The sequence below is a fragment of the Anopheles gambiae genome, chromosome 3 (genome assembly GCF_943734735.2).
Source record: "Anopheles gambiae chromosome 3, idAnoGambNW_F1_1, whole genome shotgun sequence".
Classification (NCBI taxonomy): Eukaryota; Metazoa; Arthropoda; class Insecta; order Diptera; family Culicidae; genus Anopheles; species Anopheles gambiae.
Genome location: NC_064602.1, coordinates 18,193,209 through 18,323,596, shown reverse-complemented (window position 1 = coordinate 18,323,596; position 130,388 = coordinate 18,193,209). Strand labels below are relative to the sequence as shown.

The 130,388-nt window shown below is 46.1% G+C and overlaps 2 protein-coding genes across 3 annotated transcripts; one reads left to right on the top strand and one right to left on the bottom strand.

Annotated features, from left to right (window-relative positions):
* Nucleotides 1–61,177: 61,177 nt before the first annotated feature.
* LOC1275679 (epidermal growth factor receptor) lies at nt 61,178–95,252 on the top strand. Of its 2 annotated transcripts, XM_061663088.1 has the most exons (10): nt 61,178–61,600; nt 88,397–89,114; nt 89,184–89,691; nt 89,761–89,932; nt 90,032–90,164; nt 90,246–90,553; nt 90,625–92,629; nt 92,685–92,812; nt 92,898–92,908; nt 92,943–93,080. In XM_061663088.1, the coding sequence occupies exons 1-10, from the start codon at nt 61,387–61,389 to the stop codon at nt 93,078–93,080; spliced, it is 4,335 nt and encodes a 1,444-aa protein (XP_061519072.1). In that variant the 5' UTR covers nt 61,178–61,386. The 2 variants fall into 2 exon arrangements, with proteins under 2 accessions (XP_061519072.1, XP_314949.4); XM_314949.4 differs by having other exon boundaries at nt 90,625–95,252.
* A 1,756-nt stretch (nt 95,253–97,008) lies between these two features.
* LOC1275678 (paired box pox-neuro protein) lies at nt 97,009–129,424 on the bottom strand. Its single transcript, XM_314947.5, has 7 exons — nt 129,386–129,424; nt 126,654–126,852; nt 110,123–110,263; nt 109,905–109,984; nt 102,175–102,367; nt 97,874–98,745; nt 97,009–97,791 (listed from the first exon to the last, which is right to left on the bottom strand). The coding sequence occupies exons 1-7, from the start codon at nt 129,422–129,424 to the stop codon at nt 97,405–97,407; spliced, it is 1,911 nt and encodes a 636-aa protein (XP_314947.5). The 3' UTR covers nt 97,009–97,404.
* Nucleotides 129,425–130,388: the final 964 nt, after the last annotated feature.

Sequence of the window (130,388 nt, the reverse complement as noted above, 5' to 3'; positions counted from 1 at the left end):
GACCGCAGTGATCACAATTGAACAAGGTGGTAGCAGAAAAAATATAAAAAACACACACACACACACAGCCCAACGGCAGCCGAACGAAAATCAGGGGAGAGGGTGGCCAAACCCCACAGCGTAAGGCCAACAAATTTATCTTTTTTTGTTGGTTTCGGCTCCGTCTCAACTGGCCACCGCTGCTACCTGGTGGTGTGGTGTGTGTAGTGGGTGAAAGATGCCTTTACACCGTGCGGTGGTGTTCTTGGGCCGCAACGAACCTTCCGGTTGGCGTAGTCCGTGCGTACAGTTTCAGCCCCTGACGATCGTGTTTTGACGCCACCGTTTCACGGGCTGTTGGTTGAGGAAAATAGCGCAGAGCAGGGAACGCATCAGCGTTTGGTAGTGGTTAACGTATTTGAGTGTTTGAAATTGTACGGCGGAAAGCAAAGTGTCGTTTTTGGTTTACGAAAAAAAAAAACGGTGAAAATAGTGCATTCGCGTTAGTGGAAGATCTTCGGGTTTGAATGTGTTTTTTTGAAGTGAATTTTTCCCCAACGATTGTATTCGAATCTTGGTGAACGTGGAATGCGATGTTGCGTACTGTTGCGCGCGTGTGAACAAGTGTTTTTGTTGTGCTGCAGTGCTGTGAGGAAGAATAGCAAGTGAAGTGTGTTGGTGTGATTTTTTTGTTGCGACTTCAAGGCCAAAATCATCTTTCAAGTTGGTCGAAAAACTTAGCCTTCTGATACGATTCAGTTCGAAGCACGAATAGGAAGCAGCTTCTGCCTGTGATGAGTGAGTTTTGAAGGGAAATAAATCAGTTTAAAAATAAAAGCATTTAAGTCTCCTAAAGGCTACAAAACACAGCTTCAATGGTGAATGTAATGCACTTTGTGAAGTGTCTCTGTGCGAGAAGAAAAACAATCCATCGAAGCCGGAATTAAAACATCGACCATCTTTCCCAAAACCGTTCTACTGACACTTGTTGCTGCAAAGCAGTTTGGGGTTTTGGCGCCCATCGAACGCGATTCAGTTTCGAACGCCAATCCGAGAACGCCCAACCAGTGTGCTATGGAACGGGGCAACCCACAGTGCTGCCAGATGAGACTAGTGTCACAAGAAGCCGTGAAACAAGTGGCCACCGAGTGAGTTTGTACGACAGGTCGAACGACAAGCAGGGTAGAATATTCGGTATAGGGGAAGCAAGAAAAACCCACCAAACAGCAGCAGCAGCAGCAACCTGTTGCACCCAAGTGCGCTCGTGTGAGTGAAAGGGCAAGGGAAAGGAAGAGAAAGAAGAAGAAACGGGGGTACAAGTGAGGTACACACAAGTGATAAAACGCAGTGAAGATGGGTGCGTACGGGGTGAGGCTGGTGACGGCGGCCCTACTGCTGAGCGTGCTGTTTTCGACGGGCAGCTGCTACATGCGAGACTTTGCACACAAAAATGAGATCAACGAAATGAGAGGTAAGTGGTTCGGGTTGCTAGAGATGATTAATTAGCTTTTGGGATGCGTACGAAAACAGTTTTGAGCCGTTTTTACCTAATAAATAAATAAGTGATATCGGAAAAAGTGAGAAGAAAGTAAACAAAAATTTGAAAATCAAATCCGATTCAATTGGAAAACTCGGATAAAAAATAAAAATAAAAAATAAAAGGAAAAGCAATAAATCCTGGTCAACATAAGACAAAAAAGAAGAGAATAACAATGAAAAGAAAACAACAAGGCAAAAATTTAAGCAAACCAAGAACAAATAATATTTAACACATCGAAACATCGAACTTAAGGTGTCATTTACAAACGATATAAAAAAAACCTTTTCCTACCAAAAAAACTGGCCCAACAAGAAACACGAACTAGTGAATAGAGCATTTGTGGGTGAGTGTGTGCGTGTGTGTGCGTCCGCGGCGTGCCTATTCGCGCACTTCAAGGTAAACGCGCACCCACGCGATTCCGCGGCGCGACCCAACCGCGTTCGGAGGGCGCGTAATAAGCGCTTGCGAGGGCCGTGAGGAGGGAACGATCGGCCACAGCATTCACTCGCCATGGGGAAAGAGAGCGCGAGCGATCAAGTAAATCTTATTGCGTCATAAATTATTTATACACAACCACAACCAACCAGCCAGCACTGGCAGCACTACTTTGAGCTGATTCGGTTCGATTTTTAATTCAAACTAGTGTGTGATATAGAAAAGTTTGAAACTTTGTTTTGTTTTTTTCGTGAGGGTTTTTTTCCACACCGCAAACGTGCTGGCATGGCACTTTTACACGCTTCCTTGCTGAAACGGATGAATTTAGAAACGAAGCAAACGCACCCCACGTTCGTGCGCTTTGAGTTTGAGTTTGCGCTTGCGGTTCAATCAATGCAGAAGCGAAGCGAACTTCACATTGTGCCACAAAACAGAAGGTATTGATATTTTGTGCTATGTTTTAAAGCAGGATATCTCTCGAATAAAACTTTTTGAAGCGTGAAGGAGAATGGAATTGGTGTTTTATTTATCCGTTTCCTAAACTTTTTGGACATCGGGTTGGACGGCCCTGAGAATGTTGTGCTGCTAAATTTTTGCTTCACACAAACAAACAAGACTAAATATCTTTGGTTTTGGTTATTTAATTGAAAGTTATGTTTTGTTGTACTTCAATAGTATTTACAATGGATGAAATGGCAAGGCGAAATGGCAAAATGGAGTATAATTATCACATTGAACTTAAAAAAAAACAATGTCCCTTATCACAACAATTATTTGTGTTTTTTGGTTAGAGCAAAACAGTACATATTCTAAAGGATATCTTAAATTTTTAATTAACAAACCTGAAGCTTGAATAGTCTCATTGATGCTCACAGTATGAAATTGAATACCGAAAATCTGAAATTTAATTGCTAACGATAGAGTTACAAATGAAAGATTTCACATTAATTGTAAGTACCTTTTTTAATGAAGTTGTACTCTATTTTCATCAAAATTGTGTATATCTGGACAGTAATAGATCCATTGAATCTTTGAATACGTTGGAATTCGTATCCAACAATCAAATAGTTTTCTTCAATCAACCAAATAAATAATAAGTAGACTAAATCATCAGCAGAGATCATAACATGACATTTTCACTTGAATTCACGTTCTCGATTTTCACGTTCAAATTTAACTAGATACCTTCGAAAGCACGTTATAACTTTTATGTGCTTTTTGTGCTTTTCCTGAGAGCATATTTCCAGTTACCATAGAAGGATCTAAAACCATAAAACGGATTTGAGCTTGACAAAGCAACCCTGGCAACACGGCAATGTCGACTCACATTCCTACACGTTCTGTCCGTTCGATTTCTTGAACAAACTATTCTTTTCAATTTTGCTATCAAAACATACCCCGCTCGATTCGAACAACAATGCATAGAAAGTTTTGTTTTATATTTTCCCATTTCTATCAATCATTCGGTTTCGAACTTCAGCTTGTTGTGGCAAACAAAAGCGCCCTCTCCGAGCTCGGGCGAGGCTGCTGCACAACAGCTCGCCTTGTAGTACGTACTGTCCGATAAGATAGTAGCCGCCCTGCTCAGGGTTATTTTCACTCCCGCACAGTTGCGAAACGGGCCGGACCTTGCTGTAAAAACACAACACACACACAAAGCGACCCAACCCCGACTGACCTCACCCGTCCATCGCACGTCGCCTGTGATGTAAAACAGCCGCGCTCGAGATTCAAGTGTGACGAGAAAATAGGATAATTAATCTGCGTTCACCCAGTTGCGTACGTTTCGGCGAACCGACCCGAAACGGGATCACCCTAAGCCCGTTCCCGCTTTGCACGTAATCCCGCCTGGGCCGGGATTTTTCCTCCTTTGTTTTCCACGGAGAGGATGGTGTCCCCCGATCCTCCCCGCTGCATGTGTAATTCAATGCGGCGCGAAGGCGGCAGAATTTGTCGGTTTCCTGTGACGGGCGAACATATCCATGCTCATCTTCATGACCGTGACATGGTAACGTGCAATTATGTAACGCGTCCCACGGGCACACCGTTTCCCGAAATCAGATTTCCCAAATTCGCCCGGCAAGCAGGGGAAGCGAAGCGCATCGCGAGCCGGTTGCTTTGCGCCGGAACTTGCGCCGGGCAACTGCAAGTTCTAGGCAGTCGAAACAAAAAACAAAAGCACATGCTGCACCGATGCACACGGCTGCAAGGTTGCTGGGCCGAAAGGAAGAGGCCTTCGCTTTCATCTCGCTTTTTGGGTTTTGGGCCAGCGCACGGACACAGGTAACGTTCGCCTTCAAGCGGATGGATTGTTGTACTTGCCTCTCAGGGGCAGGGTTGTTTTTCGTTGGTGTTGGTGGTGTCTGCATCTCACGCTTGGTGGTGCTGGTTGCAAAAGCCGGAGAAGCATAATTATGTTTGCATGCGGTGCAAAGAAGAGAGGGTTTGTTTGCTGTGAGTGCTCTTTTCGTATTGTTTTACACTTTGCTGCTGCTTTTTTTTCAGAACGGTTCGATGATTCTTCCACCAAGTACCTGCGATCGTGTGTGTGTGTGTGTGTGTATGTGTGTTTGTGTGGTGGCTCACTCTCTCCCTCTTTTTTTGGCCTTTTTTCACTCACTCGCATCATTCTGCTGAGTCGTCTTGCTTGTTTTTTGCTTGGTTTTAAGGGTTCCTCCTTCACTTTATGCTGCGTTTTGTATGCTACCATTTCCCACACGCAGTCCTATCCTCTCTGCCATACTCTCTCTCACTCTCTCTCTGCTCTCCATCTCGATCTTGTCCGATGTCGTGTCGTAGATCAGTCCACTCCATTCACTCACCTCACCATTTCTTTCTCGACGCGTTTTGTATGCTGGCTTTGTTTTTCGCTTTTTTCGCTTTTTTCCATCATTTTTCCCCCCTCTTCGTCCCGGCCTTTCTGCCTGTACTATTTTGCGAAAGTGTAGCTGTGCTCCGATGCACCATGCACCTTCTATTGGGCTTTTGAAAAGATGCAAAAACTGTACACTGGTCCGCACTTCCTTTCCCGCTCTTTCACGAGGTATTACCTTTCGGGAGCCTTTTGTGTTGGCCGAGAGCTCGAGCGTTTTTCGTAGCGGCCCACACTGTGGGCACACCGTCAGCACAAAGTATCGGTTTTCGCACGGCAAAGCATCATCCGGGGTAGGCGAACAGCAGCTGCTGCTAGGGCCAGCCTTTTCGGCGGAACGATAGGTGTCTATTGGCAATTTTAGCTGCTATTTTAAACTCTTCCTACAAGAAGCTTACAAGGAAGAAGAAACTGTACTAAAAGAGCAATTGCTTTGCTGTGATGGTAAAGAACCTTATAAAGCAATTTGTAAGTGTAGTAAATTGATCATGCGAAAGATCTGCACCTGAAGGGTTTGAATTGCAATATAGGTAGGGTAGAAATGAAAATGAAATTATTATTTTTTATGTTTTAAACAACAAATAAATGAACTACTATTCCCATATATAGTCTCCCATACGATCATAAAAACATGGAGGAATTACGATAAAATATGTCTCAACAGTTCAATAAATTTGTTGTACAGTAATTTTTCTTTTTTACAATTCTGAGTCATTCTTTTTTAATTAAGTCATTAAAGAAATATCTGAAAATTTCAAAAGTTTAGTTTAAATCTGGAAAAATAATCAATTGCTGTAATTTGAAAATATATCTTCTAAGAGCATTTAAAAGACTTAGGTTCGTCGCCATTATTATAAAGCAAGGAGTCTCCGACCTACAACCTGTGAACTACACTTACTTATGGTTGTATTGTGTTTTAACTTTTAGCATTTAACACAGACTTTACTTTCAATCAAGAAATCAACGTTTACTTATTTGTAAATACAGTGTAATAAAGCCTTCAATTTGAATGTTTTTGGCGCAAAAAAAGCTTTGTCGATTCTAAACCACGAACCAATAGCGTGTACCTCTGCTTTTCAGTCCATGTATGTCACGATTTTTGCAAACAACTTTAATTTTTTTTGAACCACAATCTTAGTGCCTCAGGCAGTGATTCATTACCTGCCCACGGTTTGTGTCACGGTTGTGTGTGTGCTGTGTGTGCCTACAAAACAATTGCACTTACACTCAACACCCGTTGTACCGGGCATCGCGGTACTTGAGGTTAAGATTGTAGATTACCTATTTACAGATAGGTTTGCACTGCTCGTTGCCTCGGTGATTCCCGTTGGCTTACGCAAAGTACAAACAAACTACGCAAACAACCACCTTGTGGCGAATGATCTTCACGGGCGTGGAGGGCAGCGCACGATGAAAAGCGCTCACTTGTATTCTACCAAAGTTCTCGACTCGAAGGTTTGAGATTTGTTTTTCCTGCAATGCAACAACAAAACAATGCACAAAAATACATCCTCCAACAAAGTTTGATGGACCTGCATAACGATGATTGAAAATATGAAGCAGTAGTGCTTACAAAGGAATTTATAAACAGCGCAACTGGTGACCATTCGCATTAGTATGTATGCATTTGTATGCAGAATATGCTGGTTCGTGCTGGTGCAGCTTCTGAAATGGTTTTAATTCGTACGGCCCCGGGGTCTGCACACCGAATTTGAAAGCCAAGACGCAAGGCTGAAGGCAGTGCAAACACACAACAAAAAGGAAGGCAAATGGTAAAACCAAACACTCTTAGTTTCGCTGCTTCCCTTAAGCCTTGAGCCGGGGTGGGGCAACTCCTCTGCCCAACAACTGGCCGTGGAGTTTGGGGCAAATGGCAAATAAACATTCGGCACGTCAGTCTTCGTCACAGGCGCAACCCATTGGCACGGGGGGAAGAGGGTTTGGACGGGGTGAGACTGCCACCAGCGTCTTTGTGTGAGTGTGTCCAGATTGTTTATGTTTTTTTGAGGCTGACGGCTGGCCAGTCCATGATTTAAGGCTAAGATATTACCGTATCTGCGACGGGTCGCACGCAAATCTGCGTCGCTTCGCTTTCTTCAAGTCGCTGCTGGTGTTGGTGCAGTTGCACTGCTGGTGACACTGCATTTCGTATGTTCGCAAGCTTCCCCCGTTGGAGAGCGCTAGAACCCGTTCTCCGACCACGCGTTCTGCGCGGGAGCTTGCGCGGGCCGTGATAGAAGCGATAGAAAACAAAGAACTTACCACGGCTCAGGCGACGAACCTCTGGTGTGTTTTTTTTATTCCTTGCTTTACACGCGGTTTGGCTAGTATGCTGGGTCTGGTTGCTATTAATTGTCACTGTACAAACACACGTACGTGTACACAAATCAGTACAAGTTCTCCCACACGCTAGATTGGGTTGCCGATACCTTTCGTTTCCCTCTCACTCTGTATTCGAACGGACTGCTGGTGTAAGAAGTTCATTAAATCGTGGCGCGTTTGCGAACGAGCACGAATCAGAACACGAATAATAACCGTAGATCGATTGAGGTAGAAACACTGGGCAGCCTAGCACAAGCCAAAATCTAGCGTTACTATCAGCAGAAGACGAAAAAAAAACCAGTGGTGGACCAGTGCTCCTACACCATATGTTGAGGCCGCGTTTGCGGGCTTTATGAAGCGCGCAATGAGCACCGAACGCTTCTCTCGCTCTGACCTGATTTATATAAAGTTTCGGGGCCAAAAATGCGATCACCGTACGTGCCATCAGTGCCAGCAGGCATGCTTTGCAAGGTGGTGAAAATGTTGAAAAAAAAAACTAAGAGAGAAAATCCTCTTTTTGTCCTCTTTTTTAGTTTCCCGATCATGTTCATTCGTCGGTGATTTAAATTTGCATTTAATACAAGAGAATTGAACATGTTTCATACATTATCTTGAGAAAATAACCACTTTACATGTTATATTTTAAAGTTAAATAGTTGGATGAACCAAATCCGGATCAAACTCTGCTTAAAGATGCACTGCACATGGACAACCTTTGATTTATTGTACACGCCAGGACTCGTTTTGAATCAATTAGATTTCGGCTCGAGTTCCAAAGAAAAATGGTCGGAATATTAATAAATGCTCAGCGCTGTCCGCCGTCCACTTTGATGCACGATCCACGGCGCAGGTCTGCTTAGGATTTACATACCAACCAGTGCTGGTGCTGTTACTGGTCGTATTGCTTTTAAACCACATGTGAACCACCAGCCACACAAGCCTGGTTTTGATTTTTATCGCCCCCTTTACGTGTTTGTTTAGGCATGTTTAATAAGCAAAGTTCATCGCGGAGTGAACGTGCGTTCTATCTCCCCGCCGAGAAGCGCCCTGTTGACCACTACCACTCTAGGCGAGAAAGATCCAGTGCGAGTTGGGTTTGTCCCGTACAAGGTGCTGCATTTCGACATCGGCCTAGCGAACGGGGCAAGTATCTCGGCACTGGGCGGTTATGTGATAAGATAAGAGGCTAAAGTCATCCTCCGGGCGAACCCGCAGACTTGTTGACTTTTCTGTCAAGATAAAGTTGCAACTCGGTCGCTCTGTCTGAGCGTGTCTGCGTGTGTGTGTGTGAGAGTGTTGATAAGTAAATAAAAATAGAGTGAGAAAAAAACAAAGATAAACAACAGAATAATATCTCAAGCTGTTGCGGTTCGGAGCGCGGTTTGATGGTTGTCACTCTGGGGCCGTCAGGGGGCAAAGAGATTAGAGTGATTGCGCCACCCTCTGCCGCAGGTTTGTGTTTTGCTTTCCGAATTAAAAATTGACTTTTCCTGACTCACCGCGCACGATAGTCTCCTCATTTGATCGATTTTCACGATAGATAGACCTGCCCGGCTAAAGATCTGAAGCGCAATTTGTACTGGCAGCGCCCAAAGCCATTCACTATGCGTCAGCATTTAATCATCGTTGAGCTTAGGTTGCTTCGCTTACTTAACACAAATCGAGCTAAGTCGTCTGCCGTACGAAACACACAAAAACGCACCCCTTTGCTGCGGTTAAAAACTGAACGTTCGGTTGGAACTCGTGCCGTGAGCGGCGAGCGACAATTTCTCGGGAAAATCTCATTTTACACCACCGAAACAAAAGCATTTCACGGCTTTGCGTCTCTTTGTTGCCCGTACCCGTCAGCTCAGTGGCTCGGGAGGGGTAGCAAAAGCAAAAATAGGAAGGTTTTGTTTGGTATCTTATGATTCAGGGCGAGTTCCAGGCGGCCACTGGTGCAACACGTCCCCACAAAGCGCGACTCGCATCCACCCCACAGGCAAGCCCGCAAGGGCTTTAGAAATGCGAAACCCACCCCGTGTGTGGGGTGAACGCAGACGAAGCATCGCCATCATCGCCGGACGGCATTTTGCGCGAACGGCGCACGGCCAGATCGCACCAAGACCACGATCGAGCGGAACACCGCGCGGTGTCGTTTTATAGTGTGAATTTTAAAATTTTGCCATTTGCCGGCTCGTTCGCTGCTGCCTGGTCGTTCGGGCTTTTTGTGCTGAAGTTGTTGTGCTGCCAGAGAGCCCCTCCCTGTGAGACAACGCACACACACACACACACACACACACACGCATGCACACCCGTCTTGGCTGGTTTCCGTGCTGCTAATCCCCCCGTGTCACCCCGTGTCACAGTGTTTGTGTGTACACGGCGTCTCAGTCGCTGGCCTGGCCGGGGGCTTCGGATCGCGGGCCGCTCAATCCCCGCGCGATGGTGAATAATAAATTTTGTAATCACAACTCCCACGCATCGGCTTAGCATTGAATGTAGCCCCTGGAGCGTTTTTTTTTTTTTTTTTTTTGGGAGGAATGAGGAGAAGGAAGAGAAGAGCTGGTGCGGTTTGGAATGGAGAGGGGTTTATTACATTTATTAATCACGTACAGTGTGTTGAGAAGCGGAGCTGAACAGAAAACACGAGGAATTGAGTTAGTTTGAGAGAAACGCGCGTTTTGGTTGGGTTTTTATACTGATTTGAATGTGTGTTCGTTGAAGTCTTTGTGTTTAAGTCTGGATCTAATATAAAGGATAAAAAACGAGTTATTTAGTTAGTTCTACGTAAAAATTTCTGATATGACTGTTTTTAAATCTTAACCGATTTCAAATTGAACCTAAATGAAATGTAAACTATCAATAAGTTCAAATTGATCTTAATGAAATTGAAATACAGTCTGTTTCCGAATTACGCATCCTACACAAGTATTCTTGGATTACAAAATCATTTAAAAGGAAAAGTAAACTAACTGGTTTCATGAAAGCCTTTTAAATACTGAATAAGGAAGGTAAAACCATAAAATTTGAAATGATTTCTTATCTTTACCTACATAATAATACATAAAAATACATACATAATAATAAACCTTTGGGTATAATTGAATTAAGAATCAACAGATCCTTGGTAGGACCTTGGACATACATCAATAATGTATTTATTGCTAAGAGTTTATTACAAAAAAGTACTTCTCCTTTATAGAAAGTAACTGTTCACTACTAGTAACTGCTGCAACTAAGCAGTTTCCATTTAATTTGCCTTGTTTCTGTAATACTTTTTGACCACACTGTAATTTTTCTTTGTTGCCCATTTGCTCAACGGATTGTGTCACGGAGCCGCTAGCGATCCGCTCGCGTACTCACACTTGCAAGCGGTTTGCCGTTTGCATGAATTTTTCATGGCACTCATGGTTGCTCCAAGCAGTTACATTTCAAACGACACATAGACACAGTCATTAAAAATATCATCCAATCTAAAGAATAGATCAAGAGCTGCTTGAAGCCTTCTCCAACGGTTTGTCTCTCCGCAGCGCAGGGAAACCGAACGATTGTTTGACGGCAGGCATGCAAAAAGGTGACACTTTACGCTTGTTGCATCATCGCCGAGCAACAGGTCGCATCACTGCGTTCGTGTCTTCTGGAGGCATTTTTGCCTCGTTTTTTTGCATTCATTCACGGTCCCATACCAGCCACACATGTGGCGCATGTGGCCTGGGGGTGCGCGAAGGCATGATCATAAATCTTGCCACTCCATTCACCAACCATCTACAACGCGGTGGCCTCGCGTACGTGTTTTACTGCTGCCCGCTGCTGCAAACCCTCCCAACGGAATGTGCATGTGTCTTCCTCACCGGCTGCACCGACTCAAAGCCTCAAAGCTCACGTGTTTCACCCAAACGCTCAGGCTCAGATTTAACTCTACTCCTCTCTTCTAAGCCACTCCGGGATAATCAGCGAATGCGGTTGCCCCAACCTGATGGAGCAGGCCATAAAGTTTAACGAGCAGTGCCCACTGCTCGGGATGGAATTTTTGGGCGGAAAATTAAGCACCAACAACTCCGGTGAAAGCATTAGCACTCACAGCCACCGCAGCATGACCTTCCGTTGGACGATGGGGACGATGTATGGAGAATGTGCGGCAGGTGACGCCCGAAATGCGTTTGGCTTCATCTGCTTCATTCGGTTTCGGGTTTATGTGAAACGGTTTTATAACTTCATTCCTGGTGTTTGTTCCCGGGCCAAAGTGTCTGGTCCAAGTTTTATTTGCCATACTTTGATTTTTCGTCCGTTGATGACTTCTAGGCTTTTTTTTTACTTCTGTTTGATGTGTTTTGCTGTGGACAGTGGCGGCATCCCGGCCGTGCGGTGCTTTGAGCGCGCTACGATACCGTTAAATCGTTTCAGCTTCCGGTGGCTCCGGTGTGCTAATCATCTGGATCGTCAGCTGGATTGAAATGGAAACTGTTGAATTCCAGTTGAGCGAATGGCAAAGAAGGTTCTTTTAGTGTGTGCCGCTGCCGTACGATCGAACCATTTCGGGCAGGTGGCTTTGGGTTTCGAGCGCTCGTTCGAGCTGCTCAGGACATTGTTGATGTTCGTTAAAGTGGAAAATGAGTTTGTTTTGTTCGGGACGGTTCGAATCGAGGCCAAATTCCCAACTATTTACTGTAAATTAATTCCTGATGATGGGACCATTTCACTTGTAAAAAGAAGACGAAGCAGCTCCATTTTGTTCCTGCTGAAATCTATGTCAGTTCGTCAATGAGTTGATAAGGTTGCACAATGTGGAGTTTCAGTTTTTTTTTACCCTTGAGAAGATCTCAAGAATGAGGCATTGCGGTAGTTGCATCCCGTCTCGGAGGCATCCGCTCATGTCCCCGAAGGCGTCAGCAGCCCAGTTAACAGTTATCACAATAATTGTCGCCCTCCATTGCATTTCGATCGAGTTTTATTTCCGTCCAATTCTCACGATCACACGATGGAAAACGGCCCTGTGTGTCGTCGGGAAGACATTTTCCACGCACTGCGCCAGGACCGGATGCGTCAAGACCATTCCGCGTAAGATATGTGATAATTACCCAATGCACGTCCGGTTGGAAGTTCTCGGGCGAGGAACTGGCAATAGTACGATGTGAGGCGGCAAGAAAGGGCCTCCAGACACAGACACAGGGTGTATCATTATGTGATGCTGAGGTGGCATTCGTCACGTCCATGGCCTGCAGTTGCATTTGACCTAACCGAGGGTCCGCTCATTCTCGCACACACTCCATCAAACTGGAGTGTCTTATCGACAACTTGAGGGTAATGCTTTTTTTGCAATGTCGAGAAAACAACAACAGAACAACAGCATCATCATACTTTGAACTTCCGCTGCTCATTTCCTTCATCATCACTTCCGAATGGTGTTGTTTGCTGCTTCTGTCGCTACCGCAGGCATTAACGGTCGATGTTGTCGCTTCTAGCTCAATGATGCATGGTAGGCAAATGAACACGACACTCCACATCCTTCCGGTTTGCTTTAGAACAGGACCCTCGAAAGCTAATACGCTGCGCTGCGCGATAATAAGCAACTGCAGCGAAAAGGACGTGAGCAGCGCACAACAGGAGGATAAGTGTTTTGAAAGACACACTCCAGAAAAGGAAGGCAAAACATAGGATACCAACAACAAAAAAAAGACGGAAGGCCCAACCCACCGAGTGGCCTAACTTCCGACGACGAAGACGCGCTCGCTTAATAACACTTGGCACATCCTGGGAGTAGCGCATCCGATCGGTGATGAATGAAGAATTAATTGAGCAGTGACATCTTCTCCGATCAAGAGGTGATCTTTTGAGAAGCAGCAACAGCCACCACAAAAAAGGGCTGACAAAGGAAAAGGGTTTCCATCCATCCACACAGGATGCTGCGTTTGAAGTGCGTTCTTGTTTGTTATTCTAATTTCCCAACAATAAAAAACACGCACAAACACTCGACAGTTTCACAATCCCTTTTGATTGGTTCTTCAGTTTTTTTTGTTCTTTTCCTGCCACTGCAATCATTGCCTGTTATCTGTTCGCCGAGGTTTTCCTCGAAAACGAACCGTTCTCAAGGGTGTGCTGTTCTCTTCCATTTTTTGTTGCTGGTTTATGATCTGAAGAGAAATAAATAAATCACACAAAACCAACCCAGTGGCACTCGAGGATCTTTGCACCGGGTTCCGTGAAGTACCACGTGAAGATGCGCGATTCGGTTCTCCAGGGAACGGTTGGTATTTCCCTTGCTCGGCGCTTCCTTTGCTCGCAGCTCCAGCAACTGAGCCCATCTGGAGAAAATGTCACAGAAAAAGACTCAAAAAAAAAAACTCCCGACAAACAAACGCACTCTGCATCAGGTTCATCTGGGCGCGAGTGCACTTCGGTGCTGTGTTGCTGTGGGTAGTATAAAATGCATGTGAAAACTTTCCATCATCAAGTGGTCGCGCGATAATTGCAGCCTTGGCAGTCGTGAGAAGGGCATGAGATAAAATGTGTACGCTGCGGCGGCAATCGTACGATAAGACGCCAATGTTTATAGTGCAAAATTTCGAAAGAAAAAAAAAGCCCTCCACGACAAGACACATTCCCACAGCATCTTTAATTGTTTGGGCTGAATGGGTGCTTTTTCTTATGTTCTTCTTCCCCCCATTCGATCCCCGGTAGCGTCAGTGAAATCCGGCGTCAAAGCGGAGGGAGCTCCAGCAAAAACTGGAGCAAAAACCGGATCGGTTTTGTCGATCGTCAGCGCCCTGCGTTGTTGAAATTAATTGCCGAACGCGGTTGGGATGTATTTGGGCATCGGGTTTTGGGGGTTTTCTTTCTCCATGTCGATCGCCAACAAGCTGGTCAAATAATTCATTTAGCCGCCTCAAGTGCCCCGTGTTTGTTCGACTCATTTGTTTGTGCGATGACAATTTGGGGAGGTGGTGATGGTAAAAAATGGCCAATTAAATTGAAATTTCCAAACTCCTCCCGACCCGTGCGAGTGGATCGTTTTATCGATCGGGTCGGGTGCCCATGTATGGAAGTGCGCAATCGAAGGAACATTTTTTAAGACTTTTATTCAGAGGGATGCATCCATTACTCCCACTTTGGTCCGCGCACGATCGAACCGATGAAAGCGATCGATTGAGTGAGAGGTGATGAAGGTGAAACACTACACGATTTATTTAATGCATGATTGACCTACAAGCAACAGGCAGAGAGGGTCGAGGGGAGATGTCAAGTGGTACGGAGAGGTCAGCTCAGTGTGTTATGCCCATATTATCCCCCAACACCTCTCGTTTTGATGAGAAATGTCTGACATAAGATGCATCTTAGCTTCTTCTTGGATGTGCGTGTGTTTTTTGTTGTTGCTGTTTGCTTCTTGAATGCATAAAACAGAAAACATTGTCGCTTTCCCGCACATCATGTGCAGTGTGAATGTGCGTATATTGCCCTTGTGCGGGAGTAGCTGGGAATGGGAGTGAAATAAGAACGAACTAAAAAAATGATGCCCGGCTCGAATTCAAGTGCTTTCAGATGTTTCGGAACGGAACGGTTGAAGGTTGGTTTCTTCCCTCTCTATTTGCCTCTCCATGTGTACTGGTGTTGACCCCAGGATATTGCATTGCTTTCACAGGCCCCTCGGGCTTGGTCCATATGTTTTGTAGCCGGGGAAGAAATGATCTCATGCGCCGCTGACTGGCTGGTACCAGAGCTGCTGCTGTGATTTGTTGCTCACTCGTCATGGTTGTGAGTCAAAATTATTTTCCCACTTCTCGGAACACATTAGATCGCTTGCTCCGAGAGGCAAGCGCATGCTCAGCGCGCAGCACAAGAGGCAGCGGATCTTCACAGCAATTGTGGATAAAAAATGAGACATTTACGTATGAAAAATAGACTACCATAGAGCACTGGAAAGATGTGAGCAGGCAAAAATGTTGTGGAAGGTTTGTATCTGATTCAATTCCTGGAGAGTTCCTAACCATCCAAGCACGCTTGTCATTCGAGGCAAAGTTATGTTCAAACACTGCGCCAGAATTCCCCCGAACGAACTGTCTGGACATCTGTAGATAACACTCGGCCATCAACTCCATTCCTCCATGCAGTCACGCAAACGAGCCTTCGTTGTGGAATGTATCTTCGGCAACTTAATCGCCGTCAATTGATTTAATTGATTTGGTCCAACAGCTCGCTTCTTCGGGGCCGTACACAGTGTGTCTGTGTGGTTCACTTTGGCACTGGAGCTTAGAATCCCACTGGTGCTTCTTCCCACACCGAGCGTCGTCAAAAAGATGGGTTCGACTCACTTGTCGCGACAGTGGTGTGTTCGTTGCAACACGATGTTAAGATGGCGCAAACGTCACCAGCCCTAGACGCCGTCACACCGCGTGTACTTCGAGCGCAATTGCATCGTGCCGCGGCAACTGGGCCGAGAATTGGATGAGTAATAGTGTTGTGTAATTGAGAAATATTCGACACGATTAGCCGCCGTTTGAGATGGTACAGAGGACAAAGAATGAGAGACAGGGATGCTGAGAGCGGCGTCCAATGTTAAAGTTCACTTACCCGACACGTGTAAGGCGGTTGAGTTGAGTTGTATCCTCACATTGCTACAAACATCGGGAGTTTCTGTTTTTAATTACTTCAGGATTCTAAGCTGCGAGATTAATTTCCCTACTACAGCACACGGCACAATAGTGGCCGAAGAAACTGTACTGTGTTTCTTTCTTCTACAGCACAGCGTAGCGTGTGTGTATGTGTGTATTAGTTTCTTTTGAACCTACATCTTATACCCACCGCACGAATGACGGGGTAGTTTTCATTCACAAAAATCAAGCGAGCCATTCTTTTGGAAACCACGGCAAAGCTCGTGTGGCTGCAGAACAGCGTTGGAACAGATTAGTTTGAGTTACCTTTTCGGTTGTTGTGTTCTTTCCGTTTCGTTAGCTTCTTTCCGTTTCGTCTTCAATCATTCGCCCCAAAACGCTCGCTTTACCATCAGCAGCCAACCGACCAGCGCACAGTCGCTGGTTCAATTAAAAGCTTCTTCATTCAATCTCGTGGGGGGCTTTCAAGGGTTGGATTTCTTATGACTCATTTCCCCGCGTAGCTCCGGGGGCGTAGATTTGGGGAAGGGATTTTGATGCGCATCACATGTTTACATTACGAACGCACCCGTCTTTTTGTTTTCCTCAAACGTTTGTTGAAGTTGAATGAAAAAAAAGCCTGATGATTTGTAGATTTTGGTACGGTCGCTTGTGAGTTGTTTAAGCCTAAGCCCAGAAAGATCAAACGGTCCAAACGGATCAAACGGACCGTCACACGAAGAAGCAACACATTGTAGGAAGAAGTTGGAAAAGGTTACTCTTATCGCCTGGAGAAGAAGATAACCCATAACGCTTAGTGTGGATAGCGACAACTCCCGAGAGTAAAACACTAATTTATCACCCATCAGGACAGGAAGATGACATCTATCGATTATGCAAAACCAAAACAATGTAGAACCAAACGGTGCAGTGTGTTCATCACCTTAGAGTAGTTTCGTCCTCTTTTCTCCAAACCCACGCACACCATCGTCTGTCGGTTGGGAGCTTCATTACGAAACGTATGCCGCCGAAGGTACCGCAGAGGTTTCCGTGGTTCAAACCTTCCAAGCATATACACACACGCATACACACAAACCATGTTCGCTTCCTGCAGCGTACTCGCCCGCTCTTGCACCATCGTCAGCATCCCGCAGACGCGATCGATCGATCGATCGATCTTTGTTGCCTTTCCATGCAGTAAATAACAGGAAACCGGACCGGCTTTGGAAGCTGCCCTCGCCGATCGTGCCTCACCTATCTCACCCCTTACGGGGGCTTCCAACGGGTCGACCTTATACGGCGGTGGTAGAGAAGGAGAGAGCCACATCATCGTAGGCTTTACAGAACCTTTACGGTGACGCTCCCGGGCCCGAACGATCCTAGTAGCTTGACGGCTAGCAAAAAAAAAAAAGACGACGCTCGTACTTAGTGTGTTAACTACCGTGGGCGCACGGTTCGATCTCCGACGTGATCTACGCAGACCGTCTCTTGCTTCGGGGCTACTATTTCTTCGTCTCTTCTACACCACCACACGATGCGGGATGGTCCCCCTTACTCCTCCCTTTGAAGGGAAGATGTCTTCGAGCGTCTAAATGTGGTTATTACTACAACCTCGTCCCTCGGTCCTCTCCAAGCAAGATCTTCGCTCTGGAGGTTGAGAACGTCGATGCGAAAAGGAACTCGCACGATCACACTTGCACACTTGTCACCGCAGCGAATCTGCGATCTGGAGAGAACGGAGTCTTGGGTCCTCCTGGTACACACACACAAGGTGCCACTGTATAATCTGCGACTGTATCATTACCCGTGCATGAGACCAGATTCGCACCAATCAGCATAATTAGCGCGCTGACGATGATGACGATGAGTCGCATATAATTATGATCTTGGTGCGTTTTTGTTGCCGTAGCTGTTGTCAGCGTTCGTCATGGTGCCTGGTGAAGTTCGAGAAGACTGTGAGTTTCTTGTTGCTTGGGAAGTAATTTTCTGCTGTCCAATTTTTGGTCCACGTATTGACACACTAACCTGTGCCGACGAAATGGACCATTTTTTGGGGGTGAGCCTCTCATTCCCCAATTTCCCAACTCCATCCAGTGCATCGATAATCGTAAACGAAGCGATTAATGACCAACTTAACCGGAATGTTCGATCGATTTCAATTGGACGAGCGTTCTATTTGTAGTCACGCTAAAATCGGCTTGAGCTGGTGTGATTAATTGGTATCTCCGGTATCGAGTTTCCAGCCCCTCGGCTCAGAATAGCTTCGCGAGCGAGCGTTTCCCACCGTGTTCTGGTGCACTGTTAGCGTGCAATTGGGTTCCGAGTTCCGGGGGGCGAACGAGAAAACCCTTCGGTGCGCGGGAGAAAATCGTTCCCAAAGCCTGGTGCGCACACGATGCAATCAACCAGAACGCTCAACACCCGTTCCCGTTCCCGTCCCGACCCAAGCTCCGAGGATTGGTTCCGTAAAAGGAAACCCGCGACCCGCGGGAGCGGTTTTGCTGCGTGCCGGTACGCACAGTAACGATCCACCATGCCCCCGTTTTGCACCGGCGTACACACTCGGCCGCACAAAAGAAGATCCTGGAATCCGTGCAGCGGATCTATTTTTGTGCATTTTGCAGCAAGCCCTGTGTCGGTACTTTCTACTGCGCACGAGGAAAACTATTTCGCTCGGAGCAACCAGGCAGCAAGCGGTCGTTAGATTGCAACCGAACATATGGTGCCGTGATGGAGAATTGTCGATGCACTCTTCGGAAGATGTCTTGTCTTTTTTATTTGTGCTGGGTGCTGTTTGAAGAAAACACGAAAGAAAAAGAGCACCCAAGAACACACCCAGCAAAAGCGATGGCAACCAGGGCAACGTGAAACGAGAACTGTGAAGGCCTGAAGGGAAGCGGTACGTTATGATGCATTTTCCCAGGAAGGGATAGGTCCGAGTGTCTTCTTTCTTGGGTCGATCTTAACATAGATCCTCTTGCACACACACACGCCCGTTTGCGTGTCTTGATGCGCTCGAATGAACCGGGCTTTTCTGGGAGAAAGAACCAGCCAAAGACGCGCTGTTTGAACCATGTCCACAACACCATCCAGGGTTTGGTCCGCATGGTTTCTGACGCGTTTTTAGAGTTCAGGCACGCCGCACGCCACTGGAGCAAAATGTAAATGTCGTCCAAAAAGCTCTCGGCACGTCGTTTGCCGAAGCCGTTAAAAACTCTGCCCCCCCGGTCCGGGGTGCCGTGGGCGTATTGCGAACGTATCAGACCAATCTAAACGAGCCGTTCGGGATTTAGTTTCAGAATACAAATGGGTTCGTTTAGCCGAATGGACGCACTGCTCGAGCATTTACCGGCGGTGCGTTAGCACAGATTAGCGATCGTTTTTTCTTCTTCTCCCCTGTTGTTTTGGTTTTGTTTTTTTTTGAGGTGCGTTTCCCGATCGACTGCTAATGGTGTTTGCGGATCGCTGTAGTGACAGCAAGAAAGCTAGAAGAGTGGCGACACGAATTCTTGCCCGTTTGTCTGACGCCCAGTTAATGATCGCTCGACTGTCACCGATTGATGCCGCGAATCGATTTGAAATCGCTTAGATCGAATCGCGCTCTTCAGAAAGGTTGAGTTAAAACAAAGGGTGATGGGGGAAGAAATAGGGACACGACCGTTCTATACGGGTTGGGTGGGTAAAGTGAGCGATCACTTGCAGTAAGATCCGGCTGTACTCGGCGAATGGTTGGAAAAACCGATGGCGACTGGTATGCTCCCCGTCCCTCAATCAAACCAACTCTTTTCTCGCTCTAGCTGTGTTGAAGAGCATTTCCACCGTGCAACAAACTCCCTCCCAAAAAAGGGGAAGCCGCACTCATCACGCGCTTCCCAGGCGCATTCGGGTCGCGGCTGTGCGTGATCATGCTCTTGCAAAGTCCACGCAAGAGCCTTTGGTCGCTTTTGCAGCAGCGACTGGTATTGCCAACCGGGAGCCAATCAAACGTCATGCGAACCGGAGGCAATCAACTTGCTGCAGGCGGCCCATTTTTGGTAGCGGCCCGGTACCCGTTCCCGTTTTGTTTTTCCCCGAAGGCAAGGCTGCTGCTGCTGCTGCGTTATTCCTTTTCTGGCAGTGTGATCCTGTTTCGGTGAGACATTCGCATTGCACTCGCTGTGTGCCCGTGTGCCTGCACAGTAGCACGCAATATCTTCGGAGCTCAAGCGCTCTCCGTTTTGCGCTTTCTTGTCCACTTTCCGCCGGGGTTTCGCCTGCCCCAACGCTTGCCAAGCGCTCGAGCGGGCCGCCGTTCGGTACGGTTCAGTGCGGTCACACGCGCAACTGACCGATCACAACGGTCAGATATCAAAACTCAAAATTATAGGATCCCTCTTTCCCTCTGTTTGCTTCCCCGGCATTCCCGTTCCTTCGAAGCACAGTTCAACTGGGGATGTTTGTTTGGGAAAACTCGCAAAGCACTTGTGCGAGAGCAATGGCTCGGTGCGTCTCGAGCGCTCTCACCGCCACCAAGAACGCGATCCCTTCGCCCCGAGCCGGTTGAATTAATGCCGAGACGTTTGGCAGGGTTTTTGGCCGCTTTATCAGTCGCCTTAATTGAGACGAAATGCCGGAGACGTAGGCTAAGAAAATCGTTACGAAGCCACGAACGTAACGGAGAGGCAGCAGGCTTAATAAATGAATTAATTTACAATTTCTGAGTTGCTGTGTGTATTTTTTTTGCGAACGAACGAGTTCGTTGGTCAACGGTCTTCGGACGGTCTTTAGGCTTTATACATTATGTGATATGGATGGGTTCGTGTGTGCGTGGGTTCGTGATGCTCCAAGTGACGGTATCGTGTCTTTTTGAGGTTTGAATTTTCCTCTTCCTCACAAATAACGAGGCCTCGCTTGTGAAAAGGAAACAGATGTCAAACAAAAACAAGACTTAGTTTGGGCTAGCTTGAGTGCATTATGATTTATGATACGGTGGACTTTGTGCCTTCCTTGAACTTATGAAACCTCCTCTTTAAAGATTCCAACTAGGCTGTTTTCCTTCTCCAAAAAACGGACCAAATATTGTTCAGAACCGTAGATGAGCCTACAACGACCGCCTCTTTGGGTCGTGACCAAAAGACCGCGCGCGGCCAGGAATTTCGATGCCCATAAATTTGAATATCGTTTTCGCGCTCGCGCGGAAATCGCTGCGCCAGCATGATGGGAGGTCCGGAACGGTGCGTAATTGGAGCATCGGACCGGCCGCCGTCCACCGGTCCATCGCCGCCCTGCCCGGCACCGCCCGCTGCAAGGCAATTAAAGCCTCCGATCCATTAGAAAAATATGATTTCCGGCTGATCGTTCGGGCGGTGAAGTAGAGTGGTGGCAAACTGCTTATGATGTTGAAATTTAGAAAAGAAACGCCAGCGTTTCTCTCTGTGTTTGTGTTGTGTGGCCGAACAGAGGCTAGGTGGTGTATGGGCAACTGTCAACTCGGTTGAGAGTGCTTTTATTTCTCAAACCGCATCGAAAACCTGAGCTCCTGCGAGGAGGAATTTTTCGTTCGCTTTTGTTTCTCCTTTTTTGTGGAATTTCTGGCGGCTGCTTCTTTCGACCACGCCGGGAACCCTTTTTTAACGGCCCTCAATTACGGGCAGATGGTCAAGGTTGACAAATATTTCGAAGCAAAACTCAAGCATTACCGGTCGGTCGCCGGTTAATGGTGTCGCTTTGCTTTCCCTGCAGCCCTTTTTTCCCCTCCGGTGAGCGTCACAATTTGTTTCAAATTCATGTTTACTTTCTTTTTTAATTTGTTACAATTTACCTTCGGTGTGTTGCAGCTCGCCCAAGCAGCTTTCGAGCGCAGCGAGACTTTGGCGTAATTGAGGGGAGAGGAATTTTGGGAGAGTGCTTTTTGTGGTTCGGCAGGAAATTGGTAGCCAGTGGGAAATGTTTCAGTTTAGGTTGTGTGAAAAACTGATCAAAGAGGGCGTTTTGGTGTCTGCAAAAGCATTTAATAAAGCAAATTGAACGTTTATGGTGATTAAAGTGATGTTATTTACTTTTGAAGACTCAGATGAGCTTGTAATTCTTGCCATTTACGGCTAATAATGCTTAACTTTCTCAGTAACCATCTATAGAAGAACATTATAAAATCAATTCAATCGGAAAGCACTGTTGGTTGAGGTCCATTTTTGGTGATCCTTATTAATTTCCTGTACAATAAAAATGAATTATGAAAATTACCCATTCACTCTTTCCTTTCCATTTGCTAAATGCATCCCAGTGCGTCGGTGTTGACTCCTCGAACTTATAATTCTCCACTTTACTGATCGTTTACCAAATGGCAAATCCATCTTCCTATCCCCCTTATTCGCCCGTGGGTAAGCTGACAAGTTCCTTTCATTATGCCCATATGTGTCGTATGCTGATTTTCATGTCACAACATTTTACTGTCCAACGCTCCCAGCCACGTTGTGTGGACTTGAGGTACTTCTGCTGCTGCGTTTGGACAACTACGGCTAAACGGCTCGGGCGCTTTCGCTTCTTCAGGGCAACCATTTATGGCCCAAGGCTTTCAGGACGATGCAGTGCGCCGGTGCATCGCCATATTCGAGGTGCCTCCCTTTGGTCACTCACCCATGCATGTACGCGTGCCTGTGTGTAAGGTGTACTTTTCCTTCTTGTTATGTTTGCGCCTCAAAAAGCGGGGGATAAATGTGATCCATCCCGTTTTCTCCCCGACGTGGTGCAACTCTGACGAATGATTTACGAATTAGCTCGCACCTTGCAAGCAGGCGGTTTAAGGTTTTCTTTTTAATTTTTCACTCATTCCCTTCAGTTGCTGGGTTAATGACTGCCGAATATTAAAAGCAGTAAACAGGGGAAGACAAAAAAAAACATTACGAACCATTAATTCCGGGCACACCTCCTCAGACTTCCAAACCACCAAAACCTCACCCGCTGCCCTAAAGGCTAATAATTTTAATTAATTTATTTCAAATTTTCGCTCATTACTTCCATATGCTAACGATGATCTTTTCCCCTTTTTATCTTTCCGTCTCCCTGCAGGTGAGGATCCACTGTTTCAATGTTTTGCTTCTGTGAGTGATTAACGTTAGAGAGCGGAAGAGGAACGCCATCTCACGTGAAGCCAAAGTGACCGCGTTCGGTTGGTGTTGGCAGGGTTCGGCAGAGGTCTCACCCCATAAATGTTGGTGGGGTAGCGGGTAAGCGAGCATAACAAAGGGCACTCACGGCATACACACACACACACACACACACACACACACACACACACACACACACACACACACATAAAAACGCATAAAAAGACCTAAAAAGGTGCAGAAGCAAAGAGACGATTTGGCTTCTTTCTTTGCGGCATGCGGAAGTCGCTTTAGTGCCGAGCCACCTCGACGCACTTATTACTTTTGGGGCGCAAACGAGACACTTCCCTTGGGAGCTTGGCTTCGTGTGCGTGGCCATAACCAGGACGGGAAGAGCGGTAGCGGTCATGCGATTTTTGTTTGCCTAAATCGTCACACCAACAGGCCCAGGAAGGCGTTGAGATGGGATGGGGAACCTAAAGATGCCGTTGAATATTCGCACCGACCGTAGACTTTTGCATTACACAGGGCCTTTTTTACGTTCACAAGCGTGCGAATGTTTGGCGAAGATAAAGTCATAAAAATGTAAATAAGTGACGATCGTCGCTGTAGATCGGGTGAAGGCTTCCGTTGGGAAAATCATTTAATCGAGGGCGGATTGTTTGTATATGTTTTGTTGAATTTTGGAGCACAAAGAGCGTTCAAGGTTTGGATCCTATTTTTAAGAACATTCATGAATATTTTACATGGCTGCTTACTTCATTGGATGCAGTTGAACACTATTTTACGAGTTTTTTATGTTGTAATTTATTACCAAAACAAAATACTAATTTAACAGATCATGTTACAGATATTCCAGATACTAAGGGCAACTCTTTTCAATTAAGTGAGAATCTTATCTACTATAAAATTGTCTTACAGCAAGTGCTCACACGCACCTTTCCACGCACTGCCAGCTCTAGTATTAAATTAGCATTATAAAATGCATGACTGAGCTGCCCCAGAAATGACACCATCTACTGCTCAGTGGTAAAGATTGTAAACTTCGTGAAGTTGAAAAGCGTAAAATATACGCACCCAAAACAGCAGAAGCAAAAAAAAACAAACAAACGAGTGTACCTAAAATTGCGTACGTTACGGATCGCATTATTCAAGAGCCGTACGCGATACACATCTACACAAGCAGGCTGTTAGGAAATTTACGACTTCTAACAAGTCTTTCCGATAGGGCCGGAGATTATTCGGTCCGTCCCGTGGACGACAAGGGTAAGGCAATTAAGAAAATCCCTTCGCAAATAGGCAGGGAACAGCAGACCCCGAAAGTAGCACAACGTACTCACACACATACACACTCTAGCCACTAGTGGACACAATTTGAACGTGTGTATGTGGCTGTTGGAGAGGGCGTCATATAGGAGAACGTCCAAAAATCATTGTACCGTGGACGTAACACACTTAGACTCCGCTGCGATACTTCTCCAGGGGTTTTCGTTATGCCCAACCAGGGGGAGGTCGCCATCGTGATCCACCGAACCAAACCTACAGCACCATGAAAATGGGGACTTTCGGTGGTCCATGCTACGAACACTGATGGAGCCCAGCGGCTAACTATCGACGTGCGGTCGTTTAATTTCACGCCAATGTTATTGTCTTCGGTTGGAAAATGCGTTTATCTCTCTCATTCTCTTTAGGCCAAACAGTACGCTTGGACGTGAGGGAGCGATCGCTTTGTGGCTCACAATGTAAACAGTCAACACCTGAGCAGGGTTGTGTCCCTCGCAATGCAACAAGCACCGCGGCATTTGAAGCAGGGAACGTATAGTGTGGGCCACAAACCAAATATTATGAATTATAAATGCACAGAGTGTCGTTAAACTGCAACGCTGTAAAACAACAACTGCTAATCGTTGTCGTTGGCTTGCAAGTCAACAGAGACGGAGAGTTTGGCCTGATACGCGAGTGCTGGAATTCGTTTTTTATGAAGGTTTTATTACGAAACTGTTAAGATACAGGACATTGTTCTGTGTTTTTTAAGGTGAGGCTGACGACAAGTGTGTGAGTTCCCTTTCGAAATGGATGAAGTTCACTGGAACATTAAACAGAGATCTTCAAAGCGCGTAAAAAGCCTCCCTTCCTCTTTCGAAAAAAAAGCCCTTAGACATTATTTATGGAAAAGAGTTTGCCACTCATGTTACCTGTCTGGATCCCATAACTTAAAGGGTATACTTAGTATAAATCATTAGTGTCATTTTATTCCCATTTTCCAAATGCACCCCCATTAGAGACCTGTCACAACTAACTGCACCGCGGTTTCGGAATAATAAAAAACCTCCGCTCCAAATGATCAAAACGTAACTGGATCCCTCGTGCTGAAGATCACATTCACCGAGAGCAACCCGAACCAGTGAAGCTCCCCAGCGATATAGTTTTTTAATCATTAATTCCTCACATAAATCAAACCCTGCTTTCCTAGCATCGCTTTCCCTCGCTTTCTTTGCTCGTTTGGGCGTCATCACCTAGAACGCATCGGTTTACCGTCGTTGCGATTGGATCTAGTTCCAGCTGGGAGGGAGTTTCAGACTAGGCATTGGAGCAAAGAAAGTAATAATAATCACAAATCTGACCGAATCTGACAGCTGCACCCGCGCGCGCGCGACTGGCGAGACGGATTGATCTCGCCCGCGATCAAACCCATCCTCGATCGTGGTCGATTAAACAAAAAGCGTTGTGATTGTTTTGGTGTGTTGTCTCGGAAAAAAACCCTCTCAAATTCTCCCGCTTGAATCCCAAAGACATAAACCCACGCCCAAGCGGTCCCAAGACACCGTGAACCAGTCCTGAACGCCATGATGGCATTAATGTACACGTAAGCTATGATTATGAAGCGAACGCTTCCGTTACATCGGAGACGCGACACGCTGAAAGGACGCTTCCCATGAACACGCCCGTCTTCTTGACGATGGTGTCTTGTCGTTGGAGAGTTCTTATCGTACCGTGCAAGCAACTGCACTGCAACGACAGGAACCTACAGCACCTTATAATTAATTCGCGTCCAATTCGAGAACGCATCAAGCATCAACCGAGCGAAAGGACACCGTCCCGGGACACGAACACCACCGGAGACCGTCCCCGGAGACCGGTGGCGACATCAAATTCAATTATGCCATTCCGATCTGCCCGAACCGGTATCGAGGGGCGAGTGTCAATGAACTTTTCACCCGTTGGAGATGAAGGGAGAAAGAGCAAAAATAGGAAGGTAACGAACAAGCTGAGAGAAAGACTCGCACAATACTTCCGCCCTGAAGTGAACGCGCCCTTGCTCCCGGCGGACTCGCTAATCCTCGGGCGACCTTACGCGCCATGATCCACGAATCCATTCTGCGTCCATCCACGTGGGACAGGGACCGGAAACCGTATGGACAATGGCTCTAAACCGGGCGGCATGCCGGTCGAGTTCGCTTTCAAGTCCGGTTCCTGTCTTCCGGTGGAGGTTCGTCGTCAGCGTTCTAGTTTTTTTGTCTTCTCTCTCTCTCTCTCGTTTACTTGCTTGATGTAATGCGTTACTCTTCCTATTCCAGTACCTTTTATGTGTGTGTGTATTTTACTTCTTTTTCATTCGATCAACGACCCTTTTGCCTCAAAGAAGAATCACGCTGATGATGATGAAGATGCTGCCGGGTAGCACAAGCGCAAACTTATTTCGACGGCCCATTTAAATACTAATTGAAATGTATTTTTGGCCCCCTTTTTCCCCTAAAATGGGATAGAGAAAAAAAACCGACGCCACCATCACCACCGTTCTTTACCTTTTGCCGCGAGGCCGAATTCTTTACTGTTCCGTCGTTTTTTATGCATTCTTCAACGAAATCATTCTTCCGCGGCTAGTTAACGGGTACGCGGATTAATTAAAGCCGCACGGGATGACGGCTTGGCATGATGAAGCTTTGCTTGGAGCAGCATCTTGCTCTCCCCAACAAAGTAAGAGAGGAACGCACGTCCCGGAAGCTGGAAAAGTGGCACTTCCGACGCCTGTGAGTGGTGTGATTGAGGCGTTTTGAGCATTACTTTATCGTCGGCTTCATAAATTTCGGCCGCCCAACAAAAGCGCACAGCGCAAGGGTATAAGTGACACGGGCACGGTAGCGTCTTAGAGAGCTGGTGCGAGCTGGGCGCTGACCCTCCGATCGGTAGCGTAAACAACCAACCGATTGCACCCTCAATCGATCGTTCGAGCGTCGGTTTGATGTTTGAATAATGGCACAGCGAGTGACGTTGTGTAAACAATTCCGGGCTTGCTTTGAAGGCGCCATGCATGCACCGGAGGCGTCACTTTTGGAGATGAGTTACAACGTCAGGCCAATTTCCCAATTCATGTGTGTGTGTGTTTGTGCGCGACGAGACACACAGGGAGAGTGGCTCAAATTTTGCTTCTGCACGAGCGCGCTCTGTATGCTTTGCTACACCCTCAATTCCACCCACCCGAAGTGTGTGTTTTGCTCCACTGAAAAATGGGCAGAAAATGATCGCGATCGTGCGCCGCAAAAGGCGGCGCGAGGGAAAAGCTCCATTTTCCCGCTATCGTCTCTCCCGCGGGGAGACGGCAAACGAGCGCTAAGAAAATGAACGCTCATAAATATTTATGTTTGTTTAAATACACCTGCAAACCTCACAGCGGGAGGAACTGACGGGTGTTACAGGCCTAACGACAATGGCGTTGACGGGTGAGACGTTTGTTTTTCGTCGGCAGCAGCAGCATCAGTTTCCCTTCGACCGATCGACGCTGCTGTACGCCTTGCGTTTCTTGTTTCACTCAACGATCGATATCCATTTGCCCGATGCCCCCTTGTAGCTGTGTACGTTTGTGTGGAAAATGTGGCAGGCCCTCGGTAGGTGATGGATGTTGGAAGATTATCACGCACGGTGTGCTATGAAACTGCGGGTGCTCTGAGCCAAGCCAATTGTGTTGGGATACAAATTTCGAAGGGGAGGGCAAATAATTATCGTTTTGATGATTTTATTGCACCCAGTTACAGTGCGTTTGATATTTCATTAGTAATAGTTTGTCAAAACAGCGATAAGTAAGCAATTTTCCAATCAACCACTGCACTGCTGACAGATGAACGCTTATTCGAAGTGCTTGGAAGCGAACTGGCAACAATGCAGCTTTTTTTCTCACCATTTGTGCTCCAGTATTTTCCCCGATTCTTGTTCTAAGGCACGTTAGCTACAGGGCGTACGAACGAATCGATTTACTAATTGTCCATTAATCATCAAGTGACGAGCGAGACGGTAAGGCTTGAAAAGCAACGCGAAGATTGCACTATGGAGGGGTGATTAACGGAAAGATTGCATAATATGCAACTCGTTCTCGCCGTACGCCGCAAATTGACACATACAAACACACACACACACACACATAAACGCGTCTTCCGATGATAATAATCTTGTTTCACATACAGTGAGTGGATTGCAAAAAAAAAAAACAGTCAGCCTTGTCGCCAGTTTCACAGGTGCACCAAGGACGACACTGGGCCGATAGAATGAAGATCTAATTTAACTCACAAGATACTCGCAATGTCGCCGTTGGGACATCTTGTCGTTAATAATATGCTTCCCCGTTTCTGCCTCGCGCACGAGATGGCAGGGCACGATGCACGGCACAATGCGACTTACCTTTGCGCCAGTGGCGATTAGAAGCGTTGGGCATTGGCGGGCAGAGTGAAGGGTGATGATTAGCGTCGGACGGTAAACATTGATCATCGATCGAAGGTTGGTTGGCTGGGAAAGGGGAATTGCAAATTGCAATAATTGTTATGCCACCCCAAATGGGGCGGATGATAATAGACGGATGTGTTGGCTTCGTTTCTGTTGTTGCTGATGTTGTGTGGCTTATAATCTATGCGCAGCGAATTATCGATAGTTCGATAGTGACTTTATTCTAGTGAATGGTATAAACGAGGAATGTTGTTCGCAAGCACAATGTAGTAGCGATTTATCATCCAATATTTAATGTGATGTTGCCTATTACATTTGAGTAACGGTTAATTTGAAATGAAATTTTAAAGTTTGATTATTGATTCGAAACAATACTTAAATAGATGCTGATCTACCTTTTTGAGTCATTTTGATAACAGTTGTTAACAGCTTTTCTAGTGTAGCTTAATACTGACATCCCCACTGACTTCCAATTCTGACTTCTTCGTTTATTGAACATCAAACATACTTTAAAGCTTTTACAATAATACAGTTACAGCTGTAGTTAGTGGAAATTTCTATCTTTGGCTTGTGATCATCTCTGAAATTTTGAGATAACAATAAAATGAACGCTGTACAGACCAGATGTTAGTGGTTTGTGATGAAGATCTAAGAGGAATAGGGTAGGACCTTTGGACATTGTTCGTACTTGCTAGTGTTATTTCGATGTTCACTTCATCTTTTTTTGCTCAACGAGGTAATGGTTGAGCCGGATATCAAATATAAGTATTTTTTCACCGTTTTTGATGCGAAAATGGCTGAAATACTTGCGCAACATTTGTATCGATCAATTACAAAGCTTTTCCAGCGCAATATGGAAAAATAACATATTTTCTGAAGCGGTTCTATTTTTTTGGCAAAATGCTTCGGTCAGCTTCCGCCAGATGCGCTTCGTGAAAATCGAAGTTACACTAGCGAGTACGGACAATATACCCCGACCTTTAAGTATTTTGCAATGATTTCCACTTTTACCAATTTAAAGTTAATTTATGGCTTAATGATTTGCTTAAGCTTGTATAAAAGAGGTATAAAAGAATTATTCAAGCAGTTTCTGGAATCGAGAAACTTTATCACAAATTACCACTTCATCTTTTCAGCTTTTCGCACGCACATCCAATTGAGCGTTTACGATTTGTTATGTTTTGCAAAAAAATGCCTCAACCAACTTAATTCAACCATTTAAGATAATTGCTCTACCACACGTTAGCCAAACAATCTTTCTACAAACCTCCCCAAAAATAATCACAAAAACAAACCATCCTACCAATAATCCCGTTCTACCTGTTGCTTCTTGGCTTAAAAAGGCGACCAGGAACGGGACTACGAGGTTGGCTGTTTTAAATTTTCCTAAACAGCTTGATTTGGCTCGTCGAGCGTCGATTTCCATACGTAATTAGACTTACAAACGCACACAGCAGCATCTCGGCCAAAACACAGACCCAAAAAAGCAGACGCTTCTGTCAAACGCGCGGCCACGGAGACAGGTCGCGTGTGAGAGAAGCCTTGCGCTGCTCAGTGATTACTGCTGACGATGATTACGACTGTTTGGACGATGTTCGTAACGATCCTCGGAAGTCTGAAGACGCTGTAGATCGGTAGGACAGAAGCGTGCGTGTGCTTCGAACGTTCCCCATTCGAACGATTCGAACGAAACGCTCGTGTAAAAGCCAACGGACAACTGTCCGTCCAGCATCACTAGCAATGTTGGGCCGCCTGTGGAATGCCCTTGTTCCCAAAATAACAGAAAACAGAAACCCCAAACCCCGGATGTGGCCTGGTGGTGGTGATGTTGGTGACGTTGCTAGTGACGGTGAGCTGGGCAAAGTGTCGTGGCTTCTCTGCCCTCGCCCGCTGATTTGCCTTGGCGTACCGAACAACGACGTACCTGAGCAACCCCCTGCGGCGTGACCGCAGCAGCGCATCGGTTTCATTCATAAAAATTAGTTTGAATTAAAAATGCAACAAGTTGTTGGCGCAGCGAGTTTTGCAGCCTGCAGCACACGATTGGGTCACAAACACCCGGCGTCGGGGAGGGGGCTGTTTTTCGATGAATGAAAACCCGTCCCGAAACCGGGCAAACCTGTTTGCGTTTTCGTTCGTGATTTGTGTGCCGCCACCGCCAACCACCATCATCAGCAACCCTTCTGGGCTTCGGGCGGCATGTTGTTTGGGGGTTGAGGCTTGAGGCACTGAAATGTGAATGAAACTGAGCCTTCGCTCCCTTCCCAGTCAATCGTCGCTTCGAAAGGCTTCGAAAATGCCGGGGGTCTGGAGCGCCGATTGGCTCGCGGCGAGTTTTACGCGACTTTTCAGCTTATTAAGCTGAAGTGTTGTTGGCTTGAGAGTATGGGGGCGGGGGGTCAAAGCAAACACCAAGCAGTGCAGTCGTGGTTTTTGCGGTGAATCTTGAACAAACAACGCACGAAAGTATGCTTCTAGAAGCGGTTTTTTTGCTGCAGGAAAGCCTTCTGTTCTGCTAGATGTAGAACGAGCACCCGAACAAGTTGTGGTTTTGATTGGAAAACTGCTGTTTGACCACTTGTTGGTAGGTAAACATCGGTGTAAGATATCGATAACAACTGCAAAACAACAGGTCCCACAAACAAGGTGTAATGACCTGCGTGACAGAGTTGCAACGTGGAGCAATTTGAATTGAATTGATTTTTTATTGAAGCAAAAGCAAACTTTCAATGTTTAATAGCCAAGGAAGAAATCCAACATCGATTTTTAGACTGTCAGGTGCCGTCGATCTCATTCCACTTGCTCTTGCGCTCGTATATCAAACGCGTACATTTCCTCACAAGTCGATTGTTTTGTTTAAAAATCATAAAAATTGAATATTATTTATATCTTCCTGCGCGATACTTTCACTGGCGCTAAGCGACGAGCCCGTCCCCAAACACACACAAGATGCGAGTGAAAGAAAGCGAAAGAACACGAGAACACGAGCGGATCAGCGACGGGGACGATTTCCCAACCACCATCAACATCCAGAAAACAAATGGATCACTTCCGATCTTCCGGTCCGGAGATCTCATCCCCGATACCTCTTCCACCTTCTCCAAAACTCCCCGTGCTGCTCAAATGCTCAATGCTTTCTTTAGCTCCCTTCACCCCGTGTTTGGTGCAGGAAAAAAGGCATAAGTTTGTACAAGCGCGAACGGATTGTTTCCGTTCGTTCGTTTTTTTTTTTTCGTTTCGTTTCCATTCAAGAGACACGCTTGGATCTGCATCGCTTCGAAGATATGCTTCATATCTTACGATATTCATCTCCATCCCATTTGGAGGTTTTTTCTCTCTCTCCCTGTCTGCGTGTTTGTTTGCTTGCTTCCTTCAACACACACACACACGTGTACGAGCTCACGCACACCCTTTTTTCAGGGCCAGCACGTCAGTAACAACAACAACAAAAACCTCAACCATCCCTCATCCATTACACCACCATCACCGCGCACACCGCGTGATTAATGCGATCCACACAGCGAAACCCTTTCCAAAAAAGCCTTTTCAAGACTGGTAGCATACGGCACGGGAAATCTTCCCGGTCAGCCGCCGACTTGTTGAAGAAGACTCGATTCTCGGCTATGGATGCGAAGATCGCAACAACACACACATACACTGGGTCTTGCTGGGATCCGTTTTGCTTCACTAAACGATTTTCGTTCCATTCACCTTGTGCCCGGGCTGTAATTAGCGTCTCTACGCCGGCCCCAGGGCTGATGGGGCCACACCGGAAAGCAGCCGAGAAGTAGCAAACCTCTGCGATGGGAGAGGGCCCGTTAAGAGACGTTCCTTTGCTGCTTGGTGCGTTCTCTGCTTCACTCCCATTCCTAGATGGTCGTGTATCTGTGGCGCGAATGGGGAAATCACTGCTCAAGCGATGGAAACCATTTGGCGAGATCGCTGAAGGTCTGCGAGATTCGCATACGATCACGATTTTTAGTGCCAGTGATTTCAGATCTAGTTTAAATCACTCCATGAAGTGCTCAATATTTCACCCACAAGTGAGTGCTTCCGCCGTAGCTAGGATCTAAATGCTGAAGTCGCTGAAGACAAATCTTCCACAGCAAAGCTTCCAGATTTCGAGATTTCGCGTTGCTGCGGCAGTGATCTACGACCTTTATCTGCATCTCAAGTTCGTTCCATTCCCAAGCAATCTCCTCAGTAAGACATCTTTGCCGAAAAGGATCGTACATATGCTTCACGTGAGATGGCTTTAGGTCTGTTGTCTGGTGTTTTTTTCCTTCGATCTTTGCTTTTTCCTTTTTTCGGTGCCCTCCGCAAGCATCGTAGATCAAGTTTCGCTACACATTAAAAAAGATCCTCGCTCCCGGTTCCAGCCCGATCAGTCCGCTGCATCTTACATGTCCCGTGCGCCATATGTTCACCCTCCGAAAGAGGCTTGTTTCTGGTGTGGGAGAAACAACAGACACAGCACAAGGGTCCTGTAAATCGAGGCAGAATGTAAAGAAAGAAGCTCAGCTCTGGAGGATGACCTGACCGCCAGGACACACGCTTTTCGGGGTGAAGTGTACACGGGGGAGAGAACAGAAAAGGATCGCTTCCTTCTTTTGCTTCGCGCGATCGCGTAGGCACAGCCGAGTGGGAAACAAAACAGCCTCCCGAAACTGAACGAACGAACGTATAAATCCTGTCCCTGCTGGCAGGATTTCTTCTCACGCATTTTTATGTGGCCCTGCTGGTGCTGCTGGTGCTGGTTGGATGCTTGCTGATGTATCCTGTTTCTTGTGCCATGTCGGTCCTCATTACAGTGAAGTGTTAATTTGAGTCTGTTTTGCTGGCTGTGGAAAAACTGAAAACCCCCAAAAACTGCTGGGTGCTCGGTGAACTGTTTCCATTCCTTGTGATCGCGGTGGATGAATAAAAAAAAACCCCGAACCAAGTTTGTAGTGTGCGGCAACAATTTTACCAAACAATTGAAAACATTGTTTCGCATTAGCTGCCTCTCTATCTGAAAAACTCAAACACAACGCTCCACAATAGCGCTCCAGTGTACTTATTTATTTGTTTACAATTCCTCATCACATTCTGAGGCAAACAGTGTACCGATCGGGCCGCCCCGATTGGGTTCCGAAGCCGCACAGATGTGCCCATATGTTGCCTGTCGGAGCCCCCTCATTTTACACCCCTCAACCCTTCAGCAAGCTCCACTCGGGTCGAGGGCCCAGAGTTTCGTAGTTGACGTCTTTCGTGAAACGTTGCCCCATACGCTCGCCGCCCATAGCTCTTCCGCTTTTGGTGCTGAAACTGAAAAGAGATGATCAAGCTGTCTTTGCACGCGCGCGTGTGTGTGTTTGTGTATGAGCATTTTTTTTTTCTTAAGGGAGTTGTGCAGGATGCGCAATTTTTTTCTGTATTCACCCTGTTTGCTAGCTCTTCCCGAGTTACCACCGCATCCCGAACCAAGCATGAAATTCGCACATCGCGCACCGTGAGTGGTGTTGCATAAATCGCTCTCGAATGTGTGCCATTTGTTGTTTGCATTAGATTTGCGCCGGCATGGATAGAAACAGCCACAAGAAGGAAGCCTGGTGGTCGCTTTTTTTTTGCTGTTAGCTTATCTAGTTGCCAGATTGAACGGAGGCGAATTAATTTACGACTGCATCTAGCCGCTGGGCAGTGATTGGAGGCAACTGATTGCTAGACAAATAATGCTTTTTTATCTTTGCTCAAAAATACTTACGCTTAACAACTAAAATTTTGGACAAAGAATTGTGTAGATCATCAAATTATGCTTCTTAACAGCTTTTACACAGATTATTAATTAAAGATGCTTTTTTAGAAGTTTGGAGAGATCTTTAATATTGAATTCTTCAATGAAACACCTGCATTGTTCAGACTTTTACTCTTTATTTGGATATCAGTTATTCCTTTAAGTCTTAATTAAAATTCAAACACCCCAACCTTTATATACTTAGTTGATTTTATATTCCTAAACATTGAAGTTCACTCCAAAAGGTTATTTTGGTTCATTTGTTGTGGAGTACAGTGCTAAGACATGCATCCATTAGGGCAAATGCTTCACCTAAAAAGTACATCGCACTGCTCAGCTATCATTCCAATGAAAAATGCATACCTAAGCATTTTGATCACATGAAAATGTAAAAATAATTCTTGGCTAATAAAGTTCTTGATCAAAAGTCATGTTTGCCCCAAAAACGTGCTCTAAGCTCATTTTCCAGTAACTAAGTGGTGATCAGTAATTCTTCATCACAATTTCAAATTCTACGGCAAATGACATTATATTCCGTCCATTAATGACCTTTTACGACCTCCTTCACATTATTGAACCACAATATACAAACAAATTGTTTATTTTCCAATGTCCGATCAAGATGGTATGACCACTAATCGGCTGCATCTTCAAACATAATCTCCCTTGTTCCCTGGAGCTCTTTCTTCCGTGTTCCGGCATCTATTCTCTGTGTTTATATTAGCCAAAGGGAAGACATAAACAATAATATTTTAATTTCATAATTCTTCCTAATCCTCCTCGCTTCTGAAACTGCATTCCGTACAAATAAACGTACGAGGTCGGTTTTGGGTTTTTATGCAATCGGAAGTATGATGCATTTCCATTTGTACCTCAAAAAATAAATAATCCAATAGTTTTCTTACAGGATTACAAGTGAATAAGCTGACCGGGTCGGGGAGATCGCTTATAACCGGTTGCTGTACATATGATTGGAAGCACATTGTTGGAATAAGGAAATTATGTAGGAAGGCTGGCCCCAAGCGGCTTTTAATTGTTTATGGTACACGATATAGAAATTGTATAATATTTATCGTTTTTTAATCGTTTATAGACCTAAAACGCTTTCAAACTCAACCTACACAAGCTATTCCTTCTCCACTTTGGAAGCTTCTTTCCCTCGCACTGGCTGACAATTCCACCGCTCTGACCGACCTACTTGACCGTACACATTCCAACCCCGTTGACCTTTTGCGCTTGCACACTTGCGCTGCAGTTTTGTGCCTGCGTTTGTTGCTTTCTTCCCACTGCATCAATAACCAAGCCGAGACGACGCCACTTCGAACTCAAATAACGTCAATTAAAAGCAATCAAAACGCAACGCGACACACTGGCCAACAATCGCTGGGGAGGGGGGGGAGGGACACTGAACGCACCACAAGGGAAAGACCAAACTTTGATTGCATACGCAAAATCAATCGACGTCGGACGGTGTGATGGATGACGTGCTGGAAGCTGCTGCTTCCCAGCCGAGAAGCACAAGTGCCCCGAAGAAACTTCATGCGTAACTGCTGCAAGACACTGCACTGTTCCGAAACAGTGAAGTTATGAGGAGTTGTCCCCGGTGAAGCCAGTGGCATGTGTGTCTTGTTGCTGATGAGAATTTATGTCTATTTGCTGTGTGTCGACAGTGTGCCGCACGGTACTGCAAATTAAAAATAGAGCCGTCACAAATTGAAACGCCTAGCCTAGCCGTTTGGGTTTTGCTTTTTTTTTGGTCTTTTTCGGCGTCCCAGGCGTCAAACTAAATTGAACCATTTGGTCAGTTTGGTGCGAGAATTGGTATGCGGGCCCCCATCGCGTGGTTTGCCCATTTTTCATAAGCGCGTTGTGGCCGCGTGCCGCGACCATTGCGACAACTAGTTTTTTCGTTTGGAGGGGTTTTGTGAGTGTCTGTGTGTGTGTTTTTTGTTGTTGGGTAAATCGCGTGACCGAATCTATTGCTCGCGGTTTGGAAGTGATCAGTGGCTCTCTTTCTCCCTCGGAGTGCGTTAGAAGTCTCCTTGTCTCTTAGTCATCGCTCAGAACTAATGAAGTTTTATTTTGTTTCATTTTTCATTGCAGGTATGCTCTTGACACGCTCAAACCGTTCTTGATTGTTCTTAGCCCTTGAATTCCCTTTCCCCTGGGACAACACGTCAAGTAAGTGAAGCTTCCTCCAGAATATTCCCCAAATTCAATGACCCTGCCGACCACTAATGTTCTCGGGTGCGGATGCAGCCGTACTGTGTTGTTCCATCCAGCCTCACCGACTCCAAAACATTGTAACGCTTAATGGGCGCAGTTTTCGGGGGCCGGTGGTGGTGGCAGCTCGCCTCCGTTTTCCGTAATTACCGTTCTATTCTCTCTGTATGATTTTCCTTCCTCCACCTCCCTCCACGTTTATCCACTTTGCTGATTGCTGTCGATGCTCCACCACCACCACCATCCGAAGGTACGGTGACGACACATACCAGAGCCCAAAGCTTTTCCCAAGCCCAACCAGTTGTGGTTGTTGTTTCTTTACGATTTCCCTGAGGGATGCTGTAAGGCTGCTGCTGCTGCTGCTGCTTAGAATGAAAGTTTTAAGGCCCGTGCGAGTCACTTCCCTGCCCTGCAGATGGGCCACCCCGATTAATGGGGTCGGGTGGAAAGAATTGTGCTGCTTCCCTCGTTTCTGCTCGTTCCATGCTTCTTCAGCTCAGGAGAGGAGAGGGCGGAAGGTTAATCCCAGCATCAGCAGCTTCCGCGATTGACCTCGGGCCACGGGCACGGTCTGGACGGATTGATTGGCCACGTTAAGCTACGGCGTTCGAGAGAGAGAAAAAGCAAAAAAAAGGAACGAAAAACGTGTAGAACGCGATCAATCGATCGTGCTTGCTTTTGATGGAGAAAAGCATATTTTCGTTCGGCTCACGTCATGATGGATTTAAATCATAGACATTAGCAGAGACGAGACGAGTTTCCTTTTTGTGTGGATAAAGAGAGAGTGAGAGAGAAAGAAATAGAGGGAGCATTCAAACGCACGCTCGCGTCTTTCGATCGCGTTTGACGTAACTTCTTCACCTTTGGGAAGGGGCTTTCGTGGGCAGGAAGCCATTTTAGCCACGGGCTGAAGTAGCAGAGGTGAATGGGGAAAAGCGGAAAGAGAAAATGCTAGAAAATGAAAATCTTTTTCGAGTATAATTGTTAATGGCTGACAGGAAAAGCGTCAATGAGCAAGGGCGCACGGGCAATGGGAAAAACGTTTTGAGCTTGTGTTCTCATGAAAAGCGTTTTATAAGAAGTGGTTTATGATGTGTAGTTTGATGCTCTTGAAGTTCTTCAATTGAACATCTAAATCACATTGTTCGTGTCGTATGCAGTTTAATCGGCAAATCAAACCACCGCACGTGCTCATTTGTTTGTTCTGCTCAAGCATTCCAATGACGACACAGATGAATCATAAACCTTCATCCAACAGCTGTGTCATTGTGTGATTGTACCCAAATGCCGATAAGAGACTGCCTAGACAGTGCCAGTTGTATTAAGATGTTCGGACGGTATGGCCGCTGCTTGTCGGTATTGTCCGTGTCGAATGCAGCTGTTGCTGTTTCTAGACTGTGAAGATCGGGGCGTTCGTTTTAATTAGCGTTTGTCAAAAGGTTAAGTAACAGTGGGTCCCATGTGCGATGGGTGCTTGCAGTCACCAAGTTCCCAGGGTCCCCCTGGACAGAGCGGACCTTGCGATGGACAAGACAAGTAAGGCGTCGATGTAACGCGTTGGGAGGAGGTTCAAGATGATAACTGTCGATCATGATATGTGAGGCCGGCTGGCTTGGCGTCATCGTTGCTTTTTGTTTTCCGTTTGAAAATGGAAGAATTCTACATAACGCTGCCTTTCGAACCTTCAACAAAGCATGGCGAATTGTTTTCATTGGCCATGCCGCGAACGAAGAAAGAGGAGCGGTTTCTAGAAAGCATCTTTACCAGTCATCGAAGGGAAGCTGCTTCAGGGCTGTTGCATTAATCGTCTTTATCGTTGTGCCCGAGAGCCATTATCGTTTGCCTTTTGCGATAAGCTTTGATAAATGCATCGATTGTGTTGTATTAAGCAGAAAGAGATTTTATGGTTTGAATAATTGTGTCTCTTAGCGGCACAAACGTCACACAGGCACTTGTTTTCAATCATGTTTGTGAAATTCGTTCACCGTACTTTAATGTACAAACGATTGCAAAAGCCCATTTTTTAAGGCTACTAGGACACACACACATACACACGCACGCACGTACTGAGCTATGGTTCACCCCAAAAACTGCCGACTAAAAAGAGCTGATTTGACATGCGCACAGCGGGAAGGTTCAACGATTTACACGCTTGGCCGGGCGATCGAACGCTGCCGCGTACGCATCGATTGAGCCGAACCAAAGGCGAGCAAACAATTTGGGCTGTAATTATTTGCATTGCAGCACTTCTTGGGTCAGCAGGTTTGCGACCATTCATGGCGGAAACAAATTGGGGAAGGACTGTTTTTGTGCGTCTTTCGTCATACTTTGGCTAACGTTACTTGCGTTGAAAAACAATTCCGATTTCGATTTTAAGGTTTCAGAATATTAGTTTAAATGCAATGTGGACTTGTCGGTGAAATGGTATCAACTGTTTCGTCTAGATTAGCACCTTAAGCTATTATTATTTGAGTAGTTGAAGTAGGTTTTTCAAAACAAAATTAATGTTTGCATTAAATGCATTAAGGTCAGACTATGAAAACTAGTACGATAAAGGTAAGAAACAAGTATTTCAAACGCATCAGTTGTTATGTCAAATTCAGTGCATAGTCGGCAGTGGTCTAATGTATCTCAGTTTTGATTAGTTTATAATTCAGACATTGCTTTAAATGAAAAAAAAAAACTAGTCAAAACCCTCTTTGAAAAATTGGAAAATTCCCTTCGCTGTAATTGTTACATGGCGGGCATGTACTACTTTCGTTCAGTTTGCATACCTCCGATACGGTGTAACACAATGAAACTGTGTAGTGCTGATTGCATACTTTGCGGCGCGGATGCTTGCACATGTAACGCTAGCTGGGTATAACAGTTGTCATACAGTAACGCCACTGACAGCATTCGTTAAGTAAAGATTCACAATCGTTGATGTACGTTTTCATGATTTTGGGGGTTTTTTATGATACAAAAATATTTAAATTTATTTTAAACGATTTAACACTTATTATAAGTCGGTGAAAATATACTGTCTAATCTTTGTGTTGGAAACAAATCGTTGCTGTCAAATATCTGCTGAAAACGCCTAAAAGTATGCAATACTATACGTATTTTAGTGAAAATTTGAAAACAGCCTAGACGTTGCATCGTTACGTTGCTAGGTTTGTCCTAGAAGTTTTTAAAATATTCGTTATAACAGTTTTTTTCTGAACTGAACTGAATATTGTATAATTATTTTTAACATTGATCAAAACCAGGTTCTAATAATATACCTGATCTTTAATTAATTAGCATTCTAATTTTTGTGCTGCTTGTGAAAATCCAGAAGAAGTTGGAAAACGATTCCATTATTTGTTTTACGTTAGTCACTCAAAGGCAATCGATTTGTTATTATTGGTATTTCTCGATATAATCTGTGCTCCTTTGCTGTATTTCAACGATAACCGAAACATCGACCACTCCAAAATATGTTGTTTGCGCTGGAGCGTTATCTTAAGCCCCGTTTTCCCACAAAGCGAACTCAATTATGCATGCCAAGCTCTGGTTCAGCCCAGTCCGTGCTCTAAAGTTTCCCGTTTATTCAAGCGTTGTCAGGCAATCCGGCGGTGTTGAAAAGGAGAGAAAAGGTGAGATGAAAATAAAATAAATCAAACTAAAAGTCAGTCATAAAACACCTCTCCGTCACATCTCCTCCGGCATGCAATCCAACCCGTCACTGCACCAAAGGAAAATCCAACCCAGAACTTGGGCCGGACCTGTTTGGGAGGGCTGGAAAACAAGCCATCTGGCGGGTCCAATCGCCAAGCGGGTTCTAAAGACGGGGCAATAAATTCGCCGCCGCCACAACCAAGCGACGAACCATAAAAATCTTTACTGTGAAGTTTTTCTTCCCCGTCACTATCATTTGATACCGTTGATATGTTTGCTGGACGGGTGAGGGCTGGCGCGCATTGCTTCTAGTCAATAAATTATGCAAAGCTAAACCATTTCGTCTTAAAAATTAAGAAAATCAAGATGGCTCAAAGTGGAGTGCGAGGCTTATGATGGTCGAAATTAATAAAATTCCCAATCCACGAAATGAGAAAAACAAAAAACTGGTTTCCATTGTGGAACTTTATATTACCGAAAAAAGCCATTTTTTCACCTTCAGACTAATACACCGCAAGTAATCCGATGCGGAGGCAAAGCAGCACAACGGCAAAGTGCAATAAACGGCCACAAAGAACACAAAAAAGAGCATTAAAAGCATTAAACTCGCCGTGCGCGCCACGGTTTTATCAGCGACACGGAATCGTTAGCATTCAATACCTCATTAAGCCCTGCAACTTCACCGGTGCAGTCCAACAGACGGGGAGCGAGCAGGATGGAGAAGTAGTGTATTTACACAATGCTTACAAGATCGTGCAAAGTATCGGCCCGGTAGAGGTGAAGGGGGTGAGATGTTTATTTTGCGGCACCAGCTAAATGCGCGAAGAAGCAAAGCACACGAATCGTCGAGCGTGGTGTAATACGGGGCAGGAAGCTGCAGCGAGCCCAGGCAAGAACTAAACCTTCAAACCGAGTCCGATAAAAAGCAAACGCTCCATTTAATGCTTCTGGCATCGGTGCATTGCACGACGATGCATTTATGCTTTTATGTTTCGCTTTTTTTTGGTTTTACCTGGCATGCTTTGTAACCCGAAAATTCCACCACCAGCATCAGTTTCAAAGGGAGAAAAGAAGTGCATTTGCTTGTTCGCACGATGATGAGAAATGTGGACACCAGCACACTCACACTCACACAAGCCCTAAAACAGGAACGTCAGCTGCTGCTGTGGCGTGTTGTTGGCGCTTCTTTTAGCAAAACACCGATACCGAGGTCGACTGTTTTGTCCGAAAACATTAAAAAAGCAGAAAGGGCCTCTTTCAGAGATAGAGGTCCAGGGAATGCGCAAAAGGGAACGAGAATGAGCGTACGGAAACGTGATTTTGCACTCCACCGGTTGCTGCGTTTCGGTTGCTTTTGTTGTCACGCTCGCGCGCAATGGAGAAGATGCTGGAAAGGAAAGGGGAATTAAAATTATATGTTGCAACTTTCGCATCTTACCTCCAGCACTGCCCGTGCTCTTTCTCACCCTTCTAAGAAGCATAAAGCACTGGCGGGCTTTCGGTCGTTCGTTGTGGCCGTTGAGGGGTTCGTTCAAACGGAAAGGCTGCATGCTGTCCCGTCGTCCCAGCACCTCCGACACGATCTGCATACACTATCGCCCGGTTGGTGTTAGTTGGCGATTACCCGTTTTTTTCACCCGAGCATGCTCAGCTCGTGCTGACTTGGAAGTGTGTGTGTGTTGCCTTGCTTTAATCACAATTTATGGAGAGGAATAGGACGGATCGTCATCGTCGCCGTTGTGCGGGATGATTGATGATAATCTTCTGGTCAGTCCCAGTGGCTGCTGTGGGGCAAACAACACCGACCTGTGAGGCTTTGGCGAGATCACATTATTCACAGCAAAAAGGTTCGCAGTTTCCTTTTTTTTGTTTATCTTTTTTATTTAGAAGCGAAAGAAACAAAACAGTATAACGCGCTTAATGTTTGCTTATAACATTGGATATCATTGTTTTTTTTTTTTTATTCCGAGCTAGAAACAAAGCGGCAAAGAACGCACCTGAGCGCCATCTTGTGAAAGTTGATCTTCCCCACTTTAGCAAAGGATCAGCATTTTTCCCTCATCTTTCTTCTTTCAGCAGGCTTTTTGTTTTTTTTTTGTAGCTTCAATCAGAACCTGTTATCAAAAACGTCCGATCGTAATGTTTTATGAGCCGCCAAAGTTCAGCGCCTTTTTTTGTTGGGTGAGATGAAACCTTTCCCTCCCGGTTTGGCAACATTCAAATCACCACCAGCACCACCAACGCCGTCCGCGGCAGAGTTGTCTTTCCACCTGTCTGCTGCTGCATCCGTAATAAATATTGATTAGTCATGATATTTAAAATCCCTTCGCGATTCGTACAACCGAAACACACAACAACAACCTCTGCCATCCATTCCGGTTGTGTGGAGAGGGCATCCATTCCACCATCCATCACGTCTCGCCGTCGGTAAGCGTTTCGGCAAGTTTCGGGGCTATAAATCAGTTTTCAGCATCTCATCAAATCGATTAGAGGGATAGAGTTGAGGTGGGGGGGGGGGGAAGTGGACACTGAGCTGTTGTTGCTGTCGCTTAAACGTCGTTTTGCTTCTCTAGAATCGATCGCAAACGATTCCCGCCGAGTGAGGCGAAAGAATGGCGTCAGAGGAATAAAATTACTTTCAGGTGATTTCAATGCGCTTGCAAGCAAGTAACCGCTTTTTTTTAAAGGTGTCAAAATTCCAGCAGGAACATGTTTGTGTAAGGTAAAGTATTCTTTGCGTTACAGATGCCATTTTCACTTTGCACTCCTAATCGTTTGCCAAGAGAGAAAACGGACACAGCGCAGCATGATGGCATGGGTCGATTTTCGGGTTTCGCTACAAAACCCTTGGCAAAGCTTCTGAAAGGTGTTGCTTACATGACACCCTCTTCAGAGAGGAATTTCAACAAGCACCAGCAACCAGCAGTAACACAGAAAAAAGGAGCAAAACTTATACGACCTAGAATAACACATGCCCCCTTGAGCAACACTTCAACAAGCGGGCGCACGCGGCATCTTTGACCGACTGCTGGCGTTAAAATTTTTGACAACCATTGCTAATGGGAAACGTATTACAACCTGGTAGTAGTCTCAAGGTAACCGACCCAACCAAGCGTCCCAAGCACGGCCCTCACGCTGGGCAGGCAAACGACGCTCAGTTTAGAGCCTTGCACAGCCCGCAGAGCTGACCTTCGCCGAACCGGGCAGGCGATCATGATCACGACTGACGTTGGAAGAGGGCGTTGAGAGCAGCTTGCTTGGTACGATCGGTATGGTAAACGCGACGAGACGACGAGGTTGGGTTTGAAATTGGAGAGAGCATCGCCGCTCGATTACGGTGGAGCAATTACCTTTTGGCTGGTCGATAAAATCGGGCTTTCTTCTTCCTCGCCACCACCGCCACCGCCATCACCAAAATTCCCGAACATGATTTATGTCACGAACCATAAAACCACTATTACACGGTGCAGTACTTACCACCGGGCGCGAACGATGTTGCCAGTGTTTTGTGTCGGCTTTTGTGCGCCCAATCGGACGTGATTGGAATCATCACGAGTAATCGTTTCGGTAAGATCCGCCGTGAGATGATAGGCAAATTCTGGCGAGTAAAAAATGGACTCGCCATCGGCACGATTCGTTTGTTGAACTAGAGCTCTCGGTGTGACCTTAAAAAAGCGCTTAGATAAGGGTAGATGACCTCCAATCAGGGGTTTTCTGAGACTTTGAGCGATATCGGGGAGTGCTTTTTCATTACACAAAAGCAATATCGTCGATAGAGGAATGCTTCTAGGAAGCATTCTACTTCCCAGTAAAATAATGAACAAAAGACCCAGTGTCCAGTTCATTGCCTTCTATTAGAAAACAAAACCCAAACCCCCCTCCTGGTAAGGAAATATTAAAAGCCATGTTGCCACAAAGCTCACTGAATCGTCGCGCCTTTCCAAGAAAGTTCCAAGCGAAAGCCAATCCCTCCGGAACCCCCGACTAGAAGCGTTCAATGTTTTATACTGCAATCAGTGTGTGCCATTTGCTCGCTTCTCTTTGTTTGCCGTATCATCGTATTCTACTGCTGCTATTGACATTGGCAAAACCCCCCACCATCACAAAGACACAGGCTAATATTTACCCAAAACAATCGCTAGAATTAAAATCCTGCTGGCGTCTTCATCGTCGCCGTAGAAGACGGCTGAGAAGACGATGGATTCTCTGTGTGTGTATGCCGTTCGTCGATCGCTTTGTACCGGCCGGAACCTGTTTTCGTGATTGACAGGGAAGCTGCAGGCTCCGAAGGTCTGCAGCACCAGAAAAGGCTGCGTAGCGGCACGATCATGCCAAAATCCGCTGCTGGCACTCTTTCAACTCGTCTGCACTTCATCAACGTCAGCCCTCGTGATGGAGGAAGAGCGTTCGCAATCATTTGTAACATTTTTAACAAACGTCCTTTTTTCGCGGGGAGGTTAAAGACAAACACAGTTAGGCATAGGAACACCTGAAAGTGCGACAGAGACAGCAGCACGGTGGAAGGAGTAAGTATAATAAATGATTTTTCATAATTATCTCCCGCTAATGGCTTTTGCACTTCAGCCCAACGGGGAGACGGTGCGGGCCGCACCGTTTTGAGATGTTTTGTTATCCGTTTACCGATTCAATGGGTGATATGTTGTACCGATCGGCCGTTTAGATAATCGCACCAGAGAGCAACGCACACGACACCACGGTGGATGCGGCGTTAACGACTTGCGGTACTCCAAACATCTCCCAACGCATCGATCCAGCGCTGGATTGCTCAACAATAGGCGCGAAATATGAAGCGTAACAGCTTTTCCAATTTTCTAACCTCACATGATCGTGATCTTTTGGGGAGAGGGATCTTTGGAGCCAATCCGACAGGGAGAGACGGGTGCGCTACGAGTCATTCGTGAAGGGTCAATATTTATTTGAGAAATGATACACGGCCCGCCGTTTTGATCATATGCCGCGCGATATTCAAATATGATTCTAGCGATGAGAAGCGATCGTTCAACAAGATTAAGATGATGTTGCAGAATATCAGACGATTAAAACGATTCTTTCTCGCTTATTGGAGAGTAAGAAGTGGAGAGGTTAGAGCCAAGCCAGGGAGTAACTGAGCTAACGAGAGCAAATATGATGCTATCCGGAGTACAAAAAAACACATCGCAGGTACAAATAATCCGGACGAAAAAAGGACCAAACAAGGATCAGGTGCTGTTGCGCAGCAGGCAGCAGAACAAAAAAAACTGCGCACACAATACACAAAAGGACAAAGGGTGTTGAATGGAGAAATGATCCCTATTCTTGAGGGATTCTGAAGGGGAAGAAATTAAAGCTTTTCGACAATTTTCAATAGAGAAATTCCTTTTATTCAGACCAAAATACAAGCGACGTCGACTTCCTTTTGCGTCTACGTAATAGCGAGGCAGAAGGATGTGAGCGATTTCAAGTGCTTGATTGAGGTTTGACTTGATCTCGTCGTGTTGCGATGATCTCCTGCAGGATTAGTGACGACAGAAAACTGATTACCGTGTCCCTGATATCCGTCGGATTGATTCGAGAGGACGTTCAAGTGGAGACTTCAAGGTACATTTTCAAACTTATTTGCGATATCAACATTCTTGCCGCTGATTGAAGTTGCGTTGTTGTTTCGTATAGCAATCACTGTAGCAATCCTTCCTCATCTACTCGAACGAAATGAACACATTCCGCCATCATTAGCATTTGGCAGGCCAGACAGTTTCAGCCAGCAATGCTTTGCTGGGCTGAATCTTCCCAAACCGTAAGACCGATTTCATTATCGATCCGGCTGACGGTTTGATGGGCCCTCCTTCTCAGTGCGCGCGCGCTAACACACGAACCTGTCAAATGTACGACGATGAAGATCGTCGAGATGAAAAATGCCTCTCACTCGCCCGAGCTGAGCGATGCCGCCCTCATACTACTCACGCCGGGAAGCAAACCTTCGTTTGCTGGGCAATTCTGACGAGTCAGCAAAGATTGACCGGGTGATAGACACGATCTGGCCTGGTGGGAACGATTCGCGTCTTGAGCGGGGAGGAGGAGGAGAAGAAGAGCCTGCCATCGTGCCAAGGAGATGTTTGATAAGCACGCATTGTGTGCTTTTAGCTTTCCACTTAATAATAAATGCCTTCTTTTTTGGGGGAAGAAGAGGGCTTTGCCGTATGCAGAGGACGATCGAGCGTCAATGTTGTTGGGCTATCGGAGGAGCAAGAGAGAGCGAGAAACAGACAGAAAGAGACCTTCAAACCTAGACCATCACACACAGACACGCACACCTGATGGCAGATAGGGTTCGAGATTGAGGTGAACCCTGAAAGTCCTTTGATTTCACTCCTCTGTCTTGGTTTGTTCCAGCTTCATCCCTATCGTTTCTTTTAAACTGAAGACTCTAGCCTTAGAGCCTGTAGAATTATAAAGCGTCTAGCCTATACAATTCTGCCTAGAAGCGCCAAGATGAGCCTCCTTTTTATTCCCCTTTCGTTTTATTCTATTACCTTTTTCCCGAAAACCCTCAAAAAAAGGTTCCTCGCCTACAGTGAAAACTCTCTCACAACCGTCCGTCCGATCGGGGTCGAATTGGCAGCGAAACGCGCCCTGACCCGCGGTCAGATTTACAACGATCAATAACACCACATTCGATGCAGTTGCCGCGTGGGGAATCGATGGAGAACAATGTTTCCTCGAGCCATCGTGGCACCTTCTGGCACCTTACCGGGGCGTGGGTTAAAACGGTTCTACAGGTCTAACCTTTCGGGTTGTGTCGGTGGATAGAAATGGGAGTGATTAATCGATTTTTCTCCTCTCAAGGTTGCTCCGTTGCTGGGATCTCCTTCTTTTCCCAATCCAATCCACGAACGGTACGCAAAAAAAACACAGATGTTACGACCCCGTGGAAAGTTTTAATGTGATCGATTGAAAAAGAACATTCCTGTTTGGGAAATGGGTTTGATCGAGCAAATCGAGCTGGAAGGCTTAAAATTTATGAAAAGCGTGAAAACGCTGTCCGAAACAACTCACCCAGCGCTTGTTCGCTCGATCGCTTTCGGTTGGGAAATTAAATGGTCGCTCATTTGGAGTGTAATTGATGGTGGGGGTAGGGCCTTCTTTCGAAGGCAAGAAGCAGATGGTTTCAAACATAGCTTCAAGAGCATAAGCAAGCTTGATTAGCTATCAAGGTCACAAACGGTTTAATACCAACAACAGCACACAGCAAACTTAATGAGCTTCACAATGTGGTTAACGATTTTATGCACATTTTATTTGCCTTGTAACCACTTTTCAACCACGGCCACCTCTTCCCAAACCTCTAGGTGTGGCATACGCATACGGTGCATGATTGAGTGAATTTATAACCATTAACGATGCAGGGCAGAGTAATGGTGGCTAGTTAGCGCGCCTTGTTTTTTTGTCTAACCTTTTAGCCAAGCCCTTTATCGGTATTCGCTCGTCCCGCGTGAATACAGGGAAAACCAACAAATCGTACTTTTGCCACTTCACAGAGACATTAAAAGACGTTAGCTATCCAACGCCACACGCCACACTGGCAACGGCACACTGGAGTCGATCTTGTGAGAAAACAAATTGTTCATTAATCACTCGATCGAGCTTTCTTTCTTGCGATCGGGTTTTATTGTTGTGTTTGAAAAATTGTTTTTCGTTCGATGCAATATAGCAATCTTCTCCGGCAACACTTCAAAGCGAGGAATAGACATCGACCTTCCTTCTGCTCGCGCGTGTGTGTGAGTGTGTGCGTTTGTGTGGTCATAGTTTAAGTAAAACATAATATTATCCCTATCAATAACGCCGACATTCCGCGCAGTGCAAGGGCGCAGTCAGCCTTGTGCGAGCGCTAGCATACGCCAAACGGTCCAGTCGCAAGTCCAGCCCGATGTCGCCCATTAATCGGGCAGTGCGGGCAAATATTGAACCAGCCTCAATATTTGTACACATTTTCGGCGTGTGCTTTGCAGCCATCCTCAAGCGTCTCGGCGGACTATTTAGCGACGGACCAGTCGGTCGGAGTGCGCTCGGGTATAGCTCACACCATCAAGGCTTACGACCGTTCTGTTTGTTCCCGCGGTTCGACGCTACATACCTCTCCCGGTTCCTGGTGGGAGGCACGAGATTCCTTCCCTGTACAAAGACACGACGCTATTGCGCCGTAATGGATGCTGCGCTCGATACTATACCAAGTCCAACATGCAGGCAGGCTCTGCGCGAGGGGAGAAAAGAGAGCCCAAGAAAGATAGGGAAAAACCCCCATTCGAACAAAACCTTTATTCGGCTTGAAAATAGAGAAATCATGAACGATAAATTAACTGGTTCGAATTCCGGAGAGCGAATAGCTTCGGACCGAATGCTTGGGCCTCTTCCTTCGTCTCTTTCCCCGGTTTTCTTGGCCGATCGATGATCGTATCTCGTATCTCGCGGAGGCCCCGATCGTTTTGTTTTCGTTTCATAATTAAATGCTTTTAATTTATTTTCGAAATACGCTGTGGGCGCTGGCGCGCTGCCAGGTGAAATGCCCGGCATCACAGATTGAGGGAAGAGTTTAGCGTTACCTTTCCCTAGGAACCCCGTAGGTGGTGGGAAGAACCGAAGAAGCTGGAAACTGGTTTGGTGGAAATTTCGCCCTCCTAGGTGTGCAGGGGTCGAACTGGTATTCAGAAACGAGACCCTAGAATATGTATATGAGTGGCGCGTGATGAGATTGTAAGACGTTTTCCACCCCGTTTCATCCCATTCTGTTGGTAAGGATCACCCTTCACCGAAGCGGGCCCGAGCGGACGGGACGTTTTAATCAGAATCTGGATGGTCGGGATTTGTGGAATCGTGGAAAGTGAAGATTGATTCTACGATATTAAACGCAATCAACGTTATGACACTGGGGAAACATTTGATGCGTGCGAGTTTTATACCTCCGGGGGCTGGGCCCTCGCGCGGGAGGGCACTAATGAAGCAGCATTGCGTTTATTAGGAGCGGTTAAAGCTGTGTCCAGTGGTTGTTTTGGGATGCGTATTCATGAGCCCTTTAAGGGTTCTGATGAGCTCAAATGGATGTTAAGAAACTTGGAATTTATACCGTTTGACAGATGAGAAGGAAAAAATATCATTAACAAAGTAACACGCGGATCTCAAAGATTGCTTTTATTTTATTTTATTGTTTTCTTTGTTCTAAGAAAATGTGAAAATGTCATTGGTTTCTTCCATGACTTATCTTTTTGTAAATGTTTTCTTAAATGATTGAAAAGAATTTTCCAATTTGTATGTTAGGTGAACTTTAACATAACTATTTCATTTATTTTTTGGAACTTTTTATCTTTTTTATTGATTTTATTTATTAATTTATTAATTTATTTATTTTATTGCTTCTTTTATATTTTAATTTATTGACCATTTTCACTAATTTGATATTCTTTATTATGTGTCTGTTTATTGTTATTTTCTTTCTTTAAAATATTTGTAGTTTATTTTTATGTTTCAATTTTGTTGTGTACGATCATATACTCCTTTATGGCTACCCAACAATTAAACTGCGTTTACGATGTGTCTGTGTATCACTTTAATCGGTCTTTGCTTCGTATATTACAGTTAATTTCTTGTTAGTTGAAATATAAACATTACTAGTCTTATCAGATGAATAGTCCAATGTTGTTTCTAGTCCGATATCCTTTACCTTTACAATGCTAGATACGTTGTATTCCTTGTTACTTCAACGCATTCATGAGTAGATTAAGAAACAGGCGAGCCTGTTTTTAAATATTCATCTTATAACGTACTTTTTGCTCAATTCCCTCAAAAGACGGCTAAGATTCATATAAAATGCATTGTAGAAACGCGTTATAAGTTCAATTCTCTACTAGAAACCCACAATTTTCAACCAACACTATCATTGTCCACCACCGTCCAAACGAACGAAACAAATATCCCACCATTTGTTACGCGTGTGCAAAAATTGATTAAAACATGCTCTCGCTGACACATTCCCAGCGTTTCGTGCGATTCCTCACCGTTTCCACCTGTATGCGGCGGACACTGACACTGCCACCTGCCTTGTTTTGCCGCCGCACGTCCCGCACATAATTGCCCCCCCCCCCCCCCCCCCCCGTGCATTACAACAATTTTCCTCCCACCCAGTTGGAAACTTGGAAGTCCAAACCGGAGAGGGGGGAGGGAAGTAACAATTTTGCCGCAAAATGGAGCGGTACCGTACCGGCAAATTGCCGACCATGTCACAACATTACCCGCGCACCCCGCGACCTTAATTCTCGAGCGCGTTGTGTTACCGCGTTTCCGTTAGGTTTATGCACCCTTTCCCGTGCCACTGCAAATGTGGCGTTTAAATGCAGTATGACGCTTTGGGGTTTTTTTTCCAATTGGATTGGCCGAGCATAAATCGGATTGCTACAAAGCGGTGTTGTAAATCTGATCATTTGTGTTTCGCCTAAGACCTTAGAACATCGAGGAGGACACAAAAAAGCACAACTGCACAAAGCATACACTGCTGATACGACATATTTCATAATATCCGGCGGTGGCGTCGGTGGTCGCGTCGTTCCCCTTGACACAACACCCAGACTTGTCATGTCGTCTGTCTTTCCCTTACCTTCGGACCTAAAAAAAGTAAGACTGTTTTGTTTTATATCTCGATTGAATTACCACTTTACGGTGCAAAACAACGGACCCTTTTCACCTGTAACCTGTTCGCTTTTCTAGAAATTATTCCTCCACTGTTTTGTTGGTTTTGTTTCGCTTTCTGGCAGACGTCTAGATTGCAGCCGATGCGCTTACCAAGCAAAACCAATCCCCACTGCAATCTGCTCGAAAGTATGGCTAATTGATACCTCGTTGCAGTTGCAGGAATATACTGTGCGACTGCTGTTTTCTAAGGGGTAGTGCAATCACTGCATTACCCGCCACTGGCATGCGTTGCAATAAAACGATAAACCTTTACGGGTGTGTTTATTGTTCGGGATGACGATCGGTCCTTCGCCCTTAGCCCGGCATTCTTGACGATAAAGCAAGTGTTTATGTGTAAAATTTGCATCTTTTATGATTCAATCTCAGCCCTGCCTTACCGGCACGCTATGGGCGTGTTTCTTTTCGGTACCTTCATAAAAGTCACCTGTCAGCCCGCAGCAACAGGTTGTTGGGATGAATGTTTTTGCACCGTAAATTCCCTCGCCGCACTTACCCAGCACAATAAAACCGATTCGGTACATTTACGCTCAACTTTTCACTACCCTCCCCGTACCATCGTTCCATCGGTTGGGCTGAACCGGGCAGCGCACTCGTCTCGAAGCTCCCGAAAGCCATCTGCACTGAACGGTTGGGTGAAATGATGTTACCAATCATGGCCAAATCATACAGCTTGCAAGCTGTCAAACGCATGACGGTGCTTGAGCGGCCGATTAAGTCATTACCTTGTTCCCGCAAACACTTTATCGTGATTTCGACGGGTTTGTAAACAAAGTGGCATTCGCTGGTGTACGCCTCGAAAGTGTTTCAAGATGAGCGGAATGGGAGAAGTATTTGCACTTTCAATTGGAGACTTGGCATTGTTTTAAGGGGAAGAGAGAGAGCTGTTGATTGAGATCCCAATTTGACGTGTTACAGTTTAAACAAGTGACTTATCCTATTTTTGTTTGTACTCTTTCCTTTCTTTCACAGGTGAGCTCATGTTGTGAATGCACTTTCCGTTAGACGGTCTTGAAAGGCGAGAAAGAAAACAGTTATTCGATTTTGATTGGATTCCAGGATTGGTGAGCTTTTTCAGGCAGAAAATTTTATAACATTTGTCCTGTTAAGACATGTAATGAAGCGAAAAGTATGATTATAAACTAACATTGATTGAAATTGACAACATTGACCACTATGAGAAAATTGCAAACGAAGATTTAAACATTGCAGCTATTGTAAAAATGCCAGCTATTGCTTACAGGCATTACACCTTACACGAGAAGAAAATCTAGAGACATAAAAAAGCATGCATTAACTATCCAAGTGCATTCAAATCAATGATCCTCCTTCGGGACAAAACTCTAACAGTCACGAGCTGCAAAAACGAAGCCTACAAGACATTGGATGTAAGTTTACGGCCACAACGCATGTCTCGAAGGATATATGTGTCAGTACCAAAAAAATTGAGTTTGCGTATATCCTTGTCCAAGATGTCCAGCAGCTCCAAGAATGATTTGAAGAAAAGCAACATTCGTAGCAACGCTATATCTGCCAAACATTCAGAAATCCCAAAAATTCTAGATATAGATTAGATATAGACATCCTAAAATTTCTGAAATTTCTAACCCTCAAACTACACAACTTCATTACTAAAAACCACCAAAACAACTCAAATTGTCTTCATCTGTAACGAAATGCCACTGATAAATGTAAATAACAAGCCGCCTCAACCTCCGTTCGTTGCCTTCTTATTTAGATTTGAGCTCAAAAATCCACTCGCCAATCTTCGGGCGGGAATTCTTATGCTCAATTCGACTATCCAAGAGGGCCCCAGCGAACGATCGAACAGTTGAAACGTGAGATGCTGACTGCCTCATTACCATAAGCTGGCCTTTTTTCGCCGTTTCGCTTTATCACCGGACGGTTCGTTTCGTTCTCGGCGCTTTTTTCGGCGACAGCGAAAAATATAAACGATCATCATCAAATGACTCTCCAACAATATAAGCAATGGGCAGGTGAAACTTCTAGCCAACACGGTCGCTTTCTAGAATGCGGGAGCTGCGGGATGGGTGGTAGAAATTAAAATGTTTCACTTCTTTCACCCACCAACACCTCTCTCCCGGCTGCTTGCTAGACCGTTTTCTCCAAAATGGGGATGATTAAAATCCATAGCGCTCCGGTCCGCTATCAAGTCCACCGCCCGCAGCACTATTCGGCCACGCGAGAAATGATTCCCACTGACAGGCGTGTAATATGAGCCTTTTTTCGAGCGTACGTGCGTGTGTGTGTGTGTGTTTTGAAAGGCTCCAAACGAATTAGTCGCCATATCGGGTCGGTAGATTTTAGGCCCGAATGAGCTGGCAGAGACACGTCGGTGTTGTTTCCACCCGAATACACTCAAACCTGAAAAACCGCATTTCCCTCCCCAAAAACTAAGACCCTGGTTTACATCTCCCGGGCGATCTCCGAGTCGATCTCGGATTGGATGGTCTGACTTTAGTGCGACCGCAGCTTCGTTTCGTGCGTATCTGATCGGTTGCGACTAATTTGTTCCGACAGCGTGAGCAAATAAAAGGCAAACTCCAGTGTGCGAAAGCTCTGGGAAGGGGCTTTTTTGCCTGCCCCAATCGGCACATTTCTGTGGGGTCATTCAGGTCTCCCTCCCTTTTGCTTTAGCTGAGTACCCGGGTGAGGTTGACAACTCAGGGCGTTGTTACAGTTGACCGTATGACGAGTGCATACAACGGCCGTGGAGGACTTGAAAATTGTACTACTTTGTCAAGCAATCTAAGCAATAAACCTTCAAGGTTTACTGGAGCTCTTATACCTTTATAGTGTGTGTGATCGATGTTTCAGACGGTTCGTTATGTGACAGGGATTATGCAGAACGTTTTCAGGTGGCCACATTCGTGAATACAATCATCTAGAAAATGGATTCTTCAGATTAATTACAACCACCCTGAAATGCGTCATAAACACAAGCCACCGTACGAGCTTCGCAACAACGAACCTTTATTGCTGCTTTCCATAAATTACCATTAGCCTTAGCTAATCACTCAAACGCTGATAAAGCGCTCCACCGCTCACCTGGACACCGATGCAACCCGGTCGGAACTTTTACGATCGCGACACGCGGATAGCGAAGCTCATTTTGTCTGTCCTTCGTGTACGGAGAGGAGCACCACCATTGGTGGAGGAAGATTTCTTTTCCCATTCGCCCGCGACTAATTAATTCCATTTTGGGTGGGGAAAGAGTTCCAACGAAAAATTCCTTCCAAAAACCACGCTTCCCTTCCCCCCAACAACAACTGGCCTTTTATATACAGCACAAGAAAGAAGAAGAGCCTCCCGATCATGATTTGTGTGGTTTATTTGTGTTCGCTATGCTTTCGGCGCTGAAGAAGCTTCGTGAAAATACAACCCAGGACCAACCTTTATTGGGCTCCAATAAAGGAAAGGAGCTGGAGCGAACCCGAGCAAAAAAAGGCAGCAAAACAACGAAAGAAGTCGCCTCCACACAGCTCCTCTAGATTGGCAATATCGTTTTGCACAACAAAACTGCTCGTCTCCGTTTCGCGGTTTGCATATTCAAAGCGTTGACCCGTGCTGGTGGCTTTTTGCTGAGGTCCGTTTGGCTTTCCCCCCCCCCCCTCTTTCTGGGAGGCTTAGTGGACCACCGTTCAAGCTTTTCGGGGTCCTTCGTTCCCATCGTTTCGAGCAACCTGTTCGTGGAGCTGGGCCTCTTCGGGTGGACAATTGAGTAACGATCACCACCACGCAGACAGGTGATTAAATAACACGTTCTACACGGTGATAAAGGCTCCCACAAAAAAAAAACCTTAAAACGAAGCGTATCGGAACGGTCAAACCGTGCAAATTAGATGCAATTCTATATCTTCGATCGAATCCTATCGCGCGCCGCACACCGCACCGTATAGAGTGTGGTGAGTTATCGCTTTACCAGGCTCTGTCTTTAGTCGGTCTCCTTTCAAACTCGGCACCTTGGCGACGGGACGCGACCGATAACAAACAGCGTGGCTTGTTTTTTTTTCCCTCCCCTGTTTGCTTCTAATTGCCAACCCGAATCTCAGCGAGGAGGCAGCAAGAAGGACAAATGGTACGGTTTGGGCAGCGGCCTTTCGGTTCCGAAGCATTCGAAAATAGATAAGCGCCAAGGGTGAAAATATTAATTTCGATACTTTATTGCCGTCGTCAAATTAATAAATTGGTGTAAGGTTTCAACGCCAGGATTGTGGTGCGGGCGCAAAAAACTGCCACGACTGTACGGATTTCGGCACTTTGAATTCCTCACGGTTTCCAGCAGTTCGGTGCTGGGCTTGTGTTTTTTAACGACTTTGCACACCACTTTACTGCGTTCGACTCTGTTTCTCTCCCTCTCTATGTTTCTCTCTGGGTCTCAGGTCCTCGCCAGCCCTTAAGAGCCTTTAATCTCAGCGCGATGCCGTCAAGGTTGTAAACGTTTCTTCTGCTCGTGCTCAAACGAGCCCGGCCTCGGTTCTCGCTTTGCATACCTGACCGGGTTGGGAGGCTTTTTCGAAGTTTAGCTGTTTGTGTCGCCTCTTAAAACCTGCGGCATACCGCGCATGTTGCGCGGTACACGGAAGAATTTTAATTATCAGCTGAAATCGAGCCGCACTTGTTGGGGAAACTTGTTTTTTTTTTTTTGTTGTTGTACAATTTAATGGCAAAGACAACACCAAGCCGGCAAGGACACGCTTGGTAATGCGCAGTTGGACGAAGATGCTGATGATGTGATTACGATGTGAGATAGGCATTTTTGGTCATATATCCAATGTCTTCTTGATAAAGCATATTATAATTGTGTCGAGTTAAAAGATTTTTGTTCATTTAAATGGACAATATTTCAGAAAATATTCGGGTTCTTTCCGAATTGTTAGGAAATCTTAAGGACCTTAATTTGTATAAAAATTGTAAAAAAATCGAAGTTTCCTGAAGAATTTCCGTCCATTAATTGTAAAAGATATCTACCCTGAACAAAACCTGTAGGAGTTAAATAAAAATTCAAGAGTAGAGCTATTTGGAGGTCTGAGTGCTATATGTTTTTGACGATGAAATCTAGTCTTAAGGCCAGGTGAAACACTATGCAATACATCTTGACTCGAGTAGATGGACCAAAAATTGCGAAGATCTTACAGTCTGCAGTGGTGCCTATCGTCCTGTAGACTGTTTTATAGTTGCTGTTAGAGTAACTTCACAAGCATGCAACACGTACCGTCTTAAGTGCGCACCATGCATCCATGCATTATGCAGAAATGGCAGTCAAAGATGAAGGAATAGGTTTGAAAGGCGTGTTCAGACGTCGTTTTGACCATGGATATCATGGATGACAAACATTTTCCAAGCATCAATGACTTAAACGAACCACAAAAATGTCATGTGTCATAAATATAATATTTCACTTTTTCAAAAGATTCGATATACCAAGTTAGTTTTAGAGGTTCTATCAAGAATTATCATTTATTATTTTTTTATCCAGCCACGTCTGATTGAATGTCTCCACATTTTTTTCTATTCAAAAATATTTGAACGATTCTAACTCGGAACCTAACACCATTTTGACCGCCACCTAGCCGCACCACACTCTGGTGTCTTGAACAAATATCACTTTTAACTATATAATCCTAATAAAAACATCCTGAACCCATTCCCTATCGCCGAGTTTGCTTAAATTCTGCATCTAATCTGCCTTCAGCTTGCCCTCGGAACAAACCCAAGAATTATATCTTCTACCTCTTCCAATCTGCAGCTGGCCGTGATCGCTACGGACCATTACACAATCTAGCCGGTTGTTTGTGCGGTAGAACTGCAACACCACTGTTATATCATACATTTAGCACGCTCGAACATAAGCACAACCAAACAATGCTTATCAACAGCTCGCCTTTACGCCGAACGTCCATTTCCCACCATGCAACACCCCTACCTTTGATGCCGCAAAGGCAGTAGCAGCAGCAGCAGCAAAACGCAAAAATCAATATTTGTGTAACCCCGCAAGTCTAGCGAGCTCGGGGCAATCGCGCGACCGGCCGTATTTAAATATCGGAAGAGCAAATTCCGTACCGTTTTTGCCAAAGTGCGCGATAGCAGCCCCGAGAAGTTGCGTCCCAGGTGCGTCGGTGCTGCCGGCCGATAGCGATAAAGCATCTCGCCCAAAGCAAACGGTGTGAACGTTTTTAACGTTTTTAATAAAGTACGCCGGACGCGGCAGTGTCGCAAATATTTGCCATTCGAATGAAATTACACCAAAGTGTGTGTGTGGGGCAAAAAGGCGCACCATTTAATCGGGCACTGAGTTCGATCGCCGGTCGGCCGCGCGTATCTTCTCGCTGCGCAGTGACGCAGTTGGCTTAGCGTTCGTCCCCTTAGCCCCTTGTAAGTGGAGTGGTTAGTAAGGCGCTGTCAAAAGCTTTGCATTCGACCGATCTTGCCCGCCGACCGGTCAGCGGTGAGCGCCAGAGCGAAAGCAACGGGTCAGCAACGGGGCAACAAGGCACACACATTCCAATTCCGAACGGGTCGCAACGCCGTAAGGGTCGTGACGGTTGTTTTTTGTGTGTGTAAAACCATGCCCAAACCCGGGGGGACGCTTTCGGAAGGGGATGGGGAAGAGTTGTGAGGGAGATGAAAAGGGGTGGAAAGGGTTTCGTTTCACCTTTAAGCTGGCCCGCAGCACGCTGCTCCAGCGACTGAAAGGCAACACACGCCCCGAAGTGAAAGACCCGTGTGCTCGGACTGATGGCGGCTTAAACGGGACGGATTGTTCCAAGCCGATATGCAACCGCCTCTCGCTCCCCAGCATCTCCCCTTTGGCTGCAGCCAGGGGGTTTGGATTTACCTGTTTCGCAGCAGCCAGCCTGCTGGCCGGGAATGGAGGGGACTCCTTTCACGTTCGAAAGGTGTTTGGAAGGCGAAAGAAAACGACCGCGACCGCTTGCCTGAGTCCAAAGCAAGCCCTCCCGCAAGCAAGCGTTCATCTCAGCCACCCGTAATCTGAGCCACCCCGTGCGCAGCATGCGAGTGTATATGTGTGGTGGTGGTGGTGGTTGTATGTTGACTTTATGTTTTTATACCTTTTGTTTTCTCAACTGCTTCGCATAATCCACCACTGGCAAACAGACGCGCAAACCCTCACACACAGACGACGGCTGTTGAGGCTGTATTGGTACGTTCGCCCATGATTGAACATATTGAAAGCTTTGATCAAGCGCGAAAAAGCTTCTCCCAAACACGCACACACACACACTGGTACAAGAGGGTAAGGGAGCTTTAGGCGAGATCTTTCTGGAGCGCAACATAATGTGATGGCATTTTTACCATTTTTTTTCTCTGTTATGCTCTCCGTTTCACTCATCCCGCTGGTGTGGTTGGAAAGCTTTAAGAGTTTGGCATTTTGCCCTCCACTCTCTCTCTCACCCTTTTCATCCACCACTTCCACCCATTGCTTTATCACCATGACAAAACGATCGATGCTGTTTACGATCGGCTGCACGGTTCCACCTTATTATTTCACAATTTCATTTATTTCAGGTCTTTAAATGTTACGGGTAAACAATGGCAGTGTGGAAAATGGAGTTATTATTTGTAAAACCTGGCACACTTGCCCCACTCGACGGAGAACAATATTTTATTGTTTTGTTGTTTTTTTTTAATTACTTTTTTTTGCTCACTGTGTGTGTGTGTTGAGTGTTTTCTCTTTGCCAGCAAGAACAACAACAAGACCGACCGAACAACTCCGTGTGTGAATGTTTTTTCTCCAAAGCTGTGCCAGTTTTGTTCTGGCCGGCGCTCATCGGCCGAAGTAAACACACAACACAACACAACATGGTGGCCGTGTTTTGCGTTTCAAATAACTGCTCCGGAACACTTGTACAACATGGTGGAGAATTTGTGTTTTCGGTTTGTGCCTCCCACACCCTCCCTCTCCCTCCCCCCGCTCCAACCTCTGTTTGTGCTTTACACACAACGCGCACAAAGATTGGAATGCCCTTATTTTGTTGCGGTGTTTTTGCGCAACACACCAGGCCCTGCGAGTTTTCGTCTTCGTTGTCACCTGACTCAGCAGAGTGGTGCTGGAGAGAGGACACGGTTTTGGGGGGGGGGCATTATTTTGCTGTTTTTAAAATTACAATCCCAAAAACATTGCCGGCAAAGCAGGGCTTTATGCACCTAGCAGCATTTGTTTTTGCCCGTAGCCTTCTTCGCGTTTCGCTCGTGCCCTCTGCCAAATAGTGCTTAGTGTTGCAGCAACCGGAGCGCGATCGGGGCTTTAGAGTGCGCAAAAAAACAACAACGATCCCTCGTTTGCGTCAAGCCAGCGAGGTACAGCGAATGATACGCTCACCGAAAGCCTTGCAACCAACACTTGGAAAGAGCGCACTGCGCGGTTGGGCTCTTTACCCCACGTACCAGCCCGTATCACGTTTCACGCACATCAACACAAACACAAGCGCACACAGAGCATACCTTTCTTTGGTGGCATTTTATGGCGTGTGGTATGCTTCCATCTCCCCACCCCCTGGGACCGTCTTGAAGGCGTCCGATCACAAGCCGGAGAGAGCTCCGTTAGGCATGGGATTTTTAAAGCCTTGTCGAGTGTGTAATAAAACACAAACTGTGTACACACACACATACACATACATACACAGACGTAGGGGGTGAGTTCGATCGAACTCGATCAAGCAATGCGCACACTCACACGCACACACCGATACAAAACAAAAATGGTCGACCTGAAGGGTTCGCTCTCGCGTGGTGCTCTCATTCGCTCTCACTCTCAGCGCAAAAGGTGATCGATTGAGCAATGGCGCAATTGCCATTTTCTACATTAATTCTACTTTCATATGAATATTTTCATTGATTTCGTATGTTTATTGGTCACTTTTTTGTCAAAAAAGAACACAAATGGTGCCTTTTCAAAGCGTCTATTGTCAAAAAGAGCGAAAGAGTGGAGATAAAGCTCTCGCCAAACGCGCGCTGCAAGCTTATGCTCACGGCAACATAACACGCGTTGGCTTATGCTCTCCCGAAGCTTCGAAAGCTTGTCTCGGGGCCGATTGTGTCAACAAAACCGTTCCCTTTTGCTTTCTGCTTCCCGTCTTGCGGCGAGTTGAGCGGGGACCAGGAGAACTCACAAACACACGCACAAACCGACGGAGCAAAAACGTCTTGTACGACGACTTGTATGCTGCTGCCTTGTGGCGGCGTCGGATTCTTGCCCGACCGCTTCTCACTTCGAGTTCGGATGCTAAGCAGTGCGCAGGTGGTCGGATTTGTGCTGTGCGTCGTTCCTTCTGGCGCGGACCGTTGTCGTGTGGGTGCTGTTTTTGTTTTCGGTCACACATCAAACCGCGTGACAAGAGATAGGATAAAAAGGGATACAAAGAGTTGGAAAGAAAGGAAATACTATTCCCAATCCACCCCTTCGTTGCAGTACAGTGTGTCTGTGGTGAAAACAAACTGCGCAAGTGGGCCGTGATCGAGCTCAAGAAGTTCGTGCGTTTTGTTGGGTCGAATAAGGGAGGTTTTGCGTAACAGAAACCTCGGTGCCGAAAAATAGCTCCAACTTCCTAGTGGAAGGGAAGTTGTGGTGTGGTTTGTGCGGTTTTCCTGCTCGGATGTTCCGGGGCAGCATCTGGGGGGGCGGCAGTACATCTTCCCGGAGCCGGCACGAGTGTGCCCAAGTGTGCCCAAGTGGTTGCGGTGTTTGAGAGAGAGAGCAAGTGGTGGTGCGATAGAACACACGAAAAGGGCTCTCGAGCACGTTCTGGCGCTCAAACCTTCCCCCGCTCTTGCTGAAGGGGCAGCGTGCAATATCGTGTGTTTCGGGGGGAACAGTTTGCGGAACAAGGCGTCAAGTGGCGTGGCGTAGTCGTGTTGTGTGTTGTGCTCTGCGGTAGTTCTCTGACGGTGTTGTGTTTCACAAAACGTCGCAATATTCCCCGGCTTTCGAAAGATATTTGGATCAGTGCGCGCGATCACCAGTGTGTCGTTGAGAAGGGGAGGCACGGGTTCCAGGCCTGTTCCTCTGTGTGTGTTTGGTGTGACAAATGTGTCGCTGTGATTGGGTTTGTTTAGAGTGCTAACAAGCTGTGTGGTAAATAGGAAAAAGAGGGGGCCTGTTGAAAAGTGGCCAAGTGTCTGTTGGTTCGTGATCTTTTTTTGCGTGAACGCAAAAGCCAAAGTGTCAGAATACGAGGTTCTTTGGAGAATCTCTTAAAAAGCATTAGAAGAGTCACTGAAAAGAAGTGAACCAGTGGTGTCTGTGTGTTTGTGTTTCTGTTTCAAGTTGATCCAGAATCTCCACAAATCCAAGGTCTTATCCGGACGTTGGAACTTCCCACACTACCCAAAACGCGCTATGTCCCACCGGTGACAAAGATCCTCAAAACATCGGACGTGGAGCGTGTAGCATCTCCACAGCCCAAAACATAGAAACTCCTTCTAGTCTCCCCGCTCTGGGAAATGTGGACACGATCATGCCGATGATGCGGGGCTACAGTACGCGATTGACCGGGCCGGTCGGTCCCGTTGCCGTGCTGGTGGTGGTGCTGCTGCTTGTGGCCCTGCTGCCCGTACCGGCCCGGGCCAACTACGAGCTGTACCGGCAGCACCGCCAGCGCCAGCAAATGGAGCGCCAGACGCAGATGCGCCATCACGAGGAGAAAAAGTCCGAGTTCGTGAAGGGAAAAAGTAAGTTTAGATCGCTCGCCCGAAGGGCCCTGGGTACCCTCGCCGTCCAGTCTGTTTACTAACGCTCCGTTATCGAACTCCGGGGCTCGGCATCGGAAACAATCGATGCGCTTTGATCGTGCCTCGTGGGACGTCTCTTATCAGGGCCGGTTGCCCGTAGTGCGCGTAGTGCGCGTAGCACCACATACCCAGTGTAAACAGTGTACACCTTGGGCGTTCTGTTTGGCTCACCCCTTTCGCTTTAGCGGGTTTCGGGCTATGGGGGCTGCCTTAGCTACCTTCGCTACTTCGATAACAATCGTCGTCTTTGAGACTAGTGCAGGGCCTGCGAAGGGCCAAACGCGATCGAGCGAAAGTGCTCTTTTGGCGGTGGGACGATATGGGACACTTCTTATCCATTGGAAAATAGTTCGAGCCGTGTTTTGAGACGCGATAGATAAGAGAGTGAGCAATGTAACGCTATTCGGATTGGTACGCATTACCAAGCAATATCTAGCATGCAGAAGGGGCTTTTTATCTTGACGTACAGCTGCTCCAGTGACCTCTGCTATATAATTTAGGCTGCCCAGACGTTGTTGGAGCACGAATTATTTGAACTCTGTAGCATAGAATCATCAGGCGTTAGAGCCTGGAAGAGGTTGAAGTCGGAATAGATTTCCATAAAATCAGTCCCATCCATCCCGAACTCGTATTTCCATAGCCGATAGTATAGAATTAGATGCTCTTTCTCTTGATCCTCTGAGATCTTGAGCTCCAAACGGCTCCAAACAAAGAACAGCTCTTCTTCCTCCACGATTCCCATGATCCCAGGGATGTGCGCAGTACCGCACAAGCGCAAGGCTCTTTGCGCCATCTTGAGTGGAACTGTGTATGTGTGTGTGTGCGCCTCACGCGACCCTATAATTTCCCTGTGGCATCTTTTTTTCTTCGTTTTGGAGCTCCCCCGGCCCAAGGAGAAAAGGTTCTTCTCCGCTACCTTTGTTAGAATAAACATAATCTTTATGATTAAACATGATTTGCACATACGGAACCCGAGGTGAGGTTTGTGCGGGTTGCTCTTAAACTTCCACGTTGTGCCCCATCTCTCCAGACTCCGGGCACCAGCAGCAGACGCAAAGAAGACACAGACACAGCAAGCAAAAGCTGGTGCTCCTGCAACGGCGAATGAAGCGCCAAAGCGGGGAGCAGTAAGACAAAAAAAACGATGGGGGAAAATAGCTGCCGGGCAGGCGTGATCGTGCTGCCAGGATCTGCTCGTTCGCTTTACCTCTCGCTTTATCATACTCCCCTCTTTCGTACACGTTTCGCTGTGTGTGTCTGTGTGGCCATCATTACTGGCGCGCACGTCGGAGGAGGCCTCCCAGCATCCCAGCCGCGCCCGTCTGCAAAGCTTTAAAGGCGCAGCAGCCGCAGCAGCAACAGCCCAGCACGCAACAGAGACGCCAAAACCGCGCCAGAGCTAGGGGCAGGGCGTACTCCGCCCGGCGTAACAATGGCGCTTTTGTTGCGAGCCTTCACGTCGTGACCGCTCTCCCCATCGCCGCGATCCAAGGATCCAAGTGCCGTAGTGTCCACCCCAAAACCTTGCCAAAAGGGATCTCTCGCATCTCGGTGCGGCATCTGCGCGGCGGCATTCAATCTGGGCCACAGCTCCGTGCGCTTCGCTTCGGAGGGGCCGCGCACATTATTATTAATCTTTATCTAGATGCTTTTAGTGCGCTGGTTGGGCGGTAGGTGGTGGTGGTGGTGGTGATCGTTCGGTGCGAGCTGACGCTTGGGTTCGATGGCTTTCGATGGCTTTCGATTGCCCACTGTGCCCCTGTTGCGAGACGGGGACGCCAGGGGAGGGTTCCAGCATAATGCTGATTAATCTACCTTCCAAGCAAAGTTGCGCGTTTTGTGCTTGGACTTGGTGAGCGAGGAGGAGGAGAGAGAGAGAGAGGGGCAAAACCAGCGAAAAAGGGCGGCTTGGAGCGGGTTAATGGACGCGTTTGCTTTATTTTTCGTGCACGAACGGAGAGCTTTGCGAAACTTTCTTTGGCGTCCAACGCTTGCGGGAAGCAAAAAAACGGCAACAACGAAGACACGAAGATGTTCTGGTCGGATATTCCTGGGGGAGATGTAAGTGACCTGCATGGTTCAATCCAATTAAGGTAAAGGGAAAGGTGTGTGCGCTTCTTCCCGAGCGCGTACCGCGACTCTTAACGACCTCGTCACGATCACGATCGCGCGACTTCCCGGTCAGTGCTCAGTAATGTTCATAATTCTGGTCGAAGCCAAACCCTCTTCTAAAAAATCTCTCAAACAAACAGTCTACCGGCCGTCACTTCCGATACAGGAACATGTCGCTTCACGGGAGAAAGAGAGCTAATGAGAAGCTCCCAACTATCAGAGCCCATGTTCGTTCGAGGGAAATCAATCATCCAAATGGCGTTGCCGGTGACGCAACGCGCCCTGATCGATGCGACATCGTTGCCGTCCACACTTTCCTTCCCGTGTCGGAGAATTTGGAGCAATCACATTGCCTGTCGTTCGGCTTACCTCAAAGACATCAACACTTGGGAAATTGGAGAAACCGGACGGATATGGGGTATGCTTTTATCGGAGGAACACCTCTTTGTGCGCCAGGTCTGCGCGTACTTCCTATCGATGAGTCGATGAGCTGAACTCAATTTCCTGAACCAACCCCTGTTGCCCCGGTTGACTTCATTGACCTCAACCCGTGACGGGTTGAAAACGTGACCGGACACGCTGGATGCTGGTTCTACACCGGCTCAAAAGCTGCCGCGATGAGCGCGGTTTGACCGCAACGAAACGAGTTATTTTGCTCGGTGCACTCTTCTTCAAGAACGTTGCCTGAAGGGCTCTTGAACGCGCTTGGAGATTGCATCTGTCTGTGTGCATGTGTTTGAGTGCGCTTCGGTAAATGCGGTATGCATTTACCGTACTGCACATCACGAAACAGCTCGTCCGAGGTGATGACCCCAACCAACGGCCACGGAGAGGTTGTGGCATGCGCAATTGCCAGTTAACGCCACCGACACACAGAACCAGCCGTTGCGTGCGTTTACAACTGGTTGCTGTGAGGTTGGAACATTGGGATATTCGTTTTGAAACGTAGAAACAGCTCAGTAAGAAAGCGCAACTGTAGATATTACAGCTCGGAGACTTGGAGACGTTTGAAACGGGCCATTAACGTAGCGATTTGTGCTCGACCTTGCGACTTCTCGCCGTCCTTGTCGGTACTACCTGTCTACAAATCTCTCTTCCATTACCGTTGATCAGCATGCAAAACTCCCTTAGTAGCCCCTTCGGTAGGGGAAACTTGTTTCTAAGATTACATCTCGCGTCTAATGAAAGAGCGCTTGCCATCTCTTATCCGCACCGCATCTGCCAGCTCATATTTGCACCGATCTATTAATGGTTGCTCCCCCGTACTGGGACCTCAATCATACAGTAGGTGCTGATAGCAAACACCACCCGAGCAGGCCAACACAGTCCCGGCAGACCCCGAGAGCGTGCCTCTAATTAAAGTTCCGCTGTCGCACGCCATCCGTGTGGCGCTAGCCGAGTCCGAAGCTCAAAAATGGAACTAGCGAAAAGCGTGGCGGCAGCAATAGTGCACGCACACACAACCTGGCCTGGCTGTGCTGTCCAAGAGGAAAGTTGTTTCCTGCATTCGATCGTTGGTGGTGGTTGTGTTGTGTGGTATCCGCAGAGAACACAGGCGTGCGCGCGCGCGAACGAATCGAGCCGAACCGATTAGAATGCCCCCTCCCGGATTGAATGGAACCGGTTTTGGCCCTGTTGACGGTGGTGAAGCTGGTCTGTTTTCTGCCTGTTCGATTGTGTCTGTTGCGTTTCTCGAGCTTTACTGGCTGTATGTATATTTATAGGGGCCACAACCACGTATGCTAAGTGCAAGGCAGAGGCCGCGTCTACGCTCTGTCGTGCACAAACAACGTTCTCGGAGGCTGCGGGCTTGTGTGTAAAGGTTCCCCTTCTGGCACCTTTTGACAGGCCTGCTGTGTGCGATGGAGCTTTGTGCCACGTCGTATCGCGCTGTTGCTAGCTGAGCTGAAAGATTTCACAGCCCCGTGCTAGATCTTGGCTGGTGGCGTCAGTAATTAAACAACGGTGCGAAGCGTAGATCCAACCATCCTTTGCCTATCGGGCGGAAGAAGACAGCCCTAGCTGGCCGTGATCGCGTGTATGTCCTTCACAGTTGGACACGAAATGAATCGATTCGAGTGCAGGCGACTCTACGCTGTACAAAGTTGACCTACAGGTTCGCCCGAGTCCGCAGTATGACGTGTGCTGAGAAATGACTTTCAAATAAGGACAGGTTCACCCGATCAGCATCAGCAGCAATCGGATCAGTTTTGGGAAATAGACAATCCTTGTTTTTTTTTTCTAGGGTAAAATCCCCTGCCCTCCTTCAACCGCTATAAAATCTATGACAACTCCCGGCAAAGAAAGAACCCCGAAAAGGGAACATAAAGAATAAGGAATCTCTCGCAACGCTTGGACCTCCAGTTTTGGCGGTCAGCGAAACAGGCACACAGACACAGCGAGAGGCACGAAACGATCAAGAATCTCAGTTCCTGGAAAATAGCGCAGCAAAGCAAGAAATGACCTAGCCCGATCCCGGGAATCTGAAGCCCCTCGTGTCTGGAGACACTTCAAGGAAAGGGTGGGCGACCGTCTGCGAAGGACGGGGCAGAGAGAAAACGTCCGATAAAAGGTACCATCACCACCAGCCTCCTCCGGTTTGGTGTGCACAGCGAAACGCTTAGTAAAAGTGACGCAGGAGAGAAGACAACGAACGAACGAACCCAGAGCCGTAGCAGCCATAGATGTACGGATTCCTTGGGTTCGCATCGGAAGAAAAGAATAAGCAAGACATGGCAACGCCGGTGAAAAGCTTTGGGCTAGATCTACGCACACACAACCACACACTGGAGCGTTGGAAAAGATCACCTTCGCCACGTGAAAAAGAAACGCAACAGAAAGATCAGCTGAAGAGATCTTGGCGTAGCGATCCTCCTGCCCATGTGATGCTTCTCTACCTGTTTTGGGCTGGATGGGTTGCGGCTCAGGTACTTCTGCACCGTCAGTGTGTTGGTTGCCTAAAGCACCACTTTATATCTATCTCTGGGTTGGTATGTGTGTGTGCGCAAGTCACCTTTGTCTGATTTGATCGACGGCGCACGGTGTGGCATTTGACGTCGGTGCCGTGATCCGAACCAATGATCCAAACAGAGATGATGAAGCAGAGGAGGCAGAGCACAGCAGTTCCAGCAGCTAGCACAATCGAACGCAAGCTAGAACGAAGCGCTCCACGAGAACGATGATGATGATGATGATGATGCAGAAATCGGATAAAAATGATCATCAGAAATGATTTTAATATTTTCAACATTATAGTTATGCCTTTTGAGAGCGTTTAGGCAGCAAAGAGCCAGCACTGCGACTGCGAATGGTGATGTGCAGGAGATGTGCTCGTCGAAGATTGACGGGAAGGCCGTACGGAGTTTCGGGGCGAGAATAGAACACTCATCCTCGTTCGATTAATCGACCAGGGCCTGTTTTCAACCTGAAGGGCCACAGCAGTGGTCCCACCAGCGATCATTAGAGGTGGATGTGTTGGAGTCTGTTTTTTTCCTCCCATCTCTCGCTCTCTACGGCGGATGGCAAATAGCGTTGGGTCCTCTCCACTGCCCGTGGAGTGGTAAGACGACTTTCGACTTGATTAACTAGCCCACGGAAAGGTGCAGAAGAGATGAGGAAGGGAGAAAAATGATTTAATTTGAATTTTTGTGGTTGTGGTAAGATGAATGCCGTTTGAAGAGCGTTTGGAAGGAAAGCCAATGGGGCCCCCGTGAAGTGTTGCGGTGGAGTGCAATGACTTGAAATCTATGAAGGTATTTTGGGTGGCGGGTGGGTTTTGAAGAGATGCGAGAGTTTTGAAGAACATCTTGTAATGGTTATCGAATGATGAGTGTTGGTGGGCACTCTTCCTGAGGAGGGAGACGACTCCTCACTGTCATGTTGCCCTCCATTCCTCTTCCCAAATTCCTCCACATTTCATGATACCAATCAGCTCGCACACAGTACAAAGCTAGGCAATCTAGCCCTTATGCTCCAGATACACAAACAATCGTAACACAAAGAAACCACAATCACAATTTGTTTGGTTTATGGTTCCCCTCTTCTATTCAAACTGGTCCCTTGTTTTGTTTTGTTTTGTTTGTTGCCCCCTCTCGTGGCGTATCGAATAACCGCGTCGCGTTTTCCTCACGCCCGATAGCCCTTTTCGTTATCAGATCATCAACGTTTACGATCTTTAACAATCACAAGAACCCGATCCCGAGCGCTATGAACTAATCAAAATGTTTTTTTCCTCCACTTTCTTTTCTCTCTCTCATAGGTAAGTCCAATCAACCAACAACTGCGTCGTTTGGGGATGCACGCTTTGGGCCTCACTATCCAGCTGGAAGTCCAGTTCCGAGTTATTGGACGAGTTTTTGGGCCATCGTGAAACAGAAGAAAGCCAAGAACAGAAACAGCATTTACCCAAAGAAACCCTTTTTACCGACCACAATTCCGGATCCGGCAGCATTCCAGGGGTTTTCGGGCTTTGCCTACACCACCAGCTTGAAGCACACGGAGTGTGTCCGAGGTCGTAAATTAGAGTAGTACTATAAATCTCCACTACGGACCCGGGTCATGTTTCCTACACCCGGGAGAATGCATTTCATCTTGCATCACCTTTGGGTGAAGTTTCGGTGCCTGAGGATCACGATAAAACGTCGTGCTCGCACGATCCTTCGAAACTCCGCTTGGCCGATCCAACGGCGGAGACGCGAAGCGATAAGAGCGCAAAGATAGCAGGCAATCGCGGGACAGCCAAGGGTTGGAAGGATGAAGGTTGCACTCGAAATCTCGAAACCATTCGCCTGTAGCCCTGTGGCCAGTTGGATAAGCGCAAGAGGCCTGCCATGGTTGTTTTCATGGTTTTTGTTTTTCCGTTTCCCTCGTCTTTTTTATTTAAAATGGTACAGACCTACCAACGGTCCGATCGGTGTTCTCTGCTCGTTTACCTTCGCGTGATCTTCCCCGCAGCACCGTAACTACCAAAGGGGTACGGCGAAAGAGAGAGGCGAGAGCAAGAGGATCGAAAGATTTACGGCACACGGAGCCCAAGCTGACCAGCTCAGCGATGTCACGATATTTAATCCGCGCTTGCGTCCCGCACTGCTCTGTGTTGCTCTCCGTGTCGTTGGCGGTGAGTCCCTACCGTGCAATGAGCCACTTGAGCGCAGCAAAAAACATCCCAAGGTGCAGTGTTTTAGGGTGACACATTGGAGCCTTTCGCCCGCTTTCGGGTGCTTCTTATGCTAATTACCGGTAGATTCATTTTGTGTGTGTTTAATTGACCCGCTTCTCCGAAGCTTTTCTCTGGGTATTCCCGGCTGCTTATCGCATTACTGTTTTTTGTTACTGCAAAAAGACATTTGGCAAATCTGTGCAGCGCCAAATCCCTTCTCATTCCGTTCGGGGAGAGCGAAAAAGCGGTGGATTGCACTATTCGTTCGATCTCGATCTTGCTGCCTTGTTGCATTGGGGACTGGAACTAAAAAAAAACAAGCACACACACACACACACTTAGTTTAATCAATTCAGCGTTTAATTGTGCGGATCCAGGCGCCAGAAACGGGTTTTATTGGCAGTGGTCGGTCCCGTTGCACTTAACCGCAGGCCCTCCGAGGGAGATGGCGCAAGGGAGAGAAAGGGAGCAAAAAAGGGTACAATACTTCCCTCCGCCTGCACAACCAATTACACGTTCTACCTTTCGCACGAGCTCCAACGAAAACGGCCGGGATAGACTGCCATGCCTGCCAGCTATCGAAGCGACTGATACACTTTTATTATCACCGTGGCGACCGGCGGCGCCAACGGTCGAGCTGAACCCGGTTTGCAGCAAAAAAAGGGCTACAAACCGGAGCGGGAAGCGAAACTATTGCAAACTGCGCGCTCGCCCCTAGAAAACGTGACGTGCTCTTCTTTCAGAGGGGGGTTTTCTGTTTTCTTGTTTGCTGTCTTTCTAGCGCGAAACGACTGCCACTCCACTATTCTCGATCGTGAGCTGGAGGGAAGAAGGAACGACGGGGTGGCAGAAAAATAGAAAGAAAACAAACTAGAAACGGAGAGATGATCGTTATTTACTTGTTCATTTGGAAAGCAATTTGGAGCGCACGCGAGAGCTATTCCTACTAGAAATGGAAGGATAGAAGAGAGGGGAGAGTGTAAGCTGCCAGCACGAGGGAGCGACGAATAGTGGTTCTGTTTTTGTTCGACCTCTTCGGGCGCAAGAAGTACTTGCGCGGTGAAAAATAACTCCCCAGCCCCTGTGCCAACCTTCGATCGCTTCAATGATCGATAAATCACGATAGGCAGCCGTGTATGATGGTGGCACGTGAAGTGCAGACGCGCTCTGGCTTGAAGGTTGAAAGATGGGTAAAAGGGAGGAAAAAAAACTGGAAGAGGAAGGTGGGGGGGGGGGGGCAAAAAATAGACACGACGATGAGCATCCAGCATCACGAGAATGACCTTTGAAGCGTGATGAGCTTTGTTTGCGCCGGGGTTCGTCGCTTGCGAGCGCTCAAGTCACTCGTTTAGCGATATGGTTCGAATTTTCGAGCGGTTCCGAGTGGTTTTTTTCCTATTATTTTTTTGTTGCCATTACTTTTTAAGCGTTTATTTGATTTTGATTTTGATGCTGCACATAAAATGGCCGAATGTCAGTTTGCCAAACATTTGTAGCAGGCTCGAGCGCGCAGTTGGGACGCAAAAGCATTCCTTTAACGTTACGCTCCTTTTCGGTATCGTATTTCTGTGTGCTTTCGCGCTTTCGTGGAATACCTGCCACTCGGAACGGGGAATGTTCTTTCCTCCCATCCCGTGTCCGTGTTCAACTGCAAAACGGGAAACATTCCGAATGGTTCGGACACTTTCGCGAAACAGTTGGTCCAGCGTTGCGACAAACGGAACGAAAGCGACCCAGTGCAGAAAAAAAGAAGCCTCCCCAACAACCACTTATCTTGGGCAATGTTTAAATGATGTTAATCGGTTTCGGATTCTGTTCCGTTCGGCCCGTTCCAATCTATTGCCCTTTCGGAGTGGCACCGTGCGGGAGACTTCGATTGAATTCTCGCGGCTCAATAAAAATCCCGATTGGCCGTCCCGGATGGAATCTGCAGCGGTTGGGGGAGACGGAGTGAGAGAGTGCGCGCAAAAGGTTTTAAATTTCTTTGCCCCCAAGCGGTTGGATTCGTGAGCGTTCGCTCGGCGTAAAAGTTGTGGAGAGACGGACAACAACAAAAACCCAACGCTCCAACGTTGCGTCCTGCGCTTCGCGAAGAAATTCGAGCCTTCGCTTTGTGCGTTTCCTTCGCGGTTTGTCCACGCGGACTGCTGCGCACCCATCTCGCCCTTTCCCGCCCTTTCGCTCGCTCACCGGTAAGCGGATTGGTATCTCTTTCCAATTAATATCATTTTTGTTTGAACGATTTCTACGACAGTTCCGATGCGCGTTGCGCGCTTGTTCGGCTTTCCTTGTGTGAGCGGTGACCGGCGGGAGTTTGATTTTGCCTTCGTTTGGTGCCTTTCTCACGTCTCCAGCAAAAGGTCGCAAGGATCGTCCGGGGCACACCGAAACTCGGGGCTTCAGGGAAGGGCGGAAAAAAACCAAAACCGGACAAACGGCGACAAACTGAAGCGAGGTAAGGTAACACGGTGCCCGAGAATCAATTGCCCCAAAAAAGGGAAGGAATCCGGAATCGGGCAGAAAAGTGCTCCGATTACCACCGAGGCAAAACATCACGGTGACAACAGCAGAAAGAAAATTTGACCATTCGAAGGCAGAAAGACACCAAAAAATCCCTTACCGATATAAGCGGATGTGTGTGTGTGTGTGTGTGTGTGTGTGTGTGTGTGTAAGGCCTACCCGCACCGGCGTGACATTTCGGCTTAAACGCTTTAACGGGCGGCAGGAAAATTATTGGAATATTACCAATCTATTGGGCATTGTAGGGGCCTGTTTTTGTGTCGTTGTTTTTGTGTCAGTGTTCCTTCCGATGGTTCACCGTTGCTGTGTTTTAGAGAACTGTACAAAGTCAATTGCATCGAGCTGGTGCAGCCGCTTGGGCTTGCTTGGGTTCGCCCGGCTAATGAGGTACGCTCTTTTTGTGTGCGATGTCCTTTTGGAATTTGGACCTTCACTGCACGGCTCGGAATTTGTTGGACCTTTAGCGTGGAATTTTTGGGTGCTTATTAGCGAGCGAAAAACGTTCGCTTTGTTCGGTTTGTTTCTTAAATAGCTGCTCGGGCCGTACAACAAAGCGGTCGTTTTGGTTAGATAAGCAACATGTTGTGTACGAAGAATCTAAGCATTTGCCATGATCATTTGAGCATTCTTGTAGAGCTACCAAAATACCTAATTAATGTCACAAAAAATGTGCCATTAATTATATGGGGTAATGCATTTCCACCACAAATTGCTAAAAAAAATTGCAGCATTATGTAGTCCATGTATTTCAAAATCTTTTCATAGGCTGGATGTTTGTAAGCAATCAAAACGTTTTGGACAAAAAGAAATTTATATTTGTTAAGCTAGCGAATCGAAATTGTTCGTTGAATGTCAAGCTCTAAAGCTGAAAAAACATGTGGGAAGAGTCTCTCTGATATCCCTTTTAAATTTGTAAAATTTTATCTTCTGAAGCTTACATACTGTATATGTAGTCTCGATGTTAAAACTGTTAGTAAATACTTTGTATTAATTATATTCTCTGCATTGAATATTAATTATTTTATTCACCACACAACCGAGAAACACATAGGCCACTTAGGTTGTCCGTAAACCTACTGCTAGCCGGATCTCGCACCGAATGAATGTATAAACCTCTGGAAATATAAGTTAGCCACAGATTTATCGCTCGTTCAAAACAAAGAACTCTCAATTTGCCGCCAACAGCGAGCGATTTGTTATTTATTTCCCTCGACCGCACAAACACTTCTGAATTTGAAGCAGCAAAAACGAGAGAGAAAAATCAACCCACGATCGTGCTACCGTGATGCGCTTTACCATTTTGAAGCGAAAGACCCTCCAGAACCAAGCGAAAGACAGGCCTTGGGAGGGGCTAGAAGGGACGGCAGGGGGAGGAGAAAAAAACATACAAACGATGAAATGAAAATGAAACGGTTAGTATCGAAACCTTGTACGGTTATCTGATTATCATAATATATAAACCATCGATGTACCCACTATCACTCATATGTTGCTCTCCCGCTCCCTCTATTTCTGTGTGCTCTCAGGGGTGTTTGGGCGTACAAACGAGTATGTATGTGTGTGTTTGTGTGGGGCATGGCCGGAACAACACGTACAGGTTTGGTACAGGCGACCCCATAGTGTACCGGGGGCTGGGCGAGAGCATCGAATCGGCCCGCACCATGGGAAACTCCCACGCTTCGTACCGCCATGGATGCCGCCTCCCCACCAAATTCCGAGGTGTTGTGTTCCGAGTCGAGTTGTATCACGACGCCAACACTCTTGGGTGGAGGGATGCAAAGCTCGTGCCCTGTGCCGGACGGGCGGGTTGGTGTAAGGGAGTAAACGGGTGTTATGGAAATTAGAAATCGTACTCCACGGTGATGTTGCTGCCATGCAACACCTACCAGAAGAAAGGGAAGAAGAAGAAGAAGAGGAAGGCAAAGAAAACAGAACCTTCAAGCGAAAAAGCACACACACAGACACACAGACACACAGAGCCATTACGATTCAACGTTCGATTTCACGCCGTTAACCGGTTCGCGCGGGTTTGTTATGGTTGCGCACGACTCGCAGGGCTTTTGCGGGAGGGTTGAATCATCTTCGCGCCGATGTTTGGGCACCTTGAGCCGAGGCATTAGCAATTCTTCTCACCACCGCATGGCGTACCTTGTGAGAGGGATGGTACAAACACACAGATGTGGTTCTTTTTTGGGGAGTGGGGTTTTTTTTTCTTCCAAAAACCCCAAACCCTTACTGCTTTACAGCTAAGTGCAATGCTCAAACACCCCGCAGGGACGTTCGTAGGAGTGAGCGTGTAAATTCGCCTTTTCACGCCCGCCCAACAAGATCAGCTCCACCCGTGGCGTTGAATGCAGTTGTGTGTGGTGCACTTTTTCTGTCTGTAAAAAACCAAATCCCATGCTGTGAGGCACCAAAGGAGAAAACTCGTGGCACCTCGTGGCTGAAGAAACAAACGCTAAAAAACACGCAGCCCAAGCCTAAGGGCAAAGAAAGCCTTCCTGTGTTCTTCCCTGAAGCCTTCAACTACACCTCGTGCTCTCCTTTTCCATCCCTTTAAAACGACAAAGCCCGGGCCTGTATCGATTGTGGCTTACCCAAGCGGCCATAAAATTGAGTGGGTACTAGTCGGTTGTCCCCGACAATGCATCTGCGCGTCGTACGCACACACACACACACATGACAATGTCTCGCCCACTAGAGACCAAGTATAACAAAAAAAACGGCTCAAGTCGCCAAGCCGCCAGAAGTGTCACCGCGAAGCCCGTTAAGCCGTGCACGTGCAGGCCGTGTCGAGTGGAGCTCTCCTACCGGGGGTGGGATGATGAGTTGCTCCACCATTTAATTGAGCACGAAGCGTCGAAGGGCGGCACGCAGTGGAAAAGAGAAAGCATGCCCGAGTGCCCGGGAGTGTCTTTGTTTGAGACGTGTGTGAGTGATTTGTTCTAATTTAAAGATGATACTTCAAACATCTTTGGCCGTGTTTATCGCGCTCTGCTGCTCCGTGATCGCTTGAGTGGTAGCAGTAGCAGGGGAAGGCTGTAGTGTTTGGGTTTAGAGTTCCTAGCGCAAGAGTTTATGTCTCGCTTTTATCGCTACTCAGTACAGTTTAATATTTTTTTGTAGGGGTTTATGAGACACTCTTTTCTTTAGGTTTCTCGCAAAAGTGATATTTGCCTACAATTGTAAGCATGTTTAACAGTTCTTGTATATATTTCACTGTTTAACATGATTTTGAATAGATTTTTCACAAAAAATGTTTGTTTTAAAACTTTTTAATTAAAATATTTTAAATTCAGATGATACTTAACTCATAGTAACATACAAATGGAATACAATTTCACCGTTTCTGAAGAATAGAAACATCTATGGAGTAGAAATTCCTGTATCTAATATGCTGTTCTGCTTCAAAACAAGCTAATCAGCCCCTTTCGCAATGCTCGCAACACGACGCCAATGTAAATGAGATAAGCGACAGAACAATAATCATATCCGATCTCTGCCGCCGCTGTGTGCGCTTGAGCGCATTCCACGAATAGCTGCATCTAGCGTTGCAAAACAACGTCCGATGCAAGAATGCACGATCGTCCTCGTCCCCACCTCTGGGCACTGGCAAATGATAATGAGCGCTCCCTGCACTGCAACATACCTGAGATAATAAAAAGCGGAAGGCCACCAGGCGCACCAAGTGCCATACCGATCGACCTCAGACAGCGTTAGAAAAACCTGGAGGGAAATGACTCGGTCAGACTGATATCGGCAGCGAGCGGTAATTGTACCCTACGGTGCTACACCACCTTCGGTAGCTGCCTATTAGACGAGTGATCTAACAAGTGGTTTCGTCTCTCTCCACGATACGAAGGCTCGGTCTAAACAGGAAGCCCTATCGATCGTAATGATATGTGTGCGTGTGTCTCTTCGAGATGCCGTGATTCTGCATCTTCGCTCCCTTTCGCAGTGCCAACTATCGCAGCCGTGGAATGTAACGCGAAACCGAAATCACTCTCGATCGGCACCGTTGCCACACATTCCATACGGACACACCGTGTGCAATCGTTAGAAACGGTATTAAAATAATAAGTCAATTCAGTGCGGCCAAGGGCTGGGAAGGGGTAAAGCCACCTCGTAACCGTCCCCCCACCGTGGGTTTGTTTGCAAATGCAATCGAAGCAAATAATTAGCCCCGTTTTTTCGCTGTCGCCGGTTGCCGGCGTACCGGTCGATCGTATGACACTTGTGCGATTTGTTCAGCGATTTTTCTGTGTGCTTCTGTGCTCAAAGTTGACGCAATCGGGTCGGTGATGGTGGTGCGATGATTTGAATTGGCGACCGGAAAAATGATTCAATCGTGCAAATATGTACACACAATTACAATTTCATTACCAGCATGCCTGTTGTGAGAGCAAAAGACGTGTTTTGATGTGATGTGTGACGTTTGAATTTTGTTGCATGTTTTTGTTGAAGAGCAAACTTTGACTAGTAGTTGATTTTAAACATTAAAATCTGTATTGTGTTGCAAATATTTGACTATTTTCGAATTAAAGTAACAATCATTGCTTCTGATGAGCTGTTACATGAGGACCGTGAGTCAGTCTGATACACCCTGAAGCCTCCAAATAGGCTTTCAAGATGATACCACCTGGCTGAAAGCGGTCCCACCTGTCCATACCGGATGCCGGATCAATTAGCAATTCCACCGATATGCCGACCCTTCCCAATTCAAAGGAAGGGCGAAAACATTGCGCTCCAACACGTCATCTCTGCGCGAATCTGATGATACAGTGAAGAGAAAAGCGCAACATCAACAACAACATAAAAACGCCTCCTGCACGTGCGACATGTGCCCTGATTGCCCCATACCTACAATCAGTGTACCGAACCAAGCTGGCGCTAGCAGCTTCCGCAATACGCGTGCATGCGCGTACACCGGCCTTTCCGGTGCAGTCGAAAGGTGTGTGTGCAGCCTAGGGTGTGCACATGCACTCACCAACTCACCATTGAGGTAGCCCCGTGTTTTAAAAGCCCATTTAATGCTCACCGGATGTGGCTGGAATGCTTTGCTGCGGCTGTTATCACACGACCACACGACGCCTCCCGAAAGGATATGTTCCGTTTTCCGCTTCCGCCATTGCCGTTATTCCTTCTACCCTGTAATAATCGGTCGGATGGGACGTTTGTCTTTTGGCTCGTTGTTTTCTCCTTCTGTTTTTAGGGCTGCAGGACTGCGCCACGATAGCCCGACCGGTTTGCCCGTCGATTGACAATTGGTTTTATCGACCATTCGTTGTTCCGTTTTTTTTCTTCTTCTTTTGCTTTCGTTGTTATTCTCCCTCGAGACCTTTGGGCTTGGCGCTTGGCGAGACCGTTGGCAGCGCAGGAAAAGGTTAAAAAGAAAGTGGCGCATGTTTATGGGGCCGGCGAGACGAATTTTGATTAGCTCCCGTTCGTTGCCGCTGCCGGTCCCGGTGCGTGTCATTTCCGGTCTGCTTTTTGTGCAGATGAGCCATTTAACAGGAACGAAAAAAACATGCATTTTGAGCGGTGAGGCCACCAGAAGGTTATCGTGTTGACATGTACCTTGACCGGTACTCGTTTTGGCACTGGTGCTGGTGGGATATAAAGCATACACAGAAACTGAAGTACATTTCCGATAATGTGTGCGTGGTTACGTGTAGTGGGTGAGCTAACCTTGAGCAACGAGCTCGTGGCAGGATGCCAACTGGTGTGCCGTTTGTGTAATGTACGCCCGTAATGAGGGGATTTATTTCTTGTAAAACCCACCCATCCGCAATCACGCAAGTAAATGACAACCGGCGGCATTATTCCCCGAGTGGAGTGTTTTGTTTTACATTTTTATGGAGTGCAATAAAACCGAAAAGGTTCTACTTAATTTCATTTTCCTTTTTTTAAATTGGACTTACTGCACAAACACCAATCTCTTCTGACACAGTGAAGAACAGAAAACCAATGATTTAGAAAATCGTTCCCGTGTCAATCCCGAACCCCTGCTTTGGGTCAATCAAAACATTCCACCGCCCCTGGAAAACGGAAAATGCTCCAGTATTTCGAAATTCAACCGACCGATCACTTCTAACTCGTGAAACCGATCAATGCGTACAGCGGGAAGGGCTGTTGCGGCCGCCAGGAAAGGTTGCCTAAAATATGTTTAATTTAATTACACGTTTTCACGACCCGGGCTTCACCCGGGCTAACCGATAATGATAGGGTTGCGGCTGGCCGTTTCGCTTACGCTTACGCACGTCCGACGCCCGGCGGAAAAAGGGACACTGGCATCGATCCGGGGCCACTTTTCGCTTTCGATCCTAGTTCTAAGATTGTTTTGCCGACTTCTAGCGTCTGCGCACGACGGCACGATAGCCCTGCACTACTGTGCTTGAACTGTGCCCCGTTCACCTTGAATTCCTTTTAGCCATCCATCCTTTCCATCCATCTCGGAGGTGAGTGATGCGTTCGGTGTATAATTTGACCTTCTTTAGAGCTGTCTATTGATTGATTTTTAAGGTACGCAAGGAGGGCAGGTTTGAAAGTATCACCAGAAAAAAAACCAGTGGAGTTCAGCCAAACAGAGACACCGATTATTCGGATCGAGAGTGCTTTTAGTGGCGTTTTGGTGGCGAAATCACGTTGGCGTTCTCTTCATTTACTTGTGAGTCAGTGTGTGTATCAATGGGAACGCTGTGGGAAGGTTCAGCTTGCACCGAAAAGCTAATTGGCAGCTGCAGCGTAACAGTTGGCTGCGTAGTTTGGTTATTTTTAGCTAAATCTGAACGCAGTTTATCCGTGAGTAAAGTGTAATTTGAATTAGAATTATTTAAATTATCCTGTCTTTGATTGCATTCTTTTTCCACTTCTCAATGCTTTTATCCAGTCAATCAAGTTAAACTTCCCGAGAACGGTTTCCGCAACCACAAAAGTATTCATCAACGGCATCTTGCAAATGCAAAAGAAATAAAATTTGTACACCGTTCCTTAACACTCCATTACCGCAAAAGTTTCGCAAACAGGCACACTCACACATACACCCGCCCAATCATTTATCTTCCCTGACAGCACTCAAACGCGAGAAGCTGTCCCGTCCCAACGGCAGCAACCCATGTGTCCCGCATCGATTGTACACGATACGATCGATGTTTGACGGGTTTGCTTAAGAAAGTACGAAACGAGATATTGCCGTGCAAGCGGCAAACCATTAAAGTATCCCCATTTGCCATTCCTCCCTCACGCTCTCCACGGTGGACCGAAAAAGTATTGAATTTTTACATTGTGTGTGCCACCGTCCATTATGTAACGCTCGGACAGCTTCGGACAGTTTGGCTAGGTCCACCGCTGGTGAATGTCAATAATCGCATGCCGATATCGGCATCATAATGAATAACACACAAAAAAAAAAACTCAAAAAGAGGGTGAGCAAAGGAGAGAGAGGGAGGGTGGAAAAGAGATGAAAAACAACCAAACCATCATTAACGTTCCCACTTTTTGTTTCCAACCGCCGTGACAAGATACAAATACTCTTCCCTCCAAAAAAGACGGCCCCGAAAGCGGAGCTGCGTTGAAACTTTCCCGACGCACGGTTCGTCGTCTGTCGGCGCGTTGAAGTCTTTTGGCGTTTCGTACGGAGCGACGTGCGAGCGCGCGTTTTGCTAAAATTCACGCCTAGCGGTGAGCCGCACATTTACACATTCGCCTCAAGTGGAAGGGCTTTTTTGTTGGTTTTTTGGCCGTCCCCTCCTGTTTCTCCTGTTCCATTAAACCCCTTCGCATCCTCCTTGGAATCTCCACCCCATAGCCCGGAGATTCGCTCGTAAATCAAAGTGACGCAAACAATATTTCTCCCCTTTGCGTTTCCCCTGCGCCGCGCTTTTCGTGGTCGTTTAAGTTTTTGGCGAGTGAGTGATTCTTTTGCCCGGCGGCACTGGCGCCACACTGGTTGAACCGAAAATCGTTCCAACGCAGGTAAAACGTTCAAAAGCTTCATTTCACAACGTGAAGATCGCTTACTTTCCAATACACCAAATTCCCAAGACGGAATTCGAAAAAAAAATACAAACAAACCAAAAAAAGTTACGCAAAATCAAGGTTTTGGAATACATTTTATGCACCCTCGAGGAAGGTGGTTGCCAACACTCGTTGACAGATGGGGCTAAAGAGTATGACCGGATTGTTTTTAAATCCACACCACAGCACAGCACTCGGCCGAATGAGATGACGAACCCGGACAGCAAATCGCACAAACGTGACTGCGTGATGCGTCGGTGTGTGACGGCCACACATCGGCCAGCCGGATACGAATGTTTGGAACTGTTTAAAAAAACGCTAAAATTCCCGAGAGGAGGGGGCGAAAAAAAACTCGAACACCATTAGCGTCTAGCGTCGTCAGCGTGTTTAGCTTTGTTTGACCATGTTTGGCACTTTTTTGGGTAAATCATTCCACCAACATCGTCGCCTCCCGTTTGCCCATTCGTGGCATGTTCTTTAACGGTTCTTTTTCGGGCTGCCATTCGTATGGGACTTACTTTTTTTGTTGTTAAAGTCTGGCGCGGGATGAAGAACGCAGGAAGGCAACGCTTGGAGATGGGGAAAGCTGAATAATTGAATTTCTTCACTTTGCATGTTATTTTTGAAGCAATCGTTTTGTCGTTTGTTTTTTTTTCTTGTATGTGTGTGTTGGTTGGCATACATTTGTCCCCGCCATTGGATTCTCCACCTCTGGCAGAACAGGTGCAATAGAGATCAGAATGAGAGAAGGAAAGAGAGCGCGCGACACGGATCTCTGGGAAGGAATGTCAACCTACACCGTCAGCGGTTTTTGGGGGCGATAATTTGTCTCAATCGTCACATAATCGAGCAATCGCAACGGCAGCAACAGCAGCGAACCCGTGATTAATGAAACGCATTTAGGCCGCGCTCGGTCGCCTGCGAACGGTTTGACGCCATCCGGGAGGGTTTTTTTTACCAGCGGAGAAGAGGTGTTTTGTTCTCGGTCGTTTGCAAAATGGTGTTTGATTGTCGGGATTTTATCTGTTTCTTGACTGACGGTGACCGGCTCTTATCAGTGGCGACACTGGGGAACGATTTTAGCTGCCAATCCCAAAGAAAAACAGGCAGAAAAAGGCGATCATCCATTAAGCGAAGAAAGAGGCAGAAAAGGAGAAGCTTAAAAAAGGAATTAATTACTATTAATACCACTTTAGGCTAATGGTCTTCACCCGACCGTCCCTCCCGGTGGAATAAAATCTTTGATAGAGAAGAACGAATCACTTGGAAAGTGCGGTTTTGCGGTCGGATTTCTTCCCCACTTGGATCTTCGTTTTTGTAACCGAACATTCTTGGAACAGGTTCCTAAACAATCGTTAAATACGCGCAAGTAGTTAAACCTCATCAGCGCTGCACGATCGTTTGCGCCATCTCGACGACACACGTGTTGCTGGTGTGTCCGATGGGACAAACTTCTTGAAAAATAGTCATCAGCAAAACCTTCTCCCTCCTCCCTGGCTGGTACCCATAAAATAAACGCTTTTAATTAGCTAGCGACTTCATCTCTTCTCCCCTTTGCTTTCGTCCAATACTCTTCGCTCTACGACGGCGAAAAATCGTTTTTGGAGAAGATTTTTCGGCAGCAAACCGTGATCGTGATTGCAGTCGCTTCGTTTTTTTTCTGCCGCGAAACATTTTAACGACCACTGTGGAGCAGCTCTCGTGACGGAATCATAAAGATATTCCAACGTCAAGCACGCACACGAACGCAATCGAGATGCCGACATACACGCGCGAGTTTTTCTCTCTCTATACAACCACCACGAGATGAAACGGTGCGATGCGCGGCACGTAACGATGTTGAATTTATTGCGCTCCGCGAACCGCGCGCTTGTGTTTGACGTTTTCGATCGCGCACACAAAATGGTGAATATTGATATTGGTTCGATCGGCGGGTGTTTTTGTTCGTGTGTGCACATGTGTGTGCGTGTGGCTGTGTGGGAAAGAAAAAAAACTATTCAACACGATATCGAAATCACACCGAAACCGGAACGGAAACTGCTCTCTTGTGCAATGTTTCTTGCGCCATGCCGGTGGGAAGAAGACGATCCAACGCGATAATGTCGTTCGTCCCCAAATCGATGTCTCTCCCGCAGCATCATGCGTGAATAATTAGTTGCTCATGAAAGTGCACACACACAGACACATTGAGCCGAAAATGTCTCTGTATGCGTCATGGCACACATGGATCGCATGGCCACACTACCAAGAAGCAATAAAACGGAGAAGCCTAAAATCACGATCACGATCACCTCATCCTCCTTCTTCTTGCCATCGCGGTGGAGGTCATTAATTTCTGAGGTAACCGTCACTGTGTGAGAATATGAGAGCTAGAGTTTTATTTCACTTTTTATCATTCGTCTCGCGAAAGGAATAAAAATCTCTCTCCATCTTCAGCGTCTTCGAATTCCAAACTCGAACATCAACAACAAAAAAAGGCCACAACCTGAGGCACTGAAGGGAATCTACGGTGAAGATCCAAGAAATCAAGGTTCATCGGACATTCAAAAGCCTTCCTTCCATATGCCATCCATCATTTCGAAGTGCGTTCTGTCCATCTCGTGGTTGGATTCCGTGATCTTTGTCTTCATCTCTCTGTCTCCCTCACTCTCTCTCTCTCTCTCTTTTCATACTTCTCCATTCCAACCACTCCTCACGGGATGCTGTGTGGTGCCTCGCAGCAGAAACATTAACGATCGTTTTGCCTTCCATGTTTTTCTTCCTGCTGATCTTCTCCAACCGAAAGCCCTCTTCTCTTGCTGCTGCTGCTTCTTGCCTCTACAGTGTGCCTTTACGAAACATTCCAACTGACCGCGCAAGGGGCAGCAGCGCTCCGAAAAACGTTTAGCGATGGTTTAACGGCCACGGCTACCCGAACTCCGCCTCGCTGGTAGGGCCTGTTGCCGTTGAGATTAGGTATTGTCCAGTGCGCGTACGCGCGAGGCGAAGAACAACGTCATCGCAGTGAGGCGCAAGAACTAAATCGTACGTTACCAGCGCGTACGTGCCAGCTACTCTGCTCTATGTTGCGTGTCTGCGTGTACGTTGTGCTTCGAAACATTCCTCCGAGCGGGAATGGTTGAACGGATCTAACTGTGTTTATTTTTTCCCTCTTTGTGCTTCGTCATTTTTTGTTGCTGTGTATGTTTCCTTTCTATATCACTCACTCACTCTCTCTCTCCCTTCATGTGAGGTTGCATCATTCCATCTTCATTAACCATAGCTTGTTAGGGCCCCAAAGAACAAGCCATAAAAATAACACAGTTGAACTCCCTTTTTTCGTGTGTGCGTAGTTGCTATGTTACTGCTTCTATACGCCTCATTTGGGAAGAGTTCTCCAAAAAAAAAGCACCTCGCTAGAAAGTGTGAATCGGAACAAATAGAACCCGCTATTAGGTGATGGTTGCTGGATGGGTAGACCGCCACAAGAACAGGGCCGGTGAGTCTATGGGAATAAGAAACTGTTAAAAGATGGCCAGACCGACCAGTGATCTATTCTTGTTTATTTTTCTTGGAGGTGATATCCTTCAAAAACGTCTCAATTGAACCTTTTTCAAGCAAGGCAGCGCTAGCGCTGGTGGGCAGCAGTGGTGCTGCAATTAAAACAGGCAACTCCAACACTCAGCGCGCTTCAAGTAGAGGAGGTTTCACTTCCAGATGACGGATACATCGCTACAAGATGCCGACCAACACCTACGGGAAGTGCTTTTTGGAGACGACGAACCACCCCAAACACTGACCACACAATGTCCTCGCATCGCGCGCATAGGTCCCCATTGTGCACCCGACGCTTGCACAATGCGTGTAAACGAAGCGTGGCTCCAAAATGCAGGCGCAAAAAGGGCTAGCCCGAGCCGTGTGTTGACTTTTCGTTCCCGCTCTCCACCTTCACAAACCTCGAAAAAGGTTCGCCGCCTATCCAAAAACTTGGTCGTCTTGGTCGCGTGGCACTTCGTTCCCACTCGCCTTTTTTTTTTTTTTTGGTTGGTGGTCATGTGTGGGCGCGGTGGGTTCAGTCGTTGTTTTGGTTCACTTTTACGCTCGTTCTCCTCCACCTTGCTGCGGGGGCGGGTCAAAAAAGCATCTTTTTACGCGTACGCCACACCAGTGCGCCAGTGCGGGAATGCGTGGGGTATCGAAGCTTTCGTGTGCGTACGGCCACGACCAGCTTTTACCACATTTTACTACCGAGTGTCGTATTTTACATTTTTTGATCGCTTTTTTTTTCGCTGGCGCTGGTCGTTGTTGTTGCGGGAATTGTCGAGCGCTTTGCCGTCTAATGGAACGCGCGCGAGATCGTTGGACGCGGATGAACGCAACGCTAAATTGCTTTTATGTGACGTTTTCGCTCGTTTAGCCTGATTCAGCTGGGCAGATGAGGGAGTTTACAGGCACAAAACAGGTAAAGCAAGGGACGGGATCGGGATTGCGGGATCCGGTGTGTATGTGCGAGATCTTGGAATCTGTCTTACCATCCCTCTGGGGGGAGAAATACATCGATTGGGTGCCAGTGTCCCTGGAGCAAAGAATCACGGGAAAGGAAAGTAAATGCAGTCAGTTTGCGACTCTTAAAACAACAGAAAGAGACGGACACTAACAGAGAAAGAGATCAAGCACAAGATCACCGTGAAGGACTGGCAAAAAACAACAAGCAACCCAGAAATGTGTGCCCCATTCCTCACAAGCGTCAGCTCCGGTCAACCTGTTTCGACCGGGACGTGCGTTAGTTGACGTGTGATTAATATTAATTTATGTAATCACTCAGCGTAGATTCGAAATAAGTCCGAACTGCAAGCAAAAGACACATACGCACACACACACACACGCATGACATGTGTTGCTCTCCCCAGCAACCTGGCCCGGAGTGACGGATTGGCAGGGCCCCGGACTGGCTGAAACGGCCGGGGTTCGCTCCCATTATCATAATGCATCCCCGAGCAGCAGCTTGCCGTAGAAATGCAATTTATCAGAAATTTATAAAAATTAACCCAAGCTGTGCGGCTGTGTGGTGCGCTGTTTTCCCCTCCACTGCGTTTCCCCCCCAACCCACTGCCCTAAGGGGAAGGGGAATCGAAATCGAGCACGCGCCATCAACGTGGAAGTGATTTTGTCAAGCAACCTGTTCGCTACCACTACTGCTGCCTGGGGGTAATTGCTGCTGCAATCTGGTGGTTTGTGGCGGCACAAATAGCCCAGTACTCCTGCCTCACTCCTCACTGGGAGCCCTTAGCGTTCGCATACCTTTCCTTGCCGCCTTTCCCCCACACAGCGAATTCTCGATAATCAATGAACGACGACTGTTCGGCGTATCGTTAATTATTGATCTTTTTTTTCCTCCCGCGAGAGCTCGACCAGGCTCGAAGGGATGCACGTGCTTGGTTGGTGGTGGCGATGGTTTCTTTTTTCCTTGTCCCCCTCTCTCTTTCTCTCATTCGAGACCCTTTAAGACGGCCGGCTTTACAACACAACACATTCCTGTACTAATATAAATCACAACGTAAGGAGTGGAACGCGGCACGAACGGACCCAACAGTCTGATTGACAACAATCATTGAGAAAGCCTGTTCCAGCGGCTCCTCTCATTTTGCTGTGTGTGTGCGTGTGTGTGTGTTATTGTGTCCGCATATTTATGCTCGAATAAAACAGCGCTCGCTGTACATAAAATATCAATTTAAGCTCCATTCAAAATCAATCCCGAACACGCTGAAACGACGCGCAACGGTTTCTTCACGTTTTTTTGAATGATCGGACGTCTCGCTTCGACAACAACAATGTAACCATTTTTAAAGGTTACAAACCGTGTTTTTGGCCAGAGGTACAAGGGAAACATAGGAAAGGCGAAAGCTTTATCGGATGGGACAGTTTCGAGTTCGATTAGTAACGGGTTGGTAATAACCTTTTAAACAGCACAATGTGTATTCAAATTGGAAGTACAGTGCGGGAGCGAGCGAGATTCGTGATCAACTTGCACGACCCTTGGCTGCACACGCTCTCGGCACTGGCTAGGGGCTGTTGTTTTGCATTGTTTTGCAGCTCTCGGGTTGTGTGAGTCACGATTGGAGCGGGAGAAAGTATCTGACGATCATGCGAATTTTCCCACCCCTTTCTTTAGTTGTTGTTTTGCTGTAAGGGCTAAAGCCCGACATTTTCCCTCGCTAAATGTCGTGTGAGTGCAAGACTTTTGTAAGGAAAAATTCCAGGCAAGCTCATTTCACTCCAACGCCCCTATACAAGCTTCGATCGCATGGGTGGTCGAAACACCACAAAAACTAACCAGTGTCGCTCCGCGCCATTAACACACACGCCGAAACGGCGTCATAATTCTTATCAAACAAAACGTGGTAGACGCTAGTAGGTTCGATTTCGGGCGTCATTACATTACCATAACAGCTCGTTACGAGCCAACTATTATAATAATTCTTCTCACATTTGTACCTCCATCGGAAGGTTGATTTTTTTCCCCTTTTTTATGGAAAAGAACACAATCATGCACAATGGCTACCCGGGCCACGTGAGTGTTTATGTGTGTCTCGTTCGCGAGCGCAACCTGCCAACCGACTGCATCGTTTGCATTAAATCAATTTTATCGTTTCGTTGCAAAAGCTCGCTCTCTCCTCCTTCTCGTAGGAAAAGGAGGAAAAAGGAAGCGCTGAAGCACTTTAAATTAACCAACAATAAATTTACCACTAATCCGATTAGCGGGTAATCGGAGCCTATTGTCCGTCTGGTCTGGTGGACGATGGGGAGCTCAGGCGATCCTTTGCTGCCTTGATAGATTTTGTATGTGTTTGTATGTTTTTTTTCGACCACCATGTGTATCGATTTCTCTGAGAGTGAGAGGCAAAAACCGCTCCATAAAGCGGGGGATGGATGGCCCAAACAAAAGATAGATTGGTATTGAAAAGCTTTTAAAAACGCCTAAAAATGGTCACCCGCACACGCACGAGCGAGGAACCACTTTTTGGCTGCGAGTGGGAGTGCAGGAGCGAACAGAAAAAAAGTGTTAGTGTGTGTGTGAGTGGATTAATTTTAATTTGAACCCCTCCCCCTTCCCCCAATTCGAAAAAATACAATACAAACACACAAAATAACTCTCTTGGCCATGTTCGCCCACCCCGAAAAAAAGCGTAGCTAGAAGCAAAAGGAGGTTTCCCGTGCGGTGGGCGTTCAAGTCTCCCGGGCTTTACGAGCCTTGATTTTGAACCGCTTCGGGAGAACTGTTTTCCTTTTGGCTAAGATTTTATTACTTAACTTTCTAGCAGCTTTTGAGGTGGGGGGGGGGGTTGTTACAAAAGCCCGCCAAATCCCCACCCTGAGGGACGATAAGGATTAAGGCGACACGTATGGCGCTAAATATGCATTTGCACTGTTCGCACAATCTGCCCCACAAAGGCTAAGCCCTGTCGTACCAGCCTGACGAGCCCTGCTGTGCCCTGCTCGACTTTCCAGCCCCAGTTGGTCAAACAGTTTCAACACGCGCCGTTTCCGCAGAGGAGTGGCCGCATACAGACGGGCGAGCGCGCGCGCGCGCGCGTACTGGCGCAACCAAAGGCGGCGAAGAATGCTCCGCGCCTCGAAAGTGTTCGCGTGGACAATGGTTCGACGTCGGGGCAGCTCGCGCGTCGCTGTAAAAGCTGTAAAGCGGGTGATGAATGTTCGCCTTCTTTTCCACCCCAACAGCGTCGAAGAAGAAGCAAACAGGCAGGGCAGAAAAGCATAAAGAAGGAAAGAATTCTGTGCCGCTGGATACGATACCCCCGTGTGCCGGACAGCAACTTTCCGTTGGAGCAGTACGTGTACAGGACAAACATTGTTGAACAGGGGGGAAAGGGGACAGGGTTAGAGCGCTGGGCTGGCGTTTTTTTATTGCTTTCGACGCCGTCGTGTAAGTCGCATGTTCGGGCCATACAAACGGGCACAAACAACAGCACCGTGGTTGTGTGTGTCACCGGAGGTCTTCCTTCGACGATGCATTGGGCTGAGGTGAGGTTGGTGATCTTGTGGTCTATTTTTTGTATCGCTGATACCCAAGAGCTGCAATAACTCCCCACAGAAGAGAGGCATAAAGTCTCGCCATGATAAAAAAAAGAAGAAACAGAACGAACAGGAATCCTACCATTGCCCGGTCCCAGGCCGAGAACGCCAAGAAGCGAACGACAGCAAAAAAGGGTCAATAAAACGGCGTGTCTCTAAGTCCGCGCGCCGGCTGCTTCATTATTTATTCATATAACGAACGTGTGCGGCGTACCGAAAGTGTCGTTGCGTCCAGTCCAGGTTGGACCTAAAAGGTCGTCCCCGGTGGTTCGGTCGGCCCGGGTGCCGCCAGCCAGTGTCAGCCGGTGTCATCTGTGCGATGTGTTGTGTCGACTCGTGTGGCTTATGACACCTCCAATTCTAATGGCTGCCAGCTGCCAGCTGAGGAGGAAATTGATAATTGCTCTCGAGGCGCACTGTCGAATCGATCGAAGCCACTTCGGGCCGCGACACAACTGCCGAGTGATAAATAAAACATTGGCAAACATAAAAGTTGTTTGCGACGGGCAGCCAGGCAGGCAAAAAAACTAACACAAAACGCAATAAAATGCTGACCACTCGCTTCGGAATGTATGTTGCTGTCTATGCGAATGTCCACTATGCGAATAGGGCCAGCTGCCATGCGATCACCTAAGATTAGATAGCTCCGGCGAGAGTTTCGTTTCTCTAATTGAAGTTTTGCTCCTGGGGAATCACATCTGTCAGTGATAAGAATCAATAAGCAGGCTGTGAGCATCGAGCACGAGCGACACACGAACGGCACGTGCCCTACCTGTCCAGCAAATCATAAATATTGATTAGAAATAGCGTGTCCCCCTTGACTAACGAGCGCCTTCCTTTCTGTTTCCTCTCCGCAGTATGCATCGGTACGAATGGGCGGATGTCGGTGCCGGCGAACCGCGAGTATCATTACAAAAATTTGCGCGACCGCTACACCAACTGCACGTACGTGGACGGCAATCTGGAGATCACCTGGATCCAGAACATCACCGATCTGAACTTTCTCCAGCACATCCGCGAGGTGACCGGGTACGTGCTGATCAGCCATATCGATCTGCCGCAGGTGATACTGCCCCGGCTGCAGATCATCCGCGGCCGGACCACCTTCAAGCTGAACAAGTGGGAGGAAGCGTACGGGCTGTTTGTGTCGTTCTCGCACATGAACACGCTGGAGCTGCCGGCACTGCGCGACATTCTCGGCGGGTCGGTCGGTTTCTTCAACAACTACAATCTGTGCCACATGAAGTCGATCAACTGGGAGGAGATACTGTCGGCACCGCAGACGAGCATGCAGTATACGTTTAACTTTTCGTCGCCCGAGCGGGTGTGCCCTCCGTGTCATCCGTCGTGTGAGGTGGGATGCTGGGGAGAGGGCGCACACAACTGTCAGCGGTTTAGCAAGCTGAACTGTTCGCCCCAGTGCTCGCAGGGACGCTGTTTTGGGCCGAAACCTAGGGAATGTTGCCATCTGTTCTGTGCCGGCGGTTGTACCGGTCCGACCCAGTCTGACTGTTTGGCGTGCAAGAACTTCTACGACGATGGCGTCTGCAAGCAGGAGTGTCCACCGATGCAGATGTAAGTATTGGCGAGCATCTAACAAATTCACAAACAGCGCTTACTAATGCTCTTGCCTGCACCTTACAGATATAATCCAACAAACTACTTCTGGGAACCGAACCCAGACGGGAAGTACGCATACGGTGCAACCTGCGTGCGGAAATGTCCCGAGCATCTACTTAAAGACAACGGTGCGTGTGTCAGAAAGTGTCCGAAAGGGAAGATGCCACAAAACAGTGAGTGTGTACCGTGTAAGGGCGTCTGTCCAAAGACGTGCCCCGGCGAAGGCATCGTGCACTCGGACAACATTGGCAACTACAAAGACTGTACGATCATTGAGGGATCGCTCGAGATTCTCGACCAATCGTTCGATGGGTTCCAGCAGGTGTACACGAACTTCTCGTTCGGCCCGCGGTACATCAAGATCGATCCGGATCGGCTGGAGGTGTTTTCCACGGTGAAGGAGATTACGGGTTTCATCAACATTCAGGCACACCATCCGAACTTTACCACGCTCAACTACTTCCGCAATCTGGAGGTGGTCGGTGGCCGTCAGCTCAAGGAGAATCTGTTTGCCTCGGTGTACATTGTGAAGGTAAGAGCTAGGGAGGAAAAGAGATCTTACTGGAACTGGGAATAATATTAATGATGTTGTTGGTTACAGACATCACTGAAATCGCTAGAACTGAAGTCACTCAAGCGCGTCAACTCGGGCTCGATCGTGATACTGGAGAATAGCGATCTATGCTTCGTGGAGGACATTGACTGGAGCGAAATCAAGAAGAGCTCGGATCACGAGGTGATGGTGCAGAAGAATCGTAACGCTACCGAATGTCGTAAGTATCGCCAAAAATCATCTTGATATGGATATCTGATGTGATATCACAAAAGGAAGACATCTAATGATTGTTTTTTTTCTTCTTTATCAACTCCAGATGAAGAAGGAATGGAATGTTCGGAGCAATGTTCCAAGGCTGGTTGCTGGGGTAAAGGACCAGAACAGTGCTTGGAGTGTAAGAACGTTAAGTACAAAGGAAAGTGTTTGGATAGTTGCAAGAGCTTGCCAAGGTACGTAGATAGCGCACACTTCAAAATCGAAAAGTTCAAATGATCCAATCTCTAACGACCTACATTTCCATTTCTTCACAGACTGTACTCAGTGGACTCAAAGACTTGCGGTGACTGTCACCAGGAATGTAAAGACTTCTGCTACGGCCCGAACGAGGACAACTGTGGCTCGTGTATGAATGTGAAGGATGGTCGGTTCTGTGTGGCAGAGTGTCCCACCACAAAGCATGCGATGAACGGAACCTGCATCAACTGTCACAAGACGTGCGTTGGATGTCGTGGCCCGCGCGATACGATCGCACCGGACGGTTGCATCTCGTGCGATAAGGCAATCATTGGTAGTGATGCGAAGATTGAGCGCTGTCTGATGAAGGACGAATCTTGTCCAGGTAAGACGATTGAGTGGATGAAGTCCTCAGTAGAGCATCGATAAGTAATGTATGTTTCTGTTCTTTCACAGATGGCTACTACAGTGACTACGTACTCCAAGAGGAAGGCCCTCTGAAGCAACTGTCCGGCAAGGCGGTCTGCCGCAAGTGTCATCCGCGCTGCAAAAAGTGCACCGGCTACGGGTTCCACGAACAGTTCTGCCAGGAGTGTACCGGCTACAAGAAGGGCGAACAGTGCGAGGATGAATGTCCGCAAGACTTCTACGCGAACGAAGAGACACGCATCTGTCTGCCCTGCCATCAGGAGTGTCGCGGCTGTCACGGACTCGGGGACGATCACTGCGACGAATGTCGCAATCTGAAGCTGTTCGAGGGCGATCCATACGATAACGCAACCACGTTTACGTGCGTTTCCAACTGTCCGGCGTCGCACCCGTACAAACGGTTCCCTCAGGAGGCGGGCAAGATTGGACCGTACTGCTCAGCTGACTCCATGCAGAGTGGGCTGCGCATTGAGCCGCAAACGCAGGTCAAGATTGTGATGGGCAGTGTAATGGCGCTGATACTGCTGTGTGTAGTATTCGGGATTGCGTTTGTGCTGTTCAGCCGACACAAGAACAAGAAGGATGCGGTCAAGATGACGATGGCACTGGCGGGCTGTGAAGATTCGGAACCATTGCGACCATCGAACGTTGGGCCTAACCTAACGAAGCTGCGCATTATTAAGGAGGCGGAGATACGGCGTGGTGGCGTGCTTGGGATGGGAGCTTTTGGACGCGTGTTTAAGGGCGTTTGGATGCCGGAGGGTGAGAGTGTAAAGATTCCGGTCGCGATCAAGGTGCTGATGGAGATGTCGGGCTCGGAGTCGAGCAAAGAGTTCCTGGAGGAGGCGTACATTATGGCGTCGGTGGAGCATCCTAATCTGCTGAAGCTGTTGGCTGTTTGTATGACCTCGCAGATGATGTTGATCACGCAGCTGATGCCGCTGGGCTGTTTGTTGGATTATGTGCGCAACAATAAGGACAAGATTGGTTCCAAGGCACTACTCAACTGGTCGACACAGATCGCACGCGGTATGGCGTATCTGGAGGAGCGACGACTTGTACATCGTGATCTTGCCGCGCGTAATGTGCTCGTGCAAACTCCTTCCTGTGTTAAAATCACCGACTTTGGTTTGGCGAAGTTGCTTGACTTCGATTCGGACGAGTATCGGGCGGCCGGTGGCAAGATGCCGATCAAGTGGCTGGCCCTGGAATGCATTCGTCATCGCGTCTTCACCAGCAAGAGTGACGTATGGGCGTTCGGTATAACGATCTGGGAGCTGCTAACGTACGGCGCTCGTCCCTACGAGAACGTACCCGCGAAAGACGTCCCCGAGCTGATTGAAATCGGCCACAAGCTACCACAACCGGACATATGCTCGCTGGACGTGTACTGCATACTACTCTCCTGCTGGGTGCTGGATGCTGACGCTCGGCCCACCTTCAAGCAGCTGGCCGAAACGTTCGCCGAGAAGGCGCGCGACCCGGGCCGGTACCTGATGATCCCGGGCGATAAGTTTATGCGCCTCCCATCCTACACCAACCAGGACGAGAAGGATCTGATACGCACGCTTGCACCGGTTGCGATGGCTGCGGCGGCAGCGGCAGCGGCGGCCGGTGCCTCCAACGTGGACGTGCCGAGCACGATCGCCGAAACGGACGAGTACCTGCAGCCAAAGACGAGACCGTCGATCATGTTACCGGGACCGTCGGCGGTCGAACCGTCGGACGAGATGCCCAAGTCACTGCGCTACTGCAAGGATCCGCTCAAGCCGGACGACGAGACGGACGGGCACGGTAAGGAGGTCGGTGTCGGTGGTATCCGGCTCAATCTGCCGCTCGACGAGGACGACTACCTGATGCCAACCTGCCAAAGCCAAAACCAGTCCACGCCGGGCTATATGGATCTGATCGGTGTGCCTGCGAGCGTCGACAATCCCGAGTATCTGATGGGATCGACGCAAGCGATTGCCGGATTGGCGCAAGGGTCGATGGGCCCGCATACACCACCGCCACCGAACACGCCGAACGGCATGCCCACACATCAGCACTCCCAGATTCAGCTGCAGCCGATACAGCAACCACTGCAGACGCTGCAACATCAGTACCAGCAGCAGTTGCAGCAACAGCAACAGCAACAGCAACAGCATCAACAGCATCAACAGCATCAACTACAACACCATCATCAGCCGCAACTGTCCCAATCCTCTCACCACTCGTCTTCTTCGCACGGCGGTCCCACCCCTTCCATCATCAGCCATACGCCGTCGCTCAGCAGCGCTAGCGGCAGCATCGGACCAAAGTCGGCCGACCAGCCCGGAGCTGCCGCCGGTCTGCACCATCAGCAGCCATCGTCGCCGCCGACGCAAACGATCGGCATCCCGCTGTCACCGACGGAGACGGAGGCGACCTCCTCCGAGCACGAGTACTACAACGATCTGCAGCGCGAGCTGATACCGCTGCACCGTAACGAAACGACTGTCTGATAACACGACGCGCACACTGCTTGCCACAGAGAGGACTGAGAAAAGTAGACAGCATTGTCTATCTAGATTGACGTACATCGAAGCCGACGGGGAATGATAGCGTTAGCAAGTTGGAACTGTTTGCATCTAGAAGGTGTTTAGAGTAAGCGTATATTAAGCAGAGTAGCAGTAGTAGTTCCCTTTGTGAAAATGTGCCTTTTTTCGGTAGTGGAAGTAGGATTTGGCGTCAAAATTCTTTTCCATCGTATCAGTGCAACTATTGTTTCCATTTATGGCTCCCTTAGTGATAGTGAATAGGGTTTGAGGAGTGTACAGGACCCTGTAGATAAGAGCTGGCGAGCTGGCACATATACCGCGTACATAGCTATTAGAAGGGTAAGAAGCTAGCGTATAACACCAGGTACTTAAAGCAAGAAAGTCACCAGATACAAAATCCACAAACGAAGTGATTAGAACAATATAACGTAGTATAGTACAACGATGAAAGCAAAAGTATGGCTGCCTGGGTGGGGGAGATACGAAAGCTTACAAAAACTCCCACAAGCCGTGTGCTGCCATGTTTCTGTGTCGAGAGAAGATCAACTGATCAGCGCTCTAGAACGATTAGCCTCCCGACGAAGCCGATGATGAGTTTATTTCATTGGAATACCTGTGATACTACTTTTAAATTTTGTACTTTTACAACGAGCAAACGTGTGTGTTTGTGAGTTTTGTTTTTAAACAGTAAGCGCTTTTTGGGATGTTGTACACCGTGGCAAGGTGACAACCATCGCCGGGAAGCGGGAGGCGAATACTAACTGAAGAATCGTCGAAGCAATCGGGCGCGCTTCATCGAGCAGTTGAACGACTAAGATCGAACACAGAACCCACACATAGTAACGATGATAATTGCAATGAATAGATTTCCTGTAAGTGTGTCCAGCGTTTTTTTAATGAAAACGAAGAAAGCTCCCAACAGCTGATAACCACCCAGAACGATTTTAGTGTGAACATACGATTACTATAACATTTAACAATCACTTACCTTGGCACCATGGCTGTCCCACCTGTATACTTGCCTGCATCTACCTTATGCTACTTAAACAAATTGCCCCACAATCGTTCGTTCTATTTTTATGTGTACTTTAGACTGTTGCGTTTTTGCTTCGAGGCTCGCATTCGTCGGCCTCGTCGCGTCCTTGTGTACTCCTCACATTGTTGCCACTTGCTATTCCAGCAATATTAGCTTAACAGAGCGTAACAGAACAATTCAACAAAACAATATTCGGCTACGTACTATTAGCTATTAGCACTAAGCAGTTGTGTTTTAAGCAGGTGATGTGTCTATGACTGTACATACAGACACGGTGCACTGTAAAGCCCAAATCGAATAACTGTACTTGTACTCTTACCTTGTGTAGGCTTGTAGGGATTAGTAGATGGAAGGACACCATGTAAATAGGGTTTAGTCGGTATAGATTAATAGATAGGAGGAAAAGTTTAAAGAAGTTAAGGGGGAGAGATCGTATATATATACCTATAGGAACTGAGCTCAATTTTAGGCGAGCTTTAAGTGAGGGCTCGAAACGCCAGATCGTCGTTTTAGTGTATGTAAAGTGTAAAACATAAAACCACGAATGTCGAATGCCAGGCACATTGTAGCAGATTTTAAGCACACACAAACCAGATGGATGATGCCAATCCCAGGATGTCTATCTGGAGGCATATTATTGCCCTTCACACATACACACACACAAACTGTCAAGGAGAGCTTAAACAGAAAAGCAATAGTAGAAGTACAACGAATCGAAGTGCTCCACATCCGGCAGAACGATACAACAATAGAGACGCGCATACTTATTACGAAATCGTGCCATTGTGAAGTCGTCTACGTCTGAAGTGTGCGTTTTTGCTGGAGATGGTGTTAGTTGATAGAAGAGCGTGTAGGAGCTCCTCCCTTGAGTCTTACCCAGTCTTTCCATGCCGGGTGGGTGTGTGTGTGTGTGTGTGAGTGTGTACACTACGTTTCTTCGTTAGGATCTAGTGAAGGAGCAGCTGGGGCAGCAAGGAAACGGCGACACTGCTGGGCATGTCAGGCATGTAACCTTCTGGTAGTGCATTTGTTAGGTGGAAATGTAACGAGGGATCCTTAATTGTTGACAATTTTAAATTATACGCATTTTAAAATAATAATTTTCTGTGTCTGGTTTCGTTTATTTGTTGTGTGGAAAGAAAATCGAATACTGCTTCACTAAGATCCCCTAATATGTCTTGGAAATTTGCTTTCAAATTCAAAAGTATGTCCCCTTTGTAGTCTTTATCAGAATACAAGCAGTTTGTTTAGTTATACTTAACGCTCTCCAACAGTAAGCCCCAAAAACAAGATTGGTAAAATTGATTATTGAGTGTGTTCATTGACTGTGTTCTCCGTAACATGCTTCATATGATACTGATAACTTATGATTTCGTTGTTTAATCAATAGTAATAACAACGAAACCTTCTTAGCCGCGTTCGAGAGAAAGATGTTCAAAAGGATACTTGGTCCCGTATGTGTGGAAGGACAATGAAGGAACCGCTATAATGACGAGCTATACGAGATGTACGGCGACCTCACTGTCGTGCAGCGTATCAAGCTCGCCAGGCTTCGGTGGGTGTACGCACGGAAACGGACGACCCAGCCCGTAAAGTGTTTTTAGGTCGTCCACAAGGACAGAGGCCCAAACTGAGGTGTTTTAGGCCTAAACTGAGGTGGCAAGATGGCGTGAAGGCGTCCGCCATTAAGGCCGGTATAACGGACTGGCAGACGAAGGCGCGAGACCGTGAGCGGTTTCGGAAACTCCTAAGGCAGACCAATACCGCAAAGTGGTTGTGCCGCCGGATAAGTAAGTAACGTAGTAATAACAACAAAGGCTACAGGAAATATGAAATTTATTCATTTATATCACATTCAGATTCAAAACCTAAAAACACAAAAATACTAAATGTTAAAATAACAAATTTTTATCATAAAATGTTCGACAATAGGGCAGCACTGCGTGAGCAAGCATGGTATACAAGCTTGTATGCATTTTACAAGTTTCCTGCAAGTTATGCGTATCACATCGAATGGCTGCGTACCACTCACAGTTATGTACGCAGCCATTTTTTTTTTTTTCATTTCGTTTATTCTGATTTTCCGGGGGAAAAGGAAACGTTAAAAATTAGGTTTATTTGTAAGTCATTGCAGTAGATGAGATCTAATGAACATTAATTTCAAAACAATCATGTATTATTGAATTGAGTTAGGAAATAATAATTTTATTTATCATTATAAAAATAAAATTGCGTTGAGTAGCTGTTCATATTCATTAAAATTCAAATCAAAGTTTAATTACAAGAACTACCATATCAAACAAACTGTACAAGAGTACAGGTGGCCCCGAAGATACGACTGTATTTGGAACCGAAAAAATGTCCCAAAGCAAGGCGTAAAGCAGGCGTCGAAATAGTCGTATGTAGAATATATGTGACAAATATATTCTCAACTATTCGCTAGATATATACTGCAACAGTTTCATCATCTTAAAAAGCGATTCCTCAAATTCGAGGTCTTTTCAACGTGATACTTATTTGTATCATAAGCTGTCATCTGTCATCTGTTTTAAAAACCATCGCTTAAATTTGCTATTTAATTGCACAGAGCGTGTAGAAAGAACATATAACCTTTGTAGTTGGTTCTAAACCAATGAGGTGCCCAAGATGGTGTCCCCGTCCAGACATTTCTTCGGTGAACTTCTTCTTTGAGGCGCTGTACTACGAGAAAGACCTTCCAACGCAATAATACATTCAACAAATCACTCATACGCTTAAATCTACATCTTACCTCTGATTAGAATTCGAAGTTGTTTGGATTATTGCAGCTTTTGTCATCAAATGAATTAAAACAATACAATTATTAAACGATCATTTTAATTTAATTTCACAATCAGTTTATTGCTTTGCTAAACAGTACAATCATGATACAGTTTTCAGCGGATGTGAAGGTGCTCATTTGTGTTCTTTTGCTGGTATCTTACAGATAACTAATGCCTAGAAAACAATCAATACTTAAGTCGTTGGTTAATAAATTAGCTTACACTACAAACATTCTATCTTTGCTAAGCAACGGATCCTTCCTTTTTTCTCATTTCCCTGGATAAGTTACAACTTAATGATGAAGAAATCAAACAATCCACTACCGTACCGTTGGTTAATGCAAAGCTCACTGGTTATTTGTGCTACTGCTTATGACTGTATTTACAACTGGGTCACTCTTTTCTGTACAAAACCACTTTGTACATACGGAAACTGTTCCATTCCAGGAAATTAATCACAAATTTCTATGTTAATACTATTTTCACTATTTGTATCGGTCAGCTTGGAGCGAACGACCGCCGAAACGATGCTGCACCCTTCCGAATCCTCTCCAGCCGACTGGGGCGATGAGGATGACCGGTAGTCGGAGGACGATTTGCAGCGCACCGCAGTGACGGGTATGCCCGTAGGGGATGGACAAGATTTGGACGGGGAAACCGACGGGGAGCATTGGTAATGGTGGTACTTGTCGTCCAGCGGCGAGTCCGTCGGAGTCTTTCTCGAGGAGTCCGAAATGCAGGTGATGGTAACTCGATCGTCGATCTTCTGTTTCTTGCTTTCGGGCTTCTTGAGCAGCTCCTCGATCGAGTATGGATTGCGCTTCTTCGAAATGGATGTCTATAATTATGGAAAAGGATAAACACATTGTTAATGAACTGCTTTGAACCCAACGCCAGTTGAATATGAAACTTCTACTCACCCTCAGCTCATCATGATTGTCCGAAGAGTCGTCACTGTTCACGTCCGTGATCTGTACCGGTGACGATGACGCATTAGAAGCCGTCGTATCACTGCGCAAACTGGACTCGATTTGCCCTGGGAATGGCGCACCACCACCGAAAGGATTGCCGTACGTAAAGTACCCATGAGGGAAGGCTGCTGCTGCTGCGGCTGCTGCTGCTGCGGCCGCTGCTGCCGCCGCTGCCGAAGAAACTGTGGAAGGATCCGCTCCGGGGGCATGCTGACCACGGTTTGCCGCATAGAACAGACTCGTGTTCCAGATCCAGTGCTTCGGAAGGTACGGCATCTGGGCTGGGTTGGGTGGGGCCGACGACACTGGTGTGCTACCGGTCGGCGTGGACCGAGTGGAGGACGATGGTTCACTCTTGGAGTCACCGCCTTTCGGAGAGCTTAGATCTGGCATGCTCACAGAAGGTGACGGTTTGCCATGCTGCTGCTGCTGGTGATGGTGATGGTGATGCTGGTGAGGGTTGTGTCCTGCTGTCAAGGGTTGAGTTTGCAGAGGAGATACTGTATGCTGGTGATGCATTTCTGGTGGCTGTTTGGTAGTTCCGGTCGGTGGGAGACTTTCGTGCTGGATGATGTTGACGGCAGCCGTCCGTTGAACCATCGGACCGGGCGCTCCCGGGGGAGATCCGTACGGGGAGTGATGGTGCGGGAGGTTGGGATGCTTCGAGGCGTGGTCGGGTGAGACGGCAGCCATACTGTAGCGGTACTGGTTGAGCAGTGCCTGATGCTGCTCTAGCGTTTGACTGTAGAGCGGGTGAGAGGACATCGCTTTCGACTGCATGTAGGCGCTGGACGAGTGGGACGATTCGCGTAGCATTTGTTCTGTGGAAATAAAAAAAAAGACAAAAAGGATGAAAATCAATTCGAGAGACAAATAACAGATGTTTGTTTGTAGAATTAATGCATAATTTGATAAATTAGTGCCGATAATTCAAACGATCGGAAGAAACTTCTTAAGACATAAATTAATAAGTCATTGAAAATTCAGAACCAAGACTTTTTTCTGATAGATTTCACGAGTTTCAAATGTATTACCTGATTTCCGTTAAATAATAATGAGACGAAATGGTCATCGAGTCAAGAAGCATTGAAATTCAATGACTAATTTGAGTTACAAACAGTTGATTAGTCTGTCATCAATACATTCAAGATTTGATTTCTAAACGATCGCACGTTGTAACAACCATACATTTGCATTATCCTACCATGGAACTGGCCTCCAGAGCACTATTTATCAGACTTAACTCATCCTTCGGAGGCTTTCGCAACGCTTCAGCTTTGATCTTTCCTGGTCTATAATTTAGTTTTTCTCAAAATCCTAACATAATCTCACCTCAAATCGTTCCACAAAAAGCCATTCTCCATAAACCCGTATTAGAATCAACGCTTCTAATGCAGCTCACTTCCACACATCACGCTTAACGATCGGTTTCCCGAGCACCGGCCACTCATTCCGGCTGGCACCTTGAGAGTGGCGCAAATTTGCATAAAAATCATGATGAAACGTTACAAATATGCATTCGTGCGCGCCTTCTTTTCGCACTATCGCACTTCACAGCGCACCTTCACCAGCTGTGCAAGCTGCGAAACATCGTGCTAGAGGGAGTGAAGCAAAGAAAGAAAAAACAACCCCCCCAAAAACGGCTCCCTTCACAAACCAAACAACGGTCAAACGGTGCTGTCAGTAGGGGCACAATTAGGAAGCTTACTTCCGAACGGCAGCAGTAGCAGTCACTGAAGTCGTTCAGCAGAAGTCGTTCTCTGGTTCGTCCTTGCTCACCGAAGAATGACGAAACAGCAAGTCGCCAATTCTTCCGAGTAGTGATTAAATGACCTAATAAAGTGCACAATCAGCAATCGAAACACGGAGACGACGTAGGAGACGACCGCGTGATCAGACTGACCGACTTGACTGATTGTCTGTCAAGAGGTCTCTCATTACCGGTTCATATCGCAGTGCAATTATCAAATTGCGCTCCCCGTTCGCGGTCCGTCCAGAAGAAGCTCACCGACTCGGCACAGCTGAAGACAACGATTTGCAACGAATGTTTGAAAGCGCAAGCAGAAAGGACGAAACAACTCTGCCAAAGAAAACAGGGGTACATCTGGCGCATGGCGCACTGGGGGTTAAAAGTGTGCTCATTGAATGATTACCCTCGGCGCACTTACGTACGTACTCATTATCGTCTGGAAGGTGGCATGGTACGGTCGACTGCGCACCTCGCAGGACGACTCCGCTCGTGCGCACGCTCTCCGCTCCGGGGCGTAAGTGAAGTTCAGCAAGTACGCCTCAATTGCGCTCTTTTGCGCACCCTCTGCGTAAGCGCATTTTTCTCCTGGCGCGTGTGCTTGCGTAAGGACACCTTTTCTCGGTGTAAAGCAAGCAAAGTTTCTTAAGTGAAATGAGAACCCTGATCATCATGATCATGTCCGCGCTGATGATGATGAAGACGGTGATGTCTGTGTTAATGTGGAGTGCTTTGAAATTATTACCCAAACCGCGGGGAGCTCGTTCGTACAGGGGGCAGCGTAATGGATGGAAGGAAGATAAATTATGCAAATTTAATTAACCACCACCAAAAATAACAAAACACCTCCCCGGACCCCACATACACCTAATGGGTGTCTTAATGTCAACAAATTTGTCATCTCGAATGTACGCCACATGCTCACACGCCAGACACGCGCGCGAGCGCTCCCGGTGTGGCCGGTGTGTTGATAATGTTGTTAAAATTGTTGCCCAAAGATGCCACTGATATGGCGTAATGAGAAAATTAAGTGATGGGTTTCGCACCTCCAACGGCTTGTCAATCGGACAGGTTGCTTTCACCCACAGCGCACAGATGACGGCAGATTGACAGCTGGCAGCGAGGCTGTAATGAGAGCATGTAGGGTCCTCGCCGTTCGTTGCTAAATGATACTTGGTAAGGGTTTCTGGTTAGGTGGTTGAAATATGGGAAGAAAACCAATCGAGTGTGGCAGTCGTGGGAACCTGTAAGCTCAACTGTGGAGCGTATTAGCTCCCTTGTTGCTACAATCTGATTTCGTAGTTCAGTTTGGAAAAATAAACCACATTGATCTATATTTGGGTTACAGGAAGGCTTTCTCATGAGAAGTATTGAAGTTGAATTTCAATATTCCGTTTGAAGAATTCAAAAAAGATAATTATCTGTCATTTGTTCAATGTATAAATACACCATTAAAAGAGTAAATTCTATCGACAATTTATGCTTTTCTATACGATTTTGTAGATAGGTTTATATTGTTTTCATTTTCATCGGTTTTGCACCCAGCTTCAATTTGTATTTTATTACTGAAAAATCGAAATAAACCCCAAACCTGATTGCTGTAGCGCTCAGTTCTGACAAGATGCTGAACAAGATACTGTTGTTTGAGTTGTTTCTTGATACGTATTTTATGTTTCTTTTGGTTCTTTCGTTGGAAATTTAGTACAATGTATAAGATTATCAACATCTTAAAAAAAGCGTTTGCTGTTTATGTACAAGGCCGAACATCCAATGGTTTTTTTCTATGTCAAACATTAAACTTCAGCAAAACAGGTGAAATTTGTTTACTGAAGAAAGAGTCCAAAAGGACCAAAGGCTCTCTTAAATATATCAGTCAGTCAGTCTTTGAAATTGAGTGTCGGAAGGAATCCGTTCGTTTGGGTTGTTGGACTGATTAATTTTCTGAACGAGCCCCAGTAAAACATTGAAAAGATTCGTGAAATCATCATCATTACCTCTAAATACTCATATTTTCTATGTATTTGGATCTCAATGTGCAATAATCGTTTTATAATTACGTAGACGTCTTGGGAACGCTACGCAATGCTTCCAGACAATAGTAACCAAAGATCCTTAATTAAATTGACAACCACCTAAGACATAAACTGAACCATTCCAAGTTCTTTCGGTTTGAATTTCTGTGCCTTACTTTTTAAAGCTCTATTTTATCTCCTATATTGAGTCCGAATGAGAATTGCTTCTGCAAATTCATGAAAACTATTATTTACATTTTATCCAGACAAACTGCAAAATTCAATACATCTTGCAAACCTCAACCGAATTCAATGCAACACTGTCTCTTATGCAACTAATAAATTTCTTTCAACATTCCACAACAACTTTTTGTAGCGTTTATATGCCCCACAATCGCCCATCGACAAATTGGCCACTTCACACCTTCCGTAGATGCACATAACATGCAACACCCAACGAGCGCGCGCGCACACCCGCAACCATCACTTACCATTCGAAGTCATATCGTCCGTCCACATGCCGCCGTTTCGCAGTATCCGATTGACCGAGCTGACCGACGGTATCGTGTTGGGGTCGCATATCCGCTGGGAAAGCAGCTGGTCCCGGATCTCCCAGGCGAACATGCCCGGGTTTTCCTGCTTGAAGCGCAGTATTTTCTTCACCACGGTCGGCGTTGCCACTTGCTGAAAAGAAGGCCCAGAAGGCAAAGAAAAAAACCATACCCATGATCAGTTACACGGTACACAGTAAAAGGGCTTGAAAATTGTTTCCACATTGCACATCGTGTGTTCGGTAATAACCGACGACACCCCCCCAAGTGCCTCCCGTTGCATATGGCACGCTGAAGCGCTCCATGGTCATTTATTATATTGCCACCATAAATTTGTGCGTCTTTCAGCGCCCTTATCAGCACAGTTTGGGCCATAAAGCAACAACAGCGACAGCCACAGCAACTACAACAGCAACAAAAAAAAAAAGTAATACAGCAACATGGGATGGGAAGTCATCGGCAGTTTGCACTCCATTATGTAAATCATAAGCATGTAGCAACCATATCGTACTCTGACCGCGAAATTGCACCAATAAATCGTACTTTGTCGCATTTGCTCGGTGGTAATGTGTTGTTTTCGGACCATTCGCTCGGACCATTGGGTGCGGGAAGGGGTCTCGCCTGTGACCATGGCAAGCATCAATCATAAGGTTCAATTATAAATCCACCTTTGCATGGCTAGTGCACGGTGCTATTAAGAAAATTAAAGCTTGGCTGTGAAGAAGAAACGCGTCTTACGCGGGGAGGTTCCACTTTTGGGTCAATTTATTAACCCCTACTGTGAAGGCTGGATGAATGGGAAGGAAACCCCAAGCAGGCAAGCGTCGTGGGCCGGACGTTATAAATTGCTCACAGTTTTACTAGATTGGCAAAACGGGCGAAGCGAACTTTATTGTCGGGAAAATTGAAACAAGCCGGCACAAAACAATAAACAAGTGACTGTTTGGCCCGCACAACGTTGACTACTTAATGGGAAAACAAAAGAGGCCAGTTAAAGCGAGGCGAACATTGGTATTGAAAACAGTTGCTAATGTCCCTGTTGGTAGAGATCACGATCAAGATGGACGATTGGTTCATTTTCCGAAACGAAACTTTAGAGGGAAATTTCATGGAGCTAAGTTTACGGCAGTTTCCACTCCGATACCGGAACCAAGCTTTTAATCGTTATCAAATGTCTTTAAATAGCACTGGGTGAAACCCATTTCGAGGGAACAACGAAATCAATGCCTTTGGGAAATCGTTCAGGACTTCAACTACTGATTACGTTAGGTCCCTGACTAGAAGCCTTTTTAGAAATAACTAACCAAAACCATTCAGATAACCAAGCAATGCCGATTAGCATTCAAAGTGTGCCATTAAGCGTAGACCCAGCCAGCTAGCCACGGAATGTCCTCAAATGAACTCGTTAAAATTAAAGCTCGGTTCTATTTCCGTCCCTTCCTTTACTCCTTAGGGTTGTACAAAAGCATGTAATACCCCCAGTTGAAAAAGTGATTGTACTTTACAACCTCAACCGCGGTCCAACCTACAGTCGGTATAAGGTGAACTGCTCTGCTCTGAAAAACGCCTCGTTAAACGCTTGGCTGTGTGTTAGTGTTAGCAAGCAATTCGTTCGTTGGTACGATTAATTGAATAAATTGCAACGTACCATCCGTATGCAAATGACGAGTGGCCATAATTTTAATTGCAATCTTATTGTTTCGCCTTTCGGTGCCTTCACTTTGTGTCTTTTTGTCTTCTTGTTTTATTACACACACCCTTGTACAGCTTTTCAGCCAATCAAGGAGTCCTTCGCGGGACCCGGGCCCGGTCGGTGTCGTGTGTCTGGGAATGCAGAATGTGCCCGTTCCTATTTTGTTGCCTTCGATCTGCACAACCACCGATCAGGGTCATTCCTGCCGATTTTACCTATTCCCTGCTGTCGATGGTTCACCTTGGGTGGGTTGACTGGTCGTAAAAAGGAAAATAATTACAACCCGCGACTGTGCTGACCGTACCGGTGTGGCGTGATGTTTACAAGCATATTTTGTAACCAACCACAGCCACAGCCGTGCTCGCTAGAAACGATTCTTTGCCACAGAGATTTGTTGGAAAATAGTGGAAATTGTTTCCATGAGTACTATTACCCGGATTGTGAGATCGGATATCAACCACAAACGGGCAGGATGGCTAGAGTGTATGCATATTTTACAAGATTATTAACACCTTCGTCTTCGCGTTGGCGTGAGATTCGTGCAGCTGATGATCGCAGTGGATGGTTTGTGTTTATGGCTGAAGCTCACCAGCTTCTAGAAACATTATATTGCACGCCATTGGGTGGTTGGAATAGACCCGTTGCATATCCAATGATCATGATGGTGATGATGATGAGGATAGTATATCATTTGTTATGGGGAACGATAATCGGTGACCATTGGTAACGATTTTATCAGCAGTGTTTACCACCGATGTGAGCTATGATTGTCGGTGTGGAGTGTCAAAGGATGAAAGTGTCAGACTTAAGCGCACTGAATTCATTTGTACATTGGCAACGTGAAGCGGTTGACTTTGAACTGAAGACATGTTATGCAATAGCATATAATATGCTGAATATAGCTTTAGTATTTTCGATAATGCTTCATACATTGTATTTATAATATATTTTGTAGCAATATTTATATTTTTTAGCAATATTTATATTTATATTTTGTAGCAATAATTGTCTCATACTTATGACACTGGACTAAAACACGTTTAGCATTTTAAATAAATATTTATTTTACTTCAAAAATGATTTTTATATAATAAACGAAATAAAAAATGATTATAGTCATTTTTGAAGATCACCCTAATAGTCAGCAAAATATTAGCCATTTACGATAACAACAGATCTATTATTAAATACAAAAAAAAAACAATTTCGTCGTTCGATTTTTTAATATTTATAAGTAACGTTTGGGTTTGTTGTTTTTTTTTTTATAATATCGTGTTCAATGTTTAGTAATTCAAATGTATTATGTTCGGCACAAAGATAATGAAAATTTCAAAAAATAATCAAGTTTAAAGTTTATACATCATTCACAACTATTATTTACTTGGTCGTCAAATTTAACTTCATGTTGTAAGTCATTTTTAAATTTTTAAAGTAAATAAACGATTACCCTTTCCATTATCTTTGTGACTCAATATTTCTTACATCCCTTTGTTCGATTCTTTTCAGTTTAATCTTTAAAAGTAAACATGATAATAGTTATTAGTAAACAACATAACAAAAGAATATCAAAACTTGTCGCTAAAAGTAAGCCAACAATCAGGTCAAACAGTTTTCTTAAGGAAATAATATAAATCTATAACATACTTCTTTCCAAGAATCCTCAATGTAAACTCCAATCCATATGGCAGCACTCTGCTCGTAAAAAAATGTTGTTCCGGTGAAAGGCGTGAGGGTACAGCCCAATAAGACGACCCACCCAGACGGCTATCAAAGAAAACAGATCGCAACACAGACGAACTATCGGTAGGAAAAAAGGAGGAGTTATGCTGTTGGACTAACCACGGGCAATCCAACAACCAACCCCCCATTCGAAGAAACCGTCAGCTCAACCCACCGTGGATGCTGACCGTGGATGTCAGCAGGAGCTGTCCCTTTCCTACATGCTGCATGGCACCAGATCTGGTGAGAAAATCTCTCCCCAGCTCCCAGTTTGCTCCACGACATATGTCAACACACACAACTCACACACTTTGCACAACCACAAATGGAACATGTAAACACCTCTGCACAACAGCAGTGCTCAACCATAAATCATACAAAAGGCGCACGATACCATCATCGCGGTGTTGGGGTTGTTGTATCCCTGTAAGGGATTTCCTGTCCGCTCACCGGATAGCGCTACCGGAGTGGCCCGGTGTGCCTGGGCCTCCCCGATGGTGGTGCGATTTAGTGAATTTAAATTGAGTTTTATGAGCGTTCGCTTATCGGCAGCCCAAAATCACTTCCCTCCCGAAAAAGGGAGAGCCAGCGGAAGGTAAAAGACAACGTGCAGAAAATCCCCAACCGCCCCCGGAGCTTGGCTGTCGTCGGTTTCGCTCGCGAGATGGTGATAGTGTACGGTTTTGCTTCTTTAATGTTGCTTTTTTGTTGCGCTTCTTCTTTCCAGTAACCATGGTACGATGGTGTGAACATGACATACGTACGACCACCGGCGTGGCAAAAGATAACTGCCCGGAGGACGACATTGCGCGCCGCCGACCAGCCAGACGGTGGAACGTAAGCTGGAGTGGTAAAAACCATAGCATTAGCATAAATTAAGCTGGCCCCAAAAAATGCAATCGGTGCAAAACACGGCCGCACATCAACACTTTGATTCGGTCTGCATTGCACCGAGCACATGCACGCACACGAAAACAATGAGGCACAAAAAGGGAGAGGCCACACAAACCCAAAGGCACATCCAATTATCATTACCGTTTAATTATTTCCCGCTCTCAACGGCCTGGGCACGGTGCGATAAGGCGCAAAGCTCGGGCTGGAAAAAGAGCACTTGGCTGCGATGCTGGCCGAAAATGAATGATTACTTTTTCCGGTGATTTATAATTACTGCGAGGCTTTCCACCTGACAGTGTGCTTCGGTGCGGTGGAGAAAAGGTGACACTTTTCCCACGGATCCCCTCCCCCTCGAGCGATAAACAAACTCCATTATCAGCGAGACGCCTTGCAGGAGGTCAAACAAATCACATCGTTCGCAGTGGCACCGCGTAACAGAACGTTCTGGTTGGTGGAGAAGTGTTTTAGTTTTGCAGGCAAAATAGTATTAAAACCAAAAAAACATCTACTATTCAACGTTATAATTTAAATTTAATGAATTAAAATAAACAAATTAATTTGATCCTCCTAACATTCAAACCGTCCTGTGAGCAATCCTCGACCAGTACCGTGTTGAATAATGTTTCTATATTTAGATGCATGTCAACATTATTGCTCTAATCATCAATCAAAACGCTTCCCCCTCAGGACGTTGAGGTCCAGATAATGAGGTCGATTTTCGCTGGTGCTGGTGCGATGAAAGTTCACTAAATCGTATCATGCAGGATAGCGCAAACAGTTGGGCCAACAAACCTCGTGATAGCGGGTGATAAGTGGGACAATATGTTTCCGGTAGCCCTGTTTCGGGGGTGTTACGTGCACGCTTAAAGGTGCATTCAATAAAATTCCCATTATTTAGTTAGTGTTTGTTGTGAATCGTGGCTAGTCAAATAAATCCGTCCTGTGTGGAGTGTACGGGGGGAAGCAAGAGATATGTTTGTAGAAGTAATAAATAAGAGGAGATTCTTTTCTGGTTTTATTTTTAACTTATTATTAATGGCTAGATTATTTTTATTTTAAATGTTTGAAACATTATTTTCGATCATAACAACACGATGGTACTATCATACGAGAAATATACAAAATTTCAAATATGAAATATAATCTGAAAATAACATAAAACTGAACAATGCAGAATTGAACAAAGTTTGAAACGTTATTTTTAAACATGCTTGAGTTCAATCCAATTGATGCGAGAATCTATCATTTTTTTTCTTTAATTTCTAAATGTCCGTTTATGGTACGTACCAGAACAAAGCCTCATGTGACACAAGAGTTAGTTGGATAGTAATTTTTAAAAGATTATGCATTCAAAATGATAAATCTTTGCTGTATTTACAGTAATCTTCACTGTAGCAGTTAAAATTTGTATCAGAGGAAATAATTAACTTTTCACTGATTTCATGAATTTGAGCGCAACTACTCTGGTACATCATAAAGGAAGACTGTTAATAGTTTCATCAATTAGCAATGGTTTGTAAGATCTCATCAAAATCATTGTTCAGTTTTCTACGATATATTCGTCAGTAAACGATGATAGTAAAAAAAATATTTCCGAACAAAAAAAAAACTGAAAAAGAGCTTGACATTGACTGAAAGAGAGCTATCTTAGCTGGGATTGCGTAAATAATAAGGTTGCTTTCATACTAAGCTTGAAAGAGAACATGTTGTACAATCAAAAAAGATTAACTACTTACAAAAAGAATAGAAAAATATAATTCACTTGTCTTTGAGCCTAGAATATAAAAATCAACAGCCTAAACGCCGTACTAAGTGGCTAAAGGAGTAATGATACGTAACAAGAGTAAGAATTCTAAGTTCAAATTGTTTAAAATAGAAAATGTTTTAAAGGATCTAGACCAATAACCAAATACCGAAGACTAAAATCGTGTGGAGTTAGCAAGGATTATTTAGCATAAGATCCTGGTAAAATCTTTATAGTATGATCCAGAGATTCTTCTTTTATTTATAGTAACGTTCTGCGCGGACATGCCAGCCTGCATAGGCTTTCTAGACGTTTATAGCCCATAGCTTTCTCATATAGCCTAAACAGCGTACAACTTTAATCTACATTTTCTGTTGAAAGCTTTTCATTTCAACATCGGAAGTATGAAACAAAATTTAATGCACGCTTGAGTTAGTCATTGCATGTAATTTTATATAGACAAAAGTAACTAGATGAAACGAAACGCATTAAGAACATCATATTTTACAGGCATAATAGCTAGCTTAATAGTTTCATGTTCCATAAATGCTCCAGCCCATTCCAAACAATTTAGTACCACTAAAAACTAATTACTCCCCATCCAATTGTGCAGAAAACCGACCATCAAGATAGTGCAAACACTGTGCAATAAATATAATTTAAATAAGGTTCATCAAGTCGTCATAACATTCTTCAAAAAAACCCATCCCATAACATAACTCACCTTTCCACGCATCCCCTGCGTATCCCATGTGTGTACGTGATCACATCTTGATAGGAAACGGCCCACTAAGAACCCAGATCCAAACACACCACATCATAATGGAGATCTCTTTCCAACGGTCATGCCACCGGGTGCACTTTAACCTGGCCGCTTTAAAAATGGACACTATCCACCGTCACCACCAACCCCGCCACCGTCCAACAAGCGAGTCCAACGACGCAACATGACAGTGACATATTGGTTCACATTATAAATAATTATCCTTTATTCGATTTGACCCCAAAGTGGTTCGACGCTGTGGTGAAACCGTTCTATCTTCACTTTCCGATCGGGCTTTCAATTTCGGGGTCCACTCGTTTTTTTTATGTTTCTGTTTTGTTTCGCGCTGTTCTACATTTATTGTTTCTTGTGTCCAGCAACGCTCGTTTCTCCAATTTCCTACACGGATCACGCAAAACCCAATGCAGGAAAAAGGGTGGGGTATGTGAAGGCGAGCAAGTTGTTTACGACACGCAATTAGTCCTTTGCCCGACCGGAAGGATGGCTGGAACCGGGAATCCATTTTGTTCGGTTTCTCTCCCCCGTTTCTATTTAACTTGCTTTACTTCCCGCCCTCGAAGCATCGTCCGACGGAGTGGTTTTCCCCTTTTTTTGCTCAACGCTGGTCTAAGGATGTCCCACAGCGTGCTGGTGGACGTTTAAGCGTGTACATGTCCTTTACCAGCCGCAATTGCCCAGCAACCTTCATCGGAGGGGGTGAAGAATTTCCTTTCACAGTTCATTAACGGCGCTAAGGTAAAAAAGGTGGCCGCCGCACTCTTGAAGCAATCGTTGCGTTGCGAAGGAATAATTAAGATGGCGCATTTCCGATAGGAATCGGGCGCTTCGATGCTTACCTTAGTCTTGCTGCCACCGATCGAACCGGGCCGTATCGATCCTGTTTCGTAGAAGCGGGTCAAAATTTTCGATACACATCCTGCGGATGAAACGAGTGCAATGGTAAGCGAATGGTTAATCTATCGAAATAATTAGCTTTTTGCTTATTGAGAGGGAAAATGGAGCGGTGAGTCCTCAATAACCAGACTCTATGGTTGCTGATAGTGCCTAAACTTACCATGCGATACGAGTAGCTGCCGGGAAATGTCGCACGGTCGGACGCCCATCAGCGCCAGCTCGACGATACGCCGTCGGACAATGTCCGGCAGCGGCCGACCATTGACGAACACTCCACCGAGCTGATTAACGCCCGCCTGGCCTGAAAAGAGAAAGGGAAGGATAGATAAGACGAATTTAGTATACCAAACGAAAGGAAACTACTTAAGATAGGCTAAAACGGAACCGTTCAAAGCACCCTGGGCTGCGGTCTATATCAATCGGATCGGTTTCTTCAGCTACAGCGACACACCCGAAGGAGCTCGTTTTGCGGTGTCCGATCAAGGCGAGGTGAGGAATTTGTCTCGCATTTCTTTTCCAACTTTAATTTCTCGCATGAGGAAAATTTCAAACCCCTTTCTGAGCTCTCCCTACGTGTTCGGGTCCGTTCGCTAATTAAATCGCAATGCAATTCGCAAAGCTGTCTTCGCGAGGCGTTCATTGCGGGGCTCGAAAGTTTCACACCACAAAATTTCACGCGCAAAACGGCTCTGGGCGCGTAATGAGATGTCACAAAAATTGCACCACCAAAAAGCAGTTTTTTACGTCCATTTCAGCCCCGACGGTCATCATCTTCGTCGTCAGAAATATATAATTGCGTTATGAAATGTCGCGACGGATGGAATTTGCAACGGTGCTACCGTTTCGTGCCGTTCCTTTGGGCTTTTCCGTGACGAGATATCAAACGGAGGAATGCGATCGGGCAGGTTTTTGGTGCATTCGACGAGGGGGGAAATTTGTCGTTTTTTCTTGGATTTTAATTGGTTTATACATTGAAAGAAGAAATATTAAAAACTGACAAAAAATTAACTATTCACCATAGAGCAGAAATTAAAACGATTTAACGTTACTCAGTCATTCGAAAAGTATCCGCAAATAGCATGAAAAGTCCCTGTGTCTGTTTACATACAATATTACGGTTTCAAACAAAAACTAAACGTAGATCCTGCTCGTCATCCAAGTATCATAATGCATATCGCAACCGGACGACAAAGCTGCCTGGGACCCATCAAAACCCATCAGCCCACATCAGCTTAATTATAGACCGTGTGCAATAATTAAAGTCATCCCCAGCGGCCACGTGCCCAACGTTCTGATCGTTCACCATTACTTGTATCTTGCACAGGGAAATCCTCGCAGTAAGCGCATCTCCTTCATACATGCACACCCGCCTGCACACCTGCCTGAAAGCTAATGACAAAATTGCTAACCTCCCAACCCGAGTGCATTTACTTCAATCAAACCGAAATTGGGTTAGAAATGGGACGAAGGTGTGTGCGTTCGCCAAAGGGAAGCAAACGACGATACACAAAAAATATAAAACCGACCTGCTCGATCATCAGGCGCATCAACCACATTAAAGCCAAACCTGCCACCACCAGGTGGAAAGGAGATGTCGTTTTCACACCAACTAATGTAACAGAACATTGTGTGAGTGTGTCTGTGTCCTTAGGCGCAGGAGCATCTGGTTTGAAAGTGAATGAATGAGTACTTTGCCAGAGCAGAAGAGTACTTACAATCTAGATTTTAATAAAAGTATTGACGAGGGAAAGAATCCTCTGAGTACCTTCCTCCGAAATGCTCGTGCTGCAGCTCTTCCATCGCTTTTTGCGCAATGATCATGTTTACCGTCGGCGCTTACTTTAGCACAAGACCTCATTCATTAAACCGACGAGCGACGCTGCAATTGCAGCGGCAAATGTGTTTACCTTTCCTTACAGCTTCGGGAACGTGCCACGCCTTTGCGCTGGCCACATCCTTTCCGAACCCGGACAAATGAGGGGCACGCGTCTTCGTAATGCAAGGTAATTACACGTTCGGGGCGTTCGGGGCACTTTCGGGGAAGTTGTTTGGGCTTTGGTGCGGCCCATAATGGAAGCTATTTTTCACTCCAACGGCCGAGTCGTACCAAGGTTTGCAAAAAGTACAATCCTTCAGACATTCGACCTTCAAAGCTAAAAAATCGAAGTGTCCTGTAACATCTTGAGGAATCTCCATCGGGATGTAGGTTTCTGTGCCAAAGTGTCTCGCGCGTGAGTGCGTGTTGTTTTGGCAGACTTCAAGCAACTCGATTCTTTCGTTACAGCTGCGACAGACGCATAATTTGCCGTTGCCATCTAGAAATACATATTTGCCTTCCTTCACACCACACAATTAGGCCGAAACCACGCGTGCTTTGAGGTCCAATTGTCTGGAGCGCATATCCTGAAGGCGTTCAGTGGGCTAATGATAGAACCTCGCGGGATGAGACCAGCGCAAAGCCCACCAGCATAAATCAAATATTGATACGACAAATGTGGACCCTCGGACAGCCCGCCGGTGATGTTTATGCAAAGCAGGGAACACATTTTTTTGCGAAAATTGAATAAAAAATTCTATACCATTTTGTGGCGACGTGAATTAGAAACGCGAGACAATTGATTCCTGTCCTTGATTATTGGAATGTTCAGCTGTTTCTTCGGCTGGCTTCTAAGCAAGCGTTTCGTGTGTTTAAGCAATAACATTAGCATTCTAAGTACGCGAATTCTTTCCTTGCTTTTGAAATTTTAATTTTCTTTTAATGTTCATTTAGAGCTGCTGTACAAACAGCTAGCAAAAAAGCTCTTTGTCAGGATTTCTTCATCCACTCCGGCTATTTTTGGACGCATTTTCTGTCTAAATAAAAACGATCACCATGCATGCAAACACAACGCGCCGCATTTACACCCCTTTTATTCCAGTTTTTTGCTGTCCCGACAAGGTCTGTCTTCTATTCCGCTGCGTTTTAAAATCTCCACTCCACTGCACACATCGCAGTGTCATCCCGATCCCAGTGGGCACAGCAGGTATGAATTAAACATGATACATAAACCATAACCGTCGCAAAAATGTAGTGTTGCTGGTGCCCGTACTGGAAGCATAAAATCATATCGAAAACGTTTGCAAGAAACTGTGAAAAACGTAACTCCTCGCTTCACTTGACCGAGGCATACGACACACTGGGACGTACAAAAAAACGAACCCTTCCCAACATTCGCAGTCTGCAGCAGAGTTTGTCCATCAAATCTTGCCAATGGAGGAAGCTGGGCAAACTGTGAAGGATCTCGAACGGTAGGCATCGGTATCGGCATCGGCAGCAGTGATCGTGAAGCGTGATAAAAATTTAACCATCCCGCACGAACACCGCACCGAGGCTGCACGAAAAACCACCAACCTCGGCGATGACAGCATCGATAATGAGCTGGCGGGATCGACTGACGATCGCGATCGTAATGCATTTCTGGTGCAGTTTTTTTCAAAGAGAAACAAGGCAACTTAAAAAAAACACACACACATTCAATATTGAGATTGTGACAATTCTCCATCCCGACTTGGATCAATCTCCCGCTGGGTTTACGTGATCGCGTTCGCTTGGATTTTGGCGACAGTTTGTAAGATCAGCCCCCTCCCAAAAAAGAGCAACAGAAATTAAAGCAACGAGCACAGCTCCACCGAAACGGTATCATACGCTTCGGCAAGCATTGTAATGACACACTTGCACACCGATTCGCCGTGACTCCCATAATCATAATAACCCGTTGGTGCCCCGTTACCGCCGCAGCCGCAACAAAATACCGTCACAAGGTGAAATATGTGGTGTGCGAATTGATTGATGGGATATAATTATGATGTCTTGCTTACACGCCTGCCCTGCCCTTCCCCCCGTTCCATCCCACCTGCTGCACCGGGTCCCAATTTCCCAAGTTGGAATGGTTGGAAACCCCCCCCCCCCTCCAACCCCTTCCCACGTCGACATCGTCGACCAGACGGAACGGAAACCGGGAAATATGTTTATGCTTTTTAATATCGGTGACTTGACCGCAACCGGTAGCGCTCCTTCTCATCGCCATTCGCGATGTACTCTTCTCGGGGAGAAAGAAAGAGAATGAAAGATCGAGAGAGAGAGAGAGAGGCACACATCGAGCATACCGGCCAGCCGCCTGATATGGCTTCATTACCAGTGGGTAATGCCCGGTTTTTCGATCGGATCCGTGCAAAAGGAATGTGCACGGTGGTGCCCAGGTGCCGCTGGCCTGTTTTTCACCGCCCGGGCTTTCGAGAGGGTAGGCCGGTGGGCAGAGACGATCCCGGCTGGCGGATGAGCGCTATGCTCATTTAGGAAATAATTTTAAATACCAAAAAACGGCCAGACCGGCCCCAGTAACGGACGGTATGAATGAATGGTATGCGCGAACACAGGGGGGGGGGGGAGGGGTTTGTCGCGTTTTGGTGGAGCCGGAAAGCGGAAAGGCGTCGAACACGGGCGAACAATCTGTCGGTGGAACGGGTTGGGCTCGGAAGATGGAACTGATTGTGTGTGACTTTTTTGTGCTTTTCTTTGTCTCTCTCGCTCTCACACACTCTCTCAATTTGGTGCCAATTCCAAAACGCCAAAAGATTGACAATTTTCAAAACGCCTGCATACCGAGACGGCATGGAAGTCGGTTGACGTTGGGCGCACTGGCCCTTGGAAAGAGAGCTATGGAAGGAATGCACTTGGCCGAGACAAAGTAGGTCGCTGCAGATGGTCAAAGTTGCACCGAATGTGACGTGAAACATTTGGTTGGTGGAAGCACGAAATTTATTATGAGTTTAGATCGATAATATTAGGTCGTCAATAAGGCTATCATGCTTTTTTTGCAGAACGGTGTTTTTATTCTTTCCATTTTTGGATTGATTGTTTAAATAACATATAAAAGCGATAAGTTTAGCTTATTTGAAGTAATGAATTTATACATCCTAACATATTATACGTCGTTATGTTCTCTTAATTAATTTTTCTATTGAAAAGTAGTTTTGCATCAGTTACAGAGTCTAAACGCTTGATACACAAACATGTCTAGTAATCTGAGGTTTTTACGTTTCTAGTCAGCTTTTTTAGGGAATTTGACACATGATGGCTGAAATCATGTCAACACTTCATACAAAGCCACTCGCCAAATTAGTATATTTCAGCCTAAACAATGTGTAAATAACCGCCAATTCATTGCAGGCTCAATCAGGTTAGCTCATAAAGGAACCAGAAATATGTTGTCAATAAATTTTAAAGACGGTTTAAATGGATATGAATAAAAGAACTATAATCCTTTTAACAGAACAGTAAAAAAACATTCCTAAATGTTTCTTTGGTTGGACACAAAAGGTGAAATCCATTAAGGCGAAATGAAATTGTCAAATGGATACACGCAGGATGATGAATATTGCTTTACTGACAGGCTGAAACTACAAATTTTTGGCATAAGAAATAGAAAAATCCAATTTTATTGTCTTATGCTGAATTTAATGTTTTTCATGCTATTTTTTGGAAATAGATATTTACATATATTGAGCTAAAAAGTAACTTAAGGCTCTAAGACTTAAACTGTAATAAACAAAGAAGGTAATAATTTTAATTAAAACGGTTTCAATTTGACAATATCACAAAAATATACAAATATATGTAAGTTTCAATTTTAATCAATAACATATGTTTAAGGTCCTTACACTTTGTAATACTTATAATAGTAAGTAATACGTTAAAAAAGTAGATATTAATAATGATCTATAATCCACGGAATTAATCAACTTCATTCAATTGAACTTATATTATTAAATTTAATCTACTATTCTATGCTATAAAAATTTAGGCTCTTAAAATGAAAAAAATCAGTACTCAGTTCCTATTGGATTTATCTCTTATCAAGTTGTGTTATTGAAGGTTCCTGTTGAAGAAAGATTTTAAAAGTTTCATCTAAAAGGCTCTTAACGTAATGTATTAGGAAATGCTTTTCATTTCTTCCCCGAAATCATCTCCAGGCATAATGCCTTCTAATACGGGTATAACGAACATCTCCTTCCAGACTACGCCGTCGTGAGTAGTTTGATATCGCTACAAATTCCAAAAAAAAAAAATGAAAGAAAAATACCAAACCGTGCTAATTAGAATCATCTCCGAACGCGGAGATTAACTCGGCGATCGATTTCAACGACATGCAATTGAAATGCCGATCATCCGACTCGACAGCATCAAACACTCTTGGATGCGTTACGCAAATGTAAACTGCACCGCCGCTACCCATTTCGGTCGGGCAACGACAACGTAACGACACCCCGAGATGCGAGAGCAATAAGCCCTTTCCCTCGGGCCAAACCTTACCCTTGCTGCGGCTGCTACTGTTGCTGCTGCTATACTTGAATCGGCCCGGAGTCCGGTTAATTATTATGGTCACATTGCAACTGCCCAGCCCGATCCGTGGCGTGGATGGCGATGCTAATGGCCGCGAATGGTGGCCGCGAAACATGACTGAAGCTCTCTCGTAAAGCGCCACCGCGTCCACGGTGGAAGGACGGCGCCCGCTAGTAAGCCCAGTATGGAGATACAGAGAGAGAGAGAGACAAGGGGAGGGTGTGTGTGTGCAAAAAAAAACCGCAGCAACGGTGGCTAGGCCTAGGTAAGTAGCCGTTTGAAAATGGCAAGAAATTAACATTCATTTCATATAAAACTCTCCCGTTTATAGCTGCCCGGCGCGGTTCGAGACGCGCCTGCTCGAAGCAACCGGTTCGGTGTGTGTGCGCTCGCGCACACCAGCACTCTCCATCCCTTTTGGGCCACATCGCACTGGCAAAAGGGTACACACAGGAAGGCTACAACGAATGGGGGTAAAAAGGCACACACTCACTCAGAAGTCGCCATCTTCATGGCAGCCGCGCGCACAGAGGCAACATAAACCTGATCCTCGGAACGGTTTTGTGTTTATACGGTTGCGCTGGTGCTGCTGCCGCTCAGAACCAGCCCTCGGAACGCCGTTTGTCATCTTTTAGCCCTCGCGGCCAGCCCACTTCCCCCCCCCCCCCCCCAAGACGAGAGTGCTCGCCCGAGAGTGTAAGACAACTTTTACGCTTGCCATTATAAATTTATGTCCGCACCGCAAAACGGACGGAGGCACGGGAAGCTAAATAAAACAAACACAACACACTTACACAAACGTACCGCTCCCGAACGGAGGGTCCAGGGCTGCCGAAAACGCCATGTACACGTCCACATGGAAGGAGAGTTTTACGAGCGGGCTGCTCCTTTTGTCCGATGTTGACCTCGGTTCGATCCGTTTCTGATTGGCTCGCCCAGCAGGCCCCGGGGAGGAAGGATGCTGCTAAATTCGCGGCCAACTTTATGGCGGACCAAACGGGACCGCCGCTACAGCGTGCTGAAGGTTTTCGGGCCGCAAAGAGGCCATCCAGCCCCGGCCATTGCCAAATTGGCGGAATTTAGCGGTTTAATTAGTCTCACAGTCGGATCGTCTGGTCGGCAATTAAAGTACGCCGAAAAGGACGCCTGAACTGAGGTACGATCTGCATACGAACCGCAGCCGTAGCATCAAAAAGGGCACGGTCGCTGGAATTCAGAAGCTGAAACGTTCCGAAATCATCATCAACGATCGTTAAAATGGTATCATTCGTCTGGCGCGCCATCATGCTTCGGACGCGGGATGGCGAACCTGCGGTCCAAGGCGACACAGCAGTATCTGGAACGAAGCTTACCTTAATCGGGCTGGGCAATGGCCACACTTCTTCGATTCCACTGGCGTGTTCTAATTGATTCGAGGCAACTTTCAACAGCACTGATCTTTGTTTAAGGTACCCACTAGCTCCAAAGGACTCAAACATTCCATGAACAAATCCCACGCTGGCCGTAACTTTGGCAATCTTTAATTTAAGTTATTATTGTTCCACCTCAGGAACGACATTAGCTCCAGGAAGACATTCAAAACATTCAAGCTCCCCGAAAAGTTGCTTCAAAAATCCTAAACACGGTTCCTGCCTTCCCCCGAAGCGGATCGAGTCCAGCCGCATGGCCCTATGATTATCCGACGTTTCGTTCGTCGATTACACGCAAACAGCTACGCTATAATTTCTGATGCGCATCTCCGATGCCTTCCACGGGGAACAGGAGGAAGAAGGTGCCGATCTAACGTTTCTAAGCGCAACAGTCTAAATGCAGCACCGTCACCGATTCGGTGCATCGCTAATCAGCAAGCTGCTGCTTGCTAGGGCACGTTGCAGCAGTTTTCATCGAAACACACACGCACAAACTGCAGATCAGTCCGAGGTTCCGACAAGCAGCAATCAATTATTTTGATTATATTTCCCACAGCAACACATTCCCGGGGCAAAGCCATGCATTAGAGAAGTCGCACTTAGTGCCTTAGAAGACGTGTGTCCACCGGGAGCGGATGCATCTGCCAATCGCACGATGCCGCACGCATCTAATCAGAAACGTTATCTTGCCGATGCGCTCCCTGTGCCGGTGTCTCTTTGTCCGCCAACGGAACGACACACTGTTGCAATCGACACCGTGCCAATTTTTGACATTCGATCGTAAGCCTGAAGCCCCTAGCTGTGATCTTCGATCTGACGGCATCGCGACGCGTTTCGTTGTTTGTTTGATGGAGAATGATCAATTATTTGGGGAAGATTGTTATGATTAAGCCGGTGGTTTAGCCCTAATGAAGAGCTATTGGAACTTCATTAGAAACAAATTGCTACATGGACAGCCTGTTGATATTGAGATGGGGATTACACAAGGTGAAGCTTGTTAAAGCAAATATTATATTTTAAGATTGAGAGAGCATCACGTGGAACGAGGGGTCTGTTCGATACGGTCGTTGGATGCTGCTTGGCAATTGTACATCAGTAAATTAATGTTTATTAAAAAACCACTACAAGAGCATCTAAAACTGACCTTTGAACGTCTTTGTGATTCTTCTTTTAAATTAGAAACATGATTAAACTACCAAAAAATAATAATTGCAGTCGTTCTTTGATTAGAATTGACCTTTAATGAATCGAACGAAATGCTCTATACACTACTATCGTACCAGTTTTCAAGTGAACTTGTTCCTTGAACAAAGTTAATGTGTATTTTCTTATTCCATGTAAATAGTACTACAAAGATTCTCTCAGGTAAACATAAAAGAAATGTTCAGTATTTACCTTTAGCATCTTAGGCTTAGCAATGATTAAAAATGTAGGCTAATTTTGAACCTAAATTGAACTTTTATGTCAACTAGGATTTAAAGATACAGCTTAGAGTATCCGGTAGGCCCTACACAGCAGATGATAGCTTTTATAACCTTCGCATTTTAAAGGTTCTAAGCATTTCAAATGACAACAAATTGATAAGATAGACCCATCATGGATTGCTCTATATACTCTATCCTGTTTGTGCTATGACTGTTAAGGACTGTAAGTAAACTGAGTGAAATTCTTAAATGGATTGAACCGGTAAGCGATTGATAGTTTCTAGGTACATGACTCTTGCTCTTACGTGACATATGATCCTACTCTAGGCATACTTACTCTAGGCAAATGACTCTTACGTTAAGCCCTAACCAGTCGAAACGTAACATGAATTAATGTTGTAACTAATCATAGATGTAAACACCAATACTATTTTGTTCACCACGAAAACAAATGCAAGAATTCAATCACTGCTCCTCCAAATCTTCGTAGAACTTTGTTTTTACCTACAAATTGGGTGTTTTCTGCTACAAAATAAGATTAATCTTCTTCGCAGCTCGCACCGGAAATGAGCCATCCATAAAAGGCGCCCCTTGAAGGCGAAAAGCATCCAAAACCCTCGCTCGTCCTCTCAAACGCCCAAAACATAGCCAAACGGTAGTCGCCTGTCCGTCGGACCCTACCCCATTAACCGGTGCCCCCAAAACCAGCAAACAGTTACAGCTTCGCGGGAAGTGATTAAGGTTTCGCTGGCTCGCTCCACCCCGCCGCTAACGATCCGCTTCTGTTCTGTCTGTCAACGCGCCATGACCTGTGGAGCTTTTACGGTGTCTCCCTGCACCTTCACAAACTCCCACATGGCCACGTTTGGAGCGTACGCTTTTTCCTGGAAAACCGACACCCCTTTATATCCCGTGTCGGTAGCGAAACGAAACTGAAGCCCACGAGGAGGAGGCGATCAGGGAGAGAGGAACTCTTACATCTTTTCCTAATCCGTGCTCCACAGCTTCCCAGATTTGAAAGCTTCTTTCCACTCCAAATACAACCGCGGTAAGCGTGGTTCATCGTTAATTAGGAAAATAAAATGGTAACAACACCTGAAAACATCACTTTGCACCCTGCCTGGGCGCACTGCGTGAACCGTGAACCGTGAGGAAGTTTCTCCATGCCAGTGCACCGTGTCTCCTTGTGGGCTGAATGTGGCAAATGAAGCAGTAAAACAAGTGCGTAGTTAGAGAAAACGATCCTCCCTTCAAAAACGGTTACTGGATGATATAAAAACCGTCCGGTAGTAGGGAAGTTTTTCACTTCGTGCGTTGTCTGCCCGTTGAAACTCAATCCGTGTAGCCGTTTTCCTGTCGCACGTCCGAACCTGGCACACCTCGCGGGCCTCTGACCCGGTGGCTGAAGCATAAATCATGGTACAAGCGTTTTAGAAACGCTACGAACGCTTGTAGGCGGCCACTCGGTACGAGCGCCTTGGTGTACTTAACGAGCGACTCCCGGTCTTCGGGAGTTCGTTAGTACGTGTCCGGGGCCTGGGCCAATTAATTCACCAACCATCCAGCATCCTCGACGCACACGCACAGTTCCGGGAAGGGGGAGCTGCACCAAAGTGTTTGCGCGAATGAATTAATTCCACTTCAATCACGGCCTGGACATAAACTGACAAAACCACACCGGCACCATATCATTTGATGAGCGGCGATGTTTTGCGCCTGCTCTGCTCAAGATCAGGAGCCTTCCAACACTCAGCAGACGATGGTTGCTTTGAGTGGATCCTACAACATCGTTCTCCAGTTTGCTCGTCATTCGTCATTTTCTCACTCACTCGCTCGTACGCACATAACCGATTGCATAAATCTATTCTTCCAGTCAATTAATTGTCAAGAACGGGCCCGCTCAGAAGAAGCGCAACCGCCCGTGAACGCGTGAAAACTGACAAGCAAACCCCAGCAACCAAGCAAGCTGGAAAAAGCTCCGGCTGGGATGAAAAACTGCCCTCCCCTCCGGATCGGTCCTTCCAATCGGCACCACGTCCGAATCGAACCACACATGAACCATAGATCATTTGCGCGTTAGCGCGTCCTCGGTTTCATCTCTCTCTCGTTGCGCTCCGGTTGAAGATGTCCTTGCGCTGAGGAATCTGATGTTACAGTGTGCTATACAAAAAATAAGACGATGCGCACCCCAAATCGCTCCTCCTCCTGAACCGGCTGTACCTCCAGGTGGGGTGTGGGAAAACAAAAACGCCATCCTTTCCAGTCAACGCGCACGGCACCAGCACACCACGGGGTTTGATTTATATCGCGAGCTCTATCGCGGAATGAATAATGTGTTCGCTCCTGCGCACGAACGGCAGAAGCAAAAACGACGATCCAATTTAAAGTGATGGGAAATCACTCTCGCCCGACGCACTGCTGGACGCTGCTGCATCGATTGAGCGTGTGTTTTGTTCGATCAAGTCGACTCGTCACCCCGACGCAGCGTTTGGTGCGCATTGGCGTAAAGCTTCCCTCAGGACAATGTAGGGATTAAGCACCGTGGGTATGACGATTGGCAGGTGATGGCCAAAATTTTATTAATATGAATACGTGTCATAGTATAAAATGAGTTTGTTATTAAAACTTATTCGATTTCGACACATAATTAAATTTCGTGATAAATATATTTTATCTAGCTATATAATATGACTTTTTATAAGAATTTAAACGCTTTTGATTATCTATTCACTCGTGAAAGCTATACTATTGAGTCGTACAAGTTGGCGACTGTACCACAGGACCGCCATAAAGATGGTTTATATAAAATACCTTTTTGAGTACATTACAATAATGTTCTGCTAGTGTTTCTTAATTTGCACACATATTATGAAAATGTAGTAGCGGAATTTGGGGCAAGTGTGCCATACGGGGCAAGAGTGCCACCAAGCATTTTTCCTTAAAAACTTTAGTTTAATGATCAATTGTGTATACAGTTGGTTCCTTTCCAATGACTAGGTATACTGAGCCGAATTTCATATAGACCAATCGATATTTCCCATTGTTTTGAACTGATTTATGTTGAGTTTCAAAACTGAGCAGAATATTATAATTTTTTAATCCAATCAAATAAGCTCTCAAAAATCATGCGAACAATCAACCGAGAAAATATTTACACCACCGCATAGCTGAGAAAACGTGAAATTTTTTGTGGGGTTAGTCGAAAAAAACTTTCTTTTTGTCACTGAAAAATTCAATTTCAAAAAAGTTACAACTTTTGGGGCAAAATAGCCATCTCTATTTGGGGCAAGTGTGCCACCATCTTTCATAGGCGCGAGCTGTCAAAAATGTAAACATTGTTGTAGCGTTCAGCGGTATGGTGCGCTTTTACAAGCGGATTCTACTCCGGAAAAACAGACCAGCAACAACCCATATTGCGATATAGTTTGTGATGAAAAGGGGTTCATTGGTGACTCAAGACATGTAGCAATACATACACTAGTGGTACAAACGTAATAATTTCCAATTATCTAAGAAATACGGTTATTTTAACCAGGTGGCCGTCTTGCCCCATACGAGTGGCACTCTTGCCCCATAGCCCAAAAAACAACGTCTTTTTGGACCCTTTTTAAAACGCTTCAAAAACTGTTTTATTTGCACTTTTTTCAAGCGAAACTCATTTATAAGTGAGGAAATAGATGTAAAATGGTTATGAGATTTAAATCGGCTTTTGAAAAACACGTTTTAGTGAGTTATAACTTGAAATTCTTAAGGTGGCACACTTGCCCCAAGTTCCGCTAATGATAAATCCGAAAAACTGACTCTACAATGAGAAATATTTATATAATTTGATAATCATTGAAATTCATTTAGAAGAAAAAAGAAAAGTTTCATTACTTTGGAGAGAATATACAATTAAAATTGATCAGATTACTCCGATGTTTAATTCAGAGGTTCGTCTCCAATGCAATGCAAGAGTTCTATTTAGTTTCAATATTTATAAGTTGTTCCTTAATGTTATCTCTTGCACTACAACTATGAACACTTTGAATAATGAATAAAAATGTACCTCCAAACGCCATTTTCAAATTTTAATTTCTTTTTCAATGATATCAAGAACTTGATTGCTACATAATATTTATATTAAACATGACTACAAGAATTCAAACAACAATTACTTACAAAAATGTTTATAATCTTCAATCAAACTTGTGTCTATCCCTTCCCAAAAGTTGGCTTGTGTTATGATTTTAATTTAATACTGTATTTAATACTGTACTGATTTAGTTACGGTATAATCTAAACATCCAAAATGTCCAAATCAAACATCTTGATGTAGTTATAATTATAAGCAATTAAAAATTGCTAAACATTTTTAAATCACTGAAATAAATTGTCCAATCCAAAAACCTCTAATTATGTCAATTATTCCCTCCAGAATTCATCACAAATGCCACTGTGCGTATAATCATCATGCCATGCCACCTATCCAAGACCATACGCGCACGAAAAACGCATCACGCTCTACCCGCTCCAACTCGTACGAAACCAGAATGAACGCAGTGCAGAGAAGAATTCGAAACCATTGCGATTCGTTCAGCGCATAAAATTCTTCAAATTATTACAACTTGTATTATGAGACAGATAAAAAATTAGCTAATCTGTAAATATAATTTTTATATTTTATCCCGTTCCGCAGTCGGTACGGAACCGCAACCCGTACTCGGGAGAACTGTCACCACTGTTCGCGGCCCCCCGCAACTGCCAGCCCTCACCTACCCATCACCCTGCTACACCTGCGAAGTGACGAAAAAGTGAAGCAAATCGGCGAGAACAACATCACACTCGTCTACCACTTTACAGGCGCGATGAGGGCCCGGCTTTGGCTCTGATGGGATCGCTACCGGTTGCGCGTTTGGCGTTGATCGGGAGTCGATCGCGCGAACTGGTGATGATGGTGCGGCGATGCTGGTGCTAACAGAGACCAACTGGCCGATGCGCTACTGACTGGCAGGAATTCCGCCACAACTGACCAGCAGCAGCAAAAACCATATTCTCACACACGCACGCACGTTACTCGTTTCGCTTCTGGTTTGCAAAATCGTTGGGCAGAATTCTTCCACTTTTTCATACGCAGACCATCGTCGCCGTCGCCACCATCACTCGACTGTGTGTGTGTGTTAAGCGTGTGTAAAAACTATCAATTTATGCACAAAACAGTAGCGCAGACTGTTTCAGGATAAAATGTTTCAAATCATCATGCTCAGCTTTCCGCGTGCCGGTCGCAATCCCCGTGTCTACCTTTGCTGGGAAAAATGTGTACCGCTTTCGTGATGTTTGGCCACCGAATCGAGCAACCACAACGAAATAAAAACCAACTGGGACCAAAATCAAAACTCGCACAAACACGCCACACGGAAAAACGGTTAGCATTTCAAATGTGAATAATATTAATATACAAACGCGGCTGGGAGCGGTTCTGCAAAAGTGTTCTGCAGCTCGAGAAAGCGTTCTGTAACGTCACTTTCAGCTTCACGTAAAGCCTCTTTTTCTTGCCCTGATCTTCTCTGTTTTGCTTTTCCTGTTGTTTTTCTTCAGCTCGTTCCACTGCAAAAATGATGCAGGAGGGCATCATACAGCAAGTTACTAAACAACTTTGACCACATTCACACCCCGGACACGGTTTGGGCCAAAATTCAACTTGTCTGTCGGAAACAAACCAGAACCATACGGGTACCGTGTTTGGTTTGTGCAGTGTCTGTGGAAGAATTTGGCGAATTAATTTGTACCGCTTTATTAAGTGATTTTACACACAGATAAATAATGACTTATTTTTCTGTCCGAAGGTGCGAATTGTGATTGATTTTTCTCGCTCCTTATCCTGTCGTAAAAATGATCGGTCAAGTGTGACAATCATATCGTCAAAATATTAATAAAAACATGTCTCCTTGGTAGCTTTTGATGGTTCATTCGTATGCGAATAAATGGCTATGAATTGTATTTGGTTCAAATAAAGACCTTTAAGTAATTCTGATAAATTATAATGTTATACTGAATGACCAGTGAAATACAAAATATTATTCATTTGCTCATTTTGCTACTCTAAACGGTTGTTGCACTAAAAGACGTGAAGAAATAATGAATATTTTGTATTTTAAAGAGGAATATAACATTATTCGATTATTCTTTTTTTTTGTATTTAGTACACAGTACTTGTTGAATTATGTGTGTAACTGATCGATGGAATTCTTGGAAATGAGAGGCCACGAAAATCAAATTGAAACAAAAACTTTAAACTAACTAAGTACCAAAAACCAACCATTTCATGATACTGGATATTCTACACGTTATGATTGAATGTTAAGCCTGCAGTCAGATAGCTGACATCTGCAAGGTCATAATAAAGGTAGACATCCTGAGATGTAGAACGCACTTAGTTCTAAAATACATAATATTGGATATGTGATTGTCTATATGACCATTTACTGGAAAATAGTACAACCATTGTATTATATGCAATGATAATATAAAGTAAACACATATTTATATAACAAACTTGTATGGAACATGACTCGACTTAGACCATGAGTCTTACTTAAAACAACTTCGAATAGTAAAACTAACGAGGGATTATTTAATCATAATATCAAGCTCGCTAATAGAAACAGGCACCGCAGAGTGTGGGATATAATGCATGAAAATTAATTTAAATTCCAAAGCTCACCAAGTGCCTTCGAATCGATAACTTTCGCTTTCAACACAGGCTTTAAGAAAATGAAAATCTCATAACTCTTTAATTTAATCTACGCTAAGCTCTGGTACGCATTACCCTCCAACTATTACGCTAATAATTATAATAAGACTTTTTACTGCAACCCACAGCGCCTAGCAAGCGCCACCGCATTAGCTCCGTCTTCAAACTCAAGGTGTATTATTTTTCAATTAGACCAGACCGCTTCTAGAACGAACGAAGCGATGGCTTTTTAATGCAACCGGTCGTGCCGTGCTCGCGGAGCTGTCCACTCTCATAAGGCAATCGGTGTGCCAAGCGATCCACCTGATCGCTGAGCTCGTCTACCACCACTGCCCTCGCCGCCTCTGGGCTTGCGGGTGATCATTTTCCAATAATACCCGCTAAATGCATTCCGCAAACCGATACGCATCGCCGCGTTGCGATCACGCGCAATCGCGCGACACGCTCCAGCCAGACCGTTGCAAAGTGGAGCCCAAAACATCTACCCGGATTGCCCGCGCATAGCGCGCAACTGCTGCTGCGATGAAGGTCTCGCTCGATCTGTGGCTGTCAAGCGAGCGTGCGAAATTATCCGCCACTCGTGCGAACACTCCGCATACAGTAGCGATGCACCGGACAGCTATCGAAGTCGGCTCACACTCTCGATCGACATCTACCCTTCTTACGTGCCGATCGGTAGTCTTAATCGGACGGGCTTAATCTAAGAAAATTATGGCCGTAATCTAATGATCGTTTCCACTTACCGGTATGGGGCATCTCGACGATGGTTGGCGGCTTGTTGATAGCCGTCTTGAAATCAGATATTTTAGTCTCGCTTTGCCCTGACCCCGGTCGTCGTCGTCGTTTTCGTCCGGATGCACGTTGGGCGGAATGTACCTCAAGATTGGAGATGCACTGCACTTTGACACAGACGCACACTGTGCAGACTCGCGACGGCGGCGGCTATGCTCGCAGACAATCTGTAACGGGAAAATGGGAAAGCAAAATTCGATTTTATATTATGACGATTTGCGCCGCGGGCCGCTAAAGCCGGGATGAATTGTTTTAATTTACGCTAAAGCCCACGCGTTATGGGTTTGCGTGCCTTGACCTGGGGACCCGCGCGATGCGGTGGGCCCAAAACGTTAGCCACCAATCCGTCGGGCACGAGCTCAGCTGCCTTTCGGTACAGGTGAATCAACAATCGACCGGTGTGGTCGAACGCGACAGAAGCAAAAAACAACCCATGTTAAGGACCTTTGATAATCCACCCCAAAGAAAAACGACCACAGAAGAAAAAAAAACAGAACACACATAAACATGGGGTACAAAAGTTAAAGCTCACGTCCCAGTCAACGCCCCAAAACTCAACATCAACACACTGCTCAACACCCTCCATTCCCTCTTGTTTCAACGTCGCGGACGGATTTATACTGTGAAAATATTGTAATTTCATTAATTAACGCCTTTTAAGAGGAATAAATTAGCATAACGCACCGAAAAGGCGACCGAAAGTGCACACACATCGTGCCGGCTGCTGGTGAGTGTACCTCTCGGTAGTGGTGACGGTGGTGGTGAAAAGAAAATTCGTCCTGCTTTCGCGCGACGATAGCATTAATGTCCTCGGGGAAGGCCTATGCGTAAAACCTCGTAAAACTCGTGGCCGGTAAAACACAAAATCCTTTCCCCCACTTTTCTCTATTCTTCCCGTTGCCCGCCGTAGAGAGGAGAACATAAAACACCGTTCCACTTTGATGGTGCTTTCTTTTCGAGGATATGATTCAAGCATAATAATCCTGCGGAACAAGGTGAATGAAACGGTGCGGCTTGGTCGGTCTGGTCGCGCCGTAATGATGCAGGATCGTGGAACAAATGTTTGAACAGTAGTAATCAAAAAGAAAAGGAATACTATGAGGGTCATGCAGCATGTTAGGCAATTGTAGAAAAAAAGCTTTATTTTACTATTCATTGCAACGATCTGAATTTACATTTTGAATACGAACATAATAACATCAAAATGTGAGCAATACGATCGGAACCAGCCCTCATGAATAATAAAAAACTATCAAAAATACGAAAAAAGTAAAGAAAAAATCTGTGTAAAGCATTTTAAATAATTATAAAATAGAAAAAAAAAACTTCTAAAAATTCAAATATACACTTGAAAGTGACATGTAGGTCATCTAACAATCAAACATATTAATGTGCAATCAATTGAATGATAAAAAAATAAATAAAAATAAATACTACATAATATATAACTACGTCAAAGTTACCCAAAAACAAGACAAAAACAAGCATAATAAACAAATAATCACGACAAAAAAAAACAAAACAAATTTAAAACGAAGTTTTATGGAAATGCCTTACCGAGCGATACGATAAAGAAAAACAAAAAAGACAAAAAAAAATTAAATTATTTAAACTAGAAAATAAAAACCAAATCAGGTAGAAAACAAACTGAAATGAAAGCATTCGATACATTATGCATTAAACCACCGGTTAGCTCTCAATCGAGTCATAGCGACTTTTAATTAAATAATGATATTCGTAACCATATCCTCTGCGCCCTGCTCCATCATCATCCAAACACCTTTTTTCCTGCTGGCAGTTGTTTACTTTCATTAGGTTCATAATTACATCTGCTGTCCCTTTCCTCAACCTGCAGCCATCACGTCACCACGTCCTGATTACTGTTAGACCTTGGCGTATGATTTGCACTTCAGGCGCAGCAGTAGTCCAACTAGACGGAGCGGAAACGCGACGCGCAAAATACAACCTAACTCTCGCTGTGCGGCTTGATTTGGCGAATAATTTTATGGTCACGTCATGCGGCGAGTCGTTCCAGCCTGCAGGTCTTCCAGCAAGATGGGGGGAGGGGTGGTAGCCAAACACTCTTCTCCCCCCTTAAGCTCATTTCAACACCACGCATCGCCACGGTAAGGCCGGAACGAAGGAACACACGCTGCTCGGCCGGGGCTTACACATTTTAGTAGCTCATTAATACAATCGCTATTTTCCGCAACGCCTACGTATAGTGACTCGCTTTCGTGGTGAACTCCTACTCCGCCAGAAACGGCTAGACGCTTGCGGCAAACGCACTCAGCGCGACTTCGTCCACGCGGTACTAGGCGCGTTCGCGGAAAATATAAACAAATTCGCGCGTTATCGCAAATTGGGCACGCTTTCACGCGTTCCGTTGGTGTTTAATTAGAAGCAACGAAATGTTCTCCCTCGGCTACGGCGCCTTCTCCCTGCGGAAAAGTACTACACACTCACCCCGCTCCCTTAAGAACTCAATTCGGTGCAGGAAACGGTCTCAATTGAGGGAAAGCACTTTTATGTTTAGCCATTTGGGCGCACGGTGGTCATTTGAATAGCTAACTTTTGTGCGAATTAAACAAACTGATTATACGAAAAAGGCATAAAAATCTTTACCAAATACGCACCAGCCCCACCAGTAATGGCGCCACCGTTAGCATACCGTGGGTCATACCTGGGCCGGGCAATCTTTACGCTGCGACACGGCGCACATCCCACGGACGCGTTTGCTACCGAACAGGGAGCCTGTTTTTATGATTGATTTTGCCTAATTAATCATACCCGCAGGAACGGAACGTACGTACACCCAGCAAAAAAAGGATTTTACTTTCTGTTTACACACCGCAAGGACTCGCACCTACGATGGGGGGGGGGGGGGCGATGATAGGTTTATGCAAATACCCATCGTGCGCGCAATGGCTTTCGCAGGGCTACCGGCCAAAAACTTATGTCCTGCGTCACGCGTTTTTACGTACCACGCCGATGCTTGGTCAACCGTGGCCAAAATGCCTTACACTCTCTACCCTCTAGAAGGACGAGGAGTGAAACTTATTCCACCGCAGCCCAAGGATATGGTTGTTGAACTTTGTCTCTTCATAAATATTTATCATTCTGATATTTTGGGTGAAAGTGGCAGCAGCGAGGGATCGCGTTTAAGTGTTTGGTCGTTCCGGAAAAGCCCCGGTGCCGGTTCGGGTGCTGATTAAGCCATGCCATGCCGTATCCGGCTCTGGTGTGCGAGTGTGGACAATCTGCTGGGGATGTAGCATGTAGCAACAATGATTGGTGACACTGCGCAGCCGAAATGAACCAACCGTTTGGAATTTGGAAAGGGAATGAAGGAGGGAATAACATTCAAATTCAATGAGGTGCAAAGGTACATTCCAGGATTAAGGCTATCGAAAACGAAATCTTGAAAAGAATTTCGAAATACTCTAGAAACGATACAGTAAGTAAGAGAAATCACATTCTAAATTCCTTCCGAAGTATGTTTATCGTAGTCCAATGGAAGGTTTTAGGCATTCAAAGCAAAATGTTGAAGCTATCTTAGATAACTTTATCATCAATAAGATCCTATTCTTGAAACACATAACATTTATCATTGAACCAAAATTTTATTAAATAAAATGAAAGATAAATCGATGCATTTACTACAGTGCTATATTTTGTAAAACAAA

Bases quoted from the DNA above. Each gene is read 5' to 3' on its own strand.
- LOC1275678 (XM_314947.5), bottom strand. From the start codon at position 129,424: ATGTGCGCCGTGTCGCAGCGTAAAGATTGCCCGGCCCAG. The intron at 110,264-126,653 runs GTAAGTGGAAAC...TTCTCTTTTCAG, and splicing joins CGTCGAGATGCCCCATACCG to GCCAGGCGGGCGTTAATCAG. The intron at 109,985-110,122 runs GTAAGTTTAGGC...TTTCATCCGCAG, and splicing joins GCAGCTACTCGTATCGCATG to GATGTGTATCGAAAATTTTG.
- LOC1275679 (XM_314949.4), top strand. From the start codon at position 61,387: ATGCCGATGATGCGGGGCTACAGTACGCGATTGACCGGGCCGGTCGGT. The intron at 61,601-88,396 runs GTAAGTTTAGAT...TCCTCTCCGCAG, and splicing joins CGAGTTCGTGAAGGGAAAAA to TATGCATCGGTACGAATGGG. The intron at 90,554-90,624 runs GTAAGACGATTG...GTTCTTTCACAG, and splicing joins GAAGGACGAATCTTGTCCAG to ATGGCTACTACAGTGACTAC.